At 41.5% G+C, this 121,896-nt stretch overlaps 3 protein-coding genes across 6 annotated transcripts; 2 read left to right on the top strand and 1 right to left on the bottom strand.

Moving 5' to 3' along the window:
- Positions 1-11,695: 11,695 nt before the first annotated feature.
- PSTK (phosphoseryl-tRNA kinase) lies at positions 11,696-22,063 on the top strand. 2 transcript variants are annotated; one of them, XM_004087520.3, is made up of 7 exons: positions 11,696-12,349; positions 14,376-14,667; positions 14,916-15,114; positions 17,965-18,040; positions 18,534-18,627; positions 18,993-19,159; positions 21,851-22,063. In XM_004087520.3, the coding sequence occupies exons 1-6, from the start codon at positions 12,134-12,136 to the stop codon at positions 19,145-19,147; spliced, it is 1,032 nt and encodes a 343-aa protein (XP_004087568.3). In that variant the 5' UTR covers positions 11,696-12,133; the 3' UTR covers positions 19,148-19,159; positions 21,851-22,063. The 2 variants fall into 2 exon arrangements, with proteins under 2 accessions (XP_004087568.3, XP_012361251.2); XM_012505797.2 differs by lacking the exon at positions 18,993-19,159 and having other exon boundaries at positions 12,055-12,349.
- A 417-nt stretch (positions 22,064-22,480) lies between these two features.
- IKZF5 (IKAROS family zinc finger 5) lies at positions 22,481-56,250 on the bottom strand. Of its 3 annotated transcripts, XM_003255057.4 has the most exons (6): positions 55,920-56,250; positions 39,470-41,032; positions 38,668-38,818; positions 30,181-30,359; positions 27,672-27,854; positions 22,481-26,397 (listed from the first exon to the last, which is right to left on the bottom strand). In XM_003255057.4, the coding sequence occupies exons 4-6, from the start codon at positions 30,311-30,313 to the stop codon at positions 25,454-25,456; spliced, it is 1,260 nt and encodes a 419-aa protein (XP_003255105.1). In that variant the 5' UTR covers positions 30,314-30,359; positions 38,668-38,818; positions 39,470-41,032; positions 55,920-56,250; the 3' UTR covers positions 22,481-25,453. The 3 variants fall into 3 exon arrangements, with proteins under 3 accessions (XP_003255105.1, XP_003255103.1, XP_003255104.1); XM_003255055.4 differs by lacking the exon at positions 55,920-56,250 and having other exon boundaries at positions 40,327-40,463; XM_003255056.4 differs by lacking the exons at positions 38,668-38,818; positions 55,920-56,250 and having other exon boundaries at positions 22,484-26,397; positions 40,327-40,433.
- Positions 40,552-86,691, top strand: ACADSB (acyl-CoA dehydrogenase short/branched chain). The gene is made up of 11 exons (XM_003255053.3): positions 40,552-40,703; positions 65,840-65,999; positions 69,273-69,373; positions 72,037-72,243; positions 72,774-72,944; positions 74,608-74,733; positions 75,950-76,042; positions 78,755-78,844; positions 82,604-82,741; positions 84,623-84,722; positions 85,251-86,691. Exons 1-11 carry the CDS (start codon positions 40,662-40,664, stop codon positions 85,319-85,321), a joined length of 1,299 nt encoding a protein of 432 aa, XP_003255101.1. The 5' UTR covers positions 40,552-40,661; the 3' UTR covers positions 85,322-86,691.
- Positions 86,692-121,896: the final 35,205 nt, after the last annotated feature.

The following is a 121,896-nucleotide window of genomic DNA, read 5'->3' as shown; positions in this document are numbered from 1 at the left end:
GCGTATGTTTGTTGCAGCACTATTCACAATAGCAAACACATGGAATCAAAGGCCCTTTAATTATAGACTGAATAAAGAAAATGTACATATACACCATGGAATACTATGCAGCCATAAGAAAGAACAAGGTCGTTCTTTTTCTTGCAGGACATGGACGGAGCTGGAAGCCATTATCCTTAGCAAACTAATGCATGAATAGAAAACCAATTACTGCTTGTTCTCACTTGTAAGTGGGAGCTAAATGAGAACACATGGACACATAGAGAAGAACAACACACACTGGGGCCTATCAAAAGGTGGAAGGTGGGAGGAGGAAGAGGATCAGGAAAAATAACTAATGGGTAGTAGGCTTAATACCTAGCTGATGAAATAATCTGTACAACAAACCTCCATGACACAAGTTTACCTATGTACAAACTTGCACACATACCTCTGAACTTAAAAATTTTTTAAAAAAATATAAAAGGTTGGCCGGGTGCGAGTGGCTCACGCCTGTAATCCCAGCACTTTGGGAGTCCGAGGCAGGTGGATCACAAGGTCAGGAGTTCAAGACCAGCCTGGCCAATATGGTGAAACCCCATCTCTACTAAAAATACAAAAAAAAAAAAAAAAAAAATAGCCAGGTGCAGTGGCAGGCGCCTGTAATCCAAGCTTCTTGGGAGGCTGAGGCAGGAGAATCACTTGAACCCAGGGGGCGGAGGTTGCAGTGAGCTGAGATCGCACCACTGTACTCCAGCCTGGGCAACAGAGTGCAACTCCTTCTCAAAAAAAATAATAATAATAATAAAAAGTTACCGAGTCTGTGGTTTTCTGTTATAGCAGCAGAAAATAGACTAAGACAGAAAATTGGCACAAAGAACTGGGCACCGTTGGTCAAGCCTGTAGTCCCAGCTACTTGGGAGGCTCAGTTGGCTTGAGGCCCTGGAGTTTGAGGCTCTAGTGTGTCATGATCTTGCCTGTGAATAACCACTGCACTTCAGCCTGGGCAATGTAGCAAGATCTCATCTCCATTTAAGTAAATAATTTTTTTGTGAAAAAAAAATAGTACCTAGAAGTGGGGCTCTTGCTGTAACAAATACCTGAATATGTGGAAGTGGCTTTGAAACTGAGTAATAGGCAGAGGCTGGAAGAGTTTGGAAGATCAGGCTAGAACAACGACCGTATTGCCATGAATGGAGCATTAGGGGCAATGATTGTTTAAAAGAGGCAAGTTATAGGGGAAGTCTGAATCTTCTTTTAGATTACTTACATGGTTGTGACTGGAATGTTGGTAGAAATGCGGACTGTAAGGACCATTCTGATGAGGTCTCAGACGGAAATGAGAAAGTATTGAAAACTGGAGTAAAGGCCATCCTGTTACAAAGTTGCAAAGACCTTGACTAGGTTATGTCCATACCCTGGGGCTTTATGAAATGGAGAATTTAAAAGCAATGAATTAGGATATCTGGCAGAAGAAACATCTAAGCAGCAAAGCACTCAGGCTGCTGTGTGGCTACTTTTAACTGCATTCAGTGAGATGTGAGAGCAAAGCAATGATTAAAGACAGAATTTATAATTAAAAGGAAAGTAAAGCAGAAAGATTTGGAAAACTCAGAGTCAAGCTGTTACAGAGTGAACTTTACCGAGTGAAAAACTTTGGGAGAGATTACCAAGCGTGTGGGCCAAGTGCTGTTTGCTAAAGAGATTACTGCTATAAGGGAGCCAGATATTATTCATCAAGATCATGGGGGAAAAGACTCAAAGGTATTTCAAAGATCTTTGAGGCTTCCCCGTCTACCACAGGCCCAGAGCTCTAGGAGGGAAGGATGTTTCTGGAGGCAGACCTGGGACATCTTCCACAGGCTCACTCTTCAGAGCTGCCTTGGGCCCCTGTTCCCCACATTTCATTGCAGCACCTCTTGGCCACCCCAGCTGTGGCTCAAGCAGGCCCAGGTGTGGCTCATGATGCCATTCTGGCGGTTACAAACTGTAAACTTTGGTGGCATCTACATGGTACTAATTCTGCAGGTACACAGAATGCAAGAACTGTGGAGACATGTCTTCCTTCACCAAGACCTCAAAGGAAGGCATGGACCGCCTGGGTGCCCAGGCAGAGATATATCACCAGGGTGGAGCCACTCAGAGAGGCTCACCAGGGCAGTGCCTAGTGGAGCTGTGGAAGTGTGGCCACCCCTAAGAACCTGGAACTTTAGGGACACGAGTCAGCAACTCCAGCCCAAGAGAACTGAAGCATGGACTGGGCCCTGCAAAGCCATAGGAAGAGAACTGCCCAAGGTTTTGGGGGCCCAACCCCTCACCCCCAACAAGTTATAAGCTGTGTCCAGCATACAGGACATGGAATCAAAGGAGATTATTCTCTGGTTTTAAGATTTAATGCTGTTTTTACTGTTGGGTTTTGAACTTAGGACCAGTTACCCCTTTCTTTTTGCTTGTATCTCTGTTTTGGAATGGGAATGTCTATCCTGTGTCTGTCCCACTATTGTGTTTTGGAAGTAGATAACTTGTTTTGATTTCACAAACTTAGAGCTGGAGGGAGTGTGCCCCAGGTGAATCAGGCCTTGAGTCTCACCCATATCTGATTTAGATGAGACTTTAGACTTTTGAGTTGATGCTGGAACAAGTTAAGACTGGGGCTATTGGGATGTAATCACTGTATTTTGCATTGTGAAGACATAAATTTTGGGGGCTGGGGAAAAATGCTACAGTTTGTATGTATACCCCAGAAGTTCATATGTTGAAAAAAATTAATCTTTGATGTAACAGTATTAGGAATGGGGCTTTTAAGAGGTGATTAAGACATGAGGCCTCTTCCCTTATGAATGGATGAATGCTTTTATCGTGGAAGTGGGTTAGTTACAGTGGGAGTGTGCAAAATACATTGAAATACATTGAGCATTTCACAGGAGAGTAAATATACACAGCCAAAAAACTGAAGGAACAAGTGAAGAGGTGTTCAACATTGAAAGGGGCCGGGCGGAGACCAAACTACACCGGTCGCGGTCAGAGATCTTTATTGGAGATATCGAGCAGTGGAGGTATCGAGCGGCACCACGCAAGGAGAAGGAAGAGGAGAGAGAGGGCTGCTGGTGTGCTGGGTTTTATACCCCTTGGGCCTATGTGGATTGGGCTAGGGGCGGGCCCAAGGGAAGGCGGGAGATGCTTCTTTCTGATTGGCCCTCCTTTGGCGGGTTCAGACAGTGCCCGGTCAAGGAGGGGAGAAGAACCCGGAACCGGCCCCATCTTAAGGTACGGCACCATTTTAAGGTACCCCATGTTACCTAACAAACATTGTTAGTGATTAGGGAAATGCAAAGCAAGACCACAGTGATATTTTATGTCCATTAGATTGGTAAAAATAAAAATCAAATGTTAAAGAAGATGTAGGTCTACTGGATTTTTAAAATGTTAACAGGAATGTAGATTGATGGAATCATTTTGAAAAATAGTTTGATATTATCTCCAAAACTTCAAGTCTAGAAGTTTTACACCTAAACATATACACAATAGTAATTGATGCATACATACAACTGGGGACATACACAAGAATGTTTATTGTAGCACCATTCACAATAGCAAAAGCTTGAAACAATCATAATGCCCACCAACAAGATGAATAAATTATGATATATTTACATAATGAAATATTCAGCAGTCAAAATTAATGAACTACATCAATATACAGTACTACGGGTGACTCCCAGTAATAAAAGTGAAAAAAGTTACATCCTAAAAGGTTACAAATAGCATACCATTTTTGTAATTTGTTTTAAACATAAAAAAATTTTTCAGGACTATAAGTACAAAAAGAGGATGAACATGGGATTTCAGATGATGGTTATTTGGGGTGGATGAAAATGCATACATTTCATTGCAGAAATATTTATTTGATTACTAATATATGTATTATGTATTAATGTATTTGAATATGTGTTAGATACCCACTGAGCATGTAATGTATTATATGTATTGCCTACTAAATTCCAAAATATTACTAATTTCAAACTACATCTGGATACAGTGGTTTCAGTTAAGAGCTTGTGAATCTGTAGAGGCCTGGAATGAAAGGCAGCAATGGAGATATATTTTGAAGATAAAATGGAGGAGACTTGCCGATAAACTTGATTTGGGGGTGAAGAAGAAGGAAGAATCGAGGGTGACTGCTAGGTTAGCTGGGCTAAAGGTAGTGTCCTTTCTTGAAATGGGGAATGGGAATGTGGACTACATAGGTTTGGGAGGGTAATCACATTGATCTGGTATTAATAAATGCTTAAATCTCTAACAGTTGCAGTTCGACTGACCTTGATGTAATTTTCAAATACTATTTCCCTGTACATTCCTTCTCAGCTGCCCTGACTGTGGGAGATGGCTGTCAATCTCTGGTCCATTTTCCCTCTGTGGATAAATAGAGTTTCTAATTCCTGGCTCAGTTGATTCTTTTGTTCCATACAGGCTCTCTTGGTAGGGAGTAGGCTGTCACTAGCCTCTTCCACAGTCACTCAATTTCTATTGTTTCCACTTAATTTGCCCACCAGGCTTCTTCTGACACAAAGGGTTTTTGGAAGTGTCAGTCCACCAAACATATACTGAGCTCAGAGGGAACAATGGAAGCTGTGACAGTTGCTGGCCTAGGAAAAAGACCTCTGCCAACAAGGGGTGATGGAGATGTCTTGACCCATTTAATTTTGCTATAGAAAATACGAGGCTGGTTAGTTTACAAAGAGGTTTATATGGCTCATGATTCTGTGGATTGTGCAAGAAGCATGGAGCCAGCATTTGCTCCTGTTGATGGCCTCAGGCTGCTTCTACTTGTCATGGAAAGTGGAGAGCCTGCATGTGCAGAGATCATATGGTGAGAGAGGAAGCAAGAGGGGAGACACCAGGCCCTTAACAACCAGCTCTTATGAGAACTAATAGAGCAAGAACTCACTTCTCCCTCCCCAGGAAGGGAATTACTCTATTCGTAAAGGATCTATCCTTGATGTAGTTTGAATATATGTCCCCACTAAGTCTCATGTTGAATTGTAATCCTCAATGTTGGATGTGGGGCCTGGTGGGGGGTGTTTGGGTCATGGGTGCAGATCACTCATGGCTTGGTGCTGTCCTCATGATAATGAGTTCTCACAAGATCTAGTTGTTTAAGTGTGTTTCACTTCCCACTCAACTCTCTCATGCTCCTGCTTTCACCATGTGACATGCCTGCTCCTGCTTGGCTGTCTGCCATGAGTAAAAGCTCCCAGAAGCTGAACAGATGCCGGTGCCATGCTTCCTGTACAGCCTGCAGAACTGTGAGCCAATTAAACCTCTTTTCTTTATAAATTACCCATTCTCTGGTATTTCTTTGTAGCAATGAAAGAATGGCCTAACACAACGCCCAGGACTCAGATACCTCTCACTAGGCCACATCTCCAACACTGGGGATCAAATTTCAACATGAGATTTGGAAAGAACAAATATTCAAACTATAATGGGGATGACCATTTTTACATGATAAAGAAGAATTTTTCCCACATAACTCTTTTCTCATCCTAAACTACGCAGAACACCCAGCCTTGACCCCAGTGCATGCAGGGACAAGTGAGTAGACTACAGAAGGCAGCCACACTGAATATGCAGAAGAGTGATTTCTGGGGCATCCCAAGCTAGAGTGAGAAGAGCTTGAAATGCAGCCAAGAGTAGCTCCCCTTCCAGTAGGGTGAAGTGGGCAACACTGGGGCTAAGAGAAGTAGGGAGTATGCAAAATAGGACCTAAGTTCACATCCCCAATTGCTCTGGGCCCCATTGTTGGTCCCACATCCACCCACCTAGACCCTGTATCAATCTCCAGTAGTAATGTGATGATGTCATATTGCTAATTATTTTTGTAGAGGTGGGGTCTCGCTTTGTTGCCCAAGCTGTTCTAGAGCTCCTGGCCTCAAATGGTCCTCACACCTCGGCCTCCCAAAGTGCTGGGATTACAGGCATGAGCCATCATGCCTGGCTACACCCTGCTGATTTAAGAGAATCATATATCCAGTAAATATGTAATCACACTATTGTCCTTTTCTGAGCCTCATGTGAGATTGAGGTCTATAAGGAAAGCTTTACAAATTTTTTTTTCATTTTTAAAATAGATCAGTTTTATTCTGCTAGTTCCATAAAAACAATGTAAACACAAGCGTTCTGTACATCTTGCTGGTGAATTCACATAATGCTTAGTTCCCTGATCCTTTGACCTTCTTGTCTTCTCCGGTTATTTTCTGTTTGGACCACTGGCTACAGGAGTGGAGTGGGGTTGGGGCTTAGGAGAGAGCAATGTGGCTTTTTGGTATGATTTGTCGTATTGCTTGCCCTCTCAGCACACTCCTGTTACTCCTAACAAAGTTTGAGATTTAAGCCCTTAAACCTGCAGGTTTCACCATCAGCTTTTTCTTTTTCTTTTCTTTTCTTTGTTTTTTTGCATACGCATTACTAGGGACGTAAATGGGAGACTGGCATAGAAAGTGGTGAGGAGCCGAAGCCAATAAATTGCTTTAAACACAAGATGAAAATGCTCTGTTCTGTCCATAGAATCACCTAATACTGGTGTGAGGCATCTCACACTTAGCTGTGGAGAAGTCCTTGGAATTATATCTCAGAAAGACAGCTTTAAGACAGTAAAACCTTTTGGCAATGGGCTAATCGCCTTAAAAGAAAGAAGAGTTCTACTTGAAAGACCTTGCAGGTGGAGAAATTGTCCTACAAAGATTCTTGGAAATGTTAAGCTTTACAAATTTAACAGCAAATTATAATTAAGGCTATATGTCAATATCACATGCTTATATGTGAACCTATTCTTATGAAGCATGTCTTTTTAGATAGTACACACCTAACTTTGAAGTTACAATAGTTCATTTTGGAATTCTGAAATACAAAGCATTATGTTTTTACAAAAAGCTTTGAAAATGGTTTTTCCAAAATAGATTATTGAAAAGATAATTGAGGTCAGATTGATTACCTGGAAAATTCTACAAAACATTTGAGGAAATTATACCAATTCTCTACAATCTCTTCCAGATGGTAGAAGCAAAAGGAATACTTTCTAACTTGTTTTATGAGTTTAGCATGACCCAGATGTCAAAAACAAAGACATTACAAGAAAAGAACACTACAGACCAATACTTCTCTTGGACCTAGAACTATCTCTTTTGTATCTATATAGATGCCAAAATCCTTAACAAAATATTAGCAAATTGAATTTTAAAATGTATAAAAATTATACACAACAACCAAGTGGGTTTTATTCCAAGCATGCAAAGCTGGTTCAATGTTTGAAAACCAGTTAATGTAATCCATCATATCAAGACATTAAATAATTAAATCACATAATCATATCAATTGATGCAAAAAAAGCATTTGACAAAATCCCACAGACATTCATGATAAAAACCCTCAGCAAACTAGGAATGGAGGAGTGCTTCCTCAACCTGATAACTATCTAGAAAACACCTATAGCTTACATTATACTTAATGGTGACCAACTAGAGACTTCTCCATTAAGATCAATAACAAAGCAAGAATGTCCTCTCTCACCACTTTTTCCACATTATACTGGAAGTCCTAGCTAATATAATAAGACACAGAAAATAAAAGGTATACATGTTGGGAAGGAAGAAATAAAACTTTGTCTGCAGATGACATGATTGTCTATGTAGAAATCCAAAAGAATCCATAACAAAAAATCTGGAACTAATACATGATTATTGCAAAGTTTTAGGATACAAGGTCAAGACATAAAAATCAACCACTTTCTTAATTCCAGCAATGAACAAGTGAAATTTCAAATTAGAAACACAATACCATTACACAATACATGAACACCCCCCAAAATGAAATACTTAAATTTAAAACTTCTTTTTATTATGTATAAAATTTTAAAAATATGCATGAAATCTATATGATGAAAACTGTAAAACTCTGTTGAAAGAAATAAACTAAAATATTTCATGTTCATGAATAGAAATAATATTGTCAAGATGTCATTTCTTCCCAACTTGATCTATAGGTTCAACACAGTCTCAACCCCAGCAAGCTGTTTTGTGGATATCAACAAAGTGATTCTAAAGTTTATGTGGCAAGGCAAAGGATCTAGGCTAGCCAGCATAATATTAAAGAAGGAGCAAAACTAGAAGACTGACAGTAGCCAACTGCAAGACTTACTATAAAGCTATAATAATAAAGATAGTGTCATATTGGCAAAAGATAGACAAATAGATCAATGAACAGAATAGAGAGCCCACATAAATACAGTCAACTGATCTTTGACAAAGGAGCAAAGGCAATGCAACGGACAAAAAAATAGTCTTTTCAACAACTGGTGCTGAAACTAGATATCCACATAAAAAAAACCTACACACAGACTTTACCTCCTTCACAAGAATTAACTGAAAATGGATCATAGAACAAAATGTAAATCCCAAAACTATAAGACTAGAGGATAACAGAGAATCTAGAAGACTGGGCTTGGTGATGATATTTTTGATAAAACACCAAAGGTATGATGCATGAAAGAAGCATTGGTAAACTGGGCTTCATTAAAATTAAAAACTTCTCTCCAAAAGACACTGTGACAAGAATGAAAAGATAAACCACAGACTGGGAGAAAATGTTTGCCAAAGGGATCTTGTAAAGGACTGTTGTCCAAAATATATAAACAACGCTTAAAACTGAACAACAAGAAAACAACCCAATTTAAATATGGGCAAAAAGAAGCTAGGCATAATGGTGCATGCCTGTAACCCCAGCTACTCAGGTGGGGGATTGCTCAAGCCCAGGAGTTTGAGACCAGCATGGGCAACATAGTGAGACCCCATCTCAAAAATGGTAAATAAAATAGGCAAAAAGATCTGAACAAGCACCTCACCAAAGAAGATGTACGGATGGCAAATAAGCATATGAAAAGATGTTCGGCTGTGCATGGTGGCTCACACCCGTAATCCTAGCACTTTGGAAGGTTGAGGCATGAGATTTGTTTGAGCCCAGGAGTCCAGCCTGGGCAACATAGGGAGACCTCATCTCTGCAAAAATGAAAATTAGCCAGGCATGGTGGTGAAGAGGTTTGTTTAAGCCCAGCAGTTTGAGACCAGCCTGGGCAACATAAGGAGACCTCATCTCTACAAAAATAAAAATAAAAATTAGCCAGGCATGGTGGTGCATGCCTGTAGTCCCAGCTGCTCACGGGGCTGAAGCAGCAGGATTGCTTTGAGCCTGGGAGGTTGAGGCTGTAGTGAACCATGATCTGCCTCCAGCCTGAGTGACAGAGCAAGATTCTGTCTCACAAAAAAAAGAAAAGAAAAAAAAAGAAAAAAGATGTTTAACATCATATGTTAGTAAGGAAATGCAAACTAAAAGAACAATGAGATACCACTACACACTTACTAGAATGACGAAAATCCAAAACATTGACAACACCAAATACGAGGGAGGATGTGGAGCAGTAAGAAGTCTCATTCATTGCTGACTGGAATGCAAAATGGTACAGCCACTTTGGAAGACAGTTGGCAGTTTCTTACAAAACTAAACACTCTTACTGTATGATATAGCAATCACGCTCCTTGGTATGATATTTACCCAAATGAGTTGAAAACTTACGTCCACACAAAAACCTGCACATGGATGTTTATAGCAGCTTTATTCATAATTGCCAACTCTTGGAAGCAATCAAGATGTCCTTCAGTAGGCGAGTGGAAAACTAAACTGTGGTACCTCTAGACATTGGAATATTATTCATGGCTAAAAAGAAATGCACTGTGAAGCCATAAAAAGATATAGAGGAGCCTTAAATGCATATTATTAAGTAAAAGAAGCAAATTAAAAAGACTGTGTGATTACAATTATATAATTGTATATTATTCCGGACAAGGCAAAACTACAGAGACACACACACAAAAATCAATGGTGTCAGGGGTTAGAGGAGAGGGAGGATGAACAGGTGGAGCACAGAGGATGTTTGTGCTCTGTGCTCTGAGGATGTTTGGCCTGTGAAACTGTTCCGTACTGATGGATACGTGTCATTATACATAGCCAAAACCTACAGAATGTACACCAAGAGTAAACCCCAATACCAATAGTAAACTATTGTACACCAATAGTAAACTATGGCCTTTAGGTGATAATGATGTGTCAATGTAGGTTCATTGATTATTGATTGTAACAAATGTATCACTCTGGTGAAGGATGTTGATAGTGGGGGAGGTTATGAATGAGGAGGGGAAGGAGTATATGTGAACTCTACTTTCTGCTCAGTTTAGCTGTGAACCTAAAACTGCTTTAAAAAATAAAGCCTATTTTAAAAAATGCATAACCAAAACAAAAATAACTAAGATAAAAAGAAAAAAAACCGGTTGCCTGCAGGGGTTAAATGGGTGTGGATGTGGAGGATGGGAGATAAAAGACAGTGGAACCTGGCTCAATGGCGCATGCCTATAGTCCCAGCTACTCAGGAGGCTGAGGTAGGAGGATTGCTTGAGCCTAGAAATTCGAGGTTACAGTGAGCTATGGTTCCACTCCAGCTTGGGTGACAAAGCAAAACCCTGTCTCTTAAAAAAGTGGGGGAGGGGCAAATTAAGGCGAGGGACCTTATACTGCACCAATAATGATAAAATGTCATGAACAGTTTAACTCATTGCTCTTCACTTTCAATCCAAAAGGAAAATGAGATTATTTGTATGTGCTTTATACAAACTATATCAGCTTTAGCAGGTTACTGGTCATATTTTGAGCCAGTATACACTGATTTTGTCCTCATGTCTTCACATTTTGAACATACCCTTTACAGTTAAGAAGGAATTATCCCCTAAAATATAAGGATAAAAGAATCTGGAGTCTAGGCCGGGCGCGGTGGCTCACGCCTGTAATACCAGCACTTTGGGAAGCCGAGGCGGGTGGATCATTTGCGGTCAGGAGTTCGAGACCAGCCTTTCCAACGTGATGAAACTCCGTTCTTACTGAAAATACAAAAATTAATTGGGCAGTAGTGGTGTGCGTCTGTAATCCCAGCTACTCCGGAGGCTGAGGCAGGAGAATCCCTTGAGCCTGAGAGGCGGAGGTTGGGGTGAGCCGAGATCAGGCCACTGCACTCCAGTCTGGGCGAGAGAGGCCGTGTCTCAAAAAACAAAAAACTGTAATCTGAATTCAATTTTTCTACAACACACCCCCAAACAAAAAAACTTGTCTTGGCCGGGCGCGGTGGCTCGCGCCTGTAATCTTTGGGACGCCGAGGCGAGCGGATCACAAGGTCAGGAGATCGAGACCATCCTGGCTAACATGGTGAAACCCCGTCTCCACTAAAAATACAAAAAGTTAGCTGGGCCTGGTGGCAGGTGCCTGTGTTCCCAGCTACTCAGGAGGCTGAGGCAGGAGAATGGCGTGAACCCGGGAGGCGGAGGTTGCAGTGAGTCGAGATTGCGCCACTGCACTCCAGCCTGGGCGACAGAGCGAGACTCCGTCTCAAAAACAGAGAAACAAAAAACAAAAACTTGTTTTATACCTCCCCGTAGCTTAGTATTACTTTTTAACACAAACACCTATTGTTCTCTGTCTGCATGCACTGGAATTGAGGTCTGTGGATGTGTCTGACAATATTTCTTCACGCTTGCTGCCCACTGGTGCCGTGGGGGCACAGTAACGAATGTTTACTTTGCCCTTGCAATGTTCACATCTGGGAACCGCAAAGGAGCGCGGTGGTCGGACTGTCAGCCTCGCCTCCTCTTCTTTGATTTCCAGTGACTTATTTTCGAAAGATTGCTGGAGGGAAAGGCTCAATGTCTCTTTTGGGATTTTCCTGAGCAGAAAGACCTCATCCTAACAAAACTGAGGCGCCAATCCTACTGGCTGGCAACTTTCGGCAGGGAGGGTGATTCTATTTGAAGATTAATCCTAACTCTGGGACCCCTTGGGAATGTCCAGGAGCTAGGAACACGGCGCCGCGGTCTCTCCAGCCTCTGGTCCCGGGAGCAGCAGGGCGCCGGTGGAGCAGGTGCCTCTGGGGCCGCACGGAAACCCAGCCAGGCCAGTTTCTCCACTGCGCCGGTAGGCGGCGGAGACGCTGCGCGTGCGCGCTGGGCAGACGGTAGCTCGGAGTCGACGTTCCCAGACTCCTCCGGTCTCCCCGCGCAGCATGAAGACCGCCGAGAAAACCAGAGGAGCCGGCAGCGACGGGCCGCGCAAACGAGGCCTCTGCGTCCTCTGCGGCCTCCCCGCGGCAGGAAAATCGACTTTCGCGCGCGCCCTCGCCCACCGGCTGCGGCAGGAGCAGGGTTGGGCCGTCGGTGTCGTCGCGTATGATGACGTCATACCCGACGCGTTTCTCGCCGGGGCAAGAGCGCGACCGGCGGTCAGCACGGAGGGGCGGGGCGAGGCGGGGGCACTCGCGTCCACGCGGTCGTGGGTGATTTGCCATGAGCGCCCATTGCACACTAGACCGTGCTTGGTGTGGGAGGTGAAGTTCGAGAAAAGTGGAGCTGGGTTAACATAGTTACTGCAGAGGGTGAATGAGTTGGTTGTAGAAATGTGTCATAAAGTGATTACAAAGCCAACTGTTAGAACGATGCATTTTAGAGGCTTATGTGTATATTTGATGAATGTATACATTGTATATTCTATACAGTTGAGTCTTAAGACAGGGTCAGGTTCTCAAGTCAGCGTGCAAGGTGGGAAGCCCCTGTAGTCAAATGCACTCTTGAAAATCCCTTAGGAAGTTTCTCCTTAGGAGAGGGAAAGCAGCTCTAAAACTTTAACGTCTAGCTATGGGTGGATTCAGGTTTTGTAATTTGAGGAATCCTCTTTAAGAAAAGGAATACAAATTATAAGTAACAAAATTGCTAGGGTCCCTCGGAACGATAGAAAGAGGCTGTACAAATGCATTATCAGACCTATGAAGCTTAATCTTTGTTCATCTCAAAGTAAATCTGCCTCTGCCAGCTTTGGGAAAGACGGCTATTTCTTAGTTGACCACCAGAGGAAGTAATGGGTTTGTATTTACGGAACAACTTGTATGTTCCAAGTACATCTCTTTAAGCCCTCCTCATCTCACACTCAGCACAGTGAGATACATCCTCTTGGAGAAGCAAGTGGAAACTGAGACCACTGGGGGAAGAGTAGGTTACATTCGTGTTTCTCATCTCATGCTCACTCTAGAGTAAATACGCTTTGAAACATTCTGAAATTTTAACATTATTTTTGTCGTTTAATGCCTAATGTAGATGAATTTACAGAAATCAAATGCAAATGTTGTGTGACTCCACTCTCTGAGTATACATACAAAAATACAGTACATTTGGTGCATGGGCTCTCCAGAAAAGTGTATCTACTTTCTCATTCTTGGTTAATTGTGAAGTAAGTACAGTGTCAGGATAGCGCAGAATTGACCTGGATGATAGTCTTTTCACCACTTAGGGGAAAGCTGGAAGTTGTCGATAAGGATTGTTGTATTTGCTGGCTTCCCCTTCACTTGTATTATGTTGTTTTTTCCACGCTTTTCCTATGGACAAAGACTGTGGGACTCATCTGCTCACCTCTTAGGAAGTGATATGTGTTTCCAATTTAGTGGGTTTAGCTGATGTGTTTGTTGTATGTACTGTAATCTCAGTGGTGGTAAGGCATGGGCAGGCAAGTGAGAGTTCTCACTCTCTTGTCCTCCTGTTTTCCCTCCAGCTTAGATTTCTTAACTATGTCAGGATTCTCCACAGCCCTTGACCAGCACAAGATTACTTGTATTCTCAAGCTGTTTATTCCCCTCAGTCTGTTTCCTTAGCCTGAAGTCTTTTCTTCTTGACCCAGGGACTTTTCACCTGATCTTTTTGCTGTCTACTACCTTTCTCATTTCAAGGGAAAACCTGCATTATTATATCTTAGCCAGACTTTGGCAGGATGCTGATTTTGACTCCACCTTTCTCTTGGACGATAAATAAATTATTTCATTTATTCACTCATTCAGTCAGTCATCCATTTAATATGCATTTCTGGAGCACCTATTAGGTGCCAGACCCTCTGCTGGAGGCTGAGTATGCAATGGACAGTGATCTAGCCGAGAGAGAAGTATAAACAAATACTTAAACTGTGTAAGCACTGCCAGAGTGGAGATATATGTATAGAATGGGGTGTCATGATGGGCAAGGGAGAGGCTGAGCTGCCTTCTGCATGGTTGAGTCTGAGAAAGCTTTACACACCACTAGTATCATTAGTTTTCCGGGCAGAAGGAATGGTATATATGGAGTCATGTGAAACCAGGTGTGTTAGAGAACTACAGATGGTTCCATATTGTGAGCTGAAATTTTCATATGGGGCAGGGTGGCAGTGAGGCCAGATGACTGACTACCCTAGTGGCCTAATATGAATTGTAATTCTTTGGTCTCTTGTAGCCATCCCAGTGGAAATTGTTTCGACAGGAACTGTTGAAGTACCTGGAATACTTCTTGATGGCTGTAATTAATGGGTGTCAGATGTCTGTCCCACCCAACAGGACTGAAGCCATGTGGGAAGATTTTATAACCTGCTTAAAGGATCAAGATCTGATATTTTCTGCAGCATTTGAGGCCCAGCCTTGCTACCTCTTAACAAAAACTGCTGTTTCTAGACCTTTGTTTTTGGTTTTGGATGACAATTTTTATTATCAGAGTATGAGATATGAAGTCTACCAGCTGGCTCGGAAATGTAATTAAAACTTTTTTTTTTCTTACACATGGAGATACTTATTCACATATCAAAAACACTGTTGTCTTCAATGAGAATTTAACTTGATTAGGAGGTTATGTAGATTTACTTAATTTTAAAAGCTAGATGTTCAGTATTGCAAATGGAGTTTTTCCTACTATAATTGTCATAATTTGTCAGATATATGTTTATTTCATATTTTGGAAAAATAGTATACCAGTAATTCTGTCATTTTAAACTGTTTTCAGATTCGTTGGGCTTTTGCCAGCTCTTTTTAGATTGTCCTCTTGAGACCTGTTTACAGAGGAATGGCCAGAGGCCACAGGCACTGCCTCCTGAGACCATCCACCTGATGGGAAGAAAGCTAGAAAAGCCCAACCCTGAGAAAAATGCTTGGGAACACAACAGCCTCACAATTCCGAGTCCAGCATGTGCTTCGGAGGCCAGGTATTCCACTCAGCCATCCCTCCCTGGGTGCTCCCCTGTGCCAGGTATCATGGTCAGTGCTTCATCTGTGTTGGCTTAGTTAGTCCTCACACATGCATTGGAGAGACATTATTTCCCCCTTTGTGTGGAAGCCAAAAGTGAAATGGGAAAATTTAGTTTGTCCAGAATCACTGAGCTTGTAAATGACAGCTGAGATTTGAACCCAAGTTTATTTGCAAATGTCTGCTTATAACTGTTAGGATTATACTGTCTTCCAGTAGTTGGAGCAGGGAATTCAGAGAACACATCTTTGATTCTCTTGCTAAAATTGATAGTCTAAATAGGTTGCCTGGTAGTTTTCTTACAGAAAGAGATCTGTGAAAGAGTGCAACTGATACTGGGTCCTATTTTGCCTTAGAGCTCGCCATAGTTACACTGCTTTTGTATATGTGAAGCGTGTAGGCTATGCTGTCTAATGCATTTCATTCATTACATATGTCTTGAGAGTTCTAGAGCAGCATATTTCTAGCAGAAACTTTTCTGGCAATGGAAATGTTCTATATTTGCACTAATATGGTAGCTGCTAGCCACATTTGACTATTGAGCCCTTAAAAGTAGCTAGTGTAACTGATGACCTGAATTTTTTTGTTTAACTTATTAATTTAAACTTAAGTAGCCTCATGTGGCCAGTGGCTATTGTATTGGACAGCGCAGTTCTAGAGGTATATTGCCCGCATTTCCTTAGTTCCTGCATATTGTCCACGAAGGATCGGTATCAGCTCACTGCAGGCTTGACCTCCTGGGCTCAAGCAATTCTCCTGTCTCAGTCCCCTAAGTAACTGGAACTACAGGCCCACACTGCCAAGCCCAGCTAATTTTTTAATTTGTTGTAGTGACAGGGTCTCACTATGTTGCCCAGGCTGGTCTGAAACTCGTGGCCTCAAGCAATTTTCCAACTTGACCTCCCAAATTGCTGGGATTACGAGCATGAGCTACCACCCCCGGCTAATATTTTCTGAAATTTTGGGTTACATTGGGAACAGTGTCTATAATTCCTTTTGAAATTCTTTTTAGGAATCTTATCTTAAGGTTATAGTTCCCTTAAAAAAATATTTGCCATGCTTTACCTCTTTTAAGACTGTAAACAAGCTGGGTGCAGTGGCTCACACCTGTGATCCCAGCACTTGGGAGGCCAAGAAGGGAGGATCACTTAAACCCAAGAGTTTGAGGTTGCAGTTGAGCTATGATAACGCCACTGCACTCCAGCCTGGGTGACAGTGAAACCCTGTCTCTAAACAAACAGACTAAATAGAACAAAAGGGCATGGATATGAAAATTAGCTAGTGATCACTGGCTGAATAGTCACTAAAACTCAAATTCTCTCCTAGTTCTGAACACTTTATATATATGGTCTCATTCAGTCCTCACAACCACCCTTTAAGGGTAGAAATTATTATCCCCATTTTATAGATGGGATAACTGAGGCCCAGATAAGTAAAGTAATATACCCAGGTAGGAAGTGGCAGAGCCAAGATCTGGACCCAGCGGGATCGCACTCACTCCAGAACCTGGGCTCTTTTCAGTGTGAGGAAGATCATCTTGAGGTTGAGCTTTAACTTGATGAGCTCACTCGCTGAAAAATTTTTAGTGCCACTCCCATAATCTGAGTAAAATTCAAACTCCTTACCCTAACTTATGTGATCTAACCCAGATTAATTCTCCAACTTCATATTCTGCCACTCTCCCTCCTGGCTTCTTTTCAACCTTTCTCTATCGCACGAACACAAGGAGCTTGTTCTTGCCCTGGGGACCTTGCACTTGCTGCCCCTCTGCCCTTCCCACATTCTTATACTTGACTGCCTTCACTGACCATCCTAACTAAAGCAAAGAACATTAGTTGGGCTACCCTGTCACTCTTATCATTGTCACTTTATTGTCTTTGCTCACTTATCTACTTACCACCATCTGAAATTATTTTTTGCATTATTTAACTGTTTATCTGTCTCTATTACATTATCAGCCTTGGCAAAGGCAAGGATCTTGCTACACCCCCAGCTCAGCATGTGGTTGTACAGTATTTTTCATATAAGACGTTCAATAAATATTTGTTAAATCAATGAATGAATTCTACCTGAAACCTTCATGGACCCTTGCTCAGTGAGAAACTTTGCTCATCCATATCCAGTAAATAAGCGGGAGCCAGAAAGTAAAGACCAGGCATCTTTCCATAGAGAATAAAGTTGAGCTCTTGTGGCCCCCAGTTCAGCCTTAAGAGGGGAAAAGAGAATGACTTTTCAAAGCTTATTGACATGAGTCTTAGGAAATTGGTATTTTTTAATGAGGGGTCCTTAGCTTATCATTTGTTTTGAGCTACTGCATTTGGATTTTCTACATGGAAGCTAGCTTCTAAATCATTTAGTTTTTTTCCTTTTGTTAAGGATCTTGGGTTATAGCAGTTTCATTCCTCTAGAATTCAGTTTAATATTCATAAATACAAGTTCCTAAAAGTCAGATGTTGGCCGGGCGTGGTGGCTCACGCCTGTAATCCCAGCACTTTGGGAGGCTGAGGCGGGCGGATCACGAGGTCTAGACCATCCTGGCTAACACGGTGAAACCCCGTCTCTACTAAAAAATACAAAAAATTAACTGGGCGTGGTGGCGGGCGCCTGTAATCCCAGCTACTCGGGAGGCTGAGGCAGGAGAATGGTGTGAACCCGGGAAGCAGAGCTTGCAGTGAGCAGAGATCACACCACTGCACTCCAGCCTGGGTGACAGAGCAAGACTCCAAGACTCCGTCTCAAAAAAAAAAAAAAAAAAAAGTCAGATGTTGGATATAAGGATCTATTGTATTTTATCCCATTTTCTCTGTAGCCTGGAGGTGACTGATTTATTGCTCACTGCTTTGGAAAATCCAGTAAAAGATGCTGAGGACAATATGGAACAAAAGGTAAACTTCCAGTGTAAATTTAATGTAAATGAGAAGGAACAACTTTTTGTAGGAAGATCTTTTGAGCTGAATATAAAATGTGAGTGAAACGAGAGATGTGTTGTCACTGGCTTGGCCTCTCACCAGCACTCACTGCTGGCAGCTCATGCTGGCTGGCCAAAGCCGATTGTTAAACTTTCAGAAGTGATGGAGCCTGTTGATGTTTTGTTGGTAGGAATGTTTACACCACAGAAATTGGCAAACACTACAGATAGGTCTGGGGTTTTTTTTCCAGGAGAGTCAGTTATTAGACATTCACTAGCATATCACCGCCTAGCTGGAACCCAGTTTACCACTGGATCTGATTTGGTTGGACTCTCTTGTAGGGAAGAATAACAAACAGAAAAGCCGCTTAAACTTTTCTTTTAGTCCCTTCAAATACATGTGACCTATTCTTTAGCCATTTATTTTATAAAACTATGTGACTTCTAATAACAATGTCTGTATTACATAGGACACAGACAGAATTATTTGTTCAACTAACATTCTTCATAAAACTGATCAGACACTCCGAAGGATTGTATCTCAGACAATGAAGGAAGCAAAAGGTATGATGGGTCAGTTATGTGTTGAGTTGGTATGATTGTGACTTTCTACTGCTACTGTTATTCCCAACACTCAGAGTTTATTAGTTTTCAGTCATAAAAGTTCACATCATGTTTTCAATTTAATTGTGCAATTTGACTAAATATAACTAAAAATTCTACCTCTGGAACTGTGTTCATCCATCCAACAAATTTTTACTGAGTCGCCTTACTGGACTAGGCCTTACTCCAGATGCTGGGGAATCGGTGGGGAGCAGAACATTCTAATGAGGAGACAGACAAAACATGATTACATGAGTATATGCCCATGCTCTGAAGAAAATGTAGGGTAAGGCAGTGTAGTGATGGGAGGATTTATTTTTAAAAAGGTAATCAGGAAGGCTTCTCAGAGATGACATTTAAGCAAAGATGGATAAGAGCGAACCATGCAGCTATCTGGAGGATCATTCTAGGCAATGAACACATCAAGTGCAGAAGCCCAGAGGTTGGTTGGAGTGTTGCAGAATCAAGAAGAGGCCACTGAGCATGGGGTGAGGTAAGAAAGGGGGAAAGGTAGTCAGGGGCAGGTGTAAGATCAGCATGGAATTTGAATAAAGTCAATGTATTATAAATCTGAATTTACATAACAGATGAAATATGTGGTAACTAGAGTTTTACACAGTAATTCCATTAGGTTTTGAATACTGTATTGCTATATTTAAAATTGTACCTTTAAAAACCAGCAACATTTTTTGAGCACCTTTCTATATGTTAAGTGCTTTACAAATAGTTTCTAATCTTCACAGTCCTATAAGGTAGGTGTAATTTTACAAATGGGGAAATGGAGGAACAAGTAACTTGTCCAAGGCTGAACAGCTACTAAATATTTGGGTAACCTGGGGTCCAGAATTACATCCAGTTCCAGTCTGTGCTTCCCATTCTGCTCCCCTGCATCACCATCATTTATTACCTTTACAAAAGCTTAGAACATTGGAAAAGGAAACAATATGCCAGCCATACTCTTTTTGAATTTGTATAAAACTGTGATCTACAAGTTGATTTTATATTGTAACCCAGGGTATAACCCAGTACATGAACTCATGTGTGGAAACAAGTTTCACAAAACACCTTCACATGTTTAATGAACTCTTGTGTTCTACTTGATTTCATTTTAGAAAAATACTGATTGCCACTTATTAATGGGTTACAATGCAAAGTTTGAGAAACAGAGGACCGGAACAGAAATGGCATCATAATGAAAGTAAAACAAAAAATAGTTCCAGGAGTTCTCACTCAACCATTTGCCTTTCTTCTTTTCTGTCTATAAAATGAAGCAAGGTCCTGGGGGATTGTGGGGGGCAGGGTTATGCCCAAATCACTCTTATATCCCACCCATTTAAAAACATACAGATAGAGAGCCATATATATATATATTTTTTTTTTGGGGGGGAGGTGAGGGGAGGTAGTAGTAGTTTTTAATCTGTGCTTAATTAAAAATTCAGTTCCTCTACCATCAGGAAAGTGAAGACAACCCATAGATGGGAAAAAGTATTTGCAGACATATATTTCATAAGGGACTTGTATCCAAAATATATAAAGAACTCTTACCACTCAATAATAAACACAAATAACCCAATTTTTAAAAGGGCAAAGGATCTGAGTAGACATTTTTCCAAGGAAGATATACAAATGGGCAATAACCACAGGAAAACATGCTCAACATGATTACTCATTGGGGAAATACAAATCAAAACCATAAGATAGCACTTCACACCCACTAGGAGGTCTAGAATTAAAACGTCCAAGTGTTGTTGAGGATGTGTGGAAATATGTTAGGCATGTCAGATGGTACAGCTGCTTTGGAAAACAGCTAGCAGTCCCTCAAACATACAGTTAGCACGTGACCCAACAATTCCATTCTCAGGTGTATACCCAAGAGAGATGAAAACATGTTCACATAAAAACTTGTACATGTATGTTAATGGCAGCATTATTCATAATAGCCAAAATATGAAAATAACTCACATGTCCGTCAGCTGACCAACAAAATTTGGTGTATCCATACAACAAAGTATTATTCAGCCATAAAAAGGAATGAAATGCTGATATATGCTATACAATGTGGAGTAACCTTGAAAACATGATGCAAAGTGCAAGAAGTCAGTCCCAAAGACCAAGTATATGTATACTTCCAGTCATACGAAATGTCCTGAACAGGGAAATCTTGAGATAGACAGTGGATGTGTGGTTGCTTAGAGATTGGGGGCGGTGGGCAGAAGGGAAGGTGGTAAGGAGGATGACAGCTGAAGGATATGGGTTTTTGTTTTGCTTTGTTTTTGAGATGGAGTCCTGCTCTGTTGCCGAGGCTGGAGTACAATGGCACCATCTCAGCTCACTGCAACCTCTACCTCCCGGGTTCAAGTGATTCTCCTGCCTCAGCCTCCTGAGTAGCTGGGATTACAGGCATGTGCCACCATGCCCCGCTAATTTTTGTATTTTTAGTAGAGGAGGGGTTTCGCCATGTTGGCCAGTCTGGTCTCCAACGCCTGACCTCAGGTGATCCGCCCACCTCAGCCTCCCACAGTGCTGGGATTACAGGCTTGAGCCGCCAGGATATGGGTTTTTGAGATGATGAAAATGTTCTAAAATTAACTGGTGATGGTTGCACGTATCTGTGAATATACAAAAAAAACACTGTATTATACAGATTAAATGGGTAAACTGTATGTGAATTATGTCCTAATAAAGCTAACAAAAAAATAAAGTTCAGCTTCTCAGTAACACTGCCCACGTGTGGCTATTGGCTGCTGTATTGAATAAAGCAGATACAGAACAGGTCCATCATTGCAGAAAGTTACTTTGGACAACTACTGTTCTAGATACTATTTATCAGGTTCAAAACTAAATTGTCATCTATTTCTGCTTTTTTGCCTTTCTGCTTAATTCAGTAAGGTAGTAAGTCAGCTGTCTTCATTTTTCTTGGCAACAACAACAGAAAGTCCCTTTCAGGTTAGTCTTTTCTGCTCACACGTTTCCTAACAAGTTATTTAAATTCTTTGACTTGTTTCAGATGATTTTTGAATATCACATTGTGACCTTTTTTCTATATATTATACTAACTCAATTGTGATTGTTTATAGAATCTAACTGGTTTGTTTAAAGTAATCAAATTAATTTCCTAATTTCATTAGACACCCCGGATTACTTTAATTTACACAAGTAATTTGAGAATATCTTTGTATTTTAGATGAACAAGTGCTTCCTCACAACTTGAAGCGTCTAGCAGAAGAACTTAACCAGCTCAAAGCAGAGTTTTTGGAAGACCTAAAACAAGGAAACAAAAAATATCTGTGCTTTCAGCAAACCATTGACATATCAGATGTCATTTCTTTTTTTCATTATGAGAAAGATAATATTGTACGGAAGTATTTTTCAAAGCAGCATTAAAATTTCTGAATTGTCAATCAAATGTCTCATTTTGGTAAGCTTTTGCAAATTTGTTAAAACAACGGTGTTGTATTATGATGTTTTCTAGGCTAGTAATGCCAAAGTGAGTCAGTCACTTGTCAGACGTGATGTGGATAATTAAGCACAGAGGCAGCCTTCCTCATGTGCCAGGGCACTTAGGGTAGGGCTTGGGGGACAGGAGTCAAGTTAAATGGATCTTGAATAAAGAGAAGAAACTAGGAGGGGGACAAGTTCGGATGTATGGAGCTGTTTTGTTTTTTAACTCGCGATAAATCTTCTCAGGTAAGGTATTTTAGAAATTCAAAGCAGTGTAGCCGTAAAATCTATTTCTTTCATTAACAACATTTTACTAGCAGAAAATTACTAAAACACTAATTTGATCTTATTTTCCAAAAAAGAAAAACCAAGGTCATTAGAAAGTCTTATTTATTTATTACAAAAGCAAAGCTTCATTCACAATATGAACTGCATACTAGATATAGTTATTTCTGCATTAAACTGCTTTCCGGAATCCCTAAACAATATAGTGTATTGTACAACCATAATGCAAGTTATGTTTTGCATACAAAATATGTTCTTTACATCAAAGCACATGTTAACAAAAACAAGTCGTAGAAAGCATATACCCTCTAAGACTAATGAAAACGTCTTTAGCAGGGAATTAAAAAAAAATTAACATTCATTTGATAAATATTTTGTAGAACTTGAAATGAGGATTTTATCTCTGAGTATTTTTTGTCGTAGTCCCCTTGTCCAGTTTTTGCAGAAGAATGGCAAACACTTATTTCTAAAATGAAATAGCCCTGGAAACACCCAGCGGAAATTTTCAAAGTAAAAGTCTAGCCTTAACTTGAATTTCAAGAAGTTGTAGCTACATACTACATTAGTAAAATCTGAAATAAAATTATTCCCAGTTAATCTCTTCACAGTTTCTTAAAAAAATATTAGTGGAGATAAATTATCTACCAACTTTAAAAATCTAAACTTATGTTCACTGAACAAAAATAAATTTAGTTTCAGAACATTGCCTGTTAACGGCAAAGTACTATAAATAGTGCATGTTAAACTCTTCCCAACTCATTTCTATAAAATATTTGATTAAAAATAAAATGAGAGAAATATTCAATACAGAGGGGAAGACACGAACATCTTTTCAAATACAGAATTTAACTCACAGGAAATTTAAATAAAATCTAAATATTTTAAAAAATACCATACCAAAAAAGCCTCCTAAGGTAGATTTGCCTCAAAAATTTTAGTGCATTTAGAATAACTGTAGCTTCTAAGCATCAACACCTTTGGGATATCAACTGTGCTCTTTAAGTCATAGCAAAATTATAATTTTACATTCTAGTATGTAATTATGAAAAAAATCTTTTCCATGTTTAAATTAAAATGCACCTTCACAACATCCATGTTCAGTTGTTAGAAAAAAAATGCATTTGACTGAGAATATAGAGTTAATAAGCTGGCTTTAACAAGGGAGTTCTTTCTCTTTGTTTCATGAAAATTTTCATTTTCTATTTTGGGGTACTGCTTTTATCTGAAGAATAAAAATGGGAAAAAATAACCACAAAAGCTTCCAGATGACAACCTGTTTCTTTCTGGCAACTGATAAATACTAAAGCCAAGTTATCCACCTGGAAACTACTGCAGTAAAATGGATCTTAGCAGTCCGTGATTTAAGCAACAATGTAACAGAATTGTAGAATTTTAAACTACAAGATTTGACAAAGAAGAGAGTTCCAGTTTGGAGAAACTGTCCTTGATGCTGCTAATCTTTAAACAATGCAGTAGCTTAGACTGGATGCTAAACTGCAAGAACTCATTACAGTGGCTTTCTAGCATCTGAAAGGGAAAGCAGAGGATCCATTAACTTGGCACTTGGGGGTTTTGTGGGTACATACCACCAATATTTCCCTTTCCTTTACTATTAGAGGTCTTTTTCGGTTAATAGATGCTTAATATTCTCTTTAAGATGCCAATTAGCACATTCAACATATGAACAAAATTAAAAATAGAATTTTTGCAAAGTACACAGAAAAGAAACCAAGTTAGTAACAATATATTTTATTGTTTGACCAAGCTCTCTTCAGAGTACGTGAGTTATTACACAATATAAAAACAATAGCCTCCTATTCAAAATGAATTACTCTATAGTAAGTCTTATTTTTATAAACAAATTAAATGTCATGTTTAGATGCATTTTATATTCATTTCCACATCTTTTTATCCTTTCTTACTAAAGCGATGATTTAGTTTCTACACAGTTTCGTCACTCTACATGAAGACTGGTAAAACTGCAAATAAGAATTACAATTTGAAGTCACAGAAAATATTTTAAATGGCTAATTCTGAAGAGGAGACAAGAATCCATTTTGGACATGTTCTCATTTTTGTAAATATGACTTCACTATCACATTTTTTCATGTGTTTCTATACCCACCTTTTCTTGGAAATTATGGGCAATAAATGGATAGAAGGAAGGAAAAGGAATCTTGAGAAACTTGTTTGGAGGCTGCATTTTAGTAATAAGGATGACTTCACTTTACCTCTTTGGTCATCAAAGGAATAGGAAGAATAAGAGATTCTCATTATAGTTATCCACCTCACCAAACAGTAATGATATCAGAATGAAGGATTTAAATGAAAGTCAAACTGAGAGGGGAAAGGCATCTAGCACTCTAGTGTATTTACCTGTGAAAATAAAATAAAAATCCAGTGGAAAACTGACATGTGTTGAGACAATGAATAAACAAGTTATTTTAAATATTAAAAGAATTTTCAATTTCAAGTCTTAACTGTTTTACATTTCCCCTTGTGGAAAAAAGAAAAATTTACTAAACTGAAATAGCTTATCAGTTGAAATGAAACTACTGATTCAACTTAAGAAATGTGAACTAAATGATATTTCAATTAATAGCAATTTTTAAGGCAATTTCTGTACTAAACACTGAAATGAGTAGTAATAAATTCTGTAAAAGAAAGTAATTTATTCTACCATTTTGAAATATGGCAGAAATAACATCCAGTTCAATGCATATTGAAACATCAAAAGTATGGATAAGCCTTGAAGTTTTTATGGACCATAAATGTGAGAAATTCAAATGAACATCTTGTAAGATTATGACTGCACTCCAATTCTCCAATGTCGAAAGGAAAAAAGAGACACCAATGTGTCTAACTGTTCTAATATATAAATGACCCTGACCAGATTTTTATGAGAAAAAGGGGAAATTTTATTCCGTCAAATTTATATTCTATAAATATAATGTATAAGCCTTGAATTAGCAGATACTTTATTAGGGATGACCAAAACAAAACAAAACAAAAAAACCAAACCACAAAACAGCAAAACTAAGTAAAATATGACTATTTTCAATCAATGTTGGTTATGTTGCCCTCTTGCAAAATGACAGGCAAAATCATACTTGTTTTTACATTTGCATCCACATATATTACACTGAAAAGGATTTTCATATCCATGACATCCCATATGAATAGTGTAAAGGATGTTGTCTGCAAAGTACATATCACAGTGCTGGCAGTGGTGCAGAAGCTGAGGGTCCTGGACCGGCAGGGCTGGGGCTGGGGTGCTTGGCTGGCTGTTTCCTATGCTGGGAGTGCTCGTGTGGGCACTTGGCTCACTGCTTGGACCTGCCACTGGACTATAGTTCCTTTGACTATGGGATGGCCGAGGTTCTGGGCTTGTGGGAGAGGAGCTCTGAGGAATACTTGCTGATACGGCAGAAACTACTGCTTGGGTAGAGGGCTGCTGAATCATGAAAGGCTTTTCATCAGGGCAGGGAACTACATCAGGGGATGCAGGGTTTTGGTTTTCGGGTGGCAAACTGGACAACTGCCCTGCTAGAGTTGAGAGCTGATTCAAAGGGTTATCAACCATGAGTTCTTGGGGGTCCCTTGGAAGGCCACCAGTTGGTGTGGTTTTTGCCATACTTTCATAGGAGTCAGTCTGGATATTTGGGATTTCGTGGGTAAAATCGTTAAGGTAGTCTGGTTTCTGAACCACCATGGAAGGTGGACTTAAGTTGATTAGTGCTCTTCTGCTATAGCCCAGATTGCTTGTTTTCTTCTGTAAAACCCCCCACATTTTCTTGCTGCTTAAGGAAGACCTAGTACCTTTAATTGGTACCATTTTATGCTTGCGCCTTCGATGATGGGACAAGTTACTTCGATCACTGCAGCGGAAGGAACATAATTCACATTTGTATGGTTTTTCTCCAGTATGAGAACGCATATGGGCTTCCAGATGACGCTCATAAGCAGATGCAAATGGACAAAGATGACATCGATGAGGTTTTTCACCTGTTTCAAAAGAAAAATGATGGAGAAACAAGAGTAAGTAGTTCATTTATGGAAGGTTTTGCTAGTCCATTCATTGGACAATTGGAAATTGATCAAAAAGAAAATGCTTTCAGAAAGTCATATTTGCATAGCATATGAGATTGTTAAAATTTGTAAATAAACCCACAAACTGAAATAAAGCTTAAGAACTCATCAGCAACAACCTGAAATATGCATTGATGTTGTATTAGTCAATACAGTATAAAAACTGTTATGGCTTCGAATGCATTTAGAAAGAAGAAACAGTACAATTGAAATATTCTAGTAATAGTCTTACATAATAATGAGTTTATCAAAAGTATGTCTCAGAGTTATATGTTCATGTATACATTTATATACATTCATATTCACACACACACACATATGCATACCCTTTCCTCACAGAAAAAAAATACAAAAAAAGCTTTTTTTAAAGTCCTTATATGAAATAGAAAGCTCAGAATTGAAATGGGCTTGCTAGTCTGAGTTATGCAAAGCATCCCTTCAAAATTGCTAGTGCTTCTCCTCCATCTTCCTACTCTTCAGCTGCCAGAAGGAACAACTATAGTTAATGTTGTTAACTGAAGACTGCCCAATTATGTGAAATAAACATTTGGAATATAAGATTTAGAGTCATTCATCTAGTAAGTATGTGTCACATGCCCTCCTAGGCTCTGGGGGTACAAAGATGGTCTTGTCACAATTGCCCTGTCCTCAAGAGGCTCTCAGGCTACAATGATGTGATGAATGAGCACAGGATGCATGAAGCACACAGGAAGGACGTCTGACCTGGTGTTGGGCAGGGGGCAGATATGGTTGAGAAAGTTTCTCAGAAGGGACAGCTAAAGTGAGATCTGGGATTAGCAGTACCATCTGCAACTGTATACTTTCTGAAACTTTTCCCCCTTTCGGCAACTGAAACATAATAGGATAAAGATTAAAACATTTTATCACATCGCAGTGCTTTAGCATTATTCCTTCCTAATCTGAGAGGCAGACAGATGTTGAGAGATTATTTGGATCAAGAGGGAAACATGGCTAAGGAAGGAGAGAATCTACAAAGGGCATCACTTCTGACCTGTTTGTATGTTGTTATGTTGTTGCTTTGAAAAATGGAGTAACTTTCCCATTTATTCGACCTTTACATAAACCTTCATTTTTGAACATTAAAACTATTTCTTTGACAAACCAACCTGCCCCCCTTGGCCCCTCTCCTGCCCTCATAGAAATGCTTTTTCCAGCTGTCTTTCCATTACCTGTGTGGATTCTGATGTGTTCAATAAGCCGGGCTGTTCCTTTGCTGGCATAGTTGCAGTACCGACACTTGAGCTTCCCATCAAAGGTCCTTTCAAACCCGTCTACTAACATTCCTGAGTTTTCATCCAAGGAAACTTCAACAGATGGGTGATCAAGTCCATTTTGATCACCATCTGTTCCAGCTATAAACAAAGTACCGCAAAAGAAATTATGCATCTCAGAATCAACTGAATTTAGCATTTCAGTTTTAAGTGGTTGAAAAATCTTATAAATTGACAGTTCACTTCCCACAAAAGTTAAGTCCATTTTATAACAGACTTTCTGAACTGAGGCTAATTTTATACAAAAGCAGTAATACATTCTGTATTATATTCTGAGAACCTTTTATCGGGGGATCTCAAATTATTTACACAAGGGCCAGTGCAGTGGCTCATACCTGTAATCCCAGAACTTTGGGGGGCAGAGGTGGGGGGATAGCTTGAGGCCAGGAGTTAGAGACCAGCCTAGCCAACATGGCAAAACCCTGTCTCTACTTAAAAAAAAAAAAAAAAAAAAAAAAAAATTACAAAAATTAGCTGGGCATGGCGGTGCGCACCTGTAGTCCCAGCTACTCAGGAGGCTAAGGCATGAGACTCGCTGGAATCCAGGAGGCAGAGGTTGCAGTGAGCCAAGATTGCGCCACTGTACTCCAGCCTGGGCGACAGAGCAAGACTCTGTCTCAAAAACAAAGAAAACAAAATTACTTACACACACATTGTACTGGTCCTTAACATGTTTTTGAAGAAGTGAACAGGTGAGGAGGGAGGGGAATAAAGAGATTCACTGGAGAGTGATGGCACAGTTACACACAGGTGTTTAGCACCCTCGCTATTTCTACAACTGTAACTGGCAGTCAAAGAATCTCCAAAACCCTAACTCTATTTATTTTAGTCTGAAGCAGCGAATAAGTTTTCCACATCCCAGTGTTTATACGTGCGTTCTAGATCTCTGTTCCATTTAGGATCTTAAAATTCTAATTAAGCACATAAAGGAAAGTATCATCCCTGATACCTCTGAAGGTTAAGGTTTTAAGAATCTCAGAGATAAAAGATGTTTGGCTGTTTGCTTTTAATCTAATCTGACTACTTTTTTGTAAAAAGAAACTGAAGAGACCTGATGCTCATAATCAGGAAAATCGGCAAATGGCTGGGACTACAACCCTGGTCTCTTGAATCCTGTCTGGAAATCTGTGCGTTAGGAGGGAAATTTCCATTCCTACAGCTTCATGGGAAAAGGTCTACTCCATCTCAGGAGGTAACAGTGCTGGCATGCACAATTCAAGCCCCCTGCTTCACCGGTTCCTCACTCCTCACTAGGAGAAGTGATTCCACTGGTTGAGACAAGACCAATATCCAAGAGGGCTACACTGCATTAGAAGGACAAGGCTCAGTGTCTTCCTCTCTCCCACTGCTTTCCCATGCCAGTCACTATCACATTTTAATGTGTATATGAATTACTTGGGGGATCTTATTAAAACACAGATTATAATTCAGTAGATCTGGGGTGGTGTCTGGTGTTTTCTATTTCTAACAAGCTCCCGGGTGATGCCTGGTCCCTGATGCCAGTCCCTGCATTATAAGGCCCTACCCAGGCTATCTAGGTCAGGGGTCAGCAAACTTTTTCTATAGGCATGAAATAGTAAATACTTCAGGCTTTGTGGGCCATATGGTCTCTAACACAACTACTCAACTCTGCTGTTTTAGCAAAACAAACAAAAACAGCTACAGAAAATATGTAAACAAATGAGCATATCTGTGTTCCAATTAAACTTTATTTATGTGGACTCAAGTTTGAACTTCACAGAATTTTCATGTATCATTGCATTATTCTCCTTTTGACACTTTTAAAACCATCTTTAAATGTAAAAACCATTCTTAGCTTGCAGGCCATACAAAAACAGCAGTCCAGATGGTGCCCACAGGCTACAGTTTGCTGACCTCCGAGCTAGGTTAGGAATAAATTCCAGTTTTTTGTGGCAAGCAAATTAGACAAAATTTACCTCTAGCAGGCTCAAGGAGGTCACCACTTTCTCTATTTTCATTTCTCTTCTTGGATAGGTAAACATGGTCAGCCCTTTCTTCATTTTAAGAGAGAAGAAACTGAAACCCCTATTTTTGTCTCAGGTCGAATCCAGATTTCCTGATGGCCTAATGGTTTGTATAGTGAAGCTGATGTTCCAATCCCCTTTGGGTTCTTTGTGTCTAATGCTAGCTCATAAAAACTGGAGGACAGGAAGGGTATTTGGAGCCCCTAACCTTCCAACAAGACCATAATGCATCTCCAGATCATGTTAAGTACTCTCCAGCAGAAGTCTGATAAGTTTAAAAAAGGGGAAAAAATGCCCTGTATCTTTCTAGAAAAAACAGAATGATTCACATTAATGCACAGTGGTCTTCACAGTAATAGCTACACACAATCATAGTACGTGTATAAAAAGTGAATTATTTAGTAGTATTAAAATGAGTCTACCTCCCTGAAGAGCCTCTGCTTCTTTGTCCCCACTAACTGATCCAGAAATCATGTTCACATGATGCGTCTGCTGAGTCAGGTATTCCTGAAAATCTTTCACGAAGTCCAAAGGCTCTGGTTTTTTTTCACCCATCTTTGCTTTTTTAACATTTACAGTTTGTTATACCTAGAAAACAAAACTGAAATAATTTTACACCATTTAGGGAGACCTAGTACATAGCAAACAAATGACAAAAGCTATTTTGTGCAAGACACTATACAAAGCAAGAGAAAACATAGTGCCCGCCTTTCAGCATCTTATAATCTTCCTGGTAAACTACAGACATACACAAAATGGTAAAAAATCAATATATTTAATAATTAAATATAAATACGGATTCAAACTTAGTCATAGAGGACGGGAAGAAATTTCAAAGGCAGAAAAAAAGAGAAAACAAGTTCAGATTAAAGAAATAAGAACACAAGCAGAGATTATCGATGAAGAAGACAATAAAGAAACCAAGGAGGCCAGAGACCAACATAGGGAGAACTTGTCCCTACAAAAAAAAAAAAGTTTTTAATTAGCTGGGTGTGGTGGCACATGCTGATGGTCCCAGCTACTCAGGAGGCTGAGGTAGGAGAATTGCTCGGGTCTGAGTGGTCGAGGCTGCAGTGAGCCGTGATCGCACCACTGGACTCCATCCTGGTCGACTGAGGGAGACTATTTTCTGGATGATGGACATGTTTCTTATCTGTGCTATTCCTATACAGTTGCTACTAGCCACATATAGCTACTGAGGCACTTGAAATTTGGCTAATACATATGATCCTGAGTTTTTAATTTTATTAATTTAAATAGAAATAGCTGCATGCAGCTAGTAACTACCAGCAAAGGCTCCTAGACATAGTGTTCACATGAATGAGTAGTCTGCAAATAAGTGGTCTAGAACTAGGGGTTGCAAAGTTTTTATGAAGGGCCAGATAGTAAATATTTTAGGTTTTGCAAGCCATGCTCATCTTTGCTGCAATTACTCAACTGTGTCACTGTAAGGAGCCACAGACAATATGTAAACAAATGGGTGGGGCTATGTTCCTATTAGACTTTATAACAACAGGCATTGAGCCAGATTTGACCTACAGGCCTTAGCTTCCCAACCCCTGCTCTAGAAATATCCAAATCACCACCTCTACTACCTATCATCCTATCCACTCTAAGACTAGGAAAAAAAAAAAAAAAGTAAAAGAAAATCCCTGACAGTAGTGTAGAAATGGAAAGTCTCTTGTGGGTTCTGCAATCACAAGCTGGTCTTCACATAGGTTTATGGCCCAAATTCACAAATAAAATAGCCAAAAAAGTTTTCTAGTAAGAATAAGATGAAGTCTAGCACCTGGGATAAAAAAGGTCTTTTCTTCCAGGAAAAACAATTTTTATGCAAATAAGTACAATTCTCTGGTAAATACACCTTATAAAATCTTTTTCTAAACTCAAACTATTTAATGAATAATTTTCCATCTAAAAAAGCTTCCATCTTTAGTAGCCAGTGGTAGGCATCAAAAAATTACTCACTTTCAGCATATATGCTTAACTTTTACTTGAAGTCTTGTACATATATAGAAAAGCACATAAATCCTAAGAACGGAGCTCAATGAATTGTCACAAAATGAACACATTCATAAAATCAGCACCACAATCAAGAAACAGAAGGATGCCGGCATCCCAGAAGCCCCCCTCGTGTACCCTTCCAGTGCTAGGACCCTCCGCCCTGACAAGGGTTACAGCCATCCTGACTTCTGACTCTGTAGATTAGTTTTGTCTGTTCTTCAACTTTATGTAAATGGAATCACACACTATGAACCTTTGTCTGGCTTCTGTCACTCAACATTGTAATTGTAAGATTCATCCATATTGTAGCATGCAACTGAAGTTTGCTCAAATTTACTGCTGGAGTCTGTTGTATGACCATGCCACAACTAATTTATCTCTTATACTGTTTTTAGATCATTTGGGTAATTTCCAGCAATTGGCTGCTGTGAATAAAGTTTCTATGAACATATTACTACGTTTTTTGATTACGTACATATTTCTGTTGGTTGTATAGGAGTGAAACTGCTGGATCAAAGGCATGCATATATTCAGTTTTAGATAATGCCAAATAGGTTTTCAAAGTGATTATAGCAATTTACACTCCCACTAGCAGTAAACAAAACTTCTGCTGCTCCACATCCTTGACAATACTTGGGCATTTTTTGCCTTTTTCGTTTTAGCCGTTCTGGTGGGTGTCTGGTGGTATCACATTAGTTTTAATTTACATTCCTTGATGACTAATGAAGATGTAAACTTTTTAATATATACTAATTAACCACTTAGATACCCTCTGTTGTATAATGTCTGCTCATACCTTTTGCTTATTTTTCTATTGCGTTGTCTTTTTCTAATATGGAAGAATGCTTTATAATATGAGTCCTTTATTAGGATATGTGAATCTTAAGTATCTTCCCACTGTGGTTGCCTTTTCATTTTCTTTTCGTTTTTTTTTTGAAACGGAGTCTCGCTCTGTCACCCAGGCTGGAGTGCTGCAGTGCCGTGATCTTGGCTCACTGCAAGCTCCGCCTCCCAGGTTCATGCCATTCTCCTGCCTCAGCCTCCCGAGTAGCTGGGACTACAGGTGTCTGCCACCACGCCCGGCTAATTTTTTTGTATTTTTAGTAGAGATGGGGTTTCACCATATTAGCCAGGATAGTCTCGATCTCCTGACCTCGTAATCTGCCCACCTCAGCCTCCAAAAGTGCTGGGATTACAGACGTGAGCCACTGCGCCCGGCCTTCACTTTCTTAATGGTAATTTTTGATGAACAGAAGTTCTTAATATAGTACAATTTACCCATTTTTATCCTTTACATTTAGAGTTGTTTGTGTCCTAGTTAAGAAATTCTTGCCTACATCTTACTTGAAGATGTTCTCCTATACTTTCTTCTAAATGCTTTTTATTTTACCTTTCATATTTTTATCTGGACTTGAGTTTTGTGTATGGTGTGAGATAACAGTCAAAGCATACTTTTTCCAAAGAGATATCCAACTGTCCCAGCAATGTGTACCTAACAGATTGGCCTTTCTCTACTAAGCTCCAATGTCTCCTTTTTAAATCAAATGGTTATATGCAGGTATGTGGCTCTGCTTCTGGATTCTCTGTTCTGTTCCACTAGCCTATCTGTCCTTGCAGCCATACCAGACAGTCTTAATAATAAGTCTTGCTATCACAGTAATTTAAGTCCCCCTGCTTTGTTTTTCTTCTTCAAGAATAGGCTGTTCTTGGGCCTTTTCAGCCTAAGGTTTTATAGTAGAACTGTACGGTTGAGGAATGAGGGGGTTCCACAAAAGCGGATTTTCCAATTTACAAAAATATGACCAACTTTTTAAGAATCAAAACTTCTTCTTTGACTTAACTAGAAATCTACTGGAAATAGACCAACATTTGACATACCATTAATATGAATTATTGTACTTTACAACCACTCAGTAACACAGGGCTGTTTTTGTTTTCCCTATTTCCTGGCTTCAGACTGATATATCTTATTTTCATACTTCTTGTCTTCTCTCTTCACATCTAGTCTCTTCTTTGTTCCAAACACATTTAGCCAAATAAGGACTTACAGGTAACTGAATTCTCACTTTTCTTAATTCAATACTTATGAATCGTTCCTTTCCTCCCTTTTTAGAAGCTACGGTAGTTCCAGGGGCTTTTAAAAATTATTAGTGGCCAGGCGCGGTGGCTCACGCTTGTAATCCCAGCACTTTGGGAGGCCGAGGCTGGTGGATCACAAGGTCAAGAAATGGAGACCATCCTGGCCAACATGTTGAAACCCCATCTCTACTAAAAATACCAAAAAAATTAGCCAGGCATAGCGGCGGGCGCCTGTAATCCCTGCTTCTCCGGAGGCTGAGGCAAGAGAATCGCTTGAACCCGGGAGGCAGAGGTTGCACTGAGCTGAGATCGCACCACTGCACTCCAGCCTGGCAACAGAGCAAGACTCTGTCTCCAAAAAAAAAAAAAAAAATTATTAGTGCCAGGCACAGTGGCTCACGCCTGTAATCCCAACACTTTGGGAGGCCGAGGCGGGCAGATCACGAGATCAGGAGTTCAAGACCAGCCTGGCCAGCATGGTGAAACCCCGTCTCTACTAAAAATACAAAAAAATTAGCCAGGCGTGGTGGCAGGAGAATTGATTGAACCTGGGAGGTGGAGGCTGCAGTAAGCCGAGATTGTGCCACTGCACTCTAGCCTGAGAGACAGAGAAAGACTCCATCTCAAAAACAAAAACAAACAAACAAAAATATTAGTATTACTACCCCTTTTCAGGTAGAAAACCCTATTTTTTAGAAAATTGTCCAGGAAGTTGAGGCTACTGAAAGTTTATCCTCTGGACAAATAGAGTATAGTCAACTCTCTATATCCACAGGTTCTGTTATCTGTTGATTCAACCAACTGCAAAACAAAATTATTTGGAAAAAATGGATGCTTGCATCTATATTAAACATGTACAGACTTTTTTTTTCTTTTTTTTTGAGACGGAGTTTCGTTCTTGTTGCCCAGGCTGGAGTGCAATGGCGTGATCTCGGCTCACTGCAACCTCTGCTTCGCAGGTTCAAGCAATTCTCCTGCCTTAGCCTCCGGAGTAGCTGGGATTACAGGTGCCCGCTACCACACTGGCTGATATTTTTTGTATTTTTAGTAGAGATGGGGTTTCACCAGACTTTTCGGGGGGGGTCATAATTCCCTAAACAATACAGTATAACTATTTACATAGCATTTACATTGTATTAGGTATTATAAATAATCTAGAGCTTAAAGTATACAAGAGGTTGAGATTTTGAGTTATATGCAAATACTAAGCCATTTTATAGAAAGGACTGGAGCACCCACAAATTTTGCTGTCTACAGGGGTCCTGGAACCAGTACCTACCGGATACGGAGGGAAAACTTTAAGACTATGAACAGGGACCTCTCTCAGCCTTAGTTTCCTATTTTGTAAAATGGAATCATAATCCAACTTGCAGTGCTATCTTAAGTTTTATAGGTAAGTACACATAAAGCATATTGTGACATGTATCACATATGGTAGGCTATCAGAAAATGGTAGCTATTTGTCTAATAATTATTTTTGTAGCAAATGGAAAAAATGGTTATAACTTGGATTTTAAAATTCTCACCGCCCCTGATTCAATTATTCCCCTTTTTCTACTGGTTCATCAACGTGGTTGAAGAATATACTGAGCATCTGTTTCTTAGTTACAACGAAACGAACATGTTCCACCTTAGTCTCAAGTAATCCCAATTTGCAATTTTTCAAATCACTTTGCAATTTCTCAAACTGATCTCTGCTTATTTTACTTATAGGCCACCTCTTTAAATCACTTGCTTTAGTCTAGCTCAACTTTCTGAATCTTCAGGATTATTGTTGGCTTTTGAACACATTAGTTTCCGTTGTTTTTTTCCCCATCTTATCATGTTTATTTGAACTAGTTCTCTGCTTCTTTATCATTGCGTTACTATTTGTTTTGTGACTACAGTTGATTGTGCTGATTATCTGTCCTTTAAATTTGCTCTTGGTGGGAAAATGTAAGCTAGTCAGCTCCAGTGAAAAAGACTATCAAGAACAAGATCTGGGAAAATATTTTTTTAATTTGTAAAAGCTGTATAGCCCTATAGATTGTGTTCTAATTATAAAAGCTATAATTAAGAAAGAAATCCCAGTATTTACATTGTAACTTAGCATCACTTCTTGCCAATCAGTTCACATGAAAACTAATACATTTCCCCTGGAAAATGTCTGAATATACTTTGACAGGCTTCTGGAAGCAAGAAAATCCTTACCAACTCTTGATTAGAAAGCATAATGTTGCTACAGTACAACATGTGACAGTGCAGTAAAAACACACAAGACTGCCAGAAAGCAAGCAGAAGAAAATGATATTTTTATACATGCATCTCAAGTTTAAGAACACGAATGAGCCTAATTACAGAGGATGGCTGGCATATTTTGACAGTCTTGGCTATTATCACATTGTCACATTATAAACTTCACTGTGTTCCCTGCCATAAATTGTGTGCTGCTTTTCAACCACAATGCATGATAAACTTAAAAAAAAAAAAGTCTATGAAATAGAGAAGATAACATTGTAACACTGCAAACATAAAGAAAAACTCTTCTTAAGTATATTAGTATGCTTTATAACCTTAAACATCCTGTCATGATTTAAAAATCAGTTGTCATTTCATCCCTAAGCATTTTTGTGCCCACTTGACCTGTATGGCCTCTATCCCATATATCCATACACACAGGGTATGACAGGTGCTTGCCAAGCCCCAGACTATAGTAGAGACATATATGAATGAAAGGTGCCTAAAGTGAAGTAGAGTCTTGGGCTCAAAACTCAGCTTTCTACATCTCAAGTCAATATTTCTACGTGCAATGAATTGAAAAATAGTAATAATTCTGAAACTAGGCTGGACATGGTGGCTCATGACTATAATCCCAGCACTTTCAGAGGCTAAGGTGGGAGGACTGCCTGAGCTCAGGAGTTCAAGACCAGTCCAGGCAACAAAGTGAGACCTCGTCTCTAATTTTTAAAAGAAAAAAAAAATTCTGGAACTACAAAAGACTTCCTCTTATAGAAAGAAAATAAAAGTTTTCTATCCGAGCTATTTTCCTGTCTTTGATGTAAGTATCATCAGTCTCAGGTCTCAAAGTTTAATCTAAGAACTCCACAAATTAACTGATACCCAGAGATGCCTCTAAGGCATTGATAAATTTTAAAACCTTTGCAAACGTAACAAAATATACTTTAGAAAATCCACAAGCTATAATTTTTTTTAATGGTGTCTTTCCTGTACCGGACATGAACTCAATACCTTGGTGTTAGCCAAAAAATTACTTACTTTACACAAAATTTCAATGTGTGATATCATGTCATCTGAACAAGAAATATACTTAAGTATTCTCCAGTATTATTATAGATATGGGTGGTGTTATCACAACTCAGATATACTCTTTCTGCTGGCATCGTCATGGACTGAATGTTTATGTTCCCAAAAGCTGATATGTTGAAATTCTAACCCCTAATTTGATGGCATCTGGAGTGGGGCCTTTGAGAGATAATTGTGTTGTAAAGGTGAAGTCCTCTAAATGGGATTAGTGCCTTGTGAAGAGATCCAGAGATCTTGCTTCCTCTCTGCTCTTTGCCATGAGAGGATACAATCAGAAAGCAAGCCCTCCCCAGATACCTGATCTGCTGGCACCTTGATATTAAGATTTCCCAGCCTTCAGAACTGTGAGAAATAAATGTTTGTTTAAACCACTCAGTCTATGGTAATTCGTTATAGCAACCTGAACTAAGATATCTAATCATATCAACCAAAGAGAACAATATTCCCATACTTTACGATGTTTGTTCCTTATGATATAGCAAAATTCCCAAATCCTTCCTGTGATTATTCTGATTAAAGTTAAGTTGAATATAGTATGGAATTCCATGGGGTGTAGGTGGATATCTATATAGAAACTGGCTAGGGTATACCTAAAGTATTGTCATGCCAGTAGCGTCCCCCAAATTATTATTCAAGGCTCAAAATTAATGCCTTTAGAAAACAACCAGAGGCTATGCAAGCCGTAGGGGAAAAAGAGGTATAAGAGAATTAAGCTTTGATATCCCAAAGAACAGGAAAACCTCTACCTCAAGTAGGTAATTTAAGCTAATTTCCGATCTTCCTTGGTTTCTGATAAAGGATTTATTTTGTATGAAGTTGTCTAATCTTTCTTCTTCAGTTTCATAAATGGGAAGCTGTTGATCAATGCAAGCATATATACAAGCATACACACACAATTACGTGTGTGTATATATGTGCACCACCCCCAACCTCTTAACCAGTAGCTAATAATTTAAAACACAGGCACTGAAATGCAAATTAGAAGGCATTCACAACTATGAAACAACCAGAGAAGCTCTCTAACCTATCTTCCTTCTATCTTTTTTATAAACTGTGGGAGAATTTTGAGAACATGATTAGGGAACAGCAGGATATGCTTCGTTCACCTAGCATTCATGAGAAGTCTTACTTCTCATGGGTAACCATAAGGAAGAATACAGTATTAGCAACTAACTTACTTACATAATAATTTATGGGTTAGGCAGGCCTATAAACATAAAGTGATTACAGTTCAATAGATGTGTTTACCCTCCATAGCCTAATAATTATGGTCACTGAGATTTACTCTGCTATAGAACACATATAAACAGACAACGTTGACAAATAAGGATTGGTTTCTATGGAGTAACATGGGCCTTCAAAAATAATTAGAACACAATTCCTGATTTCAGAACTGTCCAAAACTCTTGAAGGCAAAAAAAGGAAATTATGAGGCTCTGAGAAATCAGAAATCAAAACATAAAAATAAAACGTAAGTAAAACCATGTTGAAAGAAATCCAGAAGAGAAATTATACAATCTAACCTTTTCACCCCAAATCTGTTCCTCCTTTTTCTTGCCACTCCAACATTGATGAAATGTAGAGTAATTGGAATTTACTCTGGAGATACAGCAAGGGACTCCAAAAGGCCATGGAGAGAGAATTTCAACTAAAATTGAAAAGCCATACAGAGGTCTGCATAAAAAACAAACAGCACACCACAAATCAAAACCTTTAAGATAAAAACTTAATTAGCATCTACAGGTTGAATGAGCTAGTAACTTATGCCAATCTTACCATTACATTAGCTGAAAAGAAAACGAACTGACAGATTAATCAAAGAACAAAGCAGTAGCTTCACTTCAGCAAAAGCTCCATAGGATCACTAAAGAATAACTGGTGTGACTACCGTTTTCTCACTGGTGGATTCATTTTTGGCAAGATTTTTAATGTCTAAATTTAAGTTAAACTTCAGTTTAACGAAATTAAGATTAACTTCATTTAGTCACAGTACACTTCTTAAACAGTCAAGCTTATTAGTACTGCTGAACAGCTGTAGTTGCATAAAAACGCATTAGTCCTAAGCAGGGAAATAGGAAAGGGCTTTAAATACAAAAACAAAAAAACATGCACACCCGATAAGGGCACATTTGAATCCCATCCTTCTTATCCTATCATAACACAAAACAGTTACGTTTTTCTGGGAAACATCCTGGACCGCTAGGGGAAAATAACACCAGACATTTCAATTCACTGTAGCGAACTCTCATCAATAATAATAACCTCTAGCTGTTGTGACAACATGACATAAAACAAAATTAAATTTTTAAAATTGTTAGTTCCGACGTTTAAAAAAAGTTGTTTTAAATACGTTCTGTTCTTTCAAAACTGAATTTCCTCAGATCACAAAATTTAAGACGCCTCTGTCTTCTTCCGCTTGTCACACCTCTTTCGGGTTCTGACCAGCACATCAAGGGGACTCTAAGCAGGCCACGTGGTTAGTGTTTGCTAGAACTTGTTTAGCTTCAGATCCAGTAATCGAGCATGCTAGGTTTGACTACTCGCGCTCCACACAGTTTATCCAAAGATCTAAACCCCGAATGAACCCGAATAGTTATTTGCTACAATGTCTTTCTCAAATCTCATATGTTCCTAAAATAAGGGTGCCCATGCAGTAGAGACGGATCCGGGCAGGATCATTAGATAAAATACGAAGGCTTTAAACGTCCTTCTCCCAACGACCAGCCTGGGACTGGCGTCGGGGCAGCAGCCTCACCAAGATTCGGAGCGACATCCTCGCCAGGATTCGAAACACCTAGGAGACCCGCGCCCGGCTGACTCTCAGCCCCTGGGACCCCGTGAAGACGCAAACCTCGGGACGCCTCCCGCAGAACCACCTGTCAGAGCCAGGCAACAGTCCCCGCCCCGGAGCCTCCGAGCTCCTGCTCGAAGGCGCCGACAGCAGGAGACCCCGCTCCCTCGGGGTTCTCGCGGCCATAGGCGCCGCAGTCCACCGCACTCCGGCTAAGGAGGTCCCGGACCACCACCTGCCCGCCTACCGACCACGCCCGAGCCTCCACTGAACTGAGTCTCCGTCCGGATCAGCCGGCCCGCCACGAACCAGCTCCCGTCTCCGGCCGCTCCTTCTTATCCGCCCTGTCCCGCCGCGTCGCCGCCGTCCGAGCCGGCAGCCTGCTACTTACCTCCTGACAACTGCATCGAGTAAACCACACCGCCTTGTTCAACGCCGTCGCCGCCGCCGCCGTCTTCGTCACCGTCGCAGTCGCCGCCGCCATCTTTGTTGTGTCTCCGACTCCCTTCCCACCCCCCTGCCTTGCTCAAGTCTCGCGTGAGCAGGATGGAGGGCGAAAGCGAGGAGGGGCCTGTTTGTCTCTCTTGGGGTTCCGTAGGCAGCAGCGGGCAGGCATTAAGGGGGGTGTGTGCGGGGCGGGTACTGAGTGGGCGGGGCCTTGCTCGGCTAACTCCCAGGGGCTGGCTAGAGACCCAGAGGCGCAGAGCGGAGAGGTCTGCAGCGAGGATGGAGGGCCTGGCAGTACGGTTGCTGCGCGGCAGCAGGCTGGTGAGTGCGTTCGAGGCTGGCGTCCTGGGGGCCCAGAGCCACCGTGGCCCCTGGCATCGCAGCTGGCAGAGCCTTCTAACGGGCCTCGGTGCGCCGCCTGAGCCCCGCTCCACGTCCTGCGTCCCCAGACTCTTTACCCGCGGGCAGTCTACGACCCCGACCCCCTTCAGGCCTCTGGTGAAGGCAGCTGGTGGCAAGGGGGTCGGGGCTGTCTAGAAGCTGCTTTGGCGGAGCAAGTACCTTGAGTGGAGTCGGAGGGTCGCGTCGGCAAGATGTCCTTTGCAGGCCGTTGCGTCCTGAGAGCCACCGAGTCTCGATCTTCTGGATCTCTGGATGCATTTTGCACAGGTGTCACCTCCCTGATGCCCTAACCCACCTTTCCCGAGTGATTACATTTCACACCCCCTCCCCCAAAAAAGAAAGTTAAAATATAGGCCCAGTCTCATTCTGAGCAGGTGTCTCCCTGTCCTTCCTTCCGCGGCCCCGCTCAAAGGTAGTAAGGGACTTCGGAGTTGTTCGGGCTTCCCGGCCAGGGACAGAGTTCCCTCTGCCCCTTATCTCATGTCTGGAGCCTGGGTATCCTTACGTGGATAGACTCACCGCCGCCCAGGGGAGCTGGTGCCGGTCCCTCTTCTATGAACTTAAGCTGAAACCAGCCTCTTCTTGTGCTTAATTCTTATCTGTGCACCCACACAAACTGTTGATTCTTTAACAGCCCCTGTGTTAAACATCCTATGCTCTTCACCCCTTGGACCTATTATATAGCATGCTTTTCAGAACATACACATTTTGATACACTTGTATTTGTCAGTACACTTCACTGGGAATTTTCCCACTGCTTACATGTGCTTTTCATGTTTCCTTTGCATTTGCTTTCATGAGTTAGGCTTTCCAACTGCTGCTTCAGTCTTATGCCCAGAGGCAGGACTCTTACCTTTTTTCTCATTAGAGATAATTAATGTTATTTGACTGTTTTACAGGCCTGAAGTGCAATAAAAAATAGTAAGTGATTATTGTTTAATACTGCTTATAATTGTTGGTTAATAACTTAGCAAAGAAAATTTCCTTGGTTTTACAATTTGACTGTTTTAGAGCCAAAATTTATTGACCTCATACTCTGTGGTAGGCACATTCTCATTCTACCTGAGTCATCTCAATTCTCACAACCATCTTAACAAGTAGTTTAATCTTGCAGATGCTGAAAAAGAGTAATAACTTGCCCACAGATAGCAAGTGATAGAGCTGGTAGTATTCGAACTCTGGTCTGATTCTAAACTTAACCTTCATATACTACTGTCTCGCCTTCCTTAGAGATATCAAAAACCTATTTTGTCTGAACTTTTGGTTTATTGTGGCTTATAGTCCTTTATAGTTTTTGAAGCTCTTTTACATAAATTAGCTAAACTGATTGAACATCGACTGTAACATAATGGTTAAGAACGTAGGTTCTGTAGCTAGGCTGCTTGGATCTGAACCCAGGCCCTCTCACTTCCTAGTGGTGTAACCTTGGACAGGTTATGCTTTGGGTCTCGGTTTCCTGGTCTGTAAATGGAGAGAATAATTGTGCCTGTTCCAAAACTGTTGTGAAAATTAAACGAGTTCATATGTTCATGTAAGGCACTTAGAATAGTGTTCGGCGTATAGTCAGCTCTCGGTAAATATCAGCCCTTACTGCCATGCACGAAGCATTGTGTGCTATGGCAGATGTAATAATGAGTAAAACACTCTACCTCCAAGAAGCTTATCTTTTAGAGGAATGGTTAGAACTATATGCAGCTAACCTCATGTCATGTAGGTGTGGAACAAATCCTGAGGGGCTACAGTCTGCATGTAGATTCAGAAGACAGAAATGACTAGGACCATTGGGGAAGTGATAGGCTCTTTGGAAGCTGGGTTAGAGTTTAGGAGGGGAAAGGAGTGGTCAGAAAACTGCAACAAAAGGGGACTGAGGCCACTTTAGGGAATTGGGGGTTGATCCTTTTGGATTGTGAGGAGCCACTGAAGGTCAAGAGCTTTGGGGTTTCCTCATGCCACAGTGTAGGTAGATTGCTGTGGACACAAGTGGCATGGAGTGGGAAGAAATGCAAGGTAGGGCTAATTTTGGTTTCTATCCAGAGGCAAATGGAGAACTAGCATTTACTCACTTATTGTAGACCAGGGACAGCATTTTACACCCACTACCCTATTTTCTCTTCCTGTAAACCTCTGAAGTAGGTATATTAGTGGCTTCATTTTGCAAATGAGGAACTCGGAGGCAATAACCAGTGTTCCCAAGTCACACAACAATCAGATTGCAACGCTGACCTTCAGCCTACCCCTGCCTTCTCAGAAGGTCTCTCCTAGTCCTGCAGATGGATTAGAACTGTCCTGCCCATTTGGTCTAAGCAACCCAACTAGTGGAGAATTGGACCTTGTAGTTAACCTGTGGTTCCAAAGCATTTTAATGTAGCTTGATATCTTTTTTTATTTTTATTTTTTGAGACGTAGTCTTACTCTGTCGCCCAGGTTGGAGTGCTGTGGTGCGACCTCAGTTCACTGCAACCTATGCCATCCGGGTTCGAGCGATTCTGCTGCCTCAGCCTCCCGAGTAGCTGGGATTACAGGCGCCTGCCACCGTGCCCAGCTAATTTTTGTAGTTTTAGTACAGACGGGGTTTCACCATCTGGTCAGCAAGATGGAAATGGTCTCAAACTCCTAACCTCGTGATCCACCCGCCATGACCTCCCAAAGTGCTGGGTAATTACAGGCATGAGCCACCACACCAGGCCGCTTGATGTCTTTTAAGAGATGATTTTTTTTTTTTTTTTTTTTTTTTTTTTTTAGACAAATCTCACTCTCTTGCCCAGGCTGGAGTGCAGTGGCGTGATCATAGCTCACCGTAACCTTGAACTCCTGGCTCAAGTGATTCTCTGATCTCAGATCCCCAGGAGCTAGGACCACAGGCATGTGTCACTACACCTGGCTAATTTCTAAAGTGTTTTGTAGAGATGAGGTCTCACTGTGTTGGCCAGGCTGGTCTGGAACTCCTGGCCTCAAGCGATCCTCCCACCTCACCCTCCAAAATGCTGGGATTACAGGCATGAGCCACTGCACCCAGCCAAGAGGTGATTCTTGACAACTATCCTTGAGGTGAATTCTTGTTCAGTTAATTCTCTGGGCATCTGCCAGACAGCAGCTGCCAAAATACATATAATTCTCGTTGTTCAACTTTTTGCTCTTCAACAAAATCAGAAGTATTTTTTCTGGACATATATTTGGCATCCAGGTAGAGAGAGCACAAATGGTTTGAATGTGTCCCCCAAAATTCATGTGTTGGAAGCTTGATCCCCAGTGCAGAGGTTTGGAGTGGTGGGGCCTAATGGGAAGTGTTTGGGTCATAGTGTGTCCAGAATTGGTGGGTTCTTGGTCTCACTGACTTCAAGAATGAAGCCACGGACCCTCACGGTGAGTGTTACAGTTCTTAAAGGCGGCGTGTCTGGAGTTTGTTCCTTCTGATGTTCGGATGTGTTCGGAGTTTCTTCCTTCTGGTGGGTTTGTGGTCTCGCTGGCTCAGGAGTGAAGCTGCAGACCTTGGCGGTGAGTGTTACAGCTCTTAAGGCGGCGCGTCTGGAGTTATTCGTTCCTCCCGGTGGGCTCGTGGGCGCGCTGGCTTCAGGACTGAAGCTGTAGACCTTCGCAGTGAGTGTTACAGCTCATAAACGCAGTGTGGACCCAAAGAATGAGCAGCAGCAAGATTTATTGGAAAGAGCTAAAGAACAAAGCTTCCACAGTGTGGAAGGGGACCCGAGCCGGTTGCCACTGCTGGCTCGGCAGGCCCATTGGTCTGTTTTACAGAGAGCTGATTGGTCCGTTTTGACAGGGTGCTGATTGGTGCATTTACAGTCCCTGAGCTAGACACAAAATTTCTTCACTTCTCCACTAGATTAGCTAGATACAGAGTGCTGAGTGGTGTATTTACAAACCCTGAGCTAGACACGGAGTGCTGATTGGTGCATTTACAAACCTTGAGCTAGATACAGAGTGCTGATTGGTGTATTTACAATCCCTTAGCTAGACATAAAGATTCTCCAAGTCCCCACCAGATTAGCTAGATACAGAGTGCCAATTGGTGCATCCACAAACCCTGAGCTAGACGCAGGGTGCTGATTGGTGTGTTCACAAAACTTGAGCTAGACACAGAGTGCTGATTGGTGCACTCACAATCCCTTAGCTAGACACAAAGGTTCTCCAAGTCCCCACTAGACTCAGGAGCCCAGCTGGCCTCAGCCAGTGGATCTCCCACCGGGGCCGCAGGTGGAGCTGCCCGCCAGTCCCCTACTGTGCACCCGCCCTCTTCAGCCCTTGGGTGGTCGATGGGACTGGGTGCAGTGGAGCAGAGGGCGGCGCTCGTCGGGGAGGCTCAGGCTGCGCAGGAGCCCACAGCGGTGGCGGGGAGACTCAGGCATGGTGGGCTGCAGGTCCCGAGCCCTGCCCCGTGGGGAGGCAGCTAAGCCCTGGCGAGAAATTGAGCACAGCGCCAGTGGGCCAGCACTGCTGGGGGACCTGGCACACCCTCTGCAGCTGCTGGCCTGGGTGTTAAGCCCCTCACTGCCTGGGGCCGGCAGGGCCCGCCGGCCGCTCCGAGTGCAGGGCCTGCCAAGCCCACGCCCAACAGGAACTCTAGCTGGCCCGCATTCTCGCCCGTGCCTCTCCCTCCGCACCTCCCCGCAAGCCGAGGGAGCCAGCTCCGGCCTTGGCCAGCCCAGAGAAGGGCTCCCACGGTGCAGCAGTGGGCTGAAGGGCTCCTCAAGCATGGCCAGAATGGGCGCCAAGGCCGAGGAGGCGAGGCACTGAGAGCGAGTGAGGGCTGCAAGGGCTGCCAGCACGCTGTCACCTCTCAATAGGGTAACTGGCCTTGTAAATTATTAATGCTGTTTTTGAGAGAATGAGTTCCTCATTAAAGGACAACTTTGGCCTTCTCTTGCTCTCTCTTTCTCTCCCCTCATTTCTCACTCTCACCTTCTGTCACCCTCTTGCCTTTCTCTTTGGAATGACACACCTCTTAGCCTGAGAACTTGGAACAGCTGACTCATAATAAATGTTCTTAAGTACTTAGAACAGCTGACTCATTATAAATAATCAGTAAACATTAGCTATTTTTAAAATTAATTAATTAAGTTAGTTTTTTAGAGACAGGATCTTATTCTGTCACCCAGGCTGGAGTGTAGTGATACAGATCATGGCTCACTGAAGCTTCAAAATCCTGGACTAAAGTGATCCTTCCACCTTGGCCTCCCAAAGTGCTGGGATTGCAGGCATGAGCCACTGTGCCTGGGCAACACTAGCTATTAATGTAGGCAGAACACATTACCAATAACTTTGATAGGATGTTTTAGGGTATCATTGCCTTATGCAAAGTACACAGGTAAGTTTTGGGGATCTGTAGGTTTACAACAGGGTTCTTGACATCAAAAAAAATTACATTTTTAATTGGGGAGGTAGGGTATCTGTTTTAAAAATGAATTTTAGGACAGTAGAAGATAGCATGTTGCTAATGCTAAATAAATAATATGAGCAGATGTGCTTATAGGAGATGGGGCTTCAAGTGACCATTCAAAGAAGGAGCAGTTTTAGGTAAAGCAGCAGAGGGGTGCAGATTCCAGGGAAAGGAAATGTGCACGCAAAGGTGTAGAGGTAGGAATATGCTCAGCTTGTTTAAGAAATAATATGCCACTATAGGTGATGTAACAATTTTGCAGAAGGTTGGAATGGGTTCAGATGGTAACTGCCTAAGGGTTAAGTTTATCCTTGATCTCAAAGCAGTGAGGAGCTGATAGCTGCCAAGCAGTTTTGGCTTCTCCAGTCTAGGAAGCTAGAAAGAATCACAGAGTGAAGCAAGCCTGGATTTCTTCTGCCAATTCCTACATGGGTGTTGCCCAGACAGGGTTGCCCACAGTCCTGGAGAAGAGCCCTTTTATTTACCAAAACACAAGAATTTATAATGTTTACTACTCAACACAGAAATGGCAGTTACTTTGCACATGCAAATATATCTTTGTCTTCCATCGATCTCTCTCTGGTGCTAGGAAGACTAAGTAACCATAAAGACACTCTCCCTCGCAACCATCAAAGAGTCTTTCTCCTTTCTCTTGGGATCCTCGCACACTCGCCCTGTCTTGGGCCTACGTTGTCGTTTTTGTTGTTGCTGTTCCTCATGCCACCTTGTCTAAGAAGGCCCACATTATCTTGACTCCTTCTCCGTAAGAGCTAGACCAGGTTTCCTGTGTTTTGTAGGATGTTAAGCAGTATCCCTGGCCTCTACTCATAAGAGGCCAATAGCATGCCTGAGCTATGACAACCCAAAATGTCTCCATCCATGGCCAAATGTCCCACGGGGGCAAAATTACTGGACTGAGAACCACTGGTGTAGACCTATGTAACAGTGTACTCCATGAAGGAGGGGAAAGGTGGCCTTTCTCCTTGTAACCTGGTAGGGAACTTTCTCTCTCAAACTATTTGCCATACTCACTTTGTTGGCTATAGAAATTGATCTACAATTTCAAAGATTTTTGTTGAAAGATTTCAATAGCAGTCATTGAGATTTTAAGGTGCTGTTTGCCAAGGAGTTTACAAGATAAAACAGTCAGCAGCTCACAAAAGGAACTCATCATGGAGACTCTGAAGCCACATCCCACTTAGACCATTTCACAAGTCCACTTTTAGTGTAACAAGGCCCTCAATGAGGGTGATCACACCGATGATCAGAAAGGAAGACACATTAATAAAAGAAGACTTGAGAAGATGTGGGAATTATCTTGAAATGGAGGAATTAGATGGACTCCACATTTTCTAAATGAAATAGCTTAGTAATAGGCAAAGGTTGGGACATCTGGAGAAAAAGTAATTTAGGGTGACAGAAGAAAGATAATTCTGTTTTAGACATGTTTTAGGCATTAATAAAACCTACAACTGAAAGTGTCTTAGAAGCTGGTCAGAAATGGGTCTGGAAAGTGGACCAGTGCTAAAGCTATGTCAAAAGGAAAACTTCAGCTGAATTAAATTTAAAGGAGTTTAACTGAGCAGCGAATTGGGCAGCCCCCAGAACCCCAGCAGATTTGGAGAGACTCCAGGGATGCCTTGTGGTCATAACAAATTTATAGACAAATGAAGGGAAGTGACAGAAATCGGAAGTGAGGTACACAATGGCTAGATTGGTTTCAGATTGGCAATTGCCTTATTTGAACACAGTTTGAACACTCAGCAGTCCATGAGTGGTTGAAGTATGGCTGCTGGGATTGCCCAAGACACAGCTACTGTTACAGGCGCATACTCCTAAGTTAGGTTTTCAATCTTGTCTACCTATTAAGCTAGGTTACAGTTCGTCCACAAGGACTCAAATATAGACATACGGAGTCCTTCTCAGGCCATATTTAGTTTGCTTTGAGAGCTATAAATGCTAGCCAAAACCATAAATGGGTATGGGGCATCGGAAGGATAGTGAAGAAACAGGAGTGGACAAGTCAGCCTTTGGGGTACAGTTCAGACCATCCTGGGTAAATGTTGAGAAGCAATGAAGCAAAAGGAGACTTAGTAGGATATCAGAGGAAACCCTGTGACACATATGTTTTATTCAGAATTGGAGCAAAAGAAGGAAAAGGATATTTAAAAGCAAACATACAGAATTTGTGTCACATAAAGAAAACAAACCTGTGAGAGCAGAAGCGGTGTGTTTTGAGAAGTGCAAGACATGGCAGGGCCAGCTAATGGAGCTGGTGGAATGCATACTGAGGAGGCTGTGAACATGGTTCATGCTCCCTTCACTCAATTTGGTAACTCCCTGTCCCCAGCCAGTGTTGAATATGCAACCCCTGATATGGAACTCTGGTCTTTAGGCATCTATTTAAGTATTTCTCCTGACTATCTTCCCTGAAAAAAGGGTGAGTTGAAGAAATTCCCAATGCCTGTTAAGTTGTTGGACCCAAGTAATTACGTGATTAAAAAAAATTTTAAACTCCATAATAGTCCTAACTTTTAAAATTTCTTTGAAAATAGAAGTGAGTGTCTTGTTTCATTTTTGTCCACTGGTGATTTGGGAAAGAAATTGTTGACTTGGCTAAGATGACAATAAAGGCAAGCCCGTCTCCTTTACCTTATATTTATTTATTTATTTTTTTGAGATGGAGTTTCATTCGTGTTGGCTAGGCTGGAGTGCAATGCGTGATCTCAGCTCACTGCAACCTCCACTTCCCGGGTTCAAGTGATTCTCCTGCCTCAGCCTCCCAAGCAGCTGGGATTATAGGCACCCACCACCATGCCCGGCTAATTTTTGTATTTTTAGTAAGGACGGGGTTTTACCATCTTGGGCAGGCTGGTCTGAAACTCCCGACCTCAGGTGATCCGTCTGCCTGGGCCTCCCTAAGTGCTGGGATTACAGGTGTTAGCCACCTCACTGGGTGGACACAGTTTCTAATGGCCGGCATTTGCATGTCTAAGCTTGCTGTCCCAGCTGGAAGAGCCGGGCTTTCCTGCTAGACAAGAAACATTCCTGGAGCTGCTTTAAAAGAAACAAAAACTTCCCAAGGACCCCTTTTCCTCTCTATATGCCTAAAATAATTTTTTAGTAATTCCTATAACAAAAGTGGGGGGTGGCTTCCAGGCTATAGGTAAATTTAAACATTTTCTGGTTGACAATTGGTTGAGTTGGTCTAAAAACCTGGGGTGAATAGAAAGGAATGTCTGGGTTGTGATAAGAAGTTGTAGAGACCAAAGTTTAATCATGCGGATGAAGCCTCCAGGTAGCCGACTTCAGAGAGAATGGATTGAAGTGCTTCTTATTAGACTTAAAGGTCTGTGTTGATGTTCATGCTGGTGAGGTATAATGAGGCATGTTTGACCCCCACTTCCCATCATGGCCTGAAACAGTCTCTCAGGTGAAATTTTAAGACCCCTGGCTAGGGAGGAAGTCTGTTCAGCTGGTTTGGGGGGCCTTAGAATCTTATTTTTGTTTTACACATGATTAAAAAATACTTTAGCTCCATAATAATCCTATCTTTTAAAATTTCTTTGAAAATAGAAGTGAGTGTCTGGTTTCATTTTTGTCCACTGGTAATTTGGGAACGAGAAATTGTTGACTTGGCCAAGGTCACACTACAGGCAAACCCATTTCCTTTGTGTTGATTCCCTTGCCTTGTGTCCTGTCTTGGCTTATTTAACCCTCTTTTGAGGGAATCACTATAATTCTTAAAAGGGCAAGGCATTGTTAGGAACTCCTAAAGACTAGAATGAAGAATCAGAGACTGGTAGATGGGAAAAGTTGCGTTTTTAGCAGTGTTGGAGAATACCTAGAACAGAAGCTATTATTTATGGAAAAAGCAAGCAGAGGTTGGACAGATTCTGGTGTAGAAGTTTTGCTTGGGGATATGAAATTGGGATCAAATTAAAATCTAATCCATTCGTACACTGCTAATAAAGGCATACCCAAGACTGGGTAATTTATAAAGAAAAAGAGATTTAATGGATTTGCAGTTCCACATGGCTGACGAGGCCCCACAGTTGTGGTGAGGAAGGTGAAGGAGGAGCAAAGTCACGTCTTACATAGCGGCAGGCAAGAGAGAAAGCAGGGGAACTTCCCTTTATAAAACGATCAGATCTTGTGAGACTTATTCACTATCACGAGAACAACACGGGTACAACCCGCCCCCATGATTCAGTTACCTCCCACTGGGTCCCTCCCATGACACATGGGGATTATGGGAGCTACAATTCAAGATGAGATTTGGGTGGGGACACAGCCAAACCATATCAAGCAGGTACGAACAATTTGGCCTAGGAAATCAAAATCAAAACTGAATATAGTGTTAAGTATTTTTTCATTAAATTCTAATAAATTGTTGACAAAATTCTCATAAGCCATATCAATTCCTGTAATTGTAAAGCCCATAAAGTAGTTTAATTTTCCTTTGGGGGTGGTGAGAGAATTTGTTTAAACTTCATTTCAGATAATTGTAGATTCTCATGCAGTTATAAAAAGAAATACAGATAGATCCTGCATCTTTTTATCTGATTTGCCCCTGTGGTAACACTTTACCAACCTATACTACAATATCACAACCAGGAAATTGACATTGATACTATCAACCTAAATAACAGAGAGAGGCTCTCTGAAAGAAAAGATGCTTCTTTGGGAATAGAGCATTGCAATGGAAATACACGTGCCATAGGATTACATAATTGTTTTAAAATAATTATAGTTGGCTACAAGATCAATAACAAGGATGATGCCAGTCCAGGGTTGGACAGGCAGTTACTGGGGCAGATAGGCCTTGCAGAAGTATTTTTTCTGTAAGATTGTGATGGCCTTTGTGCAATATTTTGGTGTTTGCAGTCTTCGGTGATAGTTTTTTATCAGGCTTACAAATATGAGAACCCTTTTTTCATGTCCTTCCCTCCCTCTATTTGTCAAGGTTGGTTTGTTTGTTTCTTTGTTTTACATTAGTGACTCCATTTTGATTCTGACAACTTTTACAATATGATACAGCAAACTTTTTCAGATATTCCCAGTTTTACATGTATATGTGTGTGTAGGACTGTGCAGTTTTATCACATATGTTTGTGTATCCACCGCTATAGTCAAGCTACAAGACGGTTCCAACAGCATAAGGATCCTTTGTGTTGTTTGTCCTCTTACAACCACTGCTACCCCTAACCTCCTGTCCTGGTCTCTAATCCTCGGTAAACACTAGTCTCTAGCTTTATAAATTTATCATTTCAAGAATATTAGATAAATAGAATCATCCAGTCTTTTTTTGTTGTTGTTTTTTTTTCTTGCTGAATAGAATTTATTGTGAGGGAAGGAAAAAAATTTTCATCCACGCTCTTAGGTTCAGTGACTGGGGCTTGGAAATTAAATAACAAAAGACAGATTAACAGTAGTAAAAGGTTTATTTCCTATGCATAATGAGCAAGTACCTGGCTCATTAAATGGTTAAAGGGTTTTGTTTATATACCTACCTTAGGTATATAAAGGAAGGGGGAGAAAGGGCCTCTACAGGAAAAACAAGTAGGTCTCTTTGGGAATGACAAACAGATTTTTAGGAACACAAACAAGTGGTAAGAAATTGTGTAATAATATTTGCCTATTCATCTTCAGGGCCAAAAACTCCCCCGGGGGGGGGAATTTCTAATAGCCTCATTTCCCAGAGGTTGCTGCTTTTAGTCAGATAAAGGAAGCTCCTAGAAGGCTTTTCCTCCACTTGTTGAATCTCAGATGTCTTCAGCTTAAAAGAAGCATTATGCCAACTCTGGGATTCCAAATAGGTCGCTGCACCATGATAGGGATGTACCACAGATGTTTAACCATTCACCCACTGAAGGACATCTGGATTGTTTCCAGTTTTTTACTACTGTGGCTAAAGCTGCTGTGGACATTTGTGTGCAGATCTTTGAACTTCTGTTCTTACTTCTCTTGAATAAACATAAAAGAGTACAACTGCTGGGTCATATGATAATTGCATAAGAAACAGCTAAACTGTTTTCCAGAGTGACTGTAGCATTTTACATTCTCAAAAACAATGTATGAGAGATCCATTTTCTCATCTCCCTTGCCAGTGCAGCAAATCAAAATATTTTACCCCAAAATATACTTTGACATATTTTGAAATTTTTGCCATAGTGCCAGCAGACCAGGCTGACCAACATGGTGAAACCCCGTCTCTACTAAAAATACAAAAATTAGCTGGGGGTGGTGGCACGCACCTGTAATCCTAGCTACTCAGGAGGCTGAGGCAGGAGAATCGCTTGAACCCGGGAGGCAGAGGTTGCAGTGAGCCAAGATCGTGCAACTGCACTCCAGCCTGGGTGACAGAGCAAGACTCCGTCTCAATAAATAAATAAATACATACTTACATACATAAGAAGACTTAGCTTTCCAAACAATCTGTCTCCTGTCTTCTTCTATTCGGTAGTTTATTTGCAAGGCAAACAAGCATCTTTCATTATCCTTTACAATTAAATGGAAATTTTGTTCAAAGGAGAGAAAGCCAAATTTCACCCCTGCATTAGTCCACCATTAATATTAACCCCAGTATTTTATTTTTTAAATGAAACCTTATAGACAAATGCATTCAGTCTTAATCAGTTTGACCATAAGATGGGATCTCATAATCCCTTTACAAATTTTTGTTAAAGAGCAGATCAGTGCCTTAAGAAAACCTTGTGCTTTTATTCCAATGCTCAATTTATGGAAAAATCAAATAATACCCTTTTGAATGTAGTCAATATGTTCACACAGAGAATTTCTTTTACAAGATTAATTTTTACAAACCTTCCACAACTTGTTCAAACCTTTAGCTTTATCTTATTTAACTGAAAACAGCCCTTTAATCCTCTAAACTAGGCAAAAATTTACATTCCCATGGTTTCTTACAATCTTTTACCAAAAACATATTTTACTTTCTTTACACACCTTGCACGTCTTTTTTATATAAACATCACATGCATAACACATATATAACTACACAGATAGACAAAAGATGCAGTAGTTGTGAGATTTTTCATTTGCCAATCTACTAATTGGATTACTGGCCTCAGGGTAGAGCTCTTCACGAAACAGGGCCAGGAAAACATGCAGTTTCTATGCTTTAATAAGCAGATATAGCTGGAAGACAAGAATAGATTTTGAGAGGGATCTATCATAGCAGTTTTAATTCTTGGGGTTCTGAGGAAAACAGGGTTTTTCCCCCAAAATAGGGTCCTTGGTGACTTTTCTGTTTTTCCCAAGGAGTCCCATGCTCTCAGAAGTTATCTTAGGGCCTCTCGTGTGCATTAAGAGTGGCAAGACAAAATGGAGAAAAATAACTCAGTCAACTGTGAAGGGAATTAAAAAAACTTCTTTCCAGCAAAACAAGATTCAAGAAGAGAAAAAAAAAATACATAAAGGCCGTTTAAGTATACATATAGCTTGGATATCCACTTTTAATTAGGCTTTTAACCATAATGCTCTTTTAAAAAAAATTCTTTTAAATCTCCTATTACCCAACTCTAGCCATGTCAAGTGGCCAATATTTCTGGCTTTGAACTTTACCAAAGGTAACCTCCCAGGTGCTCAGAGAAAGGAACATTTGAGACAGTTCATGGAGGGGAAGAGAATCAGCAAATGGTAAATGTCACACAGATATCAAACCAGAAAGGACTCATTCCCCAAGCCAAGATTGAACCTGTGACACCATTGTAAAATAATGAAGCCACAGCTACTGAGCCACTGCATTGGACAATCTCCACTGCCCCTCCCAGGAGTCTAGAGTAGTTAATTTTGAGCTTGCAAAGACTTCCAACTACTTAAGATTATTTTAGAGCTAACTACGACATGAACCCCAAAATTCCTGTTCTGGATGGTGGAGACTAAGAGAAAGCACCGCACGTGGTTATAAGGGAATCTTTTCAAATCTGTGATTTGAGCTAACTTTTAGATAACTTCTGAATTACACAAAATTATACTTTTTCTCATTAATAACACAACCCTTTCTGGCATATTTTGTATTCAGAATTATGTGTTAATTAGAATTCTTATCCTTAGTAACCCAAGGATATCCTTAGTAACCTAAAACTTTAATGAAACCATAAAGAACAAGAAATCCTGAAGTATCAGATATGGGCATTTATACATAAGAACATTTGCACAATTTTAGAAACATATTTCCCCATATCACAGCCCTTTCTTAATTGAAAATGACCCAGATAGTAAATGAGCATCAAAATTAATTTTAAGATTTTAATTTACACAAAAAATTTACCTAAAACATTTATCCCATTTACTGTACTCAATTCCTTCATTTTCAACAGTTTATCTAGATTACTTCTGCAAACTGAGATATTAGACACTATAATTGTTTTTAATAGCCAGTGAACATCCAGTGCTCACCTAAACCTAAGTAAGAGCCTTAAAGTTAAATACACAGATATTTTTACCGATAACTCAGAAGACTTGGCTAACAACATTAAATTACTCTCATTTGTCAAAACAAACAAACAAACAAAAGGCATGCAAACCAAGATCATTTTGTTTTGGCTGGGTTTATAGTTTTATAACCTTCTATGCCAAACCCTGACACCTCAAAATATCTAGCAGAGACAAATATAAAATCCAGACAAAAATGTATGTTGACAATTCTGAAGGCATTTCCATTTTTGTTTTATCAATAGTTTTAAAACCAGCTTGTTTATACTTAAGTCATGTGAACTTGAAATTTGCTTAGACTTATGTACTTAATTTATGAGTACTCTTTTACTTACAAGCCAATTTGGTAGACACAACATATAATAGTAAGTATACATACAAATAAACACATCTAGACAGGTATACACACACACACACAAACAAAGATCCAATAGCTTTTACCTTGGAGCTCTAGCCATGAGATAGCAATACAGGCTCACCAGTTTTACTTTGTATGCCCCAATAGATAATCCAATGAAGGCTGTGAACCAAAACTGTGGGTAAAGCAGTTTCCATGGCAGTTTGGTTTTTAAAGGCCAAACCTCCCCAGGCTCCAAAGAACACTGGGGCCAAACAGCACCAAAGGAGAGCATCCCTCGCTAACCAGGCCCCCTGCTTAGAACAGCAGCACAAAAACCTGGGTACATGCAACTCCATCCCACTTTCCCATTCAGCAGCAAACTCCAGATTCCAAACAATATTGGGACCAAACAGTATTGCAAAATTTCCCATCGTCATCTGTGAAAGAAAATTCTAAGGAGGGCTTAGTACTGGACCTCAGAACCTCTGCCTAGGGTGTCCCCTTTGGAGAGGTTGAAGTCTGGAGTTCGATCCCCTGAGGTGTCCCCCTTTGGGGTCCAGTCTTAGAGTGTCAGACGTCTCTGACCTTAGGTGGGCACCAATCCCACTTTGCATGTTTTCCCTCCGGAGGCAGTGGCCTACTATGAGCTTTCCTTTGGTTCCTGGATGTAATCCCCAACTTTTAGCATCCTCATAATTTGATAAGGCCACGCTTTCCCATGCTTCCCATTCCACTAAAGTGATAGCCATGAACTGTAATGATAGGAGCTGGAGGCTGAGTGGGTTTCTTTTGTCCTTAGCCAGTCAAATAGGGGAAGGGAAGAATTTAGCATAAGAAAAGAAGGTTTAAGTTGACTGAAACGTGTTCAAATTCTCTCCAGATTAGCTGTGCCACATGTAGGGATTAGGGACCACAGCCAGAAATGATAGAAAAGAGTCCTTACCTCTTCCAGGGAGGGCAACTATCCTCATTCACTCCTTGACCTTCAGGCAACACTGGAGAGTGGCCCTGGCCAGAAATCTGCAGTTGCCTCTGTGTTTAGATGCTGCCCACCAAGGATCCTGAGTTGGAAAGGAAAAGAGAGAGATTCCCCTGGATGGAGCAGAAAGGAAAAGGTGAAAATAACCCCAAACTTTGGGCTTACCACCTGGCTGGCTAACCAAAATATGCTACCAGTGTAGAGTGTCCAGGTTCTTGGCATTTTGAACAAAGAATTGGACAAAACGCACAAACAAAGCAAGAAAAGAATGAAGCAACAAAAGCAGAGATGTATTGAAAATGAAAGCACACTCCACGGGGTGGGGCCGGGCCCAAGCAAGCAGCTCAAGGGCCCAGTTACAGAATTTTCTGGGGTTCAAATACACTCTAGAGGTTTCCTGTTGCTTACTTGGTATATGATGTTTCCTGCCATAGCTGAAGTATAGTTACAAAATTATTTACTTGGCTTTAGAAGGTTGGAGGCTTTCTATTTAATTTAGTTCTAGGAAACCTTTAGGTTCCCTGCCTCCAGACCCTATTTCCTGCCTCAGTCCCAGCTATCCGGGAGGCTGAGGTGGGAGGATCACCCTACCCTGGGAAGTTGAGGTTCCAGTGAGCAGTGGTCGTGCCACTGCCCTCATGCCTGGGCAACAGAGTGAGACTGTCTCGAAAACAAAAACAAAACAAAACAAAACAGATGTTAAACCAGATCACCCTGAAGAAAAAGTTATTAATAAAAATAAAAGGCTTTTAGGCCAGGCACAGTCGCTCATGCCTGCCATCACTACACTTTGCGGGGGCCAAGCCACAAGGATCGCTTGAATCTAGGAGTTTGACATCAGCCTGGGCAACATAGCGAGACCTTGTCTCTGCAACAACAACAAATTAGCTGGGAATGGTGTGCACCTATAGTCCCAGCTACTTGGAAGGCTGAGGTGGGAGGATCACCTGAGTCTGGGAGGTCAAGACTGCAGTCAGCTGTGATCACATCACCGCACTCCAGCCTGGGTGACAAAGTGAGACCCTGTCACAATAAATAAATAAATAAATAAATAAATAAATAAATAAATAAAATAATGTGTTTGCATGGCAAAACACCCAAAACTATAAGTGAAGTCAAAAGACAAATCACAAACTGGCTTTTTTAAAAGTTGCAATTCCTGCCATCAAAGAGCTAATTTCCCTAATTTGTATAAAGCTCCTGGAAATCAATGGGCACAGAAAAAGAAATTGAATAGAAAAATGGGCAAAGAACATGAATCAGCTGTATGCAGAAAAAGAAATACAAATGGTTTGTAGACATATGAAAACATGCTCAAATGCATAGGAAGAGAAGCACAAATATAAGAATGCCTGGCCCAGTGGGGTGGTGGCTCATGCCTGTAATCCCAGCACTTTGGGAGGCAGAGGTGGGCAGATCACCTGAGGTCAGGAGTTGGAGACCAGCCTGGCCAACATGGTGAAACTCCGTCTCTACTAAAAATACAAAAATGAGCCAGGCATGGTGGCGTGCACCTGTAATCCCAGCTACGCAGGAGGCTAAATCAGGAGAATTGCTTGAACCCAAGCAGTTCTTGGGGGGAGGTTGCAGTGAGCCAAGATGGCGCCACTGCACTCCAGCCTGGGAGACAGAGTGAGACTCCGTCTCAAAACAAAAAAACAAACAAAAAAGAGAGTGCCTTGTGATACAACTTTTCACCTATCAGATTGGCACAAAAATTTAAATATTAAAACAGCATACTGTTTTGGCCAAGACTCTGAAAAACAGAACTAATAATAGTCTACTGAAGTATTATGAAAATTTTAAACTGAAAACATCCAATCAGTAGCCACAGGGAAAAACGTTATATAAACTTAAACCGAGCCTTCTGAAAATACAACTGCCTGTGTAAAGAAACCTTGTCTCTACTATTGTTAATCTGTCTATGGTTAGTTCAGAGCCCCTCTATCATCACCATTTAACCTGGTTGGTTGGAGAAATATGTAAATGTATCATTCTTTGGTATTTTATCACGTGTGGATTTGCATAACCACCACCACCATCTAGATGCTCACAAAGATTTCCCTCATTTCAGTTTACTTACAACAAAAGGAGTTTTGTTGTACCTTCCCCAGCCTACCCTACCCCCAGAGTCAATGACTTTTATTAGATTTCTATGCAATCTAAGGTGGAGCCTAGTTCTAAAAACAAAAAGCTTGGTACTTGTACACAGTGGACTATTTCACAACTACTTAAATTTTAAAAAGGAGTGAAAAGGCTCTCTAAGTCTTAATATGCAAACATCTCTTGAATATATTACTAAATGAAAAAAAAAGGAAGGCACAGAATAGGATACATAGTATGCTACATTTTTGAAAGGACAGGGAGAAAAATAAGAACGTGTATTCCTATTTGCTTATATTTGTTTTAAGAGAACACTAGAAGGATACGTAAGAAACTAATTTGAAAAAAAAAGAAAGAGGTTATCTATGGGAGAGGTTGAGAAGTGGGCTGGATGAGGATGTGATAACAGAGCTTTTTTGAGCCTTGTTTGTATGTTGCCTATTAAAATCAGAAGAAAATTGGAGAACTGGAGAAGGGATGTCATGGGGTAGGGCACGTTCATAGATTATTACTTGAACTCTAAACCGTAAGTGAATGGTTTGGTTTTTGAAAGTCATAAGATGGGTTGAGTTTTCAGTCTCCAAAGTCATGCATGTAAACCACAAATTCCAGCCCAAGCTGCACAACAGAATGACCTGGGGTGCTTTTTAGCAGTAAGGATGGCCAGGGCAGAGTCTACTCTTGAATCACAATCTTAAATGTTGTGGCTATGATAGCTTTTTTTTAAGTTCTCCAAGTGATACAGCTATGCAGCTGATATGATTTGGCTGTGTTGCCACCCAAATCTCAACTTGAATTGTATCTGCTAGAATTCCTGCATGTTGTGGGAGGGACACAGGGGGAAGTAATTTAATTGTGAGGGCCGGTATTTCCCGTGCTATTCTTGTGATGATGAATTTCAAGTCTCACGAGATCTGATATGTTTATCAGGGGTTTCCACTTTTGCTTCTTTCTCATTTTCTGCTGCCGCCATGTAAGAAGTGCCTTTCACCACCTGCCATGGTTCAGAGGCTCTCCCAGCCATATGGAACTGTAAGTCCAATTAAACCTCTTTTTCTTCCCAGTCTCAGGTATGTCTTTATCCACAGTATGAAAATGGACTAATACAGCAGCCAACGTGGTAACCCCTTGTTCTCATACAATGGGTGTGTATGGTCCCTTGGCAGATATCAATCCAATGTCCACAACTAAGGAGGATTTAGCAAGGGGATTTTATTACTTGTAACAAGTAAGAAGAACACCAGGATTATTCCCACAACAGTGTCTTCCCTGAGCTTGGGGCTGGATCAGGTTTTGTAAGCATGGGGTAATAAGGTGTGATCTGATTGGATCCTGCAATGAGGTGATGCCAGGAGGCATGATCTGACCAGATCCTGCCAGGGTGTGACCCTAGAGCTCATCTGATTAGATCCTTGATCCTGCCGTAAAGTGTCCACTTCTTATAATAATTAAGTCCTTACTCCTCAGTCCCAGCACTTAGGTTCTCTGTGGTTGCATGCTTGATTCATTTGGGTATGCCCAGTTTTATGTAACCTGAGGTCCATGACAACTGAAAAACAACTCACCACTTTGTTACATAAAAATGGAATCAGATTGGCCTGGGGAGGCTACACACTGATTTGAATCTCAGGGACATTCTTTCTCAGACACTAATAGATTAGTCGGTAAATGTTACTGTAATAAACTAGTTTAATTATTGTAACAATATTCAGCAGTTAGGATCTTATCCTTAAAATTGTTCTGTGTCATACTGAGCACATTATCTAAAACCTACTTCTTGCTTTTAAAAGCAAGCCTACTTTGAATCCCTTTGAAAACAGGCTGGGCATGGTAGCTCAGGCCTGTAATCCCAGCACTTTGGGAAGCCAAGGCAGAAGGATCACTTGAGGCCAAGGGTTTGAAACTAGCCTGGGTAACATAGCAAGACCCTGTCTCTACAAAAAGTTAAAAAATTAGCTGGGTGTGGTGTCGCACACCTGGAGTCATAGCTAGTCAGAAAGCTGAGCCGGGAGGATTGCTTGAACCTAGGAGGTAGAGGCCACAGTGAGCCATGGTCCTGCCATTGCACTCCATCCTTAGTGACACAGCAAGACCCTATCTCAAAAAAATAAAATAATAAAATGAAAATGAAATCCCAAAGCATACATGGTTCAGGCAATTGTACATACTTTTAAGTCTTAAAATTTTTGCTGGGCATAATGGCTTACAATTGTAATCTCAGCACTTTGGGAGGCTAAGACAGGAGGATCACTTGAGGCCAGGAGTTCAAGGCCAGCCTGGGCAACATAGCAAGACCCCATTTCTATTTCTAAAACAGAAAGAAAAAACTATGTAAAGTTTCTTAAAGTTTTTTCTTGTTAAATATTTGTAATATACAGAAAAGTCCAAAAACTAATATAACTGATGCCCATATACACACAACCCACCTTTGCTACAGATTTGTTTTAAAGGTTAGTCAAGTGAAGCAATATTACATATTTTTTCAAAAGAAAGAAAACAGACCAGGCATGGTGGCTCATGCCTGTAATCCCAGCACTTTGGGAGGCCAAGGTGGGCAGATTGCTTGAGGCCAGGAGTTCGAGACCAGCCTGGCTAACATGGTGAAACCCCATCTCTACTAAAAATACAAAAATTAGCTGGGCATGGTGGCATATACCTGTAGTCCCAGCTACTTGAAGACTGAGGCACAAGAATCACTTAAACCCAGGAGGCGGAGTTTGCAGTGAGCTGAAACCACGACACTGCACTCCAGCCTGGGTGATAAAGCAAGATTCTATCTCAAAAAAAAAGAGAAAAAAAAAAAAAAGAAAGAAAACAATCCTAACACAAAACTGACACTTCCACCCTCTCCTCACATATAACCTCCATCCTGAAGCTCATCTGTATGCTTCCTGTTCGTGTTTTTAAACTTTTACTATATCTTTATGTCCTCACGAGAATATGTACTATCATTTGGTGTTTTAAAGTGTACATAAATGCCGTCATTCTGAACAAATCCTCTCGCTAACTGCATCTTTAACTCTATAGTATATTTTCAAGATTTGTCCATGTTGATCCATGTAGCTCCCTAGTTCCCTTCAACTGCTATAAGATATTCTGTTGTGTCAATATATGACAATTTATGCATTGCTTTGTTGACAGATAATTGGATTTTTAGTTTTTTGCCTTTACAAAAATCATTGCATCTTTTGCACATGTCTACTTGTGCATATGAACTGAAGTAAAATTGCTGGGCCTTACTGTAAATATGTTGTTTTAATTCACTTTGTGCTGCTGTAACAGAATACCATAGACTGGGTGCTTATAAAGAAAAGAAATTTATTTCTCATAGTTCTGGAGAATGGGAATTCCAAGATCCATTCACAGGTTCGGTTGTCTGGGGAAGACTTTCTTCACACATCCTCACTTGGCAGAACGGAAGGGCCTGGGCTGATGCTGTACGAAACCTCTTTTATAAGGGCCTTAGTCTCATTCCCAAGGAGGAGCTCTCATAACCTAATCACCTCTTAAAGGCCTCCCCGTCTCAATACTATGACATTGAATTTCAACATCTGCATTTTACAGGGGACACATGCAAACCATGGCATATGTCTTTATCTTTACTATTACTAAATTGTCCAAAGTGATTGCAGCAGTGATTTATATACTCAACCCACAGAGTATAAGAATTTCTCCATTCTAGCTGCGCACGGTGGCTCACGCCAGTAATCCCAGCACTTTGGGAGGCCGAGATGGGCGGATCACTTGAGGCCAGGAGTTCAAGACCAGCCTGGCCAACACAGTGAAACCCCATCTCTACTAAAAATAGAAAAAATTAGCTGGGTATGGTGGCACACACCTGTAATCCTAGCTACTCGGGAGGCTGAGGCATGAGAATTGCTTGAACCTGGGAGGCTGAGGTGGCAGTGAGCTGAGATCGTACCATTGCACTGCAGCCTGGGTGACAGAGCGAGACTCTGTCTCAAAAAAAAGAAAAAAAAGGAAAGAAAAAAAACTTTCTTCTTTCTCCCCACAACCTTTCCTAACTCTTAAGGATCAAGTAGTTGGGGAGAAGCTTCAGGAGACAACACAACATCTCTGATACGTCTTCCTTTGCCTTTCATATATTATGAAAGCTTCTAGGTTTAAAGCACTTTAAGAATGTTTAGAGCAATACTTCATTATGCTGGAGCATAGTGGAGTAAGGGAACTAACTCAATTCTTTTACTAACCGAGTTTCACAAACGAGCCTTTACCAGAACATTCCACAGTCAGGAGTTCTTAACCTTCTTTGTGTCTTGAATGAAGAGTAAACCACAGGAGTAAACAACAGTGTAGTAAAGTTTATAGACCTTTTCTCAGTGATTCAAAATGCATAAAATATAGAGGGTTACAAAGGAAATCAATTAATTTTTTTCCCCAAAGATGCTAGATATAAAAATACTTTTTAATTGTGATATAGTAATGTGTGTTTGTTAATTAAATAAGATCTGGCAGTAGTTCTATTCACAGATAACTGCTGTGAATTTGAAGTAGTAAAGAGCACAAATAATATTTCAAGATATTTGTACCAAATCAATGTGATATAAAAGCATCTGTAATTTCTTTTGGTGACAGAGTCACAGATACTGCTAAAACTACTGTAACTTGTTGCTTACATTCATAATAGAAGGAAATGCTATATTTTAGTTAGAGGTTGGTGAAGTAAGGATGTAATTTTACCCCCGGCCAAGTTCATGGACTTTATTATTCTGTCCACGAGGCCCAGATTTGATCATCAACACTTCTAAGTGCAACAGAACTCTGGTCAGTTGAGTAAGAAGCAGATCAGACTCAAGCTCTGGAAAGTATTTGGCAAGGCATAAATAACCATTATTCCATTCAAGTAGCAATTGCTGTTCTATACAAAAAAATGTGATGATGTGGTGCAATGGGTTATAACTGTGGAAAATCATTTTGATGGAGTGGACACCAAAGCTGCAAAGGCTGAGGTCAACACTGAAGGGCAGGGGACATTAGAAAATCAACATCAAAACATCAGGCTGTGCAGTCAAAGGCAAGGGAAAGAAAAGCTTTTATTAAAGACTGTCATAGTATTAATAAATGGAAAAATTTTTCTGCCGAAAAATGTTAGGTAATATCTCTCAATGCTTTGGTTAAAAATGGATTCCATTCACTTAGCATATGTCACTGTATTTTATGAAGAGCGTCTTCAATAATTTCACCCTGTGATCCTATACCATTTCTAACCTTTTAAGTACAGTTGTCTCCGTTATCGTGTCTATGAATCTAAAATCAGTGCTATGTTTTGAATGGTCCTATACTTTGTCAGTAGCAATACTGAAACCAAGAGGCTAACAGTTGTGTCAGTGGGAAAAATAGGTATTAATGTAAGATCCACTGGCTTTTAAGTTTCTCAGTAGTGAGCTTTCTTTTCTTTTTCTTTTTTTTTTTTTTAAGATGGAGTCTCACTTTGTCGCCCAGGCTGGAGTGCAGTGGCGTGATCTTGGCTCACTGCAACCTCTGCCACTGGGGTTCAAGCAATTCTCCTGCCTCAGCCTCCTGAGTAGCTGGGATTACAGATGCCTGCCACCGCACCTGGCTAATTTTTGTAGTTTTTAGCAGAGATAGGGTTTCACCATCTTGGCCAGGCTGGTCTTGAACTCCTGACCTATTGATCCACCTGCCTCAGCCTCCCAAAGTGCTCAGACTACAGGTGTGAGCCACTGCACCCGGCCTTGTGAACTTTCTTTTAAAGATAAACATAGGTACAAAGGTGATATATTAACTAACAGACACACAGAATTCTGTCATGGGTTTAGTGAAGTAAATAATCTCCCTTAGAAATAAGAAATGTGGGCAATGTATTACAGTTTTTGAAATGTAATAGGTAAGTTTCATGAGCATTTTGTGAGGAAGACTAGTTGACACATTCTTTCGTTCATTCAAATATATGTCAAGAACCCCATTCAAGGCTCCAGCACCAGCCAGTGAGCGGACTTGGCCCCCATGCTTACCTCTCTTACTTCTCCAATTTCCATTCTTTTTTTTTTTTTTTTTAAGATGGAGTTTCGCTCTTGTTGCCCAGGCTGGAGTGCAATCATGCAATCTAAGCTCACCGCAACCTCCGCCTCCTGGGTTCAAGTGATTCTCCTGCTTCCGCCTCCCGAGTAGCATGCGCCACCATGCCCCGCTAATTTTGTATTTTTAGTAGAGACGGGATTTCTCCATGTTGGTCAGGCGGGCCTTGAACTCCCGACCTCAGATGATCCGCCCACCTCGGCCTCCCAAAGTGCCGGGATTACAGGCGTGAGCCACCATGCCTGGCCTCCAATTTCCATTCTTTCCCCCCTTTCTTCCTTCTTTCTTTGTGCCAGCTGCCACTGACCATTCTCTCCTGCTGCTGCTAGCAGCGTTCTTCCCCTTCTTGAGCCCGTTTGCACTTCGATTCTTACCTCACTTCTCCTTTACCCTTCTTTTTAATTCTTCCTGTCCGTCTCATCAAGGAGAAAATAGCTTATGTCCCCTTTGTCCTCCTTTCTAGCCCAAAGTTTTCCTGTCCCAACTCTGTCTTTAATGAGAAAAAACGTTCCATGCAACTTTGCCCCAAACTGACTCCTACTTCTGAAAACAAAACAAAACAATTAGCTAGGAAAATTGAGATGCATAGCACGTTTCTTCTAACTGGCCAGTGTTTCTTGTTCCCAGGTGAATCCAGAGCAGAGTATGTCTGCTCCTAGGCACATAGTTGCAAAGATTGATCAATGTGCAGAAAAGATTGACAGTGGTTTCAACCATAGTGACTCGTTCACAGTTTCTCTTTTTCTTGACTTTTCAGCGTGTAATCAAAACTACTCAGAAAACATATTTCAGTATGTTACTGCATTTGTTAAGGGATTTGGGACACTACAACAGGAAGGCACTCTCATGGCAAGCAATGATGGCTGGCTGGCAGTTTAACTAGATCGTTACTACTGCTGTTTCTATGATGACCACCTCCACTTCTGTGTTCTTAGCAGTTGTGTAGAAATAGTCGTTACAGTGTATTGAGCTCTTACTATATGCTCAGCCCTTTTATGGATGGTATTACTAATCCTCACAAAACTCCAAGAGGTTGGTACCTGCATTTTATAGGTAGGGAAACTGAGACTCTGAGAGGTTTTAACTGAGAGGTTAAAAATCACTTGCCCAAGATCACATAACTTAAATATCAGAAGCTAGGATTTGAAACTAGTTCTTTCAGACTTCAGAGCTTATTTTCTTAATCTTTATGCTGCCTGTAAGATGCTGAAGAAAAAAAATTAGCCACAGAAATTACAAAAGCCCAGCTGCCTGGGCTCCCTCAGTGCAGGGCAGGTAGCTCTATGTCCTCACCAGCTCGCTGGGCCCACTCAGGGCAGGGCAGGGCAGGGCAGGTAGCTGCCCTCACAAGAGAAGGCTCTTGACAATGGTGAGTTTTAGACATCAGTGGTGCTATAGTTCCAGTTTCCCCTTCTAAGATGTCGGTGAAATGTGAAATACATTGGAGAATGAAATCTTTTAAGAAAGTTCTGTCTCCTTGTTTGGTAAAAGTTAATTATCTGGGAAATTTGTTTATTTAAAACAGCTCATTGCTGAATAAAGAAGGTATCACATCATGTTAACAAACTAATTTGTGTTATGTTTAAAAGACTGAATTGTAAAATGCGCTAGATTAAGTTTCCTTATTTTGGTGACATGAAATATAAGAATGGGTTATAAAGTTATTCCCAAAGAGAATGATATTCAAGTACCTTTCTTTCGTGTGTGTATGTTCCCTACAGCTAAGAAGAAATTTCCTGACTTGTTTGTCTTCTTGGAAGATTCCTCCTCATGTCTCAAAATCTTCCCAGTCAGAAGCTCTACTCAATATAACAAATAATGGAATACACTTTGCTCCCCTGCAAACACTTACAGATGAGGAGATGATGATAAAGAGTTCAGGTAAGTAAATTTATCAGCATCACCTTTTTCTCCCCAGACAGGATCTCTGGAGCATACTGGTGCAATCATGGCTCACTGCAGCCCCACCTCTGGGCTTAAGCTATCGTGCTTCAGCCTCCTGAATAGCTGGAAAAATATCACCTTATTATTCCTCTGGTCATGAATTGGGTCTACAGTATGAAGTCACATATGACAGGATTGAAAGATATGTTCATCTAAATTTGCGAATGTAGTTTTTTTGACATAAATTCTTTTTGAAGAAAAGCAATGTATATCCAATATTAAAACAACAGAATAAAAGGCTATGTAGTTAAAAGTGAAGATTCTCCTGCCCATGTTCTATAGTTCCCCAGTTCTTGCCACCTTGTTACCAGTTTCTTATATAGCCTTGCAGAGTTAGAAGTACATTTATATTCCACTTTTCTTTAGGTAGTGGGTTTTCTTTTTTTTCTTTTCTTTTTTTTTTTTTTTTTTTTTTTTTTTTGAGATGGAGTCTCACTCTGACACCCAGGCTGGAGTGCAGTGGCGCAATCTCGGCTCACAGCAACCTTTGCCTCCTGGGTTCAAGCGATTCTCCTGCCTCAGCCTCCTGAGTAGCTGGGACTACAGGCACGTGCCACCACGCCTGGCTAGTTTTTTTGTATTTTGTTTTTTAGTAGAGGCGTGGTTTCACCATGTTAGCCAGGATGATCTCCTGAGCTCGTGATCTGCCCTCCTTGGCCTCCCAAAGTGCTGGGATTACAGGCATGAGCCACCATGCCCAGCCTAGATAGTAGGTTTTCATACTTTACGTGGAATTTAAATTTTACCTTTATCTATGAAATACCTGTAGTTGAAACAGGGAGCCCAAATGAAGCAGAAGTTGTATACCACTAAACCTTAAAGCAGTTTGCATTCATTTATTTATAGGTATAGATATAGGTGTAAAATTATGATATATTTAAAAATCCGTAGCAGAACATCAGAACGTTGTTCTTAGAGCATATGGATGGCAAGTGTATTCGTTTTCTATTGCTTTGTATTGAATGACTACAAACTTAACAAGTTAAAACAGCACCTGTGTAGTGGCTCACAGTTCCGTAGGTCAGAAGTCCAGCTGGAGCAAGTCCAGGCTCAGGGTCTCAGAAGGTCAACATCAGTGTGTCAATTGGGCTGTGTTTTCGTCCAGAGCTCAGGGTCCTTCCAAGCTCCCATGGTTGTGTCAATATGCAGTTCTTTGCAGTTGCAGGGCTGAGGTCTGGTTGCCCAGCTGGCTGTCAGCCAGAGGTTGTCCCCAACTCCTGGAGGCCTCTGTATTCCTTGCCATGTGGCTCCCTCCATCTTCAAAACCAGTAACTGTCCCTCCCAGCATCAAGTGTCTCTCATTCTTAAAACCTGTTTCACCAGAAAGAGCCCCACATTTTTTAAGGGCTCACCTGATTAGGTCAGCTCCACCAACTATCATCTCCATGTTTTAAGTTCAGCTGATTTGGGAGCTTAATTGTAAAATACCTTCACAGCCACACTTAGATTCATGTTTGAATAACTGAGAGAGGACATGTATACACCAGCAGCTGGGAATCTTGGCACTTTCTTAGAACTCTGTCACAATAAGTAAATTTATTTTCTTTCTTTTTTTTTTTTTGAAATGGAGTTTTGCTCTTTTTGCCCATGTTGGAATGCAATGGCACTATCTCGGCTCACTGCAACCTCTGCCTCCTGGGTTCAAGCGATTCTCCTGCCTCAGCCTCCCAAGTAGCTGAGATTACAGGCGTGTGCCACCATGTCCAGCTAATTTTGTATTTTTAGTAGACATAGGGTTTCACCATGTTAGCGAGGCTGGTCTCAAACTCCTGACCTCAGGTGATCCACCAACCTCGGCCTCTCAAAGTGTTGGGAATTACAGGCATGAGCCACTGCACCCAGCTAGTAAATTTCTTTTCCTTTGCTCCCTTACCTTTTAGATATGGTCTCGGGGAAGTGAGTTTGGGATAACTAAGGAAAAACAGGGTGAGTGGTTAAATAGTTTACATAAATCAAAGAATTTGCTTAGAGTATCTTGATTTTCTGTCTTCAGTCGTATTTATTTCTTTAGTATCCACCTAGTCTAAGCACAGAAGCAATAAAGATGGGAGGAAAAAAATCACTGCTTTTAAGGAACTCAGAGTCTAGTGGCAAAGACAGTCAAATAAAGGAAATAGTTTCAGAATAACATGGTAAATGTCATGGAGGTATTTGGGGAGCAAAGCAGAGAACACCTAGAATTTGCTAGGCATGGCAGAAGTGGGCTAAGGAAGCAGTCAGGAAAGGCTTCCCAGAGAGCTTGAGCTGTACCATGAAGGACAAAGTGTAGTTGGCCAGCTGGACAAGGGAAGGGAAGAGATTCTACATAATGGGAGTCGCGTGTGCAGAAACGAAGGACTACTGAAGCAAGCCGCATGCACTGAACTCTCAGTTTAGCCCTGTTGCCTTCTCTACCGACTTGATATTACATTGGTAGTAAACTTAAGAAGATATTTTCATCAAAATGATTTCAAAATGCATCTAAGTCTTAAAAACATTAAAAAATGAAACAGTGGTTTTCAGTGGGGGCAAGTTTGCCCCCAGAGGACATTTAGCAATATTTAGAGACATTTTTGATTACCTCAACTTAGAAGTGGGGGATGCTCCTGGCAGCTAGTGGGGTTGAGGCCGGGATGCTGCTCAACATCCTGCAATGCACAGGACAGCCCCAAAACAAAGACTCACCTGCCCCAAAATGTCAATAGTGCCAAGGTGGGGAAACCCTGTTCTGTATGACCACGCAGCTATGAAAAGACCAGGTTAGATGGGATATGCTGACATAGAAAGATCATCAAGATATGGTTGAGGGGAAGCAAGGCACACACCAGTATGTATCTCATGATTCCTTTGTGTGAACATGTATGTGTACAGGTAAGTATAGATGATTTTCAAAGAAAAGTTTCCAGAAAGAATACATAATAAATTTAAAATTAGTCACCTTTGGGTAGAGTGGAAATGGCTTTCATTTTTCATTTTGTGCTTCCTTTGTTGCTTGTGTTTTTGCACCATCTACACATATCATTTATTTTGTGATGTCATCAAGAGTTATAAAGGGATATGGGGAACTACACCTTTCCATGTTAAAAAGAAAACTTTATAAATTCTATTTTAAAAATATAAGAAGGGTACCTGTGTGTATTTTAACTTAGTTAAAATGTAAAATTTTGTCAGCAAACTATTAATGTGACTGTCACTTTAACATAGACTTATCAGTAATTCTTTTTCCTACAGTTAAAAAATTTGCTGAGGAACAAATTGCACCTTTGGTTTCAACCATGGATGAAAATTCGAAAATGGAGAAATCAGTAATACAAGGATTATTTCAACAAGGGGTATATTTCATAATTCTTCCACTTTCAAGCTTCTATAAAAACATTTTGGCGTTAAAATATAAGCATATTTTTAAATTCAGGGACTGTAATGATAGCATAATGAACCCTGCATTTCCCAGTCAAAATTACCTGTTTTCTTTTTTTGGTTGAAATCCTACTTGATATTTATGTACTTAAAAGTTTTTAAAAATGGAATTAACATTTTTTAATTAGAAATACTGTATATTTTAAGGAAAAGCTTGGAAGTAAGATGGTAATTTATTTGTATCTTCAGACCAGTGGTTCTCAACTGGGGGCAGTTTTGCCCTCCAGGGGACATTGGGCAACGTCTAGGGACATCTTTGGTTGCCACAGCTAAGGCCTGCTACTGGCATCTAGTGGGATAGAGACAAGGGATGCCACTCAACATCCTATAGTGCACAGGACAACTGCCACAACAAAGAATTATCCAACCCAATGCCACCATGAAGAAACCCTACTTTAGATAGTAAAACTTCATAGCATAGTTTATATTCTACCTGAAGCTCTATATAAGTGATAAACTTAGAAGCAGAGGTGACACATGAATTCCACATTAACCAGGCAACAGATTCCCATCTTTCCAAGTCACACAGCTCTTTAATGGAAATACAACATATGAAATAGATACAAGTAAAACCGCTCTCACTATGAGTAGGGGGAGAGGCTATTAGCATAGGGGCTTCTAGAAAAACATTTTAAAAATCACCACACTCATCATTTCTCACTTCTGCAGAGGTATAAAATATTTTTTTTAATTTTTAATACTAAAGATGTCCCAGAACAAGTGGCTGCTATTCAGAGCCATTGGCCTAAATCTTGTCTGCCATCTGGTTTGAAAAATAACCATTGCCACTTAGCTAGATAGTTTTATTTATTTCTGTTTTAAAGCAACCAGCTTCTTTATACTGTGTGTAGTAGCGATTCTTCCATCTTTCTTTTAGCAGTCAAACTCTTGGGAAAATGGAATCTTATGTGGAGCCATAGTGGTCAAACAGGAGCCGATGTGGAGAACAGATGGACTCTGTGAGTCCATTTCTCAGCCAGGTTTTATTTCTATTGCTTGCAGACCCTCTAGGCTTCTGGGAACAGTCTCCTGGTTTCACAGTGTGAGATCTCCCCTGCGGTGGTCGTTCCTGCAGCGGGGCTGTCTGCAGAGTGATGCATTGCCTGCACCCTGCTACTCATCTCCACAAACTGCTCCTGCACAGATGCAGCCTCACCTGCCTCCTCACTCCCATTGTCCTGGGTTTTTGGCATAATGGCTTGCAAAAGCAATATTTCCACTTTGGGAGAGATTAGTGACTTTTTTAGAGAAGCAATGTCTCTGACATCTGTTCAAGACGTTGTAATGAGGTTTCCGGAGTGCCCTCCTCAGTCCTCAGGCAAACCCAGATCTTTCCGTTCTTCCTCATTTCTGGTTTTCTCATCATTCAGTCACCCCCATTTCTGGTTCTGTTTTCCTGTTGTAGCCCAAAATGTAACAGCCACAGCCCTGACTGCAGCATAGTGTGACTCCAGGAATGTCTAGAGAGAGACTAAGAGAATTATCCTTCCATTAACAGCTGTGGGTTTTGAATCACACATGCACACATTCTCTTTGTGAAATTGAGAGTACTATGTGAGTTTCAGTAATGATGGAACGGGGTCGTTGGAAAGGCTTGGCTGGCACTGTCGTGTTTACCAGGCCCTCGTGCTTTGGCTAGTGTGGCTGTAGCAAACACCACCACATGTTCTCTGCTAACCATCCTGAACTTATGAAGTGGCGTAAACGGAATGGTCATTCAATTATTAACTTGGCTGAAAAAGTCAAGGTGAAAGAGCCTGACTAGAAGAAACTTTGCCCAATGAAACTATAGACATCCCATTGAGGGGTAGGTTATTTTCTTCTGTTTCCTTATTACATTGAAATCAGCATAAGGTGGGTAGGGCATGTTGAAAAACCAAAACCCCACCTACCTTCTTTAAGCAGGCAACAACAGTTCTTAGCAAGAAAGGTCATCTAAGTATATTTATATAAGATATTTTCTCATTCCATTAAGTTACCCTTTAAAGCATTTTACCTCTCATTATTTTTTGAATCCCAAAAGGAAGCAAATGATAGCATATAATTTTATCCTTTTCAAATATAAAGTTTCTGTTACAGATTTTTTTGTTACTTATGGCAAAATTGCCATACCAAATTAAAATAAAATATACATACAAAATTTTAAAATTAAGAATAATTATGGTGGCTGGGTGCAGTGGCTCACGCCTGTAATCCCAGCACTGTGAGAGGTTGAGGTGGGTGGATCACCTGAGATCAGGGGTTTGAGACCAGACTGGCCAACATGGCGAAACCCCATCTCTACTAAAAAATAAATAAAAAAAAAAAAAAATTAGCTGGGTGTGATGGTGGGCACCTGTAATCCCAGTGACTTGGGAGGCTGAGGCAGGAGAATTGCTTGAACCCAGGAGGTAGAGGTTGCAGTGAGCTGAGATCGTGCCATTGCACTCCAACCTGGGAGACGGAGCAAGACTCTGTCTCAAAAAAAAAAAAAAAAAGAATAAATATGGTTACAGTTTATTTTTTAACTTGTTCTTGCAAGAAATTTTGCCATATAAAAATAGCTTTCTTAATCTATGTTGCCTTGTTTTTTCTGTAGTTGATGGGTATTGAAGTTGACCCAGAATATGGAGGCACAGGAGCTTCATTTTTATCCACTGTGCTCGTGATAGAGGAATTAGCCAAAGTTGATGCATCTGTGGCTGTCTTTTGTGAGATCCAGAACACACTAATTAACACACTGATTAGAAAACATGGAACAGAAGAACAAAAGGCCACCTATTTGCCTCAGCTCACTACAGAAAAAGTGAGTTGAGATGAATTGTTGATCTAATGGATCTAATCTTTAGTAAGTTTACAATATTTTCAGGAAAAAAGTAGCTGCAATGTCAACTTTACTATCCAAGACCACAATGCAGTATTATTAAGTCAAGCAATGCTCGATAAATTAATGCTGCTGGAAAAGTAACTCTACCTCTTATTTGCCAGTTGGAAATTTAGAAAATAATCATCAGATAATGAAATTATTTCTTTTTGTCCTAATTATATTTTCTGATACCTTTGTTGATGGTTTCATTTATGTTGTGATGTCTTTCTACTGTAATTATTAAAATCAATTTCAATGAGTATGTGTTCATAAGTCTTTAAATTTGTCTTGGACAAATAGGGTATATTTTTGGAAAATAATACTTTCAGAACACCATTGCTCTTTTCATAAATATAGGCTTTTTTAAAAAGCAGCTAAAGATTTGATTTACAAATGTCCATTTTTCCTTATTTGTTATACAGAGTGTAAATACAGTTATTAATTTGCACATTTTTTTCTCCCATATGTAGGTAGGAAGTTTCTGCCTTTCAGAGGCTGGAGCAGGTAGTGACTCATTTGCTTTGAAGACCAGAGCTGATAAAGAGGGAGATTATTATGTCCTCAATGGATCAAAGATGTGGATCAGCAGTGCTGAGCATGCAGGGCTCTTTCTGGTGATGGCGAATGTAGACCCTACCATTGTAAGTTTGAAAATGAAATTTCTTTCTTTTTCCAAATCTTTTCTTTTCTCTATCTTTTCCTCCTTCTGTTTTCTTTTTAGGACTTCATCTTGAACTCTTTAGTCTTATCAGTACTGAAAATGTCAGACTTGAGCTGGCATTTTTTCACTTCATTAATCTCCTAAAGTAAATATTGTTGACAAAATTATTAATTAGAATTGGTCCCCCATATCTGTGGATTCAACCAACTCCGGATTGAAAATATTTGGTTAAAAAAAAAAATTCTGCAAAGTTCCAAAAAGTAAAACTTGAATTTGCTTTGTGCCAAGTACCATATTGAATTCACGTGAATAAAGTGACGTGCATGTATTATATTAGGTATCAAATAATCTAGAGATGATTTAGAGTCTATTGGAGCATGTGCATAGGTTATATGCAAATATTACACCATTTTATGTAATGTACTTGAGCACTGTCAGATTTTGGTGTCCATGGGGGGTCCTGGAACCACTTCCCCACAGATATGGAGGGATGACTGTTTGTGGAGGACCAATTGTTACTTAGCTCCTAATGTGTTATGTAGGAAGCGAATCTTTTTTCTTTTCTTTTTCTTTTTTTTTTTCTTATATGGAGTCTTGCTGTATCTCCTAGGCTGGAGTGCAGTGGTGTGATCTCACCTCACTGCAACGTCCTCCTCCTGAGTTCAAGCGATTCTCCTGCCTCAGCCTCCCAAGTATATGAGACTACAGGTGCGCACCACCACGCACAGCTAATTTTTGCATTTTTGGTAGAGACAGGGTTTCGCCATGTTGGCCAGGCTGGTCTGGAACTCCTGACGTCGGATGATCTGCCTGCCTCGGCCTCCCAAATTGCTGGGATTATAGGCATGAACCACTGCACCCAGCCCTAATCTTTAATTTTGTTGAATTTCCAATTTTCTGTTTACTAATGAAGAATTTAAGTACCTATTTAGTACATTTATTTTTAAGAATATTTTATTCAGTTGGAAAATAGACATATAGCAAAATAATAAATACATTTTTTCACCAGTAAATGCAGTATTTTCACTAATGTAGCAGTTGAATTAAATTGTTAAGACTTTTTTTTTTTTTTTTTGAGATGGAATTTCACTCTAGTTGCCTAGACTGGAGTGCAAGGCCGTGATCCCAGCTCACTGCAACCTCCGCCTTCTGAGTTCAAGCAATTCTCCTGCTTCAGCCTCCTGACGGGTGCCTGCCACCATGCCCAGCTAATTTTTGTATTTTTAGTAGAGATGTTGTTTCACCATGTTGGCTAGGCTGGTTTCAAACCCCTGACCTGCGGTGATCCACCCGACTCGGCCTCCGAAAGTGCTGGGATTACAGGCGTGAGCCACTGCACCTGGCCTAAAACTTTATATAGTAAAATTAAATTGAGAACATGGCATTCTCATGATTATATAATAGTGTAATAATAATTTTAATATTTATGATGGTCTCTGAACAAGTGAAAGAAATGGTAAGGTTCTATAGTTTGGATCTAATGTCCTCTAGTTGCTCTCGTTTCATAGTGCCCATGTTGCAATTCTGAGTCCATTAGTATTTATTACCAAAGTCCATTTTTAGTTTTCTTTTTACTTAAACTCTTCAGAAACAAGGCGTTTTATAAATCCAAGTGGTAATAGCATTTTAATTCTTCTTTTTAGGGATATAAGGGAATTACCTCCTTCTTAGTAGATCGTGATACTCCGGGCCTTCATATAGGGAAACCTGAAAACAAATTGGGGCTCAGAGCTTCTTCCACCTGCCCATTAACATTCGAAAATGTCAAGGTGGGTATCTTAGACTAATCAGTAAAAGACTGATGTGAAATAAGCCTCGCATGGAACCACAGGAGGTGTGCAAGACAGCGGTCAAAATATTAAGTGGCTATAAGCACATGCAGGAGAGTATTTTGTAAAACCCTGAACAGTGCTCTTTAGTCATGACCAGATAAATGTACTTTTCACAAAAGTGGAAACCTTTCTGCCCAGAAGCTGTCCTGGGAAGCAAGTGCCAAGAATTCATCCCACTTATGTTTTATAACTTATGTACTTCTGACCACGTATACTTCATAAGCTTGAGACTTGTGAACCAAATGGGGCTGCACAGAAGGAAGTCTGGTGTCAGTGCACTAAAGGCCACAAGATGGGGGTGTTGCTCAGTGAGAGCGGAAACAGCCAGGCTATTAAACGTGAGCAGCAGAAGACCACGGACGTTAGTGCTGGTGCTGGAGAACTCTCTGTAGGTGGGGCAGGTGTTGTGGGCTTTTCCACCACTCATCACAGAGCTTGATCTTTTTTTGCATGGCTGTGGGGAGCGAGGGGGAGGATGTCTTTACAGTTGTCATTGGGGCCTCACTACTTCACCCCAACTGTTTTTCTCATTCTTACTTTCCCATTTCTTTCTCCATTCTACCCTGCTCTCTCCCCCAACTACCCATATTATAAAACTAAGTATAGTTTTTTATTATTCTTAATTCTTTATTTTTTTAAACTATGAATAAGCATTTTAGTCTGTTTCTTCTCTCTTCCTCTTTCTTGTGCATACACCTGTGTACACACATGCACACACGCATATACCCCACAGTTGATTTGTATGAGGATGAATGGTCTCAACAGCAGAAAGGCTTACTACACTGGTTTTTGCAAGTATTTGCAGATCTTTGTAGTTCCTAATATGTTATCTCACACTGTAGCCTACAGATAAGAATTGGGGGGGAAGTATTAATTTATGTTATTGATGAATTCTATGAGATTCCCTTACTCTAGATTCACTCATCCATTCAATACCCATGCAAGGCTCTCGAGGATGCAATCATGAACAGCATGGACTTGAGTCCTTTTCCTCAGAGAGCTGTGGAAAAACAGTGTAGCGGGAGACGCAGATGCTGGCAAGTTCTGTGAGAGGGCTAGCACACAAATTGAGAGTCTATGCGTACTTACAAATATATAATCAAAATGAATCATGTAAAATGAAACAGAAATAAGTGCACATTTGTATTTTCAGGTTCCAGAAGCCAATATCTTGGGACAAATTGGACATGGCTATAAGTATGCCATAGGGAGTCTTAATGAAGGTAGAATAGGAATCGCTGCACAGGTAAGTCAGATTTAAACTCTTCCATGATGCGAGTCAATTAAACTGTGAAAAGAAAAAATGCAATGAGACCAATGAATATTTGGAAGCTTGTGGACACAAGATGGCACCATTCCCTTACATGAGGGATAGAATGGCTTATTATTTCTTTCAAATTCCCTTTTGGTCAATTATGTAAGTGTCCATAGAACCAAACAATGGCTTGGTGGTAACAGTGTTTCTGCTTTGAGAACATTAAAGTATTATCTAATACCTGAACTGATAACTTTTAAAATGTATTGTACATTAAATATGGCACTTTAAAAAAAATCAACTTTTCAAAGCATGAAATTCATTCTGGAAGGAAGTTTTTACATTAAGAATAAATAATATTCATTCCACTGTGTAATAAAGATCTCTTATCTATAGTTAATAAAAGATTTGTTGCTTACTGTTTTGCATGTGAAAACTGGGCAATTTTTTTGGCGGCACATGAAATAAAATAGCCACAGTTAAGTAGATACATAAAATGAGAACTATTCAAAAATTTTTTTACCGAATTTGGCTTTTATAGTGCATATTGCATTTTTCTATTAAGTAATATCAGTTATTTTCCAGATTAACAAAATGAATAAGTTCTTTGGCTTTACTTTAGTGTCATTTTTGTAGAGTGTATATATATATATTTTTTTTTCTTTTTCTTTTTTTTTTTTTTTTTTTTTTTTGAGATGGACTCTCGCTCTGTTGCCCAGGCTGGAGTGCAGTGGTGCGATCTCGGCTCACTGCAAGCTCCGCCTCCTGGGTTCATGCTATTCTTCTGCCTCAGCCTCCCTAGTAGCTGGGACTACAGGCGCCCGCCACCACGCCCAGCCAATTTTTTGTATTTTTAGTAGAGATGAGGCTTCACTGTGTTAGCCAGAATGGTCTCAATCTCCTGACCTCGTGATCCACCTGCCTCGGCCTCCCAGAGTGCTGGGATTACAGGCGTGAGCCACCACGCCCAGCCTTTGTAGAGTATATTTTTAATCAGTGATTATACACAACTCAAGAACTTAGAGCTTTTCAATTTTGAAGATGTTACATATAAGCTATTGGAATAAATATTAGATTATTACTCTAGATTTTTTTCTGCTGCTGTTACTTTGCTAACTATTTTTAGACCAAAACTTAGTCCAGTTTTCCTACAATGCTAGACAGTGCGTCACTAAAGAATATTGTTTTATCAGTTCTCTTAAAAGTTTTTCTGTGATTCAACTTAGTTAGATATGACATTGAAAACTACAATACTAGATCTCATTTTTTTCAGACATATAAATAATATAGATGTTCTGGCAATAAAATACACGGCCTGGGTTTCAGTCTAATTACTCCAAGTTATCTAATAACCTAATTAAAAGTTAAGGTCAGGTAGTTACTAGCTCAGTGGATGCCTTTGAGAGGAAGAGGCACATGGAGTGTAACAGTGAACTGAAGGCATCTGTCCTCGAAACCTTGCAGGCAGAGAGAATTCAGGTTTTCAGTGTTTGTAGTAGAAACATTTTACTGAGGTAGAAAAGCCCATTTTGATGGATAACTGATCATTTCTGTCTTCATGTCCATATAGGGTATTATTTATGTACAAATTTTATCTGTAAAGGTATAGTTACATCATCTTATCTCACAGCCAAGAGTGTAGTGAGTCTGCTGCCTCATTTGAATTTGGGATTTGTGGTTTTCTTGTGCCTTTAATTTTTAACATGTTATTCTGTTCTCTAGAGAGTTCAAAATAAAAGACTAAAAGAAAATGTGAATGAATACTAATGAAATAAAGTGATAAGTCTGCTGGGCATTTCCCCCCAAAGCTTTAGCTATTGATTTTCTAAAACCATAATTTGACATAATTAGTGATTTAATGGCTACCTAATGTTGAAATTTAGAAACCATTTCTAAGCTTGAATCATATAATAGATATGAAAGTTGGTTAGCAGTGAGACAGTTCAGCTAAAATTGTCACCATGTCCTGTGTAAATTAATGTTTTCGCTAGATGCTTTCTATCCATTGTTCTCAACCCTAGCTGTGTATTAAGTCACTAAGGAGTTTTACAGAGTTGAGGTTTAGGTCACACTCCTCCACCTACTCTACTCCCAAAATTTGGATTCAGTCATTAGGCCTGGGTATTAGTATTGTTTTAAATCAGGTTCCCCAAATGATTCTATGGTACACCTCGGGTTCAGAACCACTGCTCTCTTATGTTCTAATGCCCTCCCATTGAAGCTCTCATTAATCCTAATCATATACAAAATAGACGAGAAGGTGGAAAGTTAAGAAGTAACCTTCCATATTTTACTTCTAGAAGAACTGGAGGGCATTCCTCTATAGTCTTCAAGGCCAGTTCTGAGCAAAACTTCTATAGCTCATTTTATACCTGGAGAATCAAAGCTTAAAGAAGATTCCTAAAAAGTAATCTTAACCTAAAAAGGTTGTGTGAACACAGCCTTGCTGGGAGATTTACCTCTGCTAGAATTAAATATGCTCATATTCACATGAAATCGCTCAAAATTTTCTCCCAATTATTGGAAGTTCAGTTCTACAAATGCAGTGGGTGAAGATGTGTTACTAACACACACCTCACCATCTCAGCATCTCCAGTTCTTCCCCTACCCCAATCATTCAATTTATGGTTAGAAGGAATTCACAACTTGGATAATTAAACTTGTAACAAAATAAGAAATTCCGATCTTTTTTTTTTTTAACAGATGCTGGGACTGGCGCAAGGATGTTTTGACTACACTATTCCATATATTAAAGAAAGGGTACAATTTGGCAGAAGACTATTTGATTTTCAGGTAATTATGAGGGTCTTCCTGCTGCGCTGGACTTCCCCAGCTTCCTGTTAATGAAGGGCTGTGTTGAAATCCATGGAGGGAATCCCTTCAGGGAGATTTTAATGGGAGATGGGTAGGGGAGGAAAGAATAGGTCTCAGGGAGTGTGCTTGTGAATGCCTTGATCTTTGCCAAGGGCAGAGCAGTAGTCCTTGAGGCCCAGCTGTGGCATGATTCAGGATATCTTGGTGAGCACCATGAAGCTGTCTCCTCACTGCTTCAGAAGCTCAGGGCAGGGGGTCTGGAGTCAGACTTCCTGGATTCAAATCCTGGTTCTTTTACTTACCAGCTTTAGGCCTTAGGCAAGTGACCTCATTCTAGTCTTAAACTGCCTCATCTATAAAATAAAGGTAAAACTACTTACTTACCCAGTTTTAAATGAGGTATGTGTAAAGTGTTTCACACATTGCACGGCTATAACATGTGCTCAGTAAATGATAACACTTGTTATGGGTCCCCTATTCAGACCAGAACCATGTGGTAATCCTCAGAGGACTGTACTTTGACACCTACGTCTCATGGAAGATACAGTTTGCTGCATGAAATACAAATGAGGTGCACTCAGCCAAGCACTTGGGCAATACTGATTTGGTCCAGTGCCGCGGCTTCTCAGAGCTCACTAGGCAATCTGGGGATTGCTTGGTGGCAGTGGTATTCTTCCTGCCCTCCTTGAGGTCTTGCCAGGGTGGGGGCAGCCTGGAGTGGCAGCTTAGCAAACCTTTTAGGCAACCTGAAGGCATGTCACCTAAAATTCCAGAATAATTACTTTACATGGTTGCAAAACCTCCCCTTAAGCAGCTGTAGGCTCCAAGTACAATTTATGATTACATTGCCAACTGTCATGTTGCATTGTCTTCAGGTTTATAATAACAACTAGGCATCCTGTGAGCACACTCAGATTGCACATGTGTAGAGATACGAGGCTGTGGACATGCATAGTCAGTTCAAGACCCAGAAGGACTGAGCATGGCAGGCCTGGCCAGTGCCTACCACAGCCCATACTGTCATTCCCATCTTATGCCTAGGAACCCGAAGCACATGGAGGCTGAGTTCCCAAGGTCATAAAGCTAATATGGTGCCAAAAGTAGAGGTTTTTTTGTCTTGGCTTCTAGTCGGATTTTCATTATACTAGAGTACTTTCTCAGCCAGCTACTGCAAAGATTGCAGTGAAAGAGACAGAATGTGAAGGTTGTTTTGAAGGGAGGCTTTGATCTTCTTTATGCACAGGAAACTATGTTCTTGTGCATATAGATAGATCAATAGACAGAAGGGGTCAGCTATACTAACAGGTGTAATCATAATGACATCTTTAGAGATGCCTAGTATGGGTAGTTAAAAGAACACTTAGATTTTTAAAATTAATTAATTAATTTATTTATTTATTTACTTATTTTTTGAGACGGAGTCTCGCTCTGTCACCCAGGCTGGAGTGCAGTGGCGTTATCTTGGCTCACTGCAAGCTCTGCCTCCCAGGTTCACACTGTTCTCCTGCCTCAGGTTCCCGAGTAGCTGGGACTGCAGGCACCCACCACCACGCCCAGCTAATCTTTTGTATTTTTAGTAGAGACAGGGTTTAACCATGGTTCGATCTCCTGACCTCGTGATCTGCCTGCCTCGGCCTCCCAAAGTGCTGGGATTACAGGTGTGAGCCACTGCGCCCGGCCTAATTTATTTTTTAAAAATTTTGTGGGTACACAGGTACCCACAAACATTTATGAGGTACGTGAGATGTTTTGATAGAGACATGCTATGTGAAATAAGCACATCAAAGAGAAGAAATTTTGATCTTAAAAAGCAACATTATTACAGCTGTATAATGCTTTGATTAAAGTTAGTAGAGTTTTTTTCTAACACATTATCTTATGTTTGCTTTGCATGCATTCGTTCATATCTTTCTGACCTCGAGACTACATGGTCTTTGAGGGTAGAGACCAGCCTATTCATCTTTATTAATTTCAATTGTTTATTCACTATAGATTTATTTAGCATGTTCTCCATGCCAGGCCTTGTGTTCACAGTGTAGTTAGGGAACGAGTATTCAGCAATGGTGAGTTCTTCAGAGCAGGAGACATGCCTCAGTCACTTTCCTGCCTCTCTCAGTACTTAATGTGGCAAATGGAATAGACAGCATGGATGGTGACTGTAAGTTTAATTGAACTGAATGTATTTTGCAAAAATAATCAGAATCTCTGAGTTCCACATAAAAAGCCAAATTCCTAGAACAGTGATACTTGCATAGAAACAGACAAATTCACTGATGGAACAAAACAGAAAAGCCAGAAATAGACCCATGCATGTATGCAGATTTGATGTATGATAGAAATGGCATTACAGATCACTGAGTGGGAATATTCTTTCTATGTGAGAAAATAATGAAACTGTATTCCTACCTCACACCATACACAGAAAATAGATGTCAGATGTAAAGACATGATCTTAAAAGCAAAACTTTAAAGATTTTAGGAGAAAACAGAGAATATCTTTATAACCCCACGGTAAGAAAGGTTTTTGTAAACAGACACGAAAAGGACTAATCCTAAAGATAAGATGGGTGGTAAGATTGGTAGGTTTTATTCCTTGAAATATGCCATAAAGTGAAAAGATAAATCACAGGGGAGAAGATATTGACTCTGCACATAGGTTTGTGGGTGTTTAACTTACTATTATGCTTCATAGCCTACATATACGGAACATCATCTCTTTTTGTACATACGAAATTATTGTGTGTATCACGTATTTCAGAAAGAGAAAGAGAAGAATCTGTAGGGTATTAACAAACAGTGCTGTTTTTCTCCAGCTTGTCCCTCTCTTTTGTTTAGGAAAGGCCATTCCTGGGATTCGTGTGTGATTGCCTTAATCAAGGTTCACTGTCTTAATATTCATCACACATTATTATAATTATTTGTCTGTTCTCCCTGCTGCACTATATATTATAAATCATGAGAACAAGGAACCCTTGTTCCTTTTAATATATTATAATATATTACACTGGCTGTAATATTCAGTGTGCTGCCTCCATCACTCAGGGCGGTGCCTGCCATCTCAGAGGTGCCCAATAACTATCTGGGTGGATGGATAGGTTAGGCATGAGAAACATTTCAGTTTGTAGTAAACATCTGTGCCTGTTATTTGCAGGAAATTGTTTATAAATGTTAATGTTTGTATTGTGGCTCACTAAGTTAACTGTTGTTTCTTTCATTGGCAAACATTTAGTGTGGACCTAATCACCCTCTAAAATTTCAGGGTGGTAGTAATTGGTGCTTCAAATATTCTTTATTGCTTTGTAGCTAACATTTTTAATGCCTAGAAGCCATATGCAAAATCAAAATTTTCTTAATTCAAGCAAATAAAGAATATATTCAAAGTTTTGCTGTGCCAGGATTTCATTTAAGCTCAATTTTGATCAAAAGAGAGTTGAAATAATTATTAAATATAACAGTCAAGTTTTTAAACCTAACTTTGTGATACTTTACTATTTGAATCTTGACAATCATGAAGAATTACATGAACTTTGAAGTTTTTCTAGGAAGAGAGGATTTAACAATACTTATAGTGTCACATTTCATTTTAGATTACTCATTTTAAAGTATTTAAAAGACGTGAATGTAAATTTCCCTTGGGGTATATTTTGAGTCTGTCAGTGTTGTGTATCTAGGCAGGACTTTGAGGTTGAGGTGCTTTTTTGAAATAATAATTCTCTAACTTGGTCCTGACTGTTACAGGGCCTCCAACACCAAGTGGCTCACGTGGCCACCCAGCTGGAAGCTGCAAGATTACTAACATACAATGCTGCTAGGCTTTTAGAAGCTGGAAAGCCATTCATAAAAGAAGCATCAATGGCCAAATACTATGCATCAGAGGTAAAAAAAAAAAAAAAAAAAAAAAAAAGGAAAAAGTAATTCAGCCTTCTTTTTTTTTTTCAGATATATACTTATTAACATTTTCTCTTGGGAATGTTGATTGTACTTTGGTTGTTTTTCAAGTTACGATAACATGGACTTTTATTTCTTATAATAGAAAAGCAAAAAAGGAAAACTGCCATAGGAAAACACTTGAATTCTGTGAGGTCTCAGTGTTTCATTGAGTAGCCCAGCTCAGCTAGACCACCCATCTCAAACTGCCATAGGAAAACCTTCAGTTCTGTGAGGTCTCGATGTTTCGTGAGTAGCCCAGCTCAGACAGACCACCCATCTCAAATCCATGGCTGAGCCTCCTCTGAATGAGGGTGTCATGCCTATGGTGTCAAGTTCGGGCAAAGTGAATGCCGTGGAAGATGATGGGTCCATCATATGAACAAATCAGGTTTAAAACACCGAGAAAAGATTGTCTAAAACTTTCTACTCATACATTTGCTTTTTAGAGCTAACACATTAGACTGTGGCTGGAGAATTTAGGCAAATCATTGGGCAGCTGTTTCGCAGCCTCAGCGGTATCTTATTCATTCCATGGCTTTAAATTCTCATTTAACCTCTCCAGCCCGTAAATTTAAATATCCTGCCTCAACTTCTTTCTGAATTCCAGGCAAACATGTCCAACTTCTGCTTCACCATTGGAACCTGAGCATCATCTTGACCCCCTGCTTTCCCTCACCCCCCACATTGAGTCCAGCATCATTTCCTATGATTCTACCCCCAAAAGATTCCTTGAATGGTGTGTTTGTCTCCCTCTCCACTGCCATCTCTGTACTTCAGTCACCTCGCTGCCCTCCTGGTCCCTGGTGCTTCCTCCCATCCAGCCTCTCTCCTTTTTCAAAGTGGCGGTGAGGCCATGCCACCTTCCAGCTTTAACCCTTTAGTGTCTTCTCACAACAAATGGAACTCTATCCGTACTAGATTCCAATTGCTGCTATAACAAATTAGCAAAAAGTCAGGGACCTAAAACAATGCAATTTCATTTTCTGTCACTTCTAGAGGTCAGAAATCTGAAATGGGTCTCACTGGAATACAGGGGCTGCCTTTCTGCAGTTCTGGTTGACAGTTGTTTCCAGCTTCTAAGAGCTGCTCACATTCCTTGACTCGTAGCCCCTTCCTCCATTTTCAAAGCCAACAATATAGCATGTTCAGATCTCTCTCTGTCTCTGCTTCTTGTCTCCGTGGTCACATCACCTTCCATGACTAACTCTCCTGCCTCCTCCTTTTCCTTATAAGGACTCCTGTGATTATATCACAGCCACCCAGATAATTCAGTATAATCTCTTCATCTCATGTCCTTATCCACATCTGCAGAGTCCCTATTGCCATGGAAGGCAGCCTATTCACAGCTCTGAGGGCTAGGATGTGGACGTCCTTGAGGGGCCATTCTGCAGGGTCTCTCGCTCCTCCATTCTCTTTTCATACTTCACCCCGATCCTAGCCCACTGGCTGTCTCAGGGGCTGGAAGTTGAAGAGTTCATTCTCCCCTTGGAGTCTTTCCACATGTTGGTCCTCAGCTTGGAATGTCCCCTAGCTCATCTGTTAGGCCCCCAGTAAGCATTTCCTGAATAAATGATATCTCTCAGCACGGAGATTCACGTGAACAATGCTCTAATTTCTTAAGAAAATGGGGATTCTGTGAATTAATAGGATGTTTTACAGAAATAGTATGGAGAATGGGACTGAAGAGACAATGCTAGTTTAGAGGATAACTTTAGTCCTTCCAGTGCCACTAACAGTGAATCCATGTTGCTGAAAACGTTACCCAGAAGTGTTTATCATGTGTAAGTTATGTGGTTTCAGTGTGTGATTTGCGCTTGCTTTTGGTAGATTGCAGGACAAACAACGAGTAAATGTATCGAGTGGATGGGGGGAGTAGGCTACACCAAAGATTACCCTGTGGAGAAGTACTTCCGAGATGCAAAGATTGGTAAATAGATATTTTTTTTTACATTTTATTTTGTTTTATTTGCCTCTGTAGGTATTTTGGCTGTTTTATTTGTCGATTTTATCCTAGGCAAAAGCAATTTTAATTTCTTCAGTATATGTTTAGTGGCTCTCTTTATGTGGCTGGATTTTTTTCTTACCTTGTCCTTCAAAAAAAATTGTTCTATATTTTTTAAAAATATCAAATTGCCTTTTTAAGTGCCTCAACAGGCTTTTTAGTAAAACTGCCACAAATAACAGTCTGAGCTTATGCATCAATTGTTGAAGAATCAAAATATTCAACTTTTGATTACACTTTAGTCGGTTTAATACTGATCCTGTACATCGAGAAACCAAATGGAAAATTGTCATCTCTTAGTCAAAATTACTCTGTGAAATAGTACCATATTCAGGGGACATCAAGTGATGTGACTAGTAACTGTTTTATAGCAAGCGCAGAGGTGATGTTTATAGATCTTGTCTTAACCATGTGCCAACTCCTCATTGTTCCTTCTGCTTCCTTTTGCTTAAGGTACGATATATGAAGGAGCTTCCAACATCCAGTTGAACACCATTGCAAAGCATATCGACGCAGAATACTGATGTCTAGAGGAGTGGGACCCCTCCCTGGTGTCACTGCTGTAAAATTTTAAACTGTTAAGTCTTGTTGGGAGTAAGTGCCTTGCATGGGAATAAACTTCCACAGCATTCAAATATTTTATTGAAGCCCTTAGTCAAAGTCTGGGGGTTGGCCTTTTTGGTTTTCTCTTTTCAGGCTGTTTAACTTAGGCACAGGAGATCCACTTTTAAACTTGGGAAATAAGCACCTGCATTTTTTTCCAAAACTGTTTTTAAAGCTCTATACATATTTTTAATTTGAGACAGAGTCTCACTCTGTCACCCAGGCTAGAGTGCAGTGGCGTGATCGCAGCTCACTGCAGCCTCGACCTCATGGGTTCCAGTGATTCTCATGCCTCATCCTCCCAAGTAGCTGGAACTACAGGTGTGCACCACCATGCCTGGCTCATTTTTGTGTTTTTAGTAGAGATGGGGTTTTACCATATTGCCCAGGCTGGTCTTCTGGCTTCAAGATATCGCCCACCTTGGCCTCCCAAAGTGCTGGGATTACAGGGATGAGCTACCGTGCCTGGCTGGATATTTACATTATCATTCTAGTTTCAGAGTATACAGAAGTTTCATCCCATCATTTGGAAAAATAAAGGCATCTGAAGTACAACATTACTTATAGAAATAGTTTATATTCCTATTAAATCTTAATCTTGTAGCATCAGAGAAATATTTGTTACATAGTAGGCAATTTTTATCCAATACTTTTTAGATTCAACTCTAAGTTGCAAATGAAGTCAAAACTGATGAAAATTTATTTAGAAAAATCTAAAAATTCTGGTTTTAAATATGAGAATCAGTGGAAAATAAGGGTATAATTTTCTAGGTCATATAATTGAAGAAAATATTATTTTAACAATGTAAAGCAATATGATTTGTTACTATAATTAACCTGTATAAAGGATACATTTTATGGTGGTTTCAGTAGGTCATTTTAAAAACCAATATGCATTAGTTTTCAAGTATAAGGTTTAAGTAATTTGATTTAATAATCAGAAAATATTCAATACAATGTTGGATATCCTGTCATGCACTATTTTTCAGTTGACAATTTCTGTATTTTAATTGAATACTGTTTCTTCAGTCATGGTTATTGCACTTTATCCTGAATAATAATTCAGAAATTGGGTTTTGGTTCAGTGATTCTCAAGAGAAAGATCTCTTGCCCATTAAGAAGTGTATCAAAATCTCATAAGGAATGAGGGAGAGAAGGGGGCTGTAGAGTTTGAAAAAGCATATTCAATATTAAAATAATTTTATATTTGGGAAGGCAAAAATGAATCTATTGTTTTGCAATATAGGTTATAAACAGGCAAAATGCAATAAAATATATATCTGGTTGTATTTGTCTGTTTTCGCGCTGCTGATAAAGACATACCCGATACCGGGAAGAAAAAGAAGTTTAATTGGACTTACAGTTCCACATGACTGGGGAGGCCTCAGAATCATGGTGGGAGGCAAAAAGCACTTCTTACATGGTGGCAGCAAGAGAAAATGAGAAAGAAGCAAAAGTGGAAACCCCTAATAAACCTATCAGATCTTGTAAGACTTACTATCACGAGAATAGCATGGGAAAGACTGGCCCCCATGATTCAATTACCTCCCCCAGGTCCCTCCCACAACACATGGGAATTCTGAGAGATACCATTTAAGTTGAGATTTCTGTGGGGACACAGCCAAACCATATCATTCTACCCCTGGCCCCTCCAAATCTCATGTCCTCACATTTCAAAACCAATCATGCCTTCCCAACAGTCCCCCAAAGTCTTAACTCATTTCAGCATTAACCCAAAAGTCCGCAGTCCAAAGTTTCATCTGAGACAAGGCAAGTCCCTTCCACTTATGAACCTGTAAAATCAAAAGTAAACTAGTTACTTCCTAGATACAATGGGGGTACAGGTATTGGGTAAATACAGCCATTCCAAATGGGAGAAATTGGCCAAAACAAAAGGGGTAACAGGGCGCATGCAAGTCCAGAATTCAGCAGGGCAGTCAAATTTTAAAGCTCCAAAATGATCACCTTTGACTCCACGTCTCACATCCAGATTATGCTGATGCAAGAGGTAGATTCCCATGGTCTTGGGCAGCTCCGCCCCTGTGGCTTTGCAGGGTACAGCCTCTCTCCTGGCTGCTTTCATGGGCTAGCATCGGGTGTCTGTGGCTTTTTCAGGTGCACAGTGCAAGTTGTCCATGGATCTACCATCCTGGGGTCTGGAAGACAGTGGCCCTCTTCTCACAGCACCACTAGGTGGTGCCCCAGTAGGGACACTGTGTGGGGGCTCCGACCCCACATTTCCCTTCTGCACTGCCCTAGAAGAGGTTCTCCATGAGGGCCCCACCCCTGCAGCAAACTTCTGTCTGGGCATCCGGGCATTTCCATACATCTTCTGAAATCTAGGCAGAGGTTCCCAAACCCCAGTTCTTGACTTCTGTGCACCCACATGCTCAACACCACTTGGGAGCTGTCAAGGCTTGAGGCTTCCACCCTCTGAAGCCACAGCCCAAGCTGTACATTGGCCCCTTTCAGCCACAGCTGGAGCAGCTGGGACACAGGGCACCAAGTCCCTAGACTGCACATAGCATGGGAACCCTGGGCCCAGCCCATGAAACCACTTTTTCCTCCTGGGCTCCAGGTCTGTGATGGGAGGGCCTGCCAGGAAGTTCTCTCACATGGCCCGGAGACATTTTCCCAATGGTCTTGGGGATTAACATTAGGCTTCTTGCTACTTATGCAAATTTCTGCAGCCAGCTTGAATTTCTCCCCAGAAAATGGATTTTTCTTTTCTATTGGGTAGTCAGGCTGCAAATTTTCCAAACTTTTATGCTCTGCTTCCCTTATAAAACTGAATGCCTTTAACAGCACCCAAGTTGTCTCTGGAATGCTTTGCTGCTTAGAAATTTCTTCCACCAGATACCCTAAATCATCTCTCTCAAGTTCAAAGTTCCACAAATCTCTAAGGCAAGGGCAAGATGCTGCCAGTCTCTTTGCTAAAATATAACAAGAGTCACCTTTGCTCCAGTTCCCAACAAGTTTTTCATCTCCATCTGAGACCACCTCAGCCTGAATTTTATTGTCAATATTGCTATCAGCATTTTGGGCAAAGCCATTCAACAAGTATCTAGGAAGTTCTGGACTTTCCCACATTTTCCTGTCTTCTTCTGAGCCCTTAAAACTGTTCCAACCTCTGCCTGTTACCCAGTTCCAAAGTTGCTTTCATATTTTTGGCTATCTTTTCAGCAATGCCCCACTCTCCTGTTAGCAGTTTACTGTATTAGTCTGTTTTCATGCTGCTGATAAAGACATTCCTCAAGATTGTGAAGAAAAAGAGGTTTAATTGGACTTACAGTTCCACATGGCTGGGAAGGCCTCAGAATCATGGTGGGAGGCGAAAAGCACTTCTTACATGGTGGTGGCAAGAGAAAATGAAGAAGAAGCAAAAGTGGAAACCCCTGATAAACCCATCAGATCTCATGAGACTTACTATCATGAGAATAGCACAGGAAAGACTGGCCCCCATGATTCAATTACCTCCCCCTGGGAATTCCAGAAGATAAATTCAAGTTGCAATTTCAGTGGGGACACAGCCAAACCATATCACTGGTAATGCCACTTCTTCAGTATTAGGGATTCTCAGAAGAGACCCCCTCTGTGGCCTGAGTCCCCTCAGGAGGAAGGTGGACAACAGAGAAATGAGAGTTTTGATATTTTCTGAAAGAGGAACATGTGTTAGAGATGAAAAATGTTCCAAGTCTCATGTAGTTGCTTAGAATAATCATTACTGTTACATGAGAAACATTTTAGTACTTTAATGAAAGGATAATGTTTATTTTAAAAACCTGACTTTTCCAGAGTAATTTTGCTTTGCACATTCAGGTTTATTGAAGTGGACTAATTTCTATAATGCAAATCAGAGTTAAATATTAAAAATTGTGTAAATACAATTGACATAAGAATTACATTAAAATATTAGGAAGAAACAAGGACAGATTTAGGATTTAGACCTTGAATCCAAAGAGATGAAGCCTACTTGACTTTCAAATGGAGAGATGATGAAAACCCACTCATTCAGTCTTTTGGAACAAAAAGACAGTCACTGATAAGAGTAGGAGATGGATGAAATGCCCTACAGGGACCTTGGACATCTTTAATTTCTGTGATTATGTGAAAGAGGTGGACTTTACAGATAATGGAGCAGAAGCCAACATTAGTAAAAGGGATCACAACTTCTCCCCATAGAATTAGAAACATGTGAAAGTACAATAAACTTCTTGTTCAAATTACCAGCATCAGAGAGCTTCCCATTTGCATCTGGACCTTGAATTTATATTTATTGATCAAGTTCTAATTTGTATGTATATTTTGTGCATATTCACAAATAACAGTTAAAATTAATTATGTATTATAGTTAATATATGCACCTACCTTCTTCTGTTAGTGAATCAGTAAATGTGTTATTTTGTCACTTTTCCAAAGAGAATGTTGTAGGTTTTCCCTGTAGTTCTTCCTTTATAGCTTTTCTTCTGATAACCATGACTTCAGGAGCTTTAAACTATCTTATCTTGCATTTGTGTCTGGTGGAGAACTAGCCATTAGCCTCCTGAAGTCTGCCATCATTGTTAATTTGAGGACGGGGCTGTCTTGGGGCTCAGAAGGTAAAGAATTGTTTGAGCAGATGTGTGTGGGCGGCACTGGATTCCACCCAACTGCCAAGTTAGTATTGTTAGAGATTTCATTTTACAACACAAAAATAAGCCTGTGTCAAAGATTTTAAAATCATGGAAAGTTAAACCTAGAAAGACCTTAGAGAACCAGCCAACCAACTCTCTCATTTTAAAAGTGAAGGATTCATAGCACAGATTACTTGCCTAAGATCATCCAAGAACAAAGACAAGAATCCAAATGTACTTGGGGACAAGAATTAGTCCCCAAATTCAGTGTTCTTCCTAGTATTAAACATTGCCCCTTTCAACAAATTTTGGATTTCATTCTTGTTATATTTCAGTACTCTTGTTGATTTATTTTAGGTTTAACTGATAAAGAATAAACATTTCAGAAGTGTTAGGATTAATCACTGTCATCGCTTATGTATATGAATTACTTGCCAAAGACACTGGCTCTCCTCAGCTGTAACCAGCATGTCAAATGTGAAGATTATTGTGTGGGATCCTTTGGTTTCATTGTTGTGATGTATTTTATAAATGTACTAGTTATATCCTTGTTTATGTATTTTTGCTGATCTTTCATAAAGCAGAATGGTACATATTGGATTGTTTTAATGGTATATATTGGATTGTATTCGATGTTACAAAACCAATATTCTATGGAGAATGAAAAAAACAAAGGACTAAATTAACTGGAGATTTTTGGTACTCTTATAAAGCAAAATTGTTTGTTATACATACAGATGAAATAAGAAAATAATGTAATCTTTCTGTGAGATATATACATCTTTGTTTACCAAACCAATAGCTTGCCTCTCATATAAGCCAATTTTGTTTGTTTTCAGAGAAGAGGTCTTATAATGTAGACTAAGTTTAAATTCATGATACTAAAGAAAATGTTGCCAGAGGACCCTTTTTTTTAAATGGCAAAATAAGCAGCTCTTCAGTAGAGAGTTCACCTCTTTTGAGCACATCCTCGCTGTACAGATATTATCTGGCTGATATGTATGCCTGTGCTTTATAGTATTACTTTTAGAAAATGTATATTATTGCACTTTTTACTCAGTGGTACACTGTAGCCTAAGGCTATAGGAAATTTCAACTTATCTTCTCCCCATTATCCTCTACATCATTTTAGAAATCTAGGTATTAGTCCCTTTTTTTTTTTCCTTTGTCATTCAGCAACATGTAGTGAGTGGTCGCTATATCCAAGGTGCTGTGGACTGTGAGCCACCATACAAAGATGAATAAGAACAGCTCCTTGTTTAAATGTGCGCCCATTCAGGTGTCTTTTCTATTCATCACAGAAAGATTGAGTAGAAAGCTACCAAGGTCACCCCATAAAGAAATATTTCTTTACATCCATTAGAATGATAACAGTAAGCGCTGACATCTCTTGAGCTCCTACCATGTGCTAGCCATGATTCTAGACTCTTGACACATATTAACTCACAACAGCCCTATGAGGGAGGTGCTCTTGGTTATCTCATTTTATAGGCAAGGAGACTGAGGCATAGAGGGATTAGATAAGATGCTTATTGGTAGATGGCAGAAATGGAACTCGAACTCCAGCAGTCTGGCTGATGAAGGCCCTCCTGGATTTATTCTTTTGGGTCTAAGTCTTGCTTCAGGAGCCTTCCAGTAAAATACCACCAACAACTAGTCCGTTATTCATTAATAATTCTTCATGAATGAGTTTCAGATACTTTGAGGCAGAGAAACTAGCTGAGAATGACACCTTCGAGAGAAACAGGTGTGGTGGAAACGTGTGTTTGGAGAGAAGGCCTGGGAGAGTAGGTAAAGCAATGGGAAGATGCAGTTAGAAGGATGAGAAAAGCACTGAAAAGAAAACTAAGGAAATACCAAATAATCTCACTCTAGAGTTTTGCCTGGGATTGGCTATGTGCCATGTTTGACTCTTGATCTTAAAAAGATAAAAATAAGTAATTTCTTGAGCCCAGGAAATTTGAGACCAGCCTGGGCAATGTGGTGAGACAGGTTTTCTATACAAAAACACAAAAATTAGCCAGGCATGGCAGCACATACCTGTAGCCTCTGCTACTCGGAGGCTGAGGTGAGAGGATCGCCTGAGTCTGGGAAGTCGAGGTTACATTTAGCTGTAATTGCATTCCAGCCTGGGAGACAGAGTGAGATCCTGTCTCAAGAAAAAAAGAAAAAGAAAGGAAAAAGAAAAAGTAAAGACTCAAAGTTACCCTAGGGTGGGGAGAATGACCAAAAACCATGATAGAAATCTGAGTGGTGGCTACGCAATTATTTGTACAGATAGCTCACAATATAAGGAAAAAACCTTATTTTTTTAAAGAAATCAAGGTAAGTAGAAATTAAGACGGGAAGATAGGCAAACAGTAGTATTTGTAGTTGCAAATAGGTTAAACTCAGATGTTCAGATGGTGCAAACAAAAAATTTAAATCCCAGCTACATAAAGTTAGAAACACCTAAAACAAAACAGCACAGCAAAGTTGAAATAAAGAGATGGAAAAAGACCATACAAATGCTACAAAAAGGAAAGCAGGAATAGCAATGTTGATATCTAACAAACGGAATTAAAGGCAAAAATAATTTTAAAGGATATCTCATAAAAAGGAAGAGTTCACCAAAAAAGTCCAGCAGTCACAAACTTTATGTTCCTAACAACATAACTGAGAACTACATAGAGCAAAGCGAATAGAAATACAATGAAAAAAATTGACAAAGCCATAATCATAGTTGCTGACTTAGAAATTACCAATTCCAGTAGAAGGTAAGAACAGATGTAGAGGATTTGGGTGGCGTAATTAACAGGTTTGATAAAGAGAGAGAACTTTTTTGTTTCTTTTCAAATGCAAATGAATGATCATTAGAATTTTGTCTCAAAGAACATTTCTACAAATTCCAAAAAGATAAATTTTACAGGCGGCACTCACTATACACAATGATAAGTAAATATATAAACAAAAAAGGTAGGATATAAAAAAGCTAACCATGCCGGGCATGGTGGCTCATGCCTGTAATCCCAGCACTTTGGGAGGCTGAGGTGGGCGGATCGCCTGAGGTCAGGAGTTCGAGACCAGTCTTACCAACATGGTGAAACCCCGTCTCTACTAAAAATACAAAAATTAGCTGGGCGTGGTGGCGTGCCCCTGTAATCCCACTAGCTACTCGGGAGGCTAAGGCAGAAGAACCTGGAGGCGGAGGTTGCAGTGAGCCAAGATCGCACCACTGCATTCCAGCCTGGGCGACCGAACGAGACTCCATCTCAAAAACAAACAAAAAACTAACCCTAGACTTTAAATTACCTGGATTAATTAATAAATAAAAATATAAAATACAAATTGTTGGCCAAGCACGGTGGCTCACACCTGTAATCCAAGCACTTTGGGAGGCCAATGTGGGTGGATCTTTTGAGATCATGAGTTTGAGACCAGCCTGGGTGGTGAAACCCTGACTCTCCTAAGTAAAATACAAAAATTAGCCAGGGGTGGTGGCTCATGCCTGTAATCCAGGCTACTCAGGAGGCTGAGGCGGGAGGATTGCTCGACCCTGGGAGGCAAAGGTTGCAGTGAGTTGAGATCACACCACTGCACTCCAGCTTGAATGAAAGAGCCAGACTCCATCTCAAAAACAAACGAACAACAAAACCAATGTTGACAACGATATAACAAGCCCAGGTCTCTCGAATCTTCAGTGCTTTTGGGAGGGGGTACAAGAAGCCATGTCAGGGACATCCAGGGCAGCATGGTTTGTAGTAGTGAAAAGTTAGAAATGGCCGAGTAGGAGAATAAATAGGTAAATCATCGAAAATGCACACAAAAGCCATTTAAAACAAATAAGGAAGATCCGTGTATGGAGATGAAATCATCAAGTCATATTGTTTAAGGAGATAATAAGTCACGCAGCATTTGTGCAGAACAATACAAAGCTACATATATTTCTGTAAATACAAATGTGTATAAATTCTTAGAAAAAAATCTTGGAAATTAGCCAGGCACAGTGGTGCACACCTGTAGTCCTAGCTACTCCAGAGGCTAAGGCAGGAGGATCACTTGAGCCAAGGAGTTCAAGGCTGCAGTGAGCTATGATCATGCCACTACTCTCTAGCCTGGGCAAGAGAGTGAGACCTCATCTCTTAAAATAAAATAAAATAAAAAATAAAAAAGTGGAAAGTATACTGCCACACCAATAATCGCATTTAACTCTGGGGGCCTGTGCTGACACTGGAGGTCATTAGCATCATCTATACTATTTGAATTTTTATATTAGGAATATATTCGTGTATTACTTGTGTGATAGGAAATATAAAATTAAAACAACCTACTGGCTACTGATATCTTTTACTTTTGTGCATCATTCTCCCTTTAACTGATTTTTCTGCTTTTCTCAAATAGCCACAGTGAAATAGGCAGCTCTATTCAGCCTCACGGAGGACTAGACTCTGACACAGAGAGCACAGAAAAGAGATCTGAAACCTATGAAGGTTTGACCTCCCTAGGTAAATGGCACTGTTCAGGTTTAAATGCTTGTCCTAAGCAAAGCAAAGTATGGCTTGCTTTGCCAAGCAGAACTTCACAGAGAGGGCTTTTTGCTTTCAGGTACAAATTGGGCCATTTGCACTGGCTTGGGATTGGGATCTTGTCTTTAGTTGTGATTTGATTTTCTATGATTTGACCCAGGGTATTCAAATGTAATATTTCCTTGAACATGAATCATTTGTATTAAGGAAAAAGGAAAAATTCAAAACTTCTATTCAAGTCAAAGGACACAGGTCCTTTGTTTAAATTGGATGGACAAAGTATGGCCCATGGGCCAAATCCAAGCCACTGCCTATTTTCGTTATGGCCTAGAAGCTAAGAATGTGTTTTTATGTTTTAAATGTTATATAGGTATGTACAGTATCCTCAATTTTGCCACTTTCCCACAAAGCCTAAAATGTTTACTCTCTAGCACCTTTAGGAAAAAGTTTGCCAACCCCTGATTAAATGATTGCCTCTAAATCAAATTTTGACTGAAAAGGTTGGTCAGTCTGTCTTGATGTCATACCGAAAGAAGAGAAAGAGAGAAAGCTTCCCCTAGGAACTTGAGTCATTATTCTCTCTTGATTTCCTTTGTAGACTTTCTAGCCCTATGGGCTCCCTCCTATAACCTACAAACATGATTGTCTTCCCTTACCCGCAGTTTCAGTTACCTGCATCACTGTGATCTGAAAATATTAAACAAAAAACTCCAGAAGCAAACAATATATAAGTTTTAAATTGCACACCTTTCTGAGTAGCATGATGAAATCTTGCACAATTCTGCTCCATCCCGCTAAGAACATGAATCATCCCTTTGTCCAGCGTATCCACGTTGTCTGCTCTACCCACTTCTTGGTCATCAGCATTGTCTGCTCTTGACATCCCGCCATCTTCATTGTCATGCTTGGTGATCTAGGATCACACAGAGCAGAGGCTCCACCTTCTGAGACGTTGTTGGAAGGTTGATAGTGGCCGAATGCTGCATCACAGTGCCTACGCCATTCACACAACTTCATCCTCTCCCACACACATTTTACCATCTCACATCGTCACAAGAAGGGTGAGTATGACAATGAGACAGTGAGAAAGAGAGAGACCACATTCATATAACTTTTCTTACAGCCTTCTCTCTCTCTTGTTTCGGTATAACATCAAGACAGACTGACCAACATTTTCAGTCAAAATTTGATTTAGAGGCAATCATTTAATCAGGGGTTGGCAAACTTTTTCCTAAAGGTGCTAGAGAGTAAACATTTTAGGCTTTGTGGGAAAGTGGCAAAATTCAGGATACTGTACATACCTATATAACCTAAATATTGTTATGATTGCTCCATTTTATTATTATTGTTAATCTCTTTCTGTGTCTAACTTATAAATTAAACTTTATCATATGTACAGTAAAAAATACGGTATATGTAAGGTTCAGCTCTAACTGCAGTGTCAGGCATCCACTGGGGATCTTGGAACATATCACCAATGAATGGATAAAGGGGGGACAACTTTATGTTCATGTCTTCCCACCCTAAAAAGTCAATTTCCTGTGAGCCACTGCTCCACAGTGCTGAAAAGATGGATAGTGGTCACTCTACAGCAGTTCCTCATCCTCATTACTCCTTGATCCCTTTTTACCTGGTGTTCATTTTGTCAGTGAGTTTAAACAATGTTCTCAAAAGCCATCTTTTTACCTTTAATTGGTGGCCTATTATATTTGTCCCAATTTATATAGTTTCAGACACCCCTTGTCTTCCTACAGGCTCTTTGCTCCTTTGACAAAGCACCTCCTCTTTTTCACTGACTCTTCGTTGGCTTCTTTGGCCTTAAATGGAAATTTTTTATCAAGACTCTGCTATTGTGCCTCTTCATTCTCTATACAATTGGTTCTAAACCTCACTATGCTTTTAGAATAACTCCAAGAGACCTCAAAGTGCACACTGTTGAATACCATTCCCAGAGTGTCCCAGTCCTTGGATATAGTGTTTATTTTTAGATCTGTCTAGCAGGCTTTGGAAATTAATATTTATTTATTTATTTGTTTATTTATTTTTGAGATGGAGTCTCACTCTGTCACCCAGGCTGGAGTGCAGTGGCGCGATCTCGACTCACTGCAGCCTCCACCTCCCAGGTTCAAGCAATTCTCCTGCCTCAGCCTCCTGAGTAGCTGGGATTACAGGTGCCCACCACCACATCTGGCTAATTTTTGTATTTTTAGTAGAGATGGAGTTTCACCATGTTGGTCAGACTGGTCTCGAACTCCTGACCTCGTGATCCACCTGCCTCAGCCTCCCAAAGTGTTGGGATTATAGGTGTGAGCCACCGCACCTGGCTGGCTTTGGAAATTTATGTCTAAAATGCAGGTGAAGGATGAGAGTAGGAGACAGAGATCAGGAAGACTTACATAAGTCTGGTGGTATAAAAGTCAGATGAAGTACTCAGGAAGGACTGGCCATCTCCTGGGCTTTCCGCCCCCAGATCACTTGAGATGTCTGTAGAAAGGCACATTTCCCGACCTATGAGTCTTATCTTTGGGGCTGGGGCCTAGGAATCTGCATATTTAGTAACCTGCCAAGGGATTTTCATTGCACACTAAGACTTGAGTAGTTGCTCAAAATGATTCCATCCCCAAAGTCCACGTTCCTTTCCAACTTCTCCCCAGCACCCCAGTCCAGCAGGACCAACGAGGTAAACCCCAAGCTCCCTAGAGCTAAGCTCCCTAGGTGGCTAAGACCCACCTGCTTAGCGAAGACGCAGAAGGCGAGCAGGCGGGCCCCTTTCCTCCATCCTCCTGAGGTCAGAGGTCCTTGCGGATCCCCATTCACTCTCCCAGTGTGAGGCAGAGAAGCCACGCACCAACTGTTCTCCGAGTTTGGTGGAACCAAAAGCAATTTAGGGCAATGTGTTCACAATTCTCCACCCCAAAATAGGAGCCTCCGTGGGGCTTGCTTTAATGAGATTTTACTTTATGAGTTCAAGAGTTAATGAAGAAACTGCTGATAAGATAAATCACCTTAGGTGCGGTGTTTTGAAATCTAACCAGTTCTCTTAGAAATGCATTTTTTTTCCTTTTGGATGCAAACTAATGATGAAGTCATAGCAGGGATGTAAGTTTTGGTGCCTTTGGAGGGTCAGGAAGTCTGAAGGGAGAACATCTGGCTGAGTGGACAGCTCTTCGAGCCTTACCTTATTTTACATTCTGTCTATAACAGAAATCCATCGCTGTAAAATGTACACACAGTTCCTTTATGCATTAATACTCCATTGTACCAACCCTATTGATTTTTCCGAGAGACAAAGGCTAAGGATATGTTTATTGATTGTTGCTCAGTGCATTTTAAGTGTATTTTGTACTAAAGAGCATTTTGAGACTGAAACAAACTTTCCCTTAACCAAGGGGCAAGTTGAAATTTTAATTAAATGTTATTAAATATTTTTTGTAAAAAACAAGACTATTCACAATTCTACATTCAATGTCCATCAGCTAATGTAGAGAATTACAATCACGTGCCATGCATGTTACAACTAGACCTACGTAGTTAATATAATGTAGGAGTAATGAGAATCACTAATATTGCAAAATGTTGCTCACGCTCCATGTGAAACTGTTGGAAAGACAAGACAATTCATGGAACTTCTGGAACTGACCATTGGAACACAAAGAGACAGAAGGAGGGAAGAGAAGCCAAAACCCTGAAGAGCTTTGGTGGAATTACCTAATTTGGGGTAAAATAGAAAGAACCTTCTCTTTCTCCAGCCCCTTTCTGGAGCAGCCTCCAAAAAGGCTGAGAGTAGATGCTGAGAAAACATATCTGTCAGACGGATGGCCAGATAGGAAGCCCTGTTTGGTTAGTGCTTTTTCTTTAAAGAGTAGCTGCTTAATAACTATTTCTCTTTTCGTTTACTCATTGTCTTTATTCGAGTGGGGGCAGCTAAGATTTGCTTGGGGACATTAAAACATCATTTGGAAAATCAACCTTTGGTATTTGCCAGCTCATATTAGTGGGTTTGCAGTTTGATAAACCACTTGCATAGAGGGGATGCCATCCTTGTCTCAGGTACCTCATGTGGCTTGAAACGGTGTCCACACTGGAAGAAGACATGTCCTTCATCAAGGGCATCCATGAAAATCAATGAGTGGTCCAAAACAATTCATAAGGAGGGTGAATCAGTTTAACTCCAAATGTGGTTTCAGAGTGGAGTGTGGCACCCGGGTCCCAGTCACCAGTGGGCCGCCACCACTGGTTCCACCTCCAAAGTAATTTTTAAATCTGTCCATTCTTTCTCCTCCACTAACACCATAGTCTAATCTAAGGTATGACTTCTCACTCAGAACAGCACAAAAGCCTCTTAACTTACTCCCAGCTTCCACTGTTCCCACTGTTTGATCCACTTTCTAGCTAACATCCTGAGACATTCTTTCAAATGTAAGTTGGATTACACTCCTTTTCCATGATTTCTCTAGAAATGTGCTGTTCAATACAATGGCCACCAGCCAGCCATGTGTGTCTATTTAAATTTTTTTTTGGTCTTTTGCTATTTTATTTGGAAGATTATTGCATATATATTCATAATGAGAGTCTTCTATTCTTCTTCTTTATGCTTTTAATCAGATGTTGGTTTTGTATTTCTTTATAAAATGATTTGAGAAATTATCTATATTTTTATGATTTCAAATACCTATCTAAATTTAAATGATTTAAAATTTTAAAAAATGAACAATCCTTTCCTTGGTTATACTAGCCAAGTTTCAAGTGCTCATTAGTCATGTGTGGCCAGTGGTGACCATGTTGGGCAGCACAGACATCTAGCATTTTTGTTGTACCTGAAAGTTCTGTCCGTCTGTACTGCTCTTGAAGATGCAACAGTTTCTCCCTCAAAGTAGCAGGTGGTTCCCAGAGCTCCTGACCGTATGGTCTCTAAGAACTTTGGGCTTTGAAGGAGTATGGCAAGCTTAATTTGGGGAGCTATTACTTTTTTTCTCTTTTCTCTTCTCCCTATTCAAGCAGGCTCCAACGATTCGTGCCTCCATTGAGGTTGGTGGCAGCACCTCTGACTTTTGTCTAAAAGTCTAAATCCATAGAGAAGGACAAGGTTTGAAAAGAAAGGGGGAAATCAAGTCCAATGTGAAGAATAAGGCTTGAAGAGAGAAGAATTTTCCCCAAATTAAAGAGAAATTTCCCTAGGTTGGGGAAAGAGAGAGAGAGATGATCACGTCCCATAAGTAGCCTAGACTAGCACCCCAAGGAAGTGCGTCAGAGGGCAAGAGGTAATGGCATGGGGGACACCAGGAAGCCTCGCGAAAGATGCTGGACCTCAGGCACATCCTAAAGAAAGCATAGAAGCTGGCCTGAAGGAAGCACCCGGGCCAGGAGAAGGGACCTCTCTCTCAAGGAGGTAAGGAGCATAGGAGGTGATGGAAGCTCAAGAGGCTCACTGGTAGGGGAAAGTCTGCATTGAGCCTGTTCAACACCATGGCCCTGGGCAAGACCCCAGAACCCAGATAGAACTCCTGGGGAAAACAGCCCTCACAGAGTTAGGTATTCCATGGAATTATTGGGTCGAGGGCTCAGAGTTGGTGCCACACTGATTGAAGGTGTAAAAGGATGTAGGGTGTGATTTTTACTCTTTCACAGAACTAGAGCTAGAGTCCAGAGCTGCTTATGGATCAGGTGGCCATAGTTTTAGTATCCCTGGACAGTCCCAGCATGTTATTCTTAAGATTTGCTTGCTACCCCTTTATTCTGTATAGAAGGCATCTGAGCCCAGAGAGGCAAAGGCCCTTGCTCCCAAGTTCCCACAGCAGATGACTAAGAGCTTAGGCATTGACATCAGACTGCTGGAGTTTGGCTGTCTGCTCCACCACTTCTTAAGTGTACAACCTGCAGTGTGTGTCTCATGGCTGCCATGACAAAATACCTTACACTGGGCAACTTAAAACCAACAGAAATATATTGCTTACAGTTCTGGAGGCTGGGAAGTCCAAGGTGTGGGGAGATAGGAATCTATCTGGTGGGGCTCACTCTGCTTCATAGATGCTACCTTTTCACTGTGTCCTCCCATGGCAAAGGGGCCCACAAGCTCCCTCAGACTTCTTTTCTAAAGACACTAATCCCATTGATGAGGGTGGATTCCTCACTGAGGCTCCACCTCTTACTACCGCCACAGTGGGAATTAGGTTTCAACATATGGATTTGGGAGGAGAGGGACACAAACATTCTGACCAAGATTGTGGTTATTTGACCTCTGTAAGGTTTTGTTTCCTTAGGGGTGAATGGGGCATGATCATGACACTAATGCCCACTTTGAAAGGCTGCTGTAAGGTATAAGTTACACAGTGTGTATGAACCTCAGCAGACTACTGAGCTGTTCCATAAATTACCAGCTGGGACCACAGGCTGGCTCTCCTGGCTCCTCATTCAACATTCCTGTCTCATAATAAAGTCAAAGCAACTGCTAATGAGCAGATCAGAAAGTAAAGTTGTAAAACTTCTCAAGTCCCACTTTTTCTCAAATTACAGCAACTCCTTTAGCCAAGGGTAAAATACCCTGACCCACTTGGTTAGAGGTTTGCCATCAAGGCCACTGCCACATCTAGCTGTGCAGCCAGCAGAAAATGCGAAACCGTCCAAGCACTTTGGCTTCCACTCCAAGATGATCTGCATGACATTTGGGTCAATCAGTCTAGAGATAATGATTCCTGCTGCAGAGCTGTGTGTGTCCAATCACACACAAAAAATAAGGGTTCCCAACTGATTTTTGTGAACTGGTTTCATTTTCTCAGAAAGCATTTCAGGTCAACCGGTGAAGCTAGGGTACTGAGAGGAGGTGGCGTGTCTCCACCTAATTTTGCCCAGGAATGTCTGGCTCCCACTCTGCTCTGTGGAATAAAATTGGAATCATCAAGCCCTTTGAGGAATTACAAGGACATTTTAAAGCAGGACTTTTAATGCAGGGGAATAAGCATAGAGCATCTGCCTGGAGGAGATAGACACATACACACACACACACACACACACACAAATACACATACAAACACATACACACACATACACATACATACACATATACACACGTGTACACACACGCATACACACACACATGCACACATGCATACACACATACATACACACATGCATACATATACATATATATTCACATAGGTTTTTCTTTCCAGAAAAAGTTTCTCACAGCAACACAGTGACAGTTAGGAATCTGTGAGTACTCTTTTCCTGGGCTATTTTTCCACCTCAATGTGTGAACTTCATTTATAATATCCTCAAAATTAAAGCATAAAGAAACCTAAATGAATAGTTAAAGGGGTAATTAAAAATAGGCAACTGTCCTTGTTTCTCTCGTAAACTGGTTGATTTATGCCTTGTTGTGGTTTTTTTTTTTTGAGAACACAAAACTATTAATTTATGTGTGAAAAGAACAGTGAATTAATCCTAAAGAGCCCTGCAGCCTTTAAAGACCTGAATCATATGTTGAGCTCATTTAAAACTTGCATAGGAAATTAAGGTAGAATAAAGCCCTTTAATTTGAAAAGTGCATCTATAGTTGCCATCCCTAGGATATCTGCAGGGTCATTATTCAGAAAGGTTAAGGAGGACTTTATTTTTTTATATTCACTATGTATTTCCCAGTTACAGCTCACCATGGTGCATTTCAACTTATAAAGAGAAGGAGATAAAAGCGGGGGAGGGGAGCTTTTTATTCCCTTTCCACTTAATTTCCTTGCCGCCAGGCCAGTCCCAGCTTAATGAATGTAATTGCTACCTTTGATGAAAATACTATTATCAAGATCACACATTACATTGGAAAACAGTTTTTCTTTAAACACAGCTACTGCAGTCTCTAATTATGCATGTAACAAGTGTCTCCCAAACAAAAGAGCATGTTGTCTACAATTGCTAGGAATTGGAGCAAGGCAAATTTGAACAAAGGACAGATTAGATTTGCTCCCCGCTCCACAAAGCCCGTCCCTCTGATTAATTTCCTGCAAAAACTAAAACAATTCTCTTAAAAGGCATTCGCCCCCTTCTTCAGAATGATCCATATGCCATTTGGGTCTTTCTATAGGATGATAATGGCCCCTGATTTGAACCCGTGTTAGAAAATAAGAAAGGGCTTTTATGAACTTCCTCTTTCATATGCAAATGAGCAGCACAAGATCTTGAGGGATAATGAGCCCCCCAAAAAGTGACTTTTTAGTGGCTATAAAAGAGCTCACTGGTAGGGGAAAGTCTGCATTGAGCCTGTTCAACCCAATTATTTTATTAGTTTCAAGAAATGAGGCATCTCTGAGAAAATACCTCTGTGCCTGTTGAGACAGTGGCAGCAGCTTTTCTGGGGTGGCCTTTCCTAAAAGACAGTTTCTTGACTTAGGAAGAGAATTTTTAAAATGAATTCATGATTAAACAGCAAGTATGCTTGTTAAAGTCTTAGGAGACCCTGGGTTTTAATTGCGCTTTGCTATTCATTTGGGAGACGGCATTGGGCAAGTTATTAGACAAGTTGGGCACGATGTCCTGGGGTCTTCATTTCTTTCACTTAGTGTGAGAGGGGAGAGAGATGACCCTGAATGTGCAACTGCCACAATGTCCCCATTCTACCCCCAGCATTATTCAAACCCAGAAGGAAAAAACCAGCTTAGTCTGCGATACAATATTAGTTATGAGGATGAAGTCTAGAGTCAGACAGCCTGGGTTCAAATCTCAGCTCATAATTTACCTCCTGTGTGACCTTGAAAACGATCATCTTTCTATGTCTTTATTTCCTTGACTTTATTTATTTATTTTTGGTATTTGCTTTATTGTTTGTATATATTTATATGTGTCTCAACTTTTTTTTAGATTCATGGAGTACATATGCAGGTTTGTTACATGGGTATGTTGCGTGATGCTGAGGTTTGGGGTACAACTGATCCCATCACACAGGAAGTGAGCAGAGTATCCAAGAGTTAGCTTTTCAACCCTTGCCCCACTGCCCCCATTCCCCTCTAGTAGTCCTCAGCTTCCATTGTTATCATCTTTTTTTTTCTTTTTTTGAGATGGAGTCTTGCTCTGTCGCCCAGGCTGGAGTGCGATGATACAATCTTGGCTCACCGCAACCTCCGCCTTCCAGTTTCAAGCAATTCTTCTGCCTCAGCCTCCCGAGTAGCTGGGACTACAGGTGTAAGCCACCACACCCAGTTAATTTTCAGTAGAGATGGGGTTTCACCATATTGGCCAGGCTGGTCTTGAACTCGTGACCTCATGATCCACCCACCTCAGCCTCCCAAAGTGCTGGGATTATAGGCGAGAGCCACTGCACCCAGCCTATTGTTATCATCTTTACCTCCATGTTTACCCAATATTTAGCTCCCACTTGTAAGTGAAAACATGTGGTGTTTGCTTTTCTGTTCCCATGTTAATTTGATTATATTTCCTCAACTTTAAAATGAAATTAACACCAAAAGGACAGTGAGAATTAAACAAAAGCATACTTGTAAAATGCTTCCAACAATAGCCGGTACATAGGAAGTATTCAAGGAAGGAAGTATTCAATCAATTTTACTTGTTACTCTTATTATTTAAGACCTGGAAGACCACTGGTGCTTGACGAAATGAATTTCCCAAAGTACTGCCCACTGTCTCCTTGAGTCCTGGGGAAATGGCAAAAGGGAAGTGTCATCTTGGATTGAACCTTATGTCTATCCAATAATGGGAAGGCTACCAGAACGCAGTTTAAGGAGGTCACAGTTAGGTCTGGAGCTGTTTTGGTAAAGCTCTACTGCATTAGACGTGACTTGATTCTTTTCAGAGGCTCCTGCCATATATGGTCCAGAGAGAATCAGCAGAGCAAATGCCAAATGAAGCAGGCTACCTGCACTGCTCTTTCTCATAGGAAGGAGGCTCTGGATACATAAAAAGAGAGCCACCACACTCCTGGCTCCTCATTATCTTAGGATTCGTTACCTGCACCCAGATCATTTCCTTAGAGCAGTGAAAGCCATCATAAAGCTATGCTCACTAAAGAACTGAGTACCTATGAAAGTAGCACCCTCTGGAATGTTCCCTTCTGCTGAACTCTGGCTGTCTTTGCTCAATCCTGATCATTTTTACTGTCTGTCTCACTAATTGTCAGATGTTCCAACAATACTTTGCAAAGCCCATATAAATTGATGGCAAAATGAAACTGAAAATTGTGCCACAGTTGCAGGATTTCATGGAGTTGTGAAAATGACGCTGGAGAGCCATTAGAATTCTATGAAAAGCCATTGACAAATGAGGATCTGGTCATTCTTGAGTTAAAGAAAAAAATGGGCAAGAAGGATGACATAGTCGACACTCAAAAGAGAATGATTTGAGTGCCATGGGTGAAGATATGCCCTTGTGAAAATGCGTGAAGCCTTTGGATAATTTTGCAAAAATGACACTCTAAGACCATGCTGTGAAAATCAACCACAAAGAATGGCCCACAGAGTGAGCCATCATACAATTTTGTACTGAAAAACGTATGCCCCCCCAAATTAACATTCGATTCATTCTTTGTTCAATCTAAGATTATAGGTGCAATTATAGCCTTAATCTAAAAATGAGATACATCTATTTTCATAAATTTTAAGGCGAATTGTAAGTTTCAAGACAAACTCTAGATCAAACCTCTTTTGTTTCCACCATTTATTACGAGAGGGTCCCTATTTTAAAGAGATTTGTTTAAAGTGAAATTTTTCCTGCACCAATTTGCTAGTTCAGCAAGGACTTCATGTACTGTAGATGATATCTTGGGAGCCGCAGGAGACAGTGCACACCCTTTTACATTAAGGCCTCAATGCTGCAGAGCTCCATCCCTTACATACTTTGGTCAGTGTGAGCAGGACACACACGCACACACACACACACACACACTTCACCTGCAGATTCCAGGTGATGTCAGGCTCTCCAGGCCTGTGTTATCCTGGTAGGGAGGGCTTTCCCAGTTCAGGTGGCTTTCCCATAGCAAAGGACTCTATGACTAGTGATCAGAAGGAAAGGGGCCAGGAGCACATCACAGAATATGAAGACCAAACTCCGCAAATCCCACCCTCACCCACTGCTCCATGAGTCATAGAGAGAGTGATGGGGCTGAGAGTCAGCAGAGAGTCCAGAAATGCCCATTTGCATCCATGATTCTGTTCTCTTCCAGGAGCCTTCTGGCCCTCGAAGCTGTGTACCTGCCACCTGGTCCCGGCCACAGCCCTGGAAGAGGCCCCGGAGCACAGCAATCTCAATTTCTCAGAAGCAGAAGTGGAGGTGCTGGGACCAGCCCAAGGGTACCCAGTGCATGCTGAGAACCAGGGCAACCTGAGCACAGATGGAGGGCTCCTCAAAGTCCCCCCCGGAAAGCCCCACACATCCATCGCTCTTCCCATTCCTCATGCTGCCTGGAACTCTGGAAATTGGCTGCTGAGATCGCTCTAAGGAGCCTCAATGGGGACACGGCATTACAGACAAGAGAGCTTTAAGGCGGCATCTCTGAGTCTCGATGGTCTCACAAATGACCGGCCATTTCCTGGTCCACTGGTCAGGGAATTAGCATACTGTGCGTGGGAGCTGCCTCCATCTGTCTTCTGTGCTCCTCATTACCAGTGGCAAGGTGGAATCGGCACCTAACCTTTGCATCCATGAAGGGTAATGCCCCAAACACTCCTGAGTAGATGCACTCCCCTGTGACAGCCACATCGTGGGACTCTGGAATGTCCTCCGCAGGCCCATGCAGGCCACATCTGTGTCTGAGGCCCAGGGAGCAGGTGGACTCCACGAAGAGCAAGGGGTCGAGGAAGGAGCCCTGGCCTCTGCTGGTTCCATGCACTGTTTGCGGGGGACTCAGGCTGGTTGCTTGTCCTATCTGGCCTCATCAGTAAATCAGGGGTCATCCTGGCAGGTCTGAGAGGTCTTCTGAGCCCCAACTCCAGGGCTGCCTTCCCAAGAAGGCTTTTTTAACCCAGTCCTCACCTTCTCCCAGTCCCGGAAAACCAGCCACAACTCCATCAACTCCCCCATGGCCTCCCACAGGCTCTGACCCAGCTCCCCCTGCCCTTAGCTGCATTCTCTGGCTCAGTTTCAGCAGCCCACTGTTGACTCAGTGGAAGAAAGTGACCCTGGCTTCTTCCCTGTATTTGCTTCTGGCCACAGCTGCAGTCTGGGTTAGAGGACAGAATCTCCAGGGGAAGGAAAGGAAGATAAGGCTGAGAGAAGGCAGGGTCCCCAGGATGCCCTGTCTGCCAGAGGGCACCTTCTGACATCGGCTGGCTCCTGGAGCTGTGGCCTCTATCCTGCAAGGTGGCTGGTGTTTGTTGACAATGCAAGCTGAGCCACCTGCGGCTCCCATCCTGGACAGGACTGGGGTCTGTGCGAAAGGAAATTTGACCACCTCTGGGTGCTCCAAACAATTGGTTGCAAGGTGCTCTTTATAAATCTACCGGTTATATAGTTTTTTTATTGTAGATTGCACAGAAAGGCCCCATGGTGGGCCAGGAAGGCCAGGGCTCAAACAGAGCTGGGCTGGACCACACTGTGGGAGGTCACCTTGGAGAAGTTCTTTCTAGAATTCGAAGCTCAGTTCATTCATCGGTTAAATGGGTGGCTGTACCAGATCGTGGCTACGAAACTTCCCAGCCCTGACTGTCCAGAGGACTCCAAAAATGCTGGAAGGGACTGGATAATGTGCCAAGTCAGCGGCTTTCCAGCCTTGTTTTGCAGAGTGGTAAGTTTTGGACTAAAGAAACTGGGCCATGTGATTCAAATGCCCAGCAGCTCGGGGCTGTCACAGTGAGGGTGTGACTGCAGCCTGACCAGAGGCCAGGAAGTGCCATCTGGCTCCCAGGCAGCTCTGTCCACCCTGTGGGGACTCTGAAGTCTCCCTACATCTGACCTTCTCTCTATGGGGAGGAGAAGGGGTGCCATGGCTGAGGCAGGCCAAGGAAGGGGCAGCCTCATTGCTTAGTTAATCTCATCTACTTGTCCATCCATCCACGGCTGCATTCACACCTTGAGTGCTCAGGGAGCTCCTGTTTGTCCCTCAAGACTCCACTCTGTTGTTGCCCTGCTGTCCCCTTGCCCACCCCCAGGAATAATGAGGCCCACCTCCCCCTGCCTGAACCACCATCGTCACACAGGCCATCCCTCTACGGTGGCACTTGGAAGGCTTCATGAACGACAGTGAGTCTGTAAGCCCCCAGAGGCAGGGCTTTCTGTCCCCCAGCACTTGGCATAGCAGGTGCTTAATGAAGGTCTGCTGAATGAATTAATGAATGAGAGGAAGAAGTGAGATAAGCAGATGTGGTGAGCAGGTGTGATGAGCAGATGGACTCCTTGCAGGGTTGCTATAAGAAAGGCAGGATGCTCAGTTAAACTAGAATTTCAGATAAGCAATAAAAAGTTGTGTTTCTTTTTTGTTTTTTTGTTTTGTTTTTGTTTTTGTTTTGAGACAGCGTCTTGCTTTGTCACCCAGGCTGGAGTGCAGTGGTACAATCTTGGCTAACTGCAGCCTCGACCTCCCAGGTTCAAGCGATCCTGCCACCTCAGCCCCCCAAGTAGCTGGGACTACAGGCATATACCACCACTCCTGGCTAATTTTTGTATTTTTTGTAAAGACGGGGTTTTGCCGTGTTGCCCAGGCTGGTCTGGAACTTCTGGGCTCAAGTGATCCACCCACCTCAGCATCCCAAAATGCTGGGATTACAGGCATGAGCCACCGCATCCAACCAACAATGAATAATTCTTTGATAACTATGTCCCAAATGTTGCACAGGACATATTTATTAAAAAATTATTCATTGTGTTCTGAAATTCAAACTCATGTTTTTGGTGTTTTTACTTATTTGCATATTTGTTTTTTGTATCTTATTTTTAAAGTTTGTTTCTTTGTTTATTTTTTACTAATCTGGCAACCAACCATTCCCTGTTTTCACTTGGCCATAATCATCCCCAGCTTTTATCATCAGTATGACTGTGACCTCAGAGTCACAATATGGCTGCTGGAGCACCAGCCTTCATGCTTGTGATTTAGGAAAGCAGAAGGATAAAAGGAGAAGGGACGAAAGGATACCTCTCTCCTATTTGAGTCAGCTCTCTGTAAGAGATTTCCGCCACTAAATATGGGTTTGTGCTAGATTTGTTCTTTGATAATAATAAGAAATTATTGTTTATTTTGTTAGATGTAAAAGGTATTATGGATATATGAGAAAATGTTCTACCTTTTTGGAGATGCATCCTAAAATATTTAAAGATAAGATATCATGATGTCTGTAATGTATTTTTAATTCTTTTCAGGAAAAAATGAAGCAAATATGGCAAAATGTTAACAACTATTAAGTCTGGATGAGGGGTATATATGATGCCCATTACCCTTGTCTCTGGACCTTTCTTTATGCTTGAAAATTTTCTTTGCAGGTTTTTTGGTTTTTTTTTTTTTTTTTTTTTAGATGTAGTCTCACTCTGTTGCCCAGGTTGGAGTGCACTGGTGCAATTTTGGCTTACTGCAACCTCTGCCACCCGGTTCAAGTGATTCTCCTGCCTCAGCCTCCGGAGTAGCTGGGATTACAGACGTCCACCACCATGCCTGGCTAATTTTTGTATTTTTTTAAGTAGAGACGAGGTTTCGCCATGTTATCAAGGCTGGTCTTGAGCTCCTGACCTCAAGCAATCCACCCACCTCAGCCTCCCAAACATTCTCTAATAGAAAGTTTTGAGCTGGGCACAGTGGCTCACATCTGTAATCCCTGCACTTTGGGAGGACAAGGTGGGAGGGTCACTTGAGACCAGGAACTTGAAGCTACAGTGAGCTATAATCGCACCACTGCACTCCAGCCTGGGAGACAAAAGAAGACTCCAACTCTTAAAAAAAAAACAAAAAACAAAAACAAAAAACAGTTTTCGTTTTGTTCTTTTTAAAAATTATTTTATTTATTTATTTATTTATTTATTTATTTATTTATTTATTTATTTTTTGAGACAGAGTCTTGCTCTGTCGCCCAGGCTGGAGTGCAGTGGTGCGATCCTGGCTCACTGCAACCTCCGCCTCCTGGGTTCAATCGATTCTCCCACCTCAGCCTCCTGAGTAGCTGGGATTACAGGCGCATGCCACCATGACCAGCTAATTTTTATATTTTTAGTAGAGACGGGGTTTCGTCATATTGGTCAGGCTGGTCTTGAACTCCTGTCCTCAGGTGATCCACCCACCTCAGCCTCCCAAAGTGCTGGGATTACAGGGATGAGCCACCTCGCCCGGCCTGTTCTTGTTTTTTAAAGGACAGATTACCCATAATCTTGCCCAACAATATTTGCTTTCTTCTCATTTCCTTACAGAATGGGAGGCTGGGAAGGGAAGTCTTTGAGTTGGGTATACTGATGCTTGATACAATCAACATTCAGTCAGTGAGGAGGAAGGGGAGAATGGTTGTCAGGCAGGAGCTCACAGCCTTGGCCCAGGGCTCAATTTCTCAACCCCTCAGCACAGAGGAGCAGGGGCCACGGTGCCTGAAGCCTGCCTTGCCTTCCTTGTTGGAACCAGCCCCTCCTGATCTCACACAAACTCCTAGAGAATTTCTTCCGTTAGTATGGTGACTAAGGCACCACCAACCCCTCACCCCAGGGAGAGGAGACCTGCTGAGCTCCCAGTCTGTGCATGGTACAGCTTGTATGATCTCTGTGTCATACGGGTACCCTGTATGATCTTTGCCAGGGTAATTTAACCTCCTTGGAGCCCGGTGATCACCTCTCTTAAGAATACACAGCCCAGCCCCTTCCTTCCCTCATTAGATGGAATTTAATTTCCCAGCTCACTGGCTGGGGCTACTGTCGGGGAGAAAAATCCTTGAGCAGAGATCCTGAGCTGCTGTGTCAGGTGAGGCAGCCTATGCCACTTGCTTTCCTTTCTGCCTTGATGCCCTAGTTGTCACCTACCAGAAACTGATAGTACCTGGCGTAGTGTTCGGTGTATAGAAGAAGACCTTGAAGCCATGGATAAATATATGTGTTATTGCACTCTACATATGTGGCACGTAGTAGGCCTGCTATGAAGATATGGGGGGAGAGCAGGTCCACTGGTCTGTCAACTGACTGATGAACGGATAAATAAAACGTGGCACATCCATGCAATGGTATATTATTCGGCCATAAAGAGAAATAAAGTACCGATTCATGCTACACAAAGATGAACCCTGAAAACATTGTGCTAAGTGAAAGGAGTCAGTCACGAAGGAACGCATACTGTTTGATTCCATTTAGATGAAATGTCCAGAAGGGAAAATCTATAGAGACAGAAAGGAGATTAGCGCTTGCCTAGAGTCAGTTGTGGGATGCAGGGGAAATGGGGAGTGATTGCTAATGGGTACAGGGTTTCTTTCTGGCGTGATAAAAGTATTCTGAAATTGACTGTGGGGATGGTTGCACATATCTGCAAATATATTAAAACCAATTGAATTGTACACCTTGCATAGGTAAATTGTATGGTATGTGAATTAGAGCTCAATAAACTATTTTTTTTTTTTTGAGACAGAGTCTTGCTCTGTTGCCCAGGCTGGAGTGCAGTGGTACGATCTTGGCTCACTGCAATCTCCACCTCCTGGGTTCAAGCTATTCTCGTGCCTCAGCTTCCTGAGTAGCTGGGACTACAGGTGCACCCACAACACTGGGCTAATTTTTGTATTTTTAGTAGAGACAGGATTTCGCCATGTTGGCCAGGCTGGTCTCCAACTCCTGGCCTCAAGTGATCCACCCTCTTCAGCCTCCCAAAGTGCTGGGATTACAGGTGTGAGCCACCAGGCCCGGTCAACAAAGCAGTTTTTTAAAATGAAAAAATCCTGGCATGGTGGCTCACAACTCTAATCCCAACACTTTAGGAAGGCCAAGGTGGGCAGATTGCCTGAGCCTAGGAGTTTGAGACAGCCTGGGCAGCATAGTGAAACCTTGTCTCTATAGAGAATATGAAAATTAGCCTGGTGTGGTGGCGCACACCTGTAGCCTCAGGTACTTGGGAGGCTGAGGTGGGAGGATCACTAGAGCCCAGGAGGTGGAGGCTGCATTAAGCCGTGGTCACACCGCTGCAGTCCAGCCTGGACAACAGAGCAAAAGCCTGTCTCAAATAAATAAATAAATAATAAAAGTTAAAAAATGGGAGATGTTTATATTCATAGCAACAATATCAACAATACGTTGCCCAGAACGCCCCTTGGCCACTAGCGACCTGGAACGTTCCCAGGGGGCGGCTGGAATTCCAGAAGCCAAGTCCAGCTAGAACCGTGGGGTAGGGAGCTGGGGGAAGAGCCCTGTGTGGCTCCTGCCAGCGGCGAATGACTCGAGCTAATGTGCCTCCACTTACATGTATTGATCGTTTACCTCCCTCTGTTCCCCACGCTAGATCTATGAGCAAGGAGAAAGGAAAAAGGAGTTCAGGTTTAAACTCTTATCACTAAAGTGAGTCTCCTTCTACATTAAAAAACTATCCAGACCCTGTGGCAGGAATGGGCTCTGTTCTTGGGGCATAAATTTGTGTGTGTGGAAAAAAGACTTATTGGTGAATTTAGCAGTATTTTTCGTTGAACTGGCAGTTGCTAACCATTACACCAGTATTTATTTGATTCTTAAAGAGTACAAAACCATGGACCACAAATAAAGAAGATGGAGTAATAGTTTGTGGCTGGGCCACTAGCTTTAAACTTGAAATGAAGTGTCCAGTTTTGAGTTACTGTGTCCAACCACCATTTGTACAGTTTGAAAAGTGGGGGCATTTTTCCTGCCTGTCAGTGTGACTGTAGTTCATTCCCATGAATGATATCGCTGAAGGAGCAGTTGTTCTGCTATGAGCACCTCACTCATGACCAGAATATATTAAATGTATTAATCTGTGCCTCCTGGCGTAATTTAGGAAGGCCCTCTATTTGACACATTCCTGCACATCCTTGTTTTATTGCCTGCTCCCGCAGGTAACAATGTCTCAAAAGTCTTGCTCCTGAATGAAGTTAAAATTACATGTCACCCAGTAGCATATGCAGTTTTGTGGCTTATTTTGCTGTCAAAATTACCACCGTGCAACAACATGAGGCATTAATGGGGATGTAGCGTGATTTACCTCTCGGGCTCTGGGCTCGGTGGTGAGGGAGGACTCCGTCCACATGGCCACATGCGAAGGGAAGCCCTGGCCACCTCTGCCCTTCCACTCTGCCTTCAGTACCCAAACTGTGTCTCTGACCATGGCAGGTCTTTCCAGAGATGAAAATAAGAGGTACTTGAGATTCTCTGCCAAATAATTGCTAAGCTTGTTTTAAGTCATGAAGGGAAAACTGCAAATTTCAAGCAGGTTAGTCTTCCACCAACAAACAGCATTCATAACTCGTTTCCCAGTTAGACTGGTGACTACCGTCTGTTGAGAATGTGCCCAAGACTTAATGCAGAAATGTCTAATTTTAAGGCTAATGCGAACAGCTCTGACTTACAATTTGACCCAATGTTTTTCTACCCTGCCAAGCCTATGTCTTTGGAATGTTTATTATTTTAGGTAACAAGAAAGCCACAAAGCCAGGTTGCATCTTTTAGTGAGATTACGGGTTCCCCATCCAGGAAGAGTATGGAATGTAGTTTAAGCCAGCCTGGGAGCCTGTACTAGTGGCTGCACTAGGAGGTTAATGAGTCCTAGGCACTTCTGCTTGTGTGGGTCCCTTCCTCCGTAAGAAAAAATATACATATTTTATAACTTCTTGAGTATCAAGACAAATATAATTAGCTGGGCATGGTGGCTCATGCCTAAAATCCCAGCACTTTGGGAGGTCAAGGCAGGAGGATCACCTGAGGCCAAGAGTTTGAAACCAGTCTGGACAACATAGCGAGACTGTGTCTCTTTAAAAAATTAAAATTATTGTTTAAAAACGATATATTTTCCAAGTGGGAGAACAGAAAAAAATAAAAAATACAAAAATAAAAATAAAACCAAAAGACAAATATAATCTAGGCTGGAATTATTATTATATAGACATTACTATTATATTCATTTTTTCTTTCTGATTTTAAAAGAAATGAAACTAAAAACATTTCTATGGGCCATAGGCGCTCTGCCTGCTGTGCCTGATGGGTATGGCCGCCCTGACCTGTGCTGCAGGGTCGAAGTTTCCAATCTTTCCCCGGGAGTTTATTTCAAGGCCAGGACAATCTGGCCAGGGCACCTCATGGAGGGGCTCAGCCGAAAGGCATCCCACTTCCCCAACTTGGCACACAGTGTTTGCCAGGCCTCCTCCAGGGGCGACCCCAGGGCCTCTTCTTTCCCTCTCTCATTGATTTGTCTTTATTTTAAATAAATAGGCCAATGCCTCTGCTATGGATTTTCCCACGCATTTGAGAGCCGGGGACAATTCACAAGTGCGAGAGCAGAATGCTCCACCTGCGGGCGTGGCTGGCCACGATGATGGGAAGCGCGTTAGTGATGGGCCACCGCGGCTGACCCCCGACCTCATCGACCAACCCCCGACCTCATCGACTGCCGCCCCTCTCCCCAGCCAGGTTCTGCTGTCCAGGCAGCTGCAGAGGAGTTTAAAGGGCAGCCATCGTCCCAGGTCAGCCAGCCTGCCATTAATAACGTTTGCATCTGTGACAATGACAAACCTACAGTACTTGAGGAGAGTTTATTAAGGTCAGTCTATAAATAAGAATTAAAAATTTTAAAAAATCAGTTGACACAGATGAACAGACAGATGAATAAAGTGATTGGGTGAAACAATAAATATAAAAGTGGACAAGGGGCTTCCAGAGCTGGCCTGGAAATCAGAGCCCAGCCCAGTCTTCCTCCAACCTCGCTTGAAGTTTAGATTTCATGAAGACACTCAGAACTTGCAGGTTTTGTGAATCTAGGCCCTGGCTAATATTTTGTCATTTAATGCCTGTTCTCTCAGCTGATAAAAAGAATTGCAGCCATTTCTCTATGTCAAGCCTATAACTGAGAGCTGGTAAAATTGAAATGTCTCATCTGTCCTCCGGCTTGCATGCAGATGCCCTTCCCCGGGAGCTTGGCTCCAGGCCTGTGGGCTAGTGACAGTTCCCCGGCTTGCCCAGCTGGCTCTTGCTGTCTCGGGCTGGACTGCCTGAGCAAATTGGCCAGGAGGATTGGAAGCCAGAAGTGTGTCTTCCTGTAGCTTGGTCCCCCGTCTCAGAGAGTGGGATTCTCCCCCACAGTCCACAGGTCTTTGGGGTTTTGGTGCAGACCATCCCAGTCCACTTTCTCAGTGAAGTGACTCCTGCTCTGTAGGCCTTTTCAACGATCGTGATGATTTTTAATTGTATATTTAAGCAACTCTTTTCAAAGTTCTTTTGCATCCGTTAGCTCATTTGGCCCTCACAAGAAGCCCAGGAGAGACTCAGCAAATTTGATTATCTCCATTTGGAAGATATACGGGACACAGAGAGGTCAGGCTAGTCTGAGGTTGCTCCGCATGTAGGAGCAGAACCAGGTCACTGTCCACTAAATGTACGAAAAAGAAAGGGAAAGAAAGCAGTGGGTAGGAAGTCTAAGTGCTGCAAAGAAATGAAACTTAGCCAGCTTTCTACCCACCAGGAGTGCATATTAGCATGAAAGTTAACTTGTCCTCACTTCAGTGACAACCAGGGAGCACTATGGTAGCTCTGCAGGGCTGTCAGGCCAGAAACAACCTTCAGAATCATCATATAATAGGATGTGGTGCTTTATTCCAAATAAAGGAGTAAATGTCACTGTGTCTCATCCTTCAGAAAAGACAATTAGATGGAAATACTCATGGAAACTGATTCTCAGTTAAGCAGAATTATCAACAAGCCAGAATGTCACAATAAGAAAGCAGGCAATAGACAGGATGGTGAGTTCTCCTAAATGTTCTGCCCTCTATTAGTCCTTAGATTCCCCATGACTCAATTCAAGCTTGAGGGTCTTAGGGGTGCAACACAGATTGGGAGCTGTACAGAGCTCAGCACCACAGGCAAGAAGGAAGGAAGACTTCAGAGCTGGAGTCTAAAAGAGAGGATTCTGCCATTCAATTCCGCTTATCAAATATCTAGTGATTATGTCCCCCAAGCCAGACCCCAGACCAGGAGCACCAGAGTGGGGACAGAGTGAAGTGACCCCAGTCCCTGAGCTTCAGGTGGAGGACAGGGAAGTATGTGACTAATTGTGAGATGCACTGTGAGAACTGTGTCAGTAGTGTAGACAACATTCTGCCATGAAGATCTCTACCATAGGAAAGGAATTCTAGGAAGGCTTCACAGAGGAGGTGTCCCAAAAGAACTAAGCTCAAAGGAAAAGTGGGAAAATCCCATATGGGAAAGGAAATGGCATGCCAGGTACTATAGGCTGTGTCCCCTCAAAATTCATATGTTGAAGCCATTACCCCCAGAACCTCAGAATATGACTGTATTGGGAGATAGAGTCTTTAAAGAGGGGATAAAATTAAAATGAGGTCATTAGGGTGGGCCCCAAGCCAATCTGACTGATGTCCTTATCAAAACAGGAGATTAGAACACAGATGGGTACATAGGAAAGACCTTGTGAAGACCCAGAGAAGACGGCCACCTACAAGCCAAGGAGGGAGGCCTCAGAAGGAACAACCCTGCCAACACCTTGATCTCGGACTTCCAGACTCCGGAACTGTGAGGAAATAAATTTCTGTCATTTAGGACACCTAGTTAGCGGTTATGTTTTATAGCCACCCTAGCAAACTAATACACCAGGAAAGCAAAGAGCCCGGCACAGTTCTGGGAGTGGGAATGTGTCTGAGTATTTAGAGCATGGTGGTGCTTTGAGGAGTCCAGGTGGCCAGAAGGGGACACAACGTGCTTGCTGGAGGCACCAGGACGCCAGAGTTCTTGCCTCATTACCAACGGTTGTCCTCATGGGAGTGCCGTGGCAGCCTTTCCTGGCTATGCCCTGCTCCACTCCTGTCTCCCAGGGGAAGCTGGGCACTCATACCCTTTGCTTTGCTGTAGTGCAAACTTAAAGGCAGCTCCCAGCTCAGAATCCCCAACTCCTTCCCTGAGGTCTCCCCAGTGGCAACCAAGTGCCTCCCACATGTTTGTGGGCGGTGGAGCCAACAGACACCTGTGTGAGTTCAGGGTTGCCTGCTCTCCTCCAGCACCCTTGGCTTGCTAGCTTTCCACCCAGACCTCCCCTAGTAGATGGCTGCTAGGGGAAACCACTCAACTCAAAGCCACGGCCAGCTGAAAGATGTTTCGGAAACTCTCAGCTGACATTGCAGCCTCTGTGGTGTGGGAGAATGTGGTAGGCTGAATAATGGCCCCTCAAAAATATCAGGCCCTAATCCCTGGAACCTATGAAATTTTCATATACAGAGAATCTTTGCAGATGTGATCTTGACATGCGGGATTATCCTGGATTCTCACAGTGGGCCCTAAATGCAATCACATGTATCCTTATAGGAGGGAGATTTTATACACACAGAGGAGAAGGCACTGGGAAGACACAGCCAAGAGATTTGAAGGTACTGGCCTTGAAGACAGTGTGATGCCGCCACAAACCAAGGAAAGCCGGCAGCTACGAGAAGCTGGGAGCGGCAAGGAAGACTTCTCCTCAGAGTCTCCGAGGGAACAAGGGCGTTACCCACACCTTGATTTGATACTGATTTCAAACTTCTGGCCTTGGTAATGGTGAGAGAATAATCCTGTTTTAAGCCACCACATTCCTGGTCATCTGTTACAGCAGCACAGAAAGCTCATGCAGAGTGGCAGGCCAGGGATCCAGGTGGGGCTCTGACACCTGCTAGTTCCAGGCACTTTATGCTTTTTCCGATCTCAGTTTCCTCCCCTGCGCTCCCATTGCATAATGCATCATTGCCATTGTGACAGCCAATCCTGGCCTGCCCGCATATGCATCCAGGTCATGGGGCACCCACAGCACTCTAGCCAGGCCTGGGAACCACAGCATTGCCCCACACACAGCAGGATATCATGACCTTTGCTCTTGTTATCTGAGAGTCTGAGCAGCCCGGATCACGGGTGTTCGCCTCGATGTTCCCATTTGTTGCACCCAATCTGATGATAAACGTGGAGACCCCAGGAACACTGGCCTGGAAAGGCCCTGACAACTGAGAGATGTAGTTGAGGCAAGAGGAAAGAAAGGAAATGGCATTTTCCCCTCCAGAAGGCCTGGGCCTTCTTCAATGAGCCATAGCCAGGGAGCCCCAGTGTGCACCTGGGAGGTGTCCTCCAGCAGTGATCCCAGAGGCCATTGCCGCTGGTTTCACCCATAGCGATGGGCAGCAGTGTTGGGGGCTAAGTCACTGAGAAAGAAAGGGAAAGTGGAAGTGGGGCTGGGGGTAGGGAACGTGTACATCTGGGTGGCTTTGCCAGGAGATAGGGAGGCCTCATGCTTGAGAGGAACATCCAGGTGCCACCCGCTCAGGGAAGCAGGCTGCTCAGGAGCCCTCACCCCAAGTCTGGGAATGGGTCCTGGACAGAAAACATGCAGGTGTTGCAACCAGATGCAGGGAACTCTTCCTGCAGACACACCTGTGCTGCCTGGAAGCACACCCTCTTGGGGTCCTTGTCTGGCTTGCAGTCAGCCTCCTCCTTGATCTCACTAACTGCCAAGTCACCCTCTATGATATTATCCTCACTCTTTCTTCACTGCTCCTAACCCAGTCTGAAGTCGTGTATTTTGTCCTGATTTATTGTCGATCTCTCCTCATAAGAATTTAAGTGCCTGAGCCAGGCACGGTGGCTCATGCCTATAATCCCAGCACTTTGGGAGGCCGAGGTAGGCAGATCATGAGTTCAAGAGATCGAGACCATCCTGGCCAACATGGTGAAACCCTGTCTCTACTAAAAATACAAAAATTAGCTGGGCATGGTGGCGCACACCTATAGTCCCAGCTACTTGGGAGGCTGAAGCAGGAAAATCACTTGAACCTAGGAGGCAGAGGTTGCCGTGAGCCAAGATCATGCCATTGCACTCCAGCTTGGGTGACAGAGCGAGACTCCATCTCAAACAAAAAAGAAATTTAAGTGCCTGGTTAGACCAGGCTGTGACTTCAGTTCCTCATCTCTGCCACAGAGAGCTCACTCAGGAAACATTGAATGAATGGATGAATGAGTGAGCAAATGAATTGATGAATGGGTGAGTGAATGAATGAATAAGTGAATGAATAAACAAGAGAGTGATGCATGAATGAGTGAATGGATGAATAAGGGAATGAATAAACAAGAGAGTGATGCATGAATGAGTGAATGGATGAGTGAACAAATGGTTGAATTAGTGTATGATGGATGAATGAGCAAATGAATGAATGAGTGACTGAGTGATGAATGAATGAGTGAATGAGTGAGGGAATGGATGAATTAATGAATGGATGGATGAATGAGTGAATGGGTGGATGAGTGAGTGAATGGGTGAATGAGGGAGGGAATGGATGAATTAATGAGTGAAGGAACGGATGAATGAATGAGTGAGTGAATGGATGAATGAGTGAGTGAATGGATGAATGAGTGAGTGAATGAATGAATGAGTGAATGAGTGAATGAATGAGCAAATGGATGAATGAGTGAGTGGATGAGTGCGTGAATGAATTAATGAGTGATTGATGAATTAATGAGTGATTGATGAATTAATGAGTGATTCATGAATGAATGAGTGAGTGAATGGATGAATTATTGAATGGATGGATGAATGAGTGAATGTATGACTGAGTGAGTGAGTGAACGGGTGAGTGAGTGAGTGAGTGAACGGGTGAATGAGTGACTGAGTGAATAAATGAATGAGTGAGTGAGCGAATGGATAAATTAGTGCATGAGTGAATGAGAGGGGCACTCAAGCCCCACACTGATATTCACAGATGGCAAGGAAGGGTCCTCAGAATCAGGATGACAGCTTGGCAGGAAAGTGCAGACATCCCTCCGCCACACACACCCCTACCCACCACCATTCTGCGTTCACAGGGCTGATTTCCAGGGCTCTCTAGAGAGCATTCCAGAAGCTCTACCGAGCCTCTGGGAGCTCAGAGGAGTGAGGGAGGTTCCTGTCCTCCTCTCTCTGATCACCAGCCTGAAGTCCAGGGCCAGGGAGACTCATCAGCTGCCATCGTACCACAGGGCAGGTTATGGTGATGGCCATGCCTGGGGGCCAGACAGGGTCATTGAGGTGGAGGTGGGAGAGATGGCCCTGGGGGACTGGGGTTCAGTGGTTTCTCACAGTGTTCAAATCAAAGCCCAAAGGCAAGGACTTGGGCTTCTTTCAAAAAATGGGAGCCTTATTTAATCCATAATCCCACCATAGCTGATGATGCCTGCAGACCCCATTCTCAGCTCCACGTGGCTGCCCCCCTCTCTGTCGTGGAGCCAAGTCTCCCACGGTCCCACCCACCTCAGGGGCATGAAGGTGCCCCTTTCATTTCTTCTCTGCATTCCACTCTCTCAGTGACATTTTAATCCGTTCAAACTGGAAGGAAATCTTTGCTAATCACCCTTTGAAAATCTTGAGTTGTTAAAATTCTTTTTTTGTTGTTGTTGTTGCTGCTTAAAGTTTCATTATTTTTAAACAATCCAATTTTACGGGCATTGCATCCTTAATGTGCCCTAATTACGGGGGATGTTTTGGTAAAGCAGTGGGATGCTTCATTCTGGAAGTTTCACCTTCTCCACGAAGGGGCTGCTGAGGGTTTTCAGGGATTCCTACATCGTAATACATCATAATTGTGCATATTTTTACTCGGGGCTGTGAAGATGCTTTGCTACAAATAATTAAATTCGGCACAACCAGAACAGCACCAAGAAAATACAAACCTTGCATAAAAGCAACAAAATTAGCAGCTTCAGATGAATCTTCAGAACTACCTGTATTAGAATCCAACCAGTCCCTTCTCTTCAGTCAGTCCCCAAGAAGGAGCAGAAGAATGCAACTCCCGTGACTCCACGTGTGTGGGTTGGAGTCAGGAAACCTATGTTTGAGTTCTGGCTCTGCTTTTTAACCAGAACTGTGGCCTTGGGTGAGTTCTTTTCTCCCTGAGCTTTGGTTTTCTTATCTGTAAAACAGAGAAAATAGCAATACAAGTTGTGAGAGTCAAATGAGATAATAAATCTAAACATGCCTTAGAAACTATGAAGGGCCAGATATACTACTCAGAGACCCAGCCTCTCCTGAAGAATGAATTGGAGGAACTGGAGGCCTTCTTACCCACAACTGCTGCCTGCCAGCCAAGCCAGACGGTTCCATCCACCACAGGCACTCTGTCCCGCCCTTGGGCCTAAACAAACCTAACATTCCTGCTGCTATTTTGGGGCCCCCACTACCCTCAGGGCCTCAGGGCCCCAAGGCCAAACAACCTGGCATCTCTATTTTCACTCCTGTTAGGAACTGGAGAGCCATAAGATGGATATTTCAGAAAGCCCAGTGCGTGGGTCATGGGGCCAATACCAGCACTAGCAAGCCTCTTTAATTTTACTTAAAGGTAAAATTCAGTCACATAATGGGTGATTCTTTGAAATCCGCCACTAATGTTTTTGGTGAACTCTTTTATGAAATAATCACATAATTTCAGCAGGTTGCCCAGGGTCTAGAAAATAAATAAATAATCACATAAGCCTTCAATCCACATTTCTTAAATAAAATGATTGACCAGAGGCATTTAAAAAACACAGTTTGAGAGTATCAGTGGAGATTTGGTTGGAAAATCTTAAACTACAAATTCTACAAATGGCTCCTCCTTCCTTAAACCTGAGCCTGGTCCCTGTTCAAGCAAGAAGGCAGGATCTCAGAGTCTGCACTGCAAGCAGTCCGAATACCCGAGTGGGGACTCTGTCAATTGGCTCATTCTCCATGTGCCATGGAATTCTCAGCCTGTGCGGATTTATCCTCAGCCTCAGACAGGGGCGTTTTGGGTTTAAATAGACATATGCATACTGACAGGGCCACTTTCCTTAAAGGAGGGGAGGGCACAGAACAGGCCATGGCCATCTTTGCCATCTGTGGGTGCCCATGTGCCCGCCATCTGGAGTCATACTGGAGCCATGGTCACCTTGGCATACTGGCAGATTGTAGAAGCACATGTTCCTCTGCCTTCTTTCAACAGTACCTGCCACTCGTTTATTCTTTGGTGTGAATAAAGATAACTTTTGTTCAGAGAGTGAGACCACTTACCAGAGACCCCTTCAGATGCCATGAGATGGGCCTGGGGACTTCTGGAACAGTGAGGGGACACAGGCCATCATCTTATTGAACACTCTGGGGAGCCACTCTGGGGAAATGCTGCTGTTGGAATATGACCAGGGCCCACCGAGAGAAGCCTTGATGCTGAAAGCAAGAGTTACTCCTGCCATCAGGAGAGCAGATGGAATGGACAGGGTGGGCTCTGGGGTGGGGGTTCTGCTGAGGGGCTTCCTGCCATGGCTGCTGCACTT

Source organism: Nomascus leucogenys, chromosome 3, assembly GCF_006542625.1.
Source record: "Nomascus leucogenys isolate Asia chromosome 3, Asia_NLE_v1, whole genome shotgun sequence".
Taxonomy (NCBI): Eukaryota; Metazoa; Chordata; class Mammalia; order Primates; family Hylobatidae; genus Nomascus; species Nomascus leucogenys.
The sequence above is the reverse complement of the archived record's forward strand: the minus strand, read 5'-3'. Positions and strand labels throughout refer to the sequence as shown.

What these genes read in the sequence shown, in the direction of transcription:
- IKZF5 (XM_003255057.4), bottom strand. Translation starts at nt 30,313, where the DNA reads ATGGGTGAAAAAAAACCAGAGCCTTTGGACTTCGTGAAAGATTTTCAG. An exon ending in AGCAGAGGCTCTTCAGGGAG is followed by an intron (nt 27,855 to 30,180) that starts GTAGACTCATTT and finishes CTTTGTTTATAG; the next exon opens with CTGGAACAGATGGTGATCAA. An exon ending in ACACATCAGAATCCACACAG is followed by an intron (nt 26,398 to 27,671) that starts GTAATGGAAAGA and finishes CTTTTGAAACAG; the next exon opens with GTGAAAAACCTCATCGATGT.
- PSTK (XM_012505797.2), top strand. Translation starts at nt 12,134, where the DNA reads ATGAAGACCGCCGAGAAAACCAGAGGAGCCGGCAGCGACGGGCCGCGC. An exon ending in GGGCAAGAGCGCGACCGGCG is followed by an intron (nt 12,350 to 14,375) that starts GTCAGCACGGAG and finishes GGTCTCTTGTAG; the next exon opens with CCATCCCAGTGGAAATTGTT. An exon ending in GACAATGAAGGAAGCAAAAG is followed by an intron (nt 18,628 to 21,850) that starts GTATGATGGGTC and finishes TTTGTATTTTAG; the next exon opens with ATGAACAAGTGCTTCCTCAC.
- ACADSB (XM_003255053.3), top strand. Translation starts at nt 40,662, where the DNA reads ATGGAGGGCCTGGCAGTACGGTTGCTGCGCGGCAGCAGGCTG. An exon ending in AAGGATTATTTCAACAAGGG is followed by an intron (nt 69,374 to 72,036) that starts GTATATTTCATA and finishes TTTTTTCTGTAG; the next exon opens with TTGATGGGTATTGAAGTTGA. An exon ending in CGAATGTAGACCCTACCATT is followed by an intron (nt 72,945 to 74,607) that starts GTAAGTTTGAAA and finishes TCTTCTTTTTAG; the next exon opens with GGATATAAGGGAATTACCTC.